The 115454-nt window shown below is 39.1% G+C and overlaps 1 protein-coding gene across 1 annotated transcript; it reads left to right on the top strand.

The window, feature by feature from the left end:
• Positions 1-12955: 12955 nt before the first annotated feature.
• Positions 12956-96445, top strand: LOC149298475 (zinc finger protein 423-like). The gene is made up of 6 exons (XM_089487296.1): positions 12956-13142; positions 43124-46347; positions 47721-47805; positions 90677-90808; positions 92979-93094; positions 96392-96445. The coding sequence occupies exons 2-6, from the start codon at positions 43198-43200 to the stop codon at positions 96443-96445; spliced, it is 3537 nt and encodes a 1178-aa protein (XP_089343422.1). The 5' UTR covers positions 12956-13142; positions 43124-43197.
• Positions 96446-115454: the final 19009 nt, after the last annotated feature.

Here is a 115454-nt window from a genome sequence, read left to right as displayed (position 1 = left end):
CACCTGCTAACAGCATACACTAATACACACACTCTAACACTATATGCTAACATACACACTCATACACCATACTGTAACATAAACAACACCATACATGCTAGAACCACACACACTGGCTAACACTGTACATATATAAAAATAAACACTCTTAACACTTTGGACACATACATACCGAATCTGGCACTACAATACAGTAGATATACTGACTCTTACATATAGCACACATACACACTGATACTACAGCATACACATGCACTCATAGACTGACTCCAGCACTATACATATACACACATACACACTGACTCTGACACTATAATACACATACACTCACATGCACTACTACCCCTCTCACCTGTCACACCGCTGCCTATCATCTGCCGTTGCATATCCGGCACACTATGCTTTTCATGCTGGTACGCGGTGAAGCAAGTCACCTAGCGTGCATTATGTGACCCCACTGATACAGATTCGTGATGGCAGCCCTACAAAACCCTGGCGTCTTGCGTTTGTGGAGCCCTGGATTAAGGGCCTCATCTTCAGTCGAAGTGAAGATGAATTGAAAAAGTAATACAACAGCAGAATATGAAGTATATTCTGCTGTTGTATTCGTTTTTCATTCTTTGGATGTTTGTTTTTTGCCCCACTTTCTTTTACCAAAATGAAAAAATACTTGCTACTCAGTGCCTGTCTGTGAGGCAATCCCCTCCGCGCAGCGACTAACTGAGCATGTAAACAGATCTTACTCTGTCTTGCATGACCCCTGTTTTGAACAAGTGAGATGAGCAGCTCCCCCTACGTAGCTAGGATTCTGACTTCTATTACTTACAAGGAAAGTTAAGGACAGAAATGTAGATGTATTTTTTAGCAAAAACAAAGGTCCATGTGTTCTTACACAGCTGTGGATATCTTTTTTAAATAACGCTAATGTTTGTCTGCTGTATTACACATGCGCTGTTCTCTGCAATGCTTTAAAGGTAAATTACCAACCAAATAGAAGAATATGTATAGAGGTTCTCCTGGAAAGTAAAAGTCTGGTTAGAAGATTAAATTTGATATAGTTTACCTACATTTGAAAAATCTTAAAGTGAAGCGTTGAATAACCTTATTAAAGACAATCAGGTGTCCCAAGCAGGCCCTGAACATTGAATGCATATAAAGTACATCAATATGTACTCCGGGGTCGAACATTTTCTACCAGTGATTGGCGGTGCACCCCCCCATGCATTTTCAAGGGGATACTACAAAGATTTTATTTATCTTTGTCATGGCTTGCATATTCCTTTGAATTAGACAGTGAGACATATAAGTTTCAGTTTTATGCTTTAGCTTTGATGTCCATCAAACTAGAGTTTTCTTTCTTTTACTGTTTTAAAGCCCGGACTGCCCCTTTAAGATGTTATAGGAAGTTTCAACTTAGGAACTATAAATGGGAAAAGACTAAAATCAGACAAAGAAACCTCAGCATTTGTGTTTTTCAGCCGTTCTAACTAAAGTGCTTGGCTTTGTTTGGATGGTGATTAGCATTTTGCCTGTCAAGAGTTTCACGGGCCTTACCGGTTATTAAGAGGATAATGGTGGATCATCGGGGGCAGGAGTGCAGTTTCTGGTTTAAAGCAAAGGGATGTTAATGATGCCCCTAATTGCTAATTACGCGAAATGCATATTCATCATTATTTAAACCTCTGTGTAATGATAGTAGTATTTACAGTGACTGTATAGGTCTTATACATTTTTGCTAATGTGCTAATAACCTGGCTACGATCTGCTTGCACATGAACGAGTTGTGAAGAAAAACAAATATTAGGATTACTTTCCGCATTTACTCAACAATTTATGAGTGCGAATACTGGTTCAGTTACATTTTGGAAGTAAGGATTGCATAATCGCTTTCTTAAGAGTTTCATAAAAACCTCAACCTAGCAGCGGATGCTCCGTTCCACCTGCTGTCCGCTCTCCTCTGCAGAAGCTGTTCTCCCGCAGCACAGAATCCGGCTGTGTCCATAAAGCTTTATGGGCACATCCGGTACCTATACTGGCGGAGACGGCTCTGCAGTGAACAGCGGGGAGAAGGCATGATGGACCAAATGAGCATCAGCACGTAAGTTAACAGAGTGTTTCTCCTAAACTCTTAAGGAAACGATTGCCTTTATTAATGAATCTTTAAGGCAAAAAAAAAGTCAGCTACCATGCTAAATAGACAAATTTGACAAAGTTGAGACTTAAACTCTTTGATGACTTAATGCAGCCTCTATATACCCTTGAAGCAATGATAGTGGTTTGGAGACAAAGTAAGCCCTTGTTGCTATAGCAAAGGAGGAAGAGGGAGAACTCCGAGGCTCCAAAGTATAGGTGTTGATGTAAACAATGATATGTATTGGGAGATTAGATTAATTGTTTCTGAATAGCTAAGGCTGGAGTGATTGGATTGTTCAGTTCTTGCCTGTTCTTTTTTCTGTGAGCTACAAAGCTCAGAAATGAAATAGAATAGTCTAAGAAAATAGTCCAGGTGTCACATCTGGTTTAACCTTTTTAAAGAAGATACCCAATGATTAATGATGATTAATATGCCTCTATTGCCGACGCTCTTGAGGTTCACTTTGGTTCATTTAGACGCTGGTATTGTATGGAACAAACAAACTGATTTTGGAGCTCAAAACTTTTTAATATACTGGTTTTGTCATCTTTTGCCATATATATATATATCAACTTTACTTTAAAATGTAAAAAAGTCCCATTCTTGAAATTCCAATATCTCTAAACCAATTAAACTGATTACAAAACAAAAAGCACATGCTACATGGTTATTTTTTAATTTAGGTAAGGTAGAAGCTGGGGGGGGGGGGGCTGCGATGATTTCTTTTTAAGTTAGGTAGAAGCCAGTTACCCTCTTGATCTCTATGTGATAGTATTTGTGTAACCGTACAAAGTAACCAGTGATATTGAAAAATGTTTACATTTTCATTGACATATACGCATTAATCACGTGACATTTAGAGGCCAGTTTAGCCCTTCCATTGGTAACACAATGAAGATCACGATAAATATTACCTTATTTGTGATGCTGTATTGTCCTACAAATAGACATTTTTAATAAGTAAAAAAAAGGAATTCTCTAAAATGATCATCATTTTCAATATTTAGTAGGTAAATCCTATGTTTAAAAAGATATCTCATGATATGAGATCTTCCTATTCATTTTTTTTCTTTTTTATACTATCTGACTTTTTTTTCTTATTCTCCATGCTGTGTCCCTTCCAAACCCTGGAGGGAATTAAATTTTATCTGCGCAATTCTTATTTCCGGCGGTCGTCAGAAATAATGTTCGTGGAAGCGGATCATTCTCTCGCGGAGAACAAGTTTACCTGCCTTGAAACTAATTATTCCTGGGAAGCCTTTTTAATTAGATAATGGCAATAATGAAGCAACAATTAGATTTCCCCGCAAAGTGGTTAAAAATCTTTTTTATCCAGCGTCTGGCAAATAGAAAACCTTGGAGCGTTTTAATAAAATAGATCTTTCGCGTTTTACGTGGAATCTTGATGAGGTTCGTCCTTTGTTTGCATTCATGTATCATCCTCGGAGCACGGATGCACAAACAACTACCCTGCCGTTCCAGATGTGGACTGGCCTTACCAACCAATGTCACTATGATAGAAGCCATTGGAGGCACTGGCTGTGTCTGCATTGCAGGCATCTATGCTGGAGATCCTGGTCACTATAGTTTCATTTGCAGTGGCCAGATGTGACACTGACCCGTCAATCAGATGCGTGTTTCATCCTTGCAGATATCTTCTCCTTGCTACTTAGAAATGATGGCCGATGAATGGCAGGTTCTGTCTTTCTGGGCTAAATACCACATAGTCTCAGTGATTTCCTTAACAACAATAGCACCCAGATCAATGTTTATTATAAATAATTAGCAGACACCCAATTTTTATTGAACCATCAGGGCTTAGAATAAATACTTTGATACTTTAGGGCTAATTAAACCAGAAACCACTTCTTCTAATAAGTGGGCAACCAAATACACACATAGTCTAGTAGAATACTATATTTTTTATTTTGTTGTCTGTTTGTTACATTCTATACAGTTTTACTGAGCAACACTATTTATGTAAGATTAACTACTAGATCTGAAATAAAATCTTAATTAAATACATAGCTGAAAACTATCACGTACTTATTGTTTTTTTATGTGCTTTTTTCAGTTATTTGGATGTATATCTTACAACCAGGAAATTTCATAAAAATGTTCTTTAATTACCTATGATCCCTCGGTGAAGATTGCTTTGTAGCCCTGCAGTCAGCTAGTGCGTGTATTGTTTCATCTTACCCTCTTAATGTGAGACTACTCACATATCATTTTCCTGTAAAGTTATTCCTGTCCATATCAATGTTTTATTATATTTCAATATACTGGTTATGATGCGTAATGTTTTTGATCAAGGTTCTCACTTAGCTGCTTTAAAGTCATACTTAAGTTATCGTTAAAGGGGCAGTTTAATATTCTTGACACCCCGACAAAACGAAAAAAAAAAAAAATTAGAGCACTCACCTGATACAGAAGATGCAGCCATGCTGCAGCAGCTGCCCTCCTACTCCACGGTTCATCTATTCTCACCAGTGATTGGCTGCTTGGAATCAATGGGAGTACTACCTTGGGCAGGAGCAGGAGTTATTAATCCCGCTATGGAACAGGAGCCACAGGATAAAATTTGGAGGGAGGATGGGGTTTGCTGGCTCCCTACGTGGAAACAGAAAAACTGGGAGCCAAAGGCAACATTGAGGGGGCTGCGAGCATCCCAGGAGCCAGAGCAGCCAGATGCATTCACGGGCAGGGGATGTATGTGGTTGGCGAAGACGTCTTTCATCTGCCGTAGTTCTGCCATATTGCAATGTGAAGTGCATTTGTATAACAAGCAATCTTTTAATTTACTGTGCACATCCATAGCATGGGGATTAGAGCTGCTGTATTTTAGCTCGCCACTGCCTTAGTCATTTAACATGAGCATTGCACTAGGAGTGCCAGATGTCTCTTTAATCTGAGAGTGTATAAGCATGCATCATACAGTGCAGCAGTCATTTTAATATAACAAAGCAGTATTCACGCACCATTGCTATTGCTCCAATGTATTAATGGCCGTTGCCAAAAGGTGCACAATGAAGCCATGAAAAAGTGACAGGTCTCACATATTGTTTGTTGTGATTTTGCACAAAGAGAACATGAAATGTGCACCACATCGGAAGTGGTGCTAGTTGTTGTCTGTAGGCGGTCAAGATGAGAAATCTTGCCGCCCTGTTTAACCTTGAAGTATGAGTGGACTAAAAGAACATTTGCAGGAGATTTGTGGTTTCAACGCATTCACTTCACTGTTTGTCGTAAAGGGACAACAGTGGCAAGTTTCTCCAGCAGGAAAGATTGAGTTGGTCCTTTATAATGGATACGTCATTGGGTGAGGAACTTTAACTATGTATTATACAGGGCCCGGCAGTCTCTTCTTGCAAGAGAAGCTCACTAGTGTAATGTAATGGAAAGTGAAGCCAAAGTTGATATCACAACACCTGGAGGCGGCCATTGTCGTCAGTCATATCATGTGGTATTTTGGATGACTTTACCTACACAAACACCACACTGAGCTTTCTTTTTAAAATGGTACGTTTGGCCGAAAGCATGGCCTTAAGGCCCAAGAGCGGGGGGGCAGGGGAGGAGGCAAATTTTATTATTATTATTTATTGTTTTATCAAATTCAGTAGCGCTGTACAATGGCTACGGGTGGGATTCTGCAGAATCTTCCCCTGGACTTAGGGAAGCAAAAGAAAATGTAAAGGGTACACTAAGCTATCATATGCATATGATGGCTGGAGTGTCCCTCTAATATGAAATTAGTTTTTTGATCAGAAGGAAAAACATTTTTATTTCAATTCAAATAGTTGTTTCAATTCAAATAGTTTACATTTTTAATTTGTTTTTTTTTGTTTGTATTTAAACAGTCCAACACAATTCATGAATATTATCTAGATTGATAAATTACAAAGTGTTGGGTTAGATAAAAGGTTGCTTAAATTGGAGAATAAAGGAAATATTTACAGATTTTGTAGTGGATCAGTAAATGGCAGCCCTGACTGGTATATCTCTTTACTTTCATTATTGCTTTAAGATTCTTTGCTTTTATTGTGACCTTTCCCATTTAGCTTTCTCCTGCGTAAATGTAAGCTATTAAAGTCACCACAAGGCCGTCCCATGCCATTGTATTTGAACAGGCAATCACACCAAATTGCAATTGGAATCTCCAGGGTCTGTCTTCCTTTTTTTTATAAACTACATCCTTAAAATTATCCGTCCAATTGCAGCATAGAGGGCAATGGTGTTTTGGCCTTAGAAAATTAAAGTCCTGATTTAATCGGGTGCATCATGGAATGGCTTACTGTGTGTCTACTCCTGACTGGTTAATGAATTTCCACCAGTCGGAAACCGCACTATATATATTGTAATTTCAAATTAACAGAGAGCAGGACAAGGTAGTTCTAATAAAATGGGCTTGGGGCGTTAATGGGAGCCAGGTTTAATTGGAGGGAACTGCTGAAAGGTTTTGGTCAATGGTCTGATAGTGTTTGTTACTCATCTTTCCCGGTGGGGGTAGAATCACAGTGTGACATGTTCATGCTGGGGCAGAAAACACTAGGGCCATTTACTCAGTAATGTTTTAGAGTGATTTCTCTGGACTCCCAGCTGCATTTTTTGGTTTAACCCTTAAGCACATGAGTAGACTACGTCACCATTCAACCTTTCGTATTTTTGAGGTCAATATATTCCTCCCTAAAAACAAAACCAAACACAACACAACCATAATTTCCATTTCATTCTTCTTGTAAATGCAGATACCTCACTTAACCTTGCTTTTTTTCTGTTTAAGATAACCTTGCCTCATTCATCTCCACTCTTCTAGCCCACTCCACTTCTGATGGTTGACTCATCTGTGAAGCCACCACACTCTCAACATCTCACGTTGCACTGAGCTTTCCATCTTCAAAGCATCGCCTTCTTCCTGCCTTTTGCACTTCTTCTTCTGTCTGAAACATGACTCCATCCTGTACTTTTCTTTTAAGCTTTGATGTTTATGATGTCCTTCTGGCTTTCAAGCCAGGGTGTTTTAACAGCTTTCAGGAGCTTTTTCCAGCTCGGATAGACCTTGGGTTAACTGCTATCAGATACATAGCAAACTATGTAGAAAATAAACATGACAATAACATATTCCCACTACTTTTTAAATTCTGGACACATAGAAAAGGACTATGTTGGTCAACTCGATAGCAGTACAGTTAAAATCTGATAATTATTTGTATTTTAAAGAAAGGTCCAGTAAATAATTTAAAACATTTCCCTAGATTAGCTGCGTTATTAGCTACAGGGACTACAGGGAGGATGGGGTGGTCTAGGAGTAGATGGACCAACGCGACACATTCTAATTATGACATATCTGAATTATGACCAATTGCGATTTTCTGGAAGAAAATGTATGCCATAAAATTTCATCCTCCAACTTATTATTAGCTCAAGGCTAAACTTTTCAAACTTTCAAATTTGTAACATGATATTGATGCCAATTGATTTTTCTCCATAAGGTAGAGAGCACAAGAACACAGCCACTGTGTATGCGAAAAGATGCATACATATTTGTCAGCCTCTAAAATGTACATAAGTAGTTGGGTGAGGTGGTGTTGGGTCGAGTTTTGTAGGGAGTAGTGTGGACCCCAGCCATACTGGTTTAAACTCCTACTCTTGCCCATAAGCCTCCTCGCTAGGTCTTTCTCTATGTGGTGGGTGAATCCAGCTCAGCTCACAAGCTCAGCTTGTCTTGTCCTGTACCAGAGCCCAGATCACTCGCCTACATATTTACCATGCTGTATATAAATAAATACATATCATATTGAGCTTGAATGGTTAAAAATCATAGAGACTGAAGAATGTAAATCCTGTGGTACTTAGTCTATATCAAGGTTAGTTTTTTTCTTTGTTTGTTTTTCCGGCTTGCAGAAAACATAGCATCAACTGAACATTTTTTCCTCATCGCTGACAACTTTTTGCTCACTTCTGTATATTACCAGGCTAATGCCTTTTTAATGTGCCTTTTATTCTAATGTGATTTATCTTAATTGTCTCAGTATAAAATGTTTAAGCATAAAAGTGAAGAGTTTTGGGGTCAGAAGGAAAAAAAATGTACTTTTAAGCGCTAATTATTATTTCTCATCCCTTTATCGCTTACAAACGAGCACACACGGGGAACTGCTTATCCAAAAGTGCACATCAACTAAATTAGGGTTAATTAGAAACTCTCCCATATAGCGGATGCTTGATCAGCAAGAGAATGGCAAACAAATAAATCTAATTTCCCTTCTATGAAACTCTTTGCAAGCTTAATTACTATAACAACAAAATTTTTCCTTTTCATTAGAGGAAGAGGGTCATTATTAATGCGGTGTAGTGGCTGGCCTTTCTAGCAGCCTGCTCCCACCTTTTACAGGTGCCTCTAGAGACACCCAGATATGAGAGCTTGCTACGTTCGTTCATCATATGCTGACGAGCCCAATTAAAACATTTTGATATTTTGTGTTTCGAAAGCTTCTCCCAATGTTTGCACAAAACACAAGCTTCTAATTAGATTAATTAAACGGGTATTATGTTAATGTTCAGCTTAACCCTTAATTGCCACATATGCCATCAATGATGTATGTAGGTTAGCAGACATAAAGAAGCAGAGCTTTTGGGACACACTTGGTTAGACTGTATAATAGCACAGGTCAAGGAACCAGCATACACACTATAATATATACTTTTGTGAATTCATGTAGCAAGTCACTTATAGTAATAATGTTTCCATACCCTTTCCAGAAAAAAAATCTTTTAATATTAGAAAAAGTAGCCTCTTTTATCATTTATTAGGGGATGTTTAATTGTCATATGACACAAAAGCCGGCGCTAAACATAATGTTGGTGTGATTTGCAGTATCAAATAGTCATTGAGATTAGTTTTGGGGTAGAGTCTTAACAGGGCCGGCCCAAGGCAAAATGCCGCCTGGGGTGAATTTTAAAATGCCCCCCCCCCTTATCTACCCTTTCTCTCCCTCCGTCCCTGCCGCCCCCCCCCCATTATCTACCCTTCCTATCCCTCCCTCCCTATTATCTACCCTTACCCCCCCCCCCTGTACTTACCTTTCAGCAGTCCTGCGGCGAGTCTCCCTGTTCGGTCTCGGTGCCGGCTTGTAATGCTGAGCGCCGGAAATGAGGTAATCTTCTGACACTCAGCATTACAAGCCTGCACCGAGACCGAACAGGGAGACTCGCCGCAGAGGAGATCGGCGCCCCTTTCTCTCTCTTTCGCTTAAAAAAAAAAAGGGGCTTGGGGCGGCAAAGTGCCGCCCCTTCAAAAGTGCCGCCTGGAGCGGTTGCCCCACTCGGCTCCATTGTCGGGCCGGCCCTGAGTCTTAAAGCACTCATATATGTATGATGTAGCAAAATAAGAATAGTGTGTGATAGTGTTCTTTAGAATGATCAAGATTTTGTGTAGACCAGTTTTCTGAAGGTCGCACAAACTGGAATACAGAACCTTGTTCTAGGCTGAAGAGGTTGTGTGCAGATGGGGTGGTGGGATGTGCTGAGCAAGAACTGAATGCTTAGTTTTGTTTTACATCATATATAGTGAAGAGGTGATTGAGTTAGTATGTGGTTTTGTGTATATAATTGCATTATGGAAGGCTGAATGCCTGTATGTCGGGCTACGTGTGGAGTTCAAGTTGGCAACATGTTACAGTACTTTTTGGGAAACAGATGTTTTGTTTCATGGGTAGCTCTACCTTTTGTGGAATTACAAATCACAAGAAGTTTTGCCAAGTTTTTTCTCTCCTATTAAGCAGATGTCCTCTAATTCATGAACACTTCCACCTGAATATCTTCACCCAGTGTATTTTTAACTGTACGTATTTGTCCAAATATATATATAACATTTAAAGACAGTTCCATATGGAACGGAATAATTATTTTTTGTTCATTATTTAAAATATTACTGTGTTTGGTACAGATATACTTCATTTGTACAGATCGTCCGCAAAAATGTACTATGTACTATGATAAGCACATCCTTACTCTTCCTTTTTTTAAGTCACTTAAAAAAATGATACTTCTGATAAATCTTACAGACCCTGCTCCGTTCTCTGTCATCTTCAGACAGGCAATGAAGATTCAGACAGCAGGAGCATTAGGAGGTCGAGGGATGGTAACAACTCACAATTTTCATGTTTCAAGGATAGTCCTGTCCCACTGTTCTTAGAAGCACTGCTGTGGAAAGATCAATTTTATTAAGTTGTAAGGAAAACACCATTAAATGTGAGACTGAACAACTCATTTTGTTTTATATCGTTCCTACTGCTATGTGTATGAGTGCAATTCTTTTCTAGAAGACTGAGCAAATGCTTTCTGCACATGGATGTATTTATTTTCTTTTTTGAAATCGTTCCTATCCTCTTCCTTTGAGTTCAACACAAGATAATAAACTACCATTAAATATATTTAAATAATATTGTTCCTGCTTATTTCTTTGCATCCAAGAACACCTTAATTCTGAGACTCGCATTGTAGGTTCTTGGTCAGGGTTTGCCTAAACACAAGCAACAATTGGCATGATTGTGAATGCTCAGGGTTGGACCTGAAGTCTCCAGGTGAAGACCTGTTTCCTTGGGACTCCTAGTCAGTTTCTTCTTTCACGGGGCAGGAGAGTGGCGTGAGGCCATGCCCATTATACACCCATGTTCTACCTACTCCCCAGTTCCCTTACACTTAAGGCTGTCAGGTACTAAATCTGCCCCCATGAATGACTAGCCCCTGACATGTCAAGAAGCCACTTCTTCAGAAGGGAGCTCCAGGTGAGGTAGTTTGCAGGTATCACTTTTGGTGGGATTCACCTTGTCCAAGCATCCAAGCATGTTGTCAGAGCATCATGGGATAGGAAGGCTGCCAACCCCTGCTCCAAGTGCCTTGTTTAGTATAATGGAAACTATTTCCATATGGTTCATCTGAAACATTTACGCATTCTGCCACTAAAAGATGGTAGGGGCTGACATAGTGATGGAATTTAAACATGCATGGGATAGGGATATGGCTCCTGAATCTAAGAGAAGACCAAGGACTGATTAAGGTTTAAGTCTTTATATCAGGAAAAATGGGCAAAGTAGATTTGCTGAATAGTTCTTATGTGGCATCAAATACTATGTTTCTATGTTTAGGGTGTTATGCGTATACCGGTCGAGCCTAAATTATCCGTAACATCTGATCTTATAGGAAAAAAACATCTCCTTCAGGATACAGAATAGCAAATAAAAACACCAAGCCCGCGCAGTCTGAGCGAGAACAATCTATTCACGAACAGACTTTGTGTGTAGGCAATATCTCATTTTACAAAGGGGAATGGATCTATTTAATCCTAATTTTATAAACAACATTCTTGGATAAACCATAATATTAATTATTTGTCATATGCTGAAGTGTAAAGAAAGCTCATTATATATATCTATATATCTATATATTATTGGAATATCGACGACAGGTTGCACCGAACAGCTACATGGCGTTGTGCAAGTTTCCGCCCAGGAACATGACCACTAGAATTGAATGTGTGGATTAGGCATACTGTCACATACATCCATTCAAATTCTGCTTTGGTTCTTTGTCCTGTAAAATGTGTTTGAAGGCCCCGTTTGCCTTCTGCAGGCAGAATTGAATATTGTTTTTATATTATTCTATTACTATTATTTTCACATTAAAAGGACATTCCATGTTCTGGTGTTTTGGTTTCCTCCTGACATCGAAATGCATAACACAAGACAGCGCAGAGCGCAGCAATGTGTAGGAAAGCCAGGCCTAGGTTGCCTGGTAACTGTAGGCCATGTCTAATATACCACCTCCTGTACAGAGGCCGTCTGCTGGCTCTTGGGTACTGAAGTGGTTTCTCGGGGAATTATCTTGCTGGAAATGCGTTGGTTGATTAATATTTTTTTTTTATCCTCCATGTTCTGTCCTGTCATTTGTTTTGTGATATGTTAACTAGCTGTATGCCACGTTCACTCGATAACCAGCTATTTAATGCTTACAAATTGACACATGGATATCATTTATGGGCAGATACGAATGCTTTAATATGTCATCTTGGCCAGGCGTCTATAAAAAAGGATGTTAATGTTATATGCACACAAGCATAGAGGAGAACATTTCACGCACCCAGTCATGCTATGGATTTTTAGCATCATTAAATGCATTGAAATGTATATATTAATTAGTTATTAATTACTCTTTTTTTGATATGAGTGTAATTGGTTGAATGTCATCGGGAGTTACGTATGGTGCAAAGCTTGAAAAATAGATCCTTTCACGATAGCAACCATCGCAACAGTCCAATCAGCAAGAACGTTCCAGTTGCTATGATGATCTCTTTTCAAAGTTTGGACCACAGTCACTTTTTATACCTAATGCCCATAAATTCACATAGTTGAAACTACCCGTTTTTTTAATATTTTGTTTTCATTGAAAATGAACCAAAGCTGCATAATGTTTTATGAAACATCTTAATCAAACTACTCTATGTGATTGACTAGCCTGGTTTAACGTTTCATTCATATTTTTTAATGCCGCAATTCTGTCTTCTTGTTTCATTCCTAACTATTTTTCTGTGACCGAACGACGGTCTATGTGTAATGTCTTGATATCACAAGGGCAAGCTGATTAGTTTTTGTTCTTGGTTCAATGTTTTTGTTCCTTTATGTGCCTGCACGGGGTTAATGTCTAGTCGGCTAATAAATGACTTTTTTTTTTCAAAGTAAGAGGAAATAGATAAAAAAAACACAAAGTAATTATAGTGTTTTCTGAAAGAGGCCACTGTTACTGTATGTTCTTCCTGTGTCCACAGGTGGCCTGGGAAGGGAGGCAGAGAGAGAGGGACGAGGTTTGGAAGACGGTAACAGTGTGACCAGCCAGGAAGAGAGGATTGAGGAAGAGGAGCTGGAGGACGAGTCAATTTACACCTGCGATAACTGCCAGCAGGATTTTGATTCTTTGGCCGAGCTGACAGAGCACCGGACCCAGCAATGCCTCGGAGGTAATCCCAAACTAACTTTGCAGGTCTGACAGGTGGTTAGCCAAGTAATTGGACAATGCATCGACAGGGGCTCTCAAAGCGAGAATAAAGAATTAATCATGTCATTTTTTTTTATAGTTAATGTCATTTTTATTTCTCTGCTATATGTACACCATGTATGCTTGAAAACCCATTTACACTTTGTGTCCCACCACTTTTTTCTTAACCCATTAAGTTTAGAAAACTGACTCATAATTCTTGTTTTTACAAGAAAAGTTGGATAACAGTTCCAACACCCATAATCTCCAATGGTTTCCTGTTGTGGGTCCACCTTGAATGACTTTCTGGAAAAAAGTTCTACAGAGATCTGCTAAAGTTTAGGGGTCTAAGGGACAATGTCTCGATTGAGAACAACCCATGGTGATTCAGCTCTTGTGGACTACAATTCCCATCATACTCAGGAGCTATCCCACCAGTAGTTACATCTTATTTTTTTCTTATCTTCCAGTTAGTTATACCTGGTTGCCAAATGTTTTGATTTTTCTATTCAGTCATGTAAGCAACATTAAAAATATCAAAAACAAAAATAATCAAGATGAACTGGTGCAGAAAGGAAAATATGTCCCTGTTTAAGAGAGATTACATACTATTAGGAAGTTGAGGTGGATTCAGGCAGAAGATAAGGTTAGGGATGATTTAATTTTAGTGAATAATGTGGGTGGCTAAAGAAATTAGGAAAGTAGGGGCAACAAAGAATATTTTTGGAGAGAGAGAGAACATTGAAGACTTGTACTTCAATGAAATGCAAGGCTTCAATGTACTATATAAATGCCATTCCTTTTTGCTTGACTGGCTTTAGGTTCATGCACTTACCTCTGTTAAATGTTTTTTGATTAGTATAATTAATCGTCGATTGGGTGGGCAATCCATCGTCAGGCAGGGAAATACCTGGCTTTTCTTTAATGTCCGCGGTGCCACATTTGAATTTTAGTAAGGAAAGCCTGCTTCAGCTCGCACGAGGTTAAATAGATTTACATCTTATGTTGACTGAAACTTGAATAAGTCCTTATTATGATGCATTGTTACCACTGGAGCTCAGCTACCATTATTGTGATTTTATGACTCTGACATATGCCGAGTTGCCACAATACAGAGCAATTGGTTCAGCTGAAGTTTACAAAGTAAGGTGACCCAAGAGGAAAACCTGCTTCACACACCTTAAACGAAGAGAAGCCTGTGCCGCCATTTAAGTACCGGCCCAAACGGCCTCCTGATCAATAGCAAGAATAATTGTGCTGATAATCCGAAAAACAGCATTGAAATAAAATACATCTAATGGCTTCCAATGGGATACTAAGAGCAGGTGAATCTTGCAGTATTCAGGCTTTGCAATGCTATTAATGCGTCCTCCATAGAGCCACAAATATAGCCACTTCATGCTGTCCATTAGAAGACTCAGATATTGCTATACATTAGGTGTAATAGCACAGCCTTACATTCAACCTTTTTTGTGCCATATTTCCATAGGGACTATCCTAAACTATATAGTTAAGGATATCCTTAAATATTGAGTCATGTTCCCTGATCACACAAGGCTAGTAGTGAGTGAAAGAAAGTTCATTGCCAGCACGCTACGGTAATTACTGCCCTTTTTGAAGAATACGAGAAGATGCACCAAACATAAAGTAAAAACTTATATATAAAAAAAGCTGCATTTTAAATGTTATATAGAAACTATTTTTATGGTACCTTTTTCTTGGATTCCAGAGCATTTTAATGTATGCTTGACCCCTTTTCCCCCTATGCAGAAGTTGTGTATGGCCGAACACTTCTGCTGACTCCATAAGGTATTCTTTTTTTTCATAAGGTATTCTTTTTAGCCTTTTAAAGAATACATATCAAGGTACTCATAATGTACCCTTAAGTAGTTGGACAGCCTCGCTTCAGCAAACTCTCACTTATGTAAATAGACCCCTAAATTATCCATCTACAGAGTAGAACTTTGCATGCTACACACAACATGTAATATATATATACGTGTCCTGGAAAAAATGGCGGATGAGTTTACCCTGAAGGTCAGATGGCTTGGAAAAAAATAAATCTTTATCCCCTTTGGACCAAAGGGATTAAATGTTTTCCAAACTCTCCCGACTCCATCCTTTAGTGCATTTCTCTCCTTTTTGTAACGCGCAGGAAAGTTAATTACACACCTCATTTTTAGAATGATCGCTGTTCCGACCCCTTGGCCGTAATTATTGTTCTACCCAGGCTTCCCACAAAACATTTGTTTCGCTGTCCTGCAGAAAGTGACACATTGTGTCCCAAGGATTTTGGAAAACGTTACCCCGCTGGGTCACCTAGAAAATACTCCCCTCTGCACGCCTAGCCAAAGTAATACTTTTTTTTTCAGAGCGTTAAAGTAGGCTGGCCCCCCTCAGAGCTTCTGATAGCGGAGGTAGGGCTGGCGTAATAATGACGGCTCTTAACGGTGACAGAGTCCTGACACAAGAAGCAATAACACGTCTGTGGTGCTGATAGCCGGGGGTGATAATAGGTTGAGTTGCCAGCCTCTGCTGGCCATAATAATTGGGCTTCTCTTTCTGTGACCCCTCTTGTGTTGGAAATACATTAATACTTTCGGTAATGTAACTGCCTATGATCTGGTTATTCGCAGAAAACAGCACGATAACCACATCTTTCTTCCTTTGCCTAAGTGATCTAGTGTAGCCTGACCTTAACTGCCACCAAGTGGATTACTTTTTCACTTTGTCTTCTATCGTGTGCATCTAACTGATGCTGGCCTATAACTCCCATGATGCTCAGTCACGGGCGGTAGGATGACTGTTACAAAGCCCCGCAGTATGTCTATCAGTCATTATGCTGTCAATAGACATAGAACGGCAGGTGGCCAGTTGTACGCCTTTCTTTATTCCTTAAATAATCCCCTGTGGGACCATGAAATCTAAACATTCTCTATATACTATTTTGACTTATATTTCCAGTAGCTAGGAAACTGTCCCAGGTAGTTATCTCTTATTCTACCGTCTCCTCTGAGACGCTGCAGGAATGGTTGTGTTATGTTATATTTTATGTTATGTTATAGAACGTATTTTAGCTATTTGCTCATTTACTTGCTTTAGTTAACTCAGGGTTGTCCAAACCCAAACCATGAGGGTTTCTGATCAGACTTTTTTTTTTTTTTACAATAGTTAGTGATACACGAAGGTAATTTGGTAATTGCATGATAATTAGAGTAAACTCTGCAATGGTAATGGCCCTCAAGGGCCACATTTGTTCAGCCCTAAGCTAATGAATGGGATGACATAGTGACTCCCTCCCTTGTATCTTCCATTGAGTTCTAATCTGAAATGCAGTTGGATGTAAACTGCGGCTGCTTTTCTGGAAACCAACATTCACTGGATTCAGTACCCCTGCTGTTAAGGAGTAGTGGCTGCAGGGAAGGTTGTCGGTATGATTGATTGTTGGCTGTGTATGGACTATCATACGTTGGGTAGGAAGTTTTTATAGCATATTAGATCACATCATCACTGGTGTCTGGATATTTGTTTTAGCCCGGCTTGCTGACATAATAGTAACTGTTCCTGTAATTGTCCCTTTTTCTACCGCAAAGAAACCAAATAATCAATAATAATATAGGTTTGGTCATTTAGTGTTCCCATCAATGCTTTGGTTCCCTTTAATTGTCAAGGCATTCCCAGCTCAGGTCCCTTTAATATGCCCCACAGTACCCTGCAACAAATTTGCTATCCGACAGTCACTGATTGTGTTAAGTTTGATCAGTAAGGGAGAGAAGTTCATTCTTCCTCTGCTAAGGAATCCACAAGAGAGGCTGATCTATAGAGAGCAACCTGTTTAACCTTTTAGTGCCTGGGAGCTTCAGTGTCTTCTGCTTCTGACATGCTGGCAATCAGGTGGGGTAAATACCTTAATTGCGTGTTAATACCTTTTTCCTCTCAATTGCAAAATAATTGATCATTCACCCCTATAGCGCTGCAGAGTCTTAACATAGAAGCTCTTTGAACACATGTTGGGTAAGTATGACAAAATTATTTGTGGGATAGAAGAGGTAGGAATATAGGGATTCATTTGGGTCCCCCAAAACGAGATGTTTGCTATCTGTACAACTCTTAACGTTACGTGCGATTTCTGTGTTCAGATTTGTGCGTTTAATGTGGTTTGTGCACAATGCTTGCCTATTTTATTTAATATTTGTGCTGGTCTTTCGCTTTTGTTTTCCAGTAACTGCTAGGGGGGGGGGGGATAAGCGCTTTTGTAATGTATCTGCTTGTCTACATGTTATCTGCCATATTTTTAAGATCAGGTCACTCTGACTCTTCTTCCCCTAATGCAGGCATGTCCAAAGTCCGGCCCGAGGGCTAATTGCGGCCCGCGTTCCGGACTGATAAGGCTCCCCAGATAAGCTGCCCAAATATAGATGTTTTTTTTTTTATATTAAAGGCAGAGTGATTTAACACCTCTTTAGATTTGTCATCCAAGTCACAAAATGAAAAGTATGCTGTTTTCAATAAACTTTGCATAAAATAGTTAATTTGCATTTAATTTTAATGGTTCAAAGAATGTCAGGCAAAATGGTCGGCCCTCGCACATGTTCACTTCATCAAATTTGGCACGCTTCGAAAAAAGCTTGGACGTGCCTGCCCTAATGTCTCTCTTTTGTAGGCGCTCCGAATGTTTAGTTTGGGTAATTGAAAAGTTACAATAGTACGTTTATAAACAGAATTATGTATGTTACATTTTGTAAGTAAAATGTTTTGGGTTATGTAAATGGCTACCATTTGGTTGCATAGTCATATTACAAGTCTTCGGCCCTTTAATTTATTAGGTGGTGTGCATAAGAATGAAGGGATATCATATGTACTTTAATACATATATCTAAGAGGTCTTTTTAAATGTTCATGTAATGTATGGGGTGCAGAGTTCCTCCGTATGCATTTGCCCTTTCATCACCCCCTAGTTATTTGCCAGCAGGAGATGTTTGGCTGAACAGGTTTCGTGACTTGTGATATACTTACGGTTAGTTGGCTCCAGTTCGGTGAACGCGGTAAAAGAGGGAGGTCCAATGAGACCACCTGTGTGCATGTATTGAAAGTGTTCCCATTCATTTCAGTGGGAGTGCTTTCCTGCCAATGATCCGTGGTGTGAATGTTGGACCATTGGAGGAGCATGAGCTGCGGCTTGTAGCTTTTTTTCAGATGTGAAGAATGCATATTAAAGTATTATAAAGTTCAGGGGACTCCCTGGAGAGTTCCTTTAAGAACAGATCTTCTGCAGGGTTACCCAACTTTTTTTGGGGACTGCAGTCCTGTACGAACCTCAACCGTTTTTTACATGTACCGAAGCAGTAAACGTTATACACAACCGAGCTGTGTGATGGAATTACGTTGAAAACATGTTGCAACTTTTTAACTTGGGTACCCCTCCCGTATCAGATGCCTAATGCACCCCTGTTTTTGTCCTCCGTATCCAATAAACTGCAGCTGGACGGATACTTAAACAGCAGGGAAGGGAAATCCCTCGGTCGCAGATAGAGCTTCTGGATCAGTTTGCATTAGGGAAACAAGTATGTCTGGAGCGAGCAGATAACTAGGAATGGACTTGGTCACTGTGCTGGATGCAAGAATTTAGTCTATCGAGACTAGCCCACCTAGCCCATTAATCCTGTGAATCCGTGGGGCACTAACACTCCCACCCCCCCATTGCTTGAACTGACGATGCTTGCCTTGAGGACACAAAATGTCAGCATGGTGAACCACGTAATGGGGTCTAGTGGAAAATGGAAGGTGAATGTGGCTTCATGTCTTTGTCCATAGATTGAGGTGCCGTGTATATTTAATTAATGGTTTTTCATAAATGGCATGCTGTTTTACTGCCCTGGACCATAATTCGACACTAATTTCAGATAATATTTTATAGAACCGATGGGAGTAGAATTCCTTGGCCTCGTTTGGTTTCACAAGGGGTTAATCGTTGCTCCTATAAGATAAGATGAATTCCTCGAGTGTGGATACACCTTTTATTCTCTGCGTATAACAAGCCTCTTCTGTGTAGATACACGATAAACCTGGCTGCAGTTAATAGAACGCAGTATCTCCCGACCATCTCTGGATACAACATCTCACTCTGCAAAGTAGCTCTGTTATCAACGCTCTGATGTTCCAGGCGCCGAAATCTCTCCGGCCTTAAAAATAACACTGCTTTATTGCAGTTATTTGTTTTCCCGTACAAGTAATAGAAGTGTGATTTGTGGTTGAAGCTTGCCAAAAAAAAAAACTACAAAAAAATAATTCTGAAATATCCAGGCTTGTGAAGGAAGAGGCTCATATAAACCTAGACGACGAGAGCCCTTCTGCACTCTGTCCCCTATCTGTTTTCTCCCAGTAAGCGGTATAAAGGTGTTTTCTCACCCCTCTGTCACTGAAAAGGTTAACGCTCTCTTTTAGTTATAATCTGGGCAGAAGACCCCAGCAATGCAATAAATTGTCTCTTCTCTTGGTCCCAGCCTTACGCCTTTACTATATCCCCAAGCTTTTCCAGTGTAGGGGGATACAATGTTCTTTACTCATATATATTTAACTTACTCTTCTTTGCCGTCTTTATAATAGATTTAGATTACCTCCATACATAGCCCAATGCATGAATCCCTGCGTGTCTCTGAATCATTATATATCGGCGGTGCCAATGTTTGATCAGCGGTATTGAGGCATGGGAAGAGTTAACATGTTAATTCTTTGCAGCCCATGATCATGGTGTTGCCCTCCTTCTTTAAAACCTTGTGAAATAATATATGAAGCCTGTTCCGTAACCCCCCCCCCTTTTTTTTTCCCCCATGGATGTTAGAAATACTCCTGGCCACTTTTTATAGCCTCCCTTTGTCTGCACGCACGCAGGCTGACGTGGGGGTCTCGCCGAATGCGCAGCTTTTAAGTATTTATCTGTCCTAGAAATGAGAGCATCCATGCCCTGGGTGTCTGGGAGTCCCATGGGAGGTTGGGGGGCTCCTGGCCAGCCTCCCTCAGCTCTCCGAGCTGCAAATACATTTCCATCCTTTCGCTATCCCCCCTCACCCCTCTCTCCGTCACCTAGGCAGCTAATTCCTTTGTGCCCCCTTCTCCTTATTAAAGCCACAGATCACTTTTCTGAGCTTACTGCTGTCAGGCCTTCAGACGGAGGGTCCGGATGGACTAAGCAGTGGCTTCAATATTTAAATACGTCTGTCTTAGGAGACATATCGATATTTATTTTTCTTTTTTCTAATAGCCTCGTAGGTCACTAATATAGTTCATGGCCGGCTCATGATCAGATTTACAAAGGTTAAAACCTAACCTTATCTTCTAGACAAGTGTTCTATGTGTCCTACTAAATGACTATGCTTGCTGGTATCCCATGCCCACGGGGGTTCTCTGCAAGCACATTACTCCTTATTACTGCATGAAAAACACCTTTTTTTCTGGTCCCCCCCCCCGCTAGGAGTAAGGAAATCGAGCGTCTTTTCACCGCGAGGAAATGGAATTTATTTGTTATTTTTTATCCAGTTTATCTTGAATGATTATATTTAGTATTTATATAATTATCTTGATTATTTTTAGGACCTAAAATAAAAGACGCGCTCCCTATTGGTCTTTATCTCTAAATCATCATAGATTATAATCTAGATACAACAAAGAGAGCTAATGAGATGCAACAAATCCTGCCCCTTAAATTGCCTACAGTTTGCTGCATGATTAGAAAAATCTTAAGGGTTCTGCTGTGATAAGATAACAAATCCAGAATGCTGAAACGGTTCCTGTTTCTGTGATTACTATTTATTTTTATATGCAATGGTCTATTTTCCAGTGAAGACGTTGCTTGATGTATAATCATAATATTGGATTTAGTTCAACGTACTTTTGCCATTTTTGTAAGAAAAAGATGTCTAGCCATTGGAATCCCTTTGTCCTTTTGTGTGACAGAGGGTTATACCCACAATGTCTCCCTGCTATTTTTTCAGAGCAGGTTAATTCTCCCCCATTTATAATAGTTCATTACCGCACGCACACTCATACACACGCTCACACTCATCGGGGCAGCGTGTACTTTTCTGCATGTTGGCGATTGAAATTAGGAACATTTTATAGGTTACGAGTGGAAAAGATGCTACAGACTGGCCATAGGACTGAAGGGTTAATGACATATTCCCCCCCCCCCTGCTTTCTTAGTCTCCCTCCCTTGTTCCTTCGTCTCAGATCCGATCTGTGCATCTTAGCAGCCAGATACAGTCTCCTTCAGATTCCTTCAGTAAAGCCCTTGGCACTGACACAAGTGCGGTCCCAGCTGCTCCCACATCCCCCTTCCAGGGCAGCTTGGCTTGTTTAAAGGTTGGGGGAGGGCAAGTCTGTGATTTGTGGAAAATGTGTTTGCTTTAGGGATGCCGTCTCCTATTCTCTCTCTCTCTCTCTCTCTCTCTGACACCTCCATTTCTTTTGTTCCTGCGAACCTCTAAACCTGTCACCACTTGAATACCATAGCCTTCCCTCCTTCTCCCCGTTTCTCCTTCTCCCCGTTTCTCCTTCTCCCCGTTTCTCCTTCTCCCCGTTTCTCCTTCTCCCCGTTTCTCCTTCTCCCCGTTTCTCCTTCTCATTTTTTTTTTCCCTCACGCTTTCCTTCTTTTGTTATTCCATCCCTTGCCTTCCCTCACTTTCTTGTTTTCGTCCTCCATCAATCCTTCTCTCCTCGTGCCCCTTGCTGCCTTTCCGCTCTGCGTTCTCTTTCTGCTCTCCCTCTCTCCCCGTAATGAAATATGGATGGTACTAGTCCCTGTGTTTGGAGACAGGCTGGCAGAGAGCAGGGTGTCTCTCTAGGCCCTGCCTTGTGCATGCACCTAAACACTTCACTGAGCAATCTGTCAACATGTCAGCAACACATGTTTTGTAAAAAGCTTCCAGTGGGAGTAATGACTCCCACCAGGACTCCGAAAATGCTTTGAATTCAGCAGATTTCTATTGCAGGGATCCCCTGGGGTCCCTTTTACAATGCCTACATTTCAGAAATTTGAGCCACAGAACCCTGGGGCTTTCCTTTCATAATGCCTGAAAATGTAGGGTTATATTGTTGGATGTCCCCATGGGTTCTTTATTAATACCTGAATTCTGAAGAACTGGAAATTACCCAGAGCACGGCAGGGTCCCAGATACACACCAGGAAGAGGAGGAAAACTCTGCGGGGAGATTTTCTCTTTTTCTCTCTTCCCTTCATGCAAGACTGAAAGAGAAGAATTTGCCAAAGGACAAAATAGAGTATGTTTTTGAGCTGGCTCCTGAAACGTGTATCGTTTAAAGAAAGAAAAAAAAACGAAGGCCAAAAATACGCGGCGCAATTTATCTGTTTATATGTCCTTTCCGAGGGCCGGGGATTATTCCCTTTAATCGCTCCGCTAGCAGACTGTTTGTATTTGAAGAAATATGTGATGCGTGCTAAGAGATGCCGCATCTCCCCGTGTCCAAAAATGTGCAGCAAATGATTGTACTGATTTTTTTTTTTAATTATTATTAACCCTTTTCCTGCCGAGGGCAGCTAAAAGGCCCGGGGCGCGTCTAGCGGCCTCTCAACGCGGAACTTGAAAGCTGCTTGGAATCAAAGGTAACATTGCCGTTCAATTTTCCATTATTAGACTGCTGTGTTCTCTACTGCTCCGGGATCAATGCACCATCCTGTCTCCATTCCACGTGAGATATCAGAGACCGCAGTATAGATCGGGTTTATTCCCGAGAGTCTGCCATTGTTCTGTTTTGGAGGAAGCCAGCAAAACGAAATTGACATGGCACCTTTTTCCTATGTGAAAGGATCATTCAAGAACCAATTCTAGACCTTCACCGATTTGCTGCGGTTCATAGCACAGCGGAACGTTTCGGCTGCACGAGAGTCTTGGCTATTCTAATTAATAAAACTATTATTTGTTAATAAGCCTTGACGTTTTCTGCAGTGTCTACTGATAGGCGCTCCCAAGAAACAAAACGCTTACTTGGGTAACATTTATTCTACGACTCGTTTTACACAAACAGTTGAGTTGTTGTGAGGATAATTGTTGTCTTCTCTACAAAGTATCGTTCCTGCCCAATATTGAGAGAACACACAAAAAAAGGAAAGTACAACCATTAACCCTTCTTTTTCCATAGGGTGTATCACTTGGACTAAATCTATATAAATTAGTGTTATTGTGTGTGATGATACCATAGCGTCTAAAATTAAGAAGGGTCTGGATTCTTGAGGGTATTTCTTATGTAGTGTATGTAGCAGTTGGGATGGAGACCACAGATTGATCCTTGAATGGTCTGGAATTACTTGTTTCGCAAAAGTGGAAGCAACTTTTTTTTTTATTCCCTGTTATTGCATTACCGTAAGAAAGTTATAACTGGTATCTGCTGGAGATTGTTGTTGTTCTCCTAATAAATAGAACAAGGATGAGAATTCAAAATCAGACACCATAACATAAGTTATAAGTTAAACCTCAACATTTCTCATTTATTTTATTCCTATTGGTGAAGAAATAGAGATGAAGAATTACAAGTAAAGTGAATGCCGACATATGGGGCACCTGAAGATAGAGCTTGAATGATGTTTTCAGCCTTAAATTCAGATAAATGAGGTTTCAGGCATGGCGTAGTGTCCGGAGACACAAAGGGCTGTCTGAGCGTTCCTTTTTTATATGTGGCATGTTTTTGGATATATGTGTGTGTATATATTATGTTATCACTTTTTCTTCTGCGCAGCCAGTTAAGCTGTTTTAAGGTTGTTGTTTTTTTTATATATATAAAGAACTCCCCTGGTTCGACGCCATCTCCCTTGCCTCGCCATGCTTTCTGGCTGATTGTCTGAAGTGCGTGGGGGGGGGGGGGTTGTACTTTTTAACAACCCATTTGGTAGAATCCACCCAAGTATATAAGGAAGTAACGAAAAACAGATGTGGGCTCTGCACAAAGCATCATATGTATACATATAAGCGTGCGTGTGTGTGTACATATGTATACATGCATGAAGGGAACAACTAAGAAAACGCTATACCCGTCAACGATATCGACCCGTATAGATTTGTACGGGGGCAAACGTATGTGCTGATATATTTAGTCTCTCCAAAGCCTCTGTGCCGCATAATGCCCTTTCTAGAATGTGTTTTCCTTTATTAGAGTTGCAGCTCGGCTCAGTGTGTGTTCCCTCGGGGGGTCAGGCCAGCCGCTGGCAGTCTCTCTCAGACACCCAATTACCCCTGACGTCACCGCCGTCTCTCCTGCCTCCCTTGGGTGCTTGCGTTTTTTTTCTTTCTTTCTTTGTAACTATAATAGTAGACCAGCTAAGTGCCTGTTATTTGCTTGGCAGAAGATTTGATTGCGTCTTGGGCTGGATACTAAATCCAAAAACTATGTAAAAATGTCAATAGGTGAGTGCACATTGATTTCATTCCGTCACTGTGATAGCCGAACCCTTTGGGATACGAGCCCGAGAAAGGATTTTACACGTAAGATAATATAACAGAAAATTACTGGAGCTTCTCTGCGTCTCCTGCGGAATTCTTAAGGGCTTGCAAAGTTTCCGTAGAATCAACAAATGCTTTATTAATCTGAATCTGTGGTTTTGTTCTCTCTCTGGTCTAGAAACAACTGCTGGATATTTGATGACCGAGGAAGGAGCTGGCAAGGGGAGGGTAGGTGGGTGGTGGGACTTGGTACGTACTGGGACAACCATTGCTGAGTAATGAACTCCCAGTGGATTGCGGGAGTAACGCAGCCCTGTTTCCAGGGATTGCTGTGCAGACGCTTGGCTGGTAGCCCTGCCAGGCCGAAGTCTGCGTGAGCAGATAAAATGGAAGGGCTGAAAGGCTGCGCGGGCCAATGCTGACTGGGAGCAAGTGATAAGGACCACAGCACGAAGAGAGCGGCGTCCGCGCGTCCCAGCCAGAAAAATTCCGCAGAATAAAGTTTAACGTAACCGATTTGGGGGACAGCAGCGAAAGCTGGAACACAAGATAATGGTAATTGATTGAATCAAAGTAGAAGAGCAGGATTGTTCTCCCGAGCAATTATTTTTCCTTCTAATTTTCAGCCCAAATGTCCTAGGAGTTCAGGTTGCTCGGCGCGCATCCTGCAGCAGCCGATAAAAATGCTAGGGCCCTGCTTTCGGGCACAGCGGTTCACACGGGGAGAAGTAAAAACAATGAGAAATCAGGAATATAAATAATGAAAGGTTAGGGAGTTTTGACTTGTATCTGATACGACGACATGTTATGATGTTCAGGCTTACTCCATTCTTTCGGTGCTCTGTCGTGGTCCTGTTTGCTCTTCCCGATCATGGTGTGCGATGGGGAATATTTAAAAGTGACTATGCTTGTAAATATTTGTACCCGTTAAATAAGATATTTTTTTTTAATTATTCTTAAATTTCTCTTTCCCTTCCCTTCCTTTGGCTGCCGAGGGATGCTGAGCTGCTTTTCCATGTGTTTTTGACTCTGATCACTTTTTTGTACAAACTGTAGATTGTACTACCAGTGATTTAATAGTTAAAATGAATAATAATGGTTATATTTGTGGTTATTATTATATAATAATTACAACTTAATGAACAGCCAATGTCCTCTTCCCATTTAGTATCAGAGGTTTCTGTCATATCTACCCCACCGACTTTTGTTGAGATAGTGATCTTTGCCCGTGTGACTGGAATGAAGAAAAAAAAATATAGATTTTTGATTTCTTCCTAATCTATGTTGCTCAGAGAATGCTATTCAGGGGGCCAATTCCTGATGTTTTAGCAAACTACGTTAACATCCTGTGGTGCCTGGATTGCTGTTGTAATATAATCAATTTTAACACTTGATACATTTTAATTGCCCGGCAGATTACCCCCGCTTCTCATTTTATCTACCTGTACATGCACCCACTGTATTTAATCAAAATCTTTGCCATTTGTCTAATACTGCATCAACAGAAGGCGAACATTTACTCTGCTGAAGAGGTAAGCAAAGAGAGTAGGGTATAAGCAGATAGAGAGGGGGCATAAAAAGGCAGGTAAGGGGTAAAACAGCATGCGTAGAGGTATCTAACAGGCATATTTTAGAGTCTGTAATTGGATCTTTTGTTGATGTAGTAATCCAGCACAGACCAATGGAATGCAGTGTCTTTGCCGCCATCATGTTGTCTTCGTCAGCGTGCCAGGGTATAATTTCAGTCCTCCGCGATTGATAAAGCTGTGTTACAGAACTCGGCACACAGCGATGTACAGGCCACGTGCGCATTTGTGTGTGTGTACGGCGTGGCGTGGGTCTTCTGACCTCCTCATACAGCTGCTGGCCACCAGTAGCTTTCTGATCATGGCACCAAATCCAGTCCTGGCGATATATTTATATATCTGCTTGTAAATGTAAACTCACCGCTAGATGTTTGCTTTGTGTGCGGCTTTGGATACTGTGGCTTGTGGACCTTCTAGTGAAATTGTAACGTTTGATTTTACTGTTTACTTTGCTATGCCAGAAGGACCTCCGCTTCCGCACATCCTGCCCTAATTGTAAATGAAGCTCAGGGTGAACGTTCGATGCTACATAATGTAATTCTCATAAAGACGAAAAGATATAATGTCAGAATTTATGATATCTAAATCCGTGTTCCTATTATCTCTTTACGTCATACAAAATACAGCTTTTGAGTCAATTTAGTATGTGCCGGTAGAATGGAATGTACATGATTCAAATGCCCGGCTGTGGGCCTTGGTGTTGTAGGTAATTAGCAGCAAAATTCCTGTGTGAGTTGTAATACCATTAAAAAAAAAATCCCTACTTTAGGTTTGCAGTTCTAAATGATTTCCCCATCAAATAAATGCGCAGTTAATAGTGCTTTTATTTATCCAAATTATTTGACCATAAATGGATTTTATGGTTTGCAATTAGCTTCGTACATAGATGTTGTACATTTGTCCCTAAGAGCATGGAGTACAAAATTCCACCTGTTTTGTTGAATTTTTTCATTCTATTGGATTGTTAAGGAAATAAAACTATTTACTTTTCTTCTTGATTTCAGCCAAGTACGAGAATCCGTTTCCTTGCATACACTGCTTATGTTGCCACATGGGATTCTGGGTAGTGGTGGAAGAACATCATGATGGGTTGGTTTCATAGGTCACCTGTAATGATAATTTATTATCAATTATATATCGTGTCTTTAGGCATTATTTGGGACATGCCAATGTGGAATGGATGATCTTGGTTTTGAAAGGTTTACAGGCTGTAATGTTGTGTTTTGATCTCAGCACTACAGTCTACATGTTTGCAGTCTGTATAAATAGTAACGTTATTCATGTTTAGTTAATTCTTTGTGTTTTTTAGATGTAAAAAAAATATATATACATTTTGTTAGTGCTGTATCAATAGAGATGCCTAATCTATAGAGAAACATTTTAGCGCTGCACTGACTATTGAAATGTGATAACCCTGAGACAAACTTGCTTTTAGTTGCCCTATGCTGGACTTCATTTTTCGTACTCAAACAAGATTTAAATGGCCTACTGTGGACATTTGAATACTAGTCTGCAATATCTCCCCATAGTGCTCTTTGCCTATAAAAAAAATCTAGGGGATGTTTTGATGTCTCCTCATCCTTCTGATTAAGTCTTTTCTCTGGGAAGAAAGCTTTTCTGTAGCTATGGCGCATAAACAGCTTGGCTAAGGATTGATGTGCTGCTTCACGGATCTGGGCCCTTATGTGCATTTGAAAGTGCTTTTCCCCCCTATATATATAATATTATATATTTTATATATATATATTTTTTTTTTCTGCCTTCATCTAGGGAATCTTGCAAACAAAGAGCAGCCGCAGGTAGCCAGATTTCTCCATCCCAAAGCAGCACCCGGGGCAGTGCCTGCAGCAGTCCTGCTAAGCTTGACTAAGCTGCTGCCAGCGCTGGTCCTTCTGTAGGCTGGAGCAAGCTCAGAGAATGCTCAAGGAGCATGCACGGCATGGGAACCAATGTTTGTTGTTTTTCCTTCTGTGGAGGCTCAGACGATGAAATCTGATAACAGGTTTATTGCCAGAAGAGCCCTATAAAACAGGGATTTTCAAAACAATAGATAGAGTATATGGGTTACATGATGTAATGATTAATCCGTTGTCGCCTACCAACTCCGCTACTTGGTGGCGCAAACTTGGGCAGTGGGTTTGGTGGCACGCTGAAGCACTGGAGTATTTCAGGAAGGTAATTTATTTAATATGCGTTCTTCATTGGTTGAGGAGTATGGGACATAATTCTGTCTCTTTAGGTTTATGCACTCTTTATAGGCGATTTTGAGATAGCTAGCCTGAATTGTGTTACTATGTACACTAAATGGAAGGTATTGCTGTTCATTACACCCAAAGCTCTACTTCAGAGGATTCACAGATTTATACAGACACTTGAATTAATTGGGACATTAATTAATAATTGGTTTTGAAAATACATTGGCTCTTTACGTGGGGCAGAAAATGTAGTAGGCTCAACAAACAAACCCTTTAGTGTATTATAGGAGCCACATTAAAATGTAATTGTACCTAGAGTGACCTTACATGTCTGGATGCTATCCTAATTATTGCGTTTTAGTATTACGCAAAATAGGGTAACTCTTGTTTCCTTACTGCCTTTCCATGTTCCCTTATGATGCAACGCTTTTGCGACTCCTTCTGGCAATAAAATAGATATTTTTTTGTAGAAAGAAGATAAATTAGAGCCGACATGAATGTTTGCCACTGAACAAGGCCTGCAGGAGAATCCTCTGGCCTTGAAAGCTCCACTTTTTATTTATTTTTATTACATCTCCCTTCTCTTGCTCCGCATGACATGGTGGTTGCGGATGGTAATTAAAGGACCCCCCAGATTCCCGTTTTCAGCGCCGGGTTCTTTGATGTGCATCTTGTCGGACAGATCCAGTCATTGTTCCTGATTTTCTTTCTCTCTAACCCCCCTGCCAGCCCCTTTGAAGTGAGCGAGCTGGCCTTTAATACCCAAATACAATATGGGCAGGATAATAGGACGCTCCTTGCCTTACACATCTCTGGTATAATGGTTTGCTGCTTACACAGTGAGGGGGAAGGTGTATAGCCCGCTCCACCTTGGATATCGTGGATTTTTTTTCGCAATTCTTCTGTCCACAGTCACAGGATGCATGTTTTACATTTTGAAAAGAAAATATTATATTTGTCGGAGAATGGTGTGTGTGTGATTGTTATATGGCCAACAGAGCTGCCTTACAGCCAGGATAACACCCAACAAACGACGTTTGGTATATCCAACAAAATGTAGGGATGGTTGTTAGTAGTTGTCTTGTGCCACATGACAACTACTAACAACCATCCCTACAAAAAATATAAATGTTAAAAAATGTATGCTTACCAGAGTAGGTAAAACCTCAGCTTCTAATGGGTTCTCCAGTGGTCCACCAACGAAGAATGCATATTGAAGTGTTTCCATGTGTAGTGCCAGGCAGAAGGAAACTATCGGTGATCTCCATCGAGCAGTCCAATCCCCCGGTGGGGCAATTTGCTCCTTACTATTCCACCCTATTACTCAACCAGCCGCTATAGGCCTAGTCGGCCTAGCCCAGATTACTCTGCGTAGGAGATTTGTTCACCCGAAGGCATCTACTGCACACTTAGGAGCAGGGGGTCTAGGAAAGAGGGGAATGCGTGCCGGGCATTATTCAGAATGTCTCTATACGTTTCCAAAGGCGACCACACAACAAATTGAAGGGGCCATTCAGCTGTCATATACATTAAAGTGCATGTGATGGCTGGAGTGTCCCTTTAATCTCTTTGGGGGTTATGTATAAAGAATGTCTAAAAAGGTGGTCTTGTTTGTCCTTAGCTTGTAAAGTATTATATTGAGTTCACCTGTTTGTGGTGTGAAATTGTAAGTTTACTATTTTATATGGAGGAAGTTAAGTGTCGTCTCTCTAATGTGAACGTCTCACAAAACCATTGTCTGGCTCCTGCACAAAATGACTGCAACGCTAAATTCCTTAGGGAGAGCGAGATAGGCTGAAAAAGATTTATTATAAAATATACACCTCTTTCATAATGCTTCACATAATCTGATCATGTCAAATGCGAGAGCTAATTTAAGGATGTGACAGCAATGCGTTTGCTGGTATTATGTTTCTGTTGGAAATCTATAAGGCCCAGAGTCCTTATCTTTTCCCCAAATTAGGATGCGTTCAGCATTGCCTCCTGCAGATATGTAAAAAAATCTGAAATGAAATTGTTTTTTTGCCACAACAATCTTATTTTAAAGTCAAATTTGACTCCTGCAATTGATACGGGTTACATCTCTGCATTGTTTTTGTTTTTCCCACATGCATAGAACCTGCATTATCTTGTGATTAAAATGTCGAAAGTCATTATTCCTTAGGCCTGGAAAAACAGTAATTGTTGCACAGTCTGAATGCACGAGAGTTCTTCAGGTGATGTGGATAAGAGGCACAAGTGCCAACGATTCCTAAAATGTGCAACTCGCTTTAATGAGGTGGCTCATACTCGCTTTATGCATTGTAATACCCTGTGTTGTCTTAGTTTTTAAGCAAAGGATTCGGGCCATTACTGGGACTCGCTGCTGGTGGCATACATTCGCTGTACATGGATTATTCTGAAAATTTCACCTCAGTCGGTGCTTAATGGTAAATCATAGTATTTTGTAACGTTTTAAAAATGGACCAAGTACGTGTTGATGAGTTGACTCTTCTTGATGTCCTCTGTAAACATTCTAAGCCCAGCTAAATTGAGTTAACGCGTGTCTAAGTCCTCCAGTGAGACAAGCCCATTCTTTGGCTTGGCCTGGCTTGTATGTAGTGTGAACCAAGAGCCAAGCCAACTCAAACATCTCCTCTTCTTCAGCGTTGTCCTTTAAACAGTAGCCCATCTCACTTGGCTCTGTTCATACTATGCAGCCGGCATCCTGGGGCAAATTTCTAAATGTGGAGAAGTCATCATGGAAACCAGCGCAATGGTCCCAAATACTTTTAGAAGGCATTATTTCATGGAAAAGGTATGTAGAGAGAAGTTGATTTATGTTTGGCTCCAATAACACTGACAGGTCATTCTGTCACAAACACATTGGGGCATTTCTTGTATCTGTAGAACGTCTTGTTTATAAATAGGAATAGTTCCATGGGTTTGTCACCTTTTTTTTATCCTTTGGGGCTATCATAAACTTGAGCCAAATTCTGCACACATAATGTGCTTCTGGGTGGTCTGTTTTTGTAATGGAAATTCTAATTATTTATTGTTTTAGCTCACATGGCATAGATTGGTTTAATAAGGTTGAGTTGGCTCGTCAGTAATTACTAGGCCTGTTGTCAAGGACCACAAATATTTAAAGACTTGTAAATGTGTGTAAACAGAAGGTTTCCATGTTAACTAAGACCCCGGATACAACATGTTTTCAGTGTATAGTCTTAAGGACATACTGAAGACCCTCTGATTTGTGTTCGGTGCACATTGGGTACATTTGCAGTTGGTTAATCAGTAGTTATTATCATCTTTTATTAATATAGCGTTGTCCATTCACCATATGCTATTCTTTATTCTATATTTTATGGAAAATGTCTTTGTACAGCCCACTATTATTTGTTTGGGTATGATTCTCATGTTCTGGCTATAAACTCTTTAGTTGTGGCTCTAAAGGCAGCTGTGGGTGACCATTCGTTAGTATGCAATCTTACAATTAGTACAATTATATGATTAGAATAATATTTGTAATAATTGAAATTAACTGACAAGGGAGAGTTGTAATCTCAGAGCAATTATATTCCTTAAGTGTTAATATTTTTTTTCTCACGTTTGATGAGCAAATGTAGCCATTGTAGCCACTAATGGATGGTTGAATATTTAGGTAAAGATAAAATTAACAAGAATTTCTTGCTTTAAAGTGACAAAAATATGTGTTAACATGTTACTTCTTTCTATTTTATTTCTGGCACTTAAGCTTGTGACTAACTAACTAAACAGGGGGGTGCCAATGGGTTTACTGAATCTAGCTGCTATTATATGTTACTTTGACTGTAAACTTTTTGAGGGACAGACCTCGTTTTCTAAACCTACCAGGAACCCCCTCTGGAGCTTGGACTTCCAAAAGGTCCAAGCAATCTACAATACTCACAGCAGCCTGCATTAGCAATAAATAGAAAAAAAGTTGAATACAATACTATGTATAATAATATGGAGAGGCTGAATTGTACATTAAGACACTGTACATAGTTTGGTCATTATGTCCACAGAGGGGAAAATCTTGTCTCTGCAGTTCTCTAAATACAGTGGACATCTGTAGTGTAAAATGTGCCATTGTCCTAAAACTCCCCCGTAGGAAACATTGAACATTTCCTATATTGTTGTGTTCTAGGAACGCTCATCAAAGCTGTCAAAATATTTAGGTGTTAAAGAAACGGATATCCTTCGTCATGCGTACTTTTTTGTAAAGCATTGTATATGAGTGAACTTCCTTTTCAGCCATTTCCTTTGTGCTCCATAAGCTTTCCCCAGCAAATATTCCATAATCTCCTCTCATGCCACGAAGAAGATCAGAATTTTATCTGTGGAACAGTTCTGATTACTCTTTATATGTATAATGTCTTCCGTGGAGTTGCACATGCTCTCTCCTGTAGGTGCCACTTCCCTTGTCTTCTAGACCAGATCACTTTGTTGCATAATTTTATAACCATCTTCAGTTCTCCTGTATTTAGTCTGAATTTATTCTAAACATATCAATGGCCACATCATCCCTGTAACTTCACCCAGCTTCAGATTTCTCAGTATGGTTTTAGTTCTCTCCCACTTTACCTTTGTGAAGGAATTGTAAGTTTATTGCTCGTAAAATTCACGTTTTGAGGAGCCAGACTTCTGATCCGGTCCAACATCAACATTTCAGTGAGCGGCTGCTATTTTTGTCTGGCCAACGAAAGATGTGATTCAATATTTCCTTCTGCACTGTGCTCTCTTTGCCTTTGTGTACTTGGGCCAAGGTCAACTTAGATCAGTACTCTTGGGGAAGAAATACCCAGGTTTGTAGAAAAGCAAGCTCGTTAACAGACTGCGGATATGTGCCTTGAAATCCTATATGTGGCTATAAATTAGTGGGTCAGTGATACTATGTATGCTGCACAATAAACCTCACTCCTCTCAGTGGTGTTATGTGAATACCTTCAAGGTGGCGTCAGTGGTGCCAATACCAAAGAAAAGACAATTTTCATTATAACTTATTTTTTTCTGTCCAGTAAGAATTTTTACTGTTAAAAATATTCAACAGCACAGTATAATGGCCTTACAGAATACAAAAGAGTCTGATGTATTAATTAGCAAATTTCCTGTTATATTGGAAAACATAATGTAACTACAAATCTGTTTTATGAAGACCTCGGTGGCCACAGGTAAAGATTTATTGCTTTTGTACAAATCCTCCACAAAAGTCAGTTTTTCACACTGGCCGTTCTGTTAATCTTTTATCTGTCACAAGGGATCAAGGGTTCAGCCAAGGAAAAAAATACCTTCTGTGGGCTTCATTAACTGGCCAAGGTCTTAATCTGCAACTCATAAGGGCCTTGGTGATCAAGGTTGCCCATATCTCAATGCTATTTAACCATCTAGATGGGTATAGAATAGAACTGTCACTTGGGCCATTTTTTTCTTGGACACATCTGATATTTGTGTTGATGACCTGTGGGATGTGTAAACCCATATAGGATAGATAGAAAAGTAACACAAATGTATATATCACACTGGTATTCATTTCCTTCACATTTACCTTTATAACATGTTATGGTGCTTTTACCAGCAAATCTATTCCAAAGTAGGACACCATAGTTAATAGCTAGGACCGGCCAATGCTTTTTATGTGAATCATTGATAGGTATATATGTAACTAAGATGTTTAGAGGAAGAAGAATGTAAATTTATTTATAAGTACATGTGACTTTTACACTGTAGAACACTGTGTTACATTCATAGCCAACAAACATTCTGAGCTCCTAGGAAAGAGGGACCTTGAAGAGAACAGAGGAACAGAATGTCCCTCCAAACCAAATGCCCCTCCAAACCAAAGGCAGTTATGCCATGATGGGCTGGCATGGAGTAAAATAAGGCAGAACTGTGCTGACCGAGGCAAAGACCTCCTTGCCTCCACTAGACAAAGGTCCATATAATGCAGAGAGGATGCCTTTCTGTTGGTGACAGGAGGTATTGTTGACCTGCAACTTCAGTTGTTACACCAACATTCATTCTTATCCCTTACTGATTGAGATAAAACAGCCCATATTTTGTCTATTACTACTAGTACTACTACTAACACCTCCCAGCCCTCTTCTTTGTGTTGTTCTCTTGACTTTTACCCTAATTATGTTAATTTCATTCTACTACCTGCTTTATCAGAGGTAGTCGCTAATTGTAGTGGTATTTATATACAGGTCATGGTTTGAATGTAATTTATCAAACCTTGTCCTAATTAAGGATATTCATTCCAAGCAACTATCTACAGTAGAAGCTAATTTATTGAGGTTGTTTTTCCCCCAAGTACATAAACATTGGACAAAAGAGCCTTCGGTTTTGTTCTTCTAAACCCGCAAGGGAAAAAAAAAACCCACAGAGAACCAAAATGTTACTAATTTATAATTTTTGATTTTGTAGCAGGTACAGTGTAAATACCAACAAAAGGAACATTCTGAAGCAATGACAAAGATATAACTAGCTTTCCACATTGCTAATGTATAGATAAGCTCCGCACTCTTTAGTGTTTCCTGATACTGTTCACTATATCTTTTTCCCTTTCGCTGATAGAGAGTAATTGCGATTCAGAAAGTCTACATATTACTGTAAAAGATCCATTTTAAGTTCTTGAGGAACACTACGCAAAGTACTGAATGTAAGTAATGAGCCGCACATTAAAAAGGAGCCATCGCTGCTCTTAGCATCACTAAATGCATGTATTAAAACTACCGATTGCTGTGCTTTTTTTTCTCAGCTGATGTTATTCTTTTGGAGATTATGGGGGTTAAAAAAACAAAATCTAGGTAGGCAGATGAGGGTCCTAAACCTGTACTTTTTGTTAATTTCAATTTATTAAAAAACCAATTTGTTGACCTTAAATTTACGCTGTCCGCCCTTGCATATACTGTATGTTTTATAATACAGTTTTGACAATGAGTTGACTTCTATTTTGGATGATGTGTTTAAATGAGTTTTTGCCAGCTCCTAGACGGCACAAAAGAAAGATACATTTAAGGCTGTATGTGGCTGCACAGGGGTGCCGTGTATAGGGATTTCTCTGAAAGAGGCTGTCATTCTAATATAGCGAGCCTCTCGAGGGAGACCACAACCTTGCACTGTATTGAGACAGCTGGGGCTCAGAGTTTGGTTTCTTCCTTGCGTGCTACTTTCGAAAATATTTGTGACTACACGGCGCCCCCCCCCCCCTCTTTCCCTTTTTGGGGGGCTGAATCGCTAAACTTTTGGGTTAAGGAGGGACCAAATCAGTTTATGAAACTGCTCATAATTCGTCAACGCTTGGCAGGCCTTGAAAGCTTAACTGAGGCAATCCCTGATTCTGCTCCAGCCGGGAGAATTGGTCCTGTCCCCGGGAGGGAAAGGAGGGTGGGGATCTTTTTTTGCAAACCTCCGGGTCAAAAATAGGACAGTCTGGCTCATTTTTTCCTTGCAATGATGGGTGAGCCCAGATATCCCTATTAACCCTTGTGTAACCAGGCTGCTCTGCGTTGCTTTTCAAGAGTTTGTTTTTATTGTTTTTTTTTTTTTTTTTTTGCAGCCCTCTGTGACCAGACAATGAGCCAAAACAATAGTTTAAAGTCACGTCCTTTCAATATTTACAGTCTCTATCTTCATTTTTGTTTAATTATAGTTTTAGAAAGCTGTTGGTATCAAGAGGATTAGTGAAATACTAAATCTGGTTTGCATTTTAAACCCCGTTTCCTCAGTGGATTTTTCATCACAATAACGCTGTTTTCTTTGTGTTAACGTGTAATATCTAAATGTTTTGGTGCAGTGGTGGTTGTGTGTATAGAACAGATTTTTGGTGCACAGTGGTAAATGTGGTGCAGTCACTATAGCAACCAGGAGAATCACCTACCAACACAAAAGCTTTGTGTAGGATCAATGTTTACATTTGTACACAAACTGCACAAAAATAGGACCACACTTTTATATTTTGTGTACCAAATACTACTTTACCAGTGAAGCTGAGACATTTTTATGAATTTCCATCTACCAAGGAAATCAAATTTGGCCAAAATCGCTTAAAAAAAAAAATAGACAGATGGTGCTCATTAGCTTAAATCACAAGTATGTGTAATGGACTTGAGTTTCTTTTTAGCATGTTAGTAGGAAAAAAATAACTTTCCCTTGTGACATGTGAAATAGAGAGCCATCAATGTATGTTTGGACCTGTTATTGCTTATAACTTTAACCTTTTGAATGCCAGAATGGCGATAAATGGTTAGTGAGCCATATTACCTTGGCAAGAAAACCACTCAAGTACAAAATTTCAGATCTGGGAATATGTCCTTCTTATCTCATTTTATTTCAGTGCTACTGGGTTGGGGAAATAAGAGAGTCACAGGTTGGTTAGTACTTTGTCCCAAGGCAACCATAACAGGAAGTGAAGAACCATAAGTTAGGCCCGAAATCCAAAAACTGGAAACGTATGTATTTACGTAACTCGTTCTATGATCTCGATGATGCTGTTTGTAGGATAATTGATAATCAAATTATAATCTTTTTAGCTAACAACAAATCTGTATTTAACCAGCCCTCCCCTGCAGTGGCCGAGAAATACGTAATGTCAATTTTCCTCGGCACGATGAGTCAACGGAAGACGAGGAGTCCTTTCTGAATTTCATGCCAGGTCTCTCTCCCATGTATTGGCTGCGGAACTGGAACCAGGAACCATACTGTATTCCAGGGAGCAGTAGTGAGTTCATGGGTTTTATAATCGAAAAGGTCAATCTGTCAACATAGCCCTTTAAATGGAAGCTGTAGAGATTTCTACAATACATGATTTTTTCCACAATACTCATTCTCTTGAAGCAATAAGACATTGAATGTTTAATGGTCGTACAAAATGGCTGGAAATCCAATTGGCGTGCCTACATTGTGTGATCATATTTTTTATGTTTATAATATATATATTTTTACTTTCACAAAACATATACGTTTGTGAATTCCGGAGAAATCCTTCTATATACAGTCAGACCTTACAGCTTAGCGAGATGTCTGCGGCCGTCCAGATATTTAGTTATCATCGTCATCATCTCTTTGTTTATACAATGCCAACAATCTCCACCATGCTTTACACAGTATGGGGTATAACCGAATGAAATTAACTGATTCCTAAGGTGAACTTGAATGCAAACTAGACCTAAGCAGATGTAATCTAATGACTGAGAGGAGAAAAAACTCAACAATTTCCCACCTAAATTATCCAAATTAACCGAGGCATTTTTGGTGGCAACTATTTTGACCCTTTCTGTCGGGTGCACATGGGATGAAGAGAGGCGTCTGGCATTGCAGACAGTCTCAGTAGAACACTCAAAGGCTCCTTCTTTTGACACTTGGAACAAAGGGAACCCTTTTATCCCTCCAGGAATTTAACTGCCTCGCCAGAGTAGGCTGAGAGCCCTGCTGTCTTGGGATATATATGGTGAAGCCAGAAAGTGCCTTTCATATGTTCTAGTCTGGCTTTATCTTAACCTGTATCCCTGGGGACCTTCTCAGTAACTGTCTGGCATTATGCCACATTCTGTGTCCTAAAGCAAAGAGTTCTGGGTATGTGCAATCATCGTGTTACTAACACTTTTTCTACATCTGTTTCTGTCTTTAATAACATCTTGTTAATATTCTGTCCATAGGACGCTAGTTAAATGATTGGGCTACTATGGTATGGACAATTCCACATTCCAAAACCAGCGCCAAATGATAATGTTGGGCCTGTGATAGATGCCTCATCTATTAATTCTACGTGAGAGAGAATATGTGCAGCGCTGCTCTGTATAAATTAACCATAGCAATACCGTGTTTCTGTAGGCCCTATAGGGATATATGTGGAACGTTTTCGATATCTAGTAGACGTGGTCGTGTGTCCTATCCAGGGGTTTGACTCATTCTATACATTACCCAAGAATGATATAAGAGCGTTATAAATCATATAGCGTCCCTGGTTAGGAATCTGTGTACTAAACTACACTAGATCCCAAACCGGAGCATAAACCTATGCTTGTCCTATCTTAGTACATCACCTTGCATGTTCGTAAGATTACAAAAAAAGTGAGCCAATTCACAGTGGAGTTTGTGATCGAGAAGAGAAGGGAATAGGTTATTTGGGAAAAAATAAGACACAGTTTGCTTGTATGAGAGGGGCAGCACCTTTTTAATCCTGCATTTCAATTTAATTTAAAAAGGGTTGGCAGCTTCCTATTTTAATGAACAAAGAGTTGACAAAGGCAGACGGCTCAGGAGCCGAGACTAATTGTGTGTCACAGTAAGGCACAGATCCATGGGGAGCCACCGACCTGCTAATATAGAACAGGTCCCAGTGTGCACAGACCTAGGTCAATGTAGGTGAATGGGTCACGTTTGCCCCCAGGGTGTCAGCTGGGGTAGCTTTATGAGGCAAATCGTAAACCAGTGTGTATCTGGGGCAAATCTTGAGCAGGTTGTCTCTTTGTGTACTTATTATTTGATAAAAACACAGAAGCTGCGCGTTGTTTAGAAGGTACTCAAATTATCTTTTTGATGTTGCTCCCTCTTCTTTATTAAGGTTTTGTTGTTCGGAGGGAACAAAAGTACCTGGTCTGTAACTTTTTTATGAAATGGTAGGTTATTCTCTACCTCGTTTATAGATGTTTATAGACACACACACACACATTCTCTCTTTCCCTTATATTTATATAATATTCACACACCATCTATTATTATACCTATATAATATAGGTATATACATATGCAGCCCATTTAATAGATCATATAGATCATCAGGCCCCATTGATTAGTGTTTTTCTATGAAGAACAACCTTTTTAGGGTATTGAGTGTTGCAGGGCCCCCTTATGGCAAAGAAAGAGTTATTTTTATTTAGTTCACAGTGCCCGTCTACGCTCCTGGGTATGGCAGATTTCCGAGCGACGTTGTGTTGATAGCCCCGTAAACCCAATGCTTGCGGAATGAGCCTCGCTCAACTTTACTCCTCCTCTCTGCTGTCTCTCCTTTTTAGCGATCCCTCTGCGGAAGGCAAACGCATAGCTAAATATACGGATCACCCTAAAATTTCCCGGGAAATTGGCAGAATTATTATCGATTCACAGAGCACGGCCAAACATCACTGCATGAATTAGCAAGCAGCTGTTTCTAATTTGAGTTTAGAACGGTACACAGAGGAACTTGCTTTAGTGTGCGATCCTTTCATTTATAATGAATTTTAATCACCGCTACAGGTGAGAAAAATGTAGAAACAAGCTTGTATCTTGCGCAAGAAACAAAGGCAAGCCAGATGCTAACAGATTTACAGCCTGTGATAAAAGGAATGTTTTGGTACAGTTTACATGTAATTAGGCTGCAGCTGTTTGCGCTTCCCGGCCCGTGAAAAGAAGCAGCATATATGATCTCGCTGCCTGTTTTCCGAAGGGAGTCAAGCAAAACAGTGATCCAACCCTCGAACCATTTATAGCATATTCCTAAGGCTGACATAAAACTTTTCACGTTCCCCCGTTGTAAGATGTTTAGCCGAGACGCCATTCCAAGCGCCGGACGACAAAATCCACGCAGATAAGTCCCTTGATTTTTAGGAAACTTCATGGGAATGTTTTGTTTAACCCTTTACATGGCTTACAACCAAACAAACTCATTTCTAATTATCTGAAGGTGCGTTTTACTCAAAAAACATCTGTTTAAGTGTTTTTTTGCCTGCATTTCCCAGGCTTCCTGAATATACGTTTATTTGTAAACCTAACAGTTTTTTTGGCTGCTGTTTTTTTTTTTTTGAGCCCCCCCCCCCGTACAAGGCTCATAGTATGGAATATTGACTGCCTTCCCTGCCTCTAATTAAAGCCATTGAGTGCATTACTACCGCCTAATAACTGTTTTGATTCTCCTATGAGCGCATGACAAAGGCCCATCACCAGCCATGTGATTTCTTTCAAGCACGGTCCCTCTTTGCAGGATTAGCCAATTTTAATGCCTTTAATCTTCTTCTTAAACGAAAAGTGATTTAACATCCTGTCAGACTACTTTTTGACTGTGTGGGTGCAAAACTGTATTAGGCTTCCAATTGTTCAGTAAGTGCTTCACATTTTCGGAAGGATGTGTGTAGACCAGTGGCTAAATTGTGCGGCTCGGCAAATTAAGATGCGGCTGCTTTTCAACGTGCTCTGAAAATTAAAGTCAGACGGTACAGGGTTATATAGATTTATAGATAAATAGATATATAGATGGATAGATATTTTGTATGTTTTATTACAGTTTATTTATAGAGGCACTAATATTCCACAGTGCTGTTACAAATGGGACGTGAAAACTAACAGTATTAAAATTGAGAAATTGGTACGAAAGAAGGAAGCCCTGTCCATGGGAACATACATTATATTAGATTCATTAATATGTATTTATATGTGTATGTTTATATATTCACATACATACATTATAAGTGTATGTGCACATCATTTAAATATTTTTTTTTTACTTTCTCCATCTTTCATCTCGTCGTATTGTCTATTTTTCTTTCCTCTTTCTTTTTTTCTCTCTATTTGTAATTTCTGATCTTTTATTCTCCTTCTCCATAGCACACAACACTATCCAGCAGCCTCTCCTTCCATGCACATAACCAATCTCCCACAATACTATGCAACCCCCCCTGCAATATTACCAGGTAGCCACTTTCACCCCTGCACACAATACTACGCGGCAGCACTCCCCTTCCCCTACACAATGCCATCCAGCAGCTTCTCTCCCAACTGCACATAATATTTGACAGACTCTCCTTCTGCCCGATACAAAACTATCCGGTAACTCTTGTCTTTTCCGCACCCTGCACTAGCTAGCAGAGCCTCTATGTTAATAATCAAATTGGACACGTACAATTGTCTAAAATGTCATTGTATGCTGTAGAATTAACATTACCTTTCAGTAGAACTAAACCCTGAAAAATAGCCCCAGACAATTATCCCTGCTCCACTAGATTTTAGGCACTATGCATTCCAGTAGTGTTCTCCTGGTATCCACCAAATCCAGATTAGTCTATCAGACTTCAAGGTAGTGAAACGTGTTTCATCTAGTGGCTTTACACCACTCCAGCCAACGCTTGGCATTGTGTGTAGAGATCTTTGGCTCGGGTGCAGCTGCTCGGCCATGGAAACCCGTTTCATGAAGCTCCCGCCACACAGTGCTTGTGTTGATGTTGCTTCCAGAGGCAATTTGGATCTATGTAGTGAGTGATGCTGCAGAGAACAGAATATTTTTACACGCTTTAGCACTTGGCGACCCCTCTCTCAGAGAGTGTGCCTGCTCTACTGCTTTGTGGCTTCTGCTTCACAGTATTGGCTTACAGTGGACATTGGGCAGATTTAGCAGGGCAAAAATATAATGAACTGGCGTGTGGCAAAGGGGACATCCTGTGACATCCTAGTGCCAAGTTTAAAGTCACTGAACTCTTCAGTATGACCCATTCTGCTGCCAATGCCTATTAGTTATGGAAGTGGCAGAACTTTTGGTCATATTGTGTACAATAATATATTATTATATATTTGGACTTTGTGTGTGTGTGTGTGTATATATATATATATATATATATATATATATATATACATTTAGTGTGTGCATGGATTTAAAATATCTATAAATAGTGTTTGTCCTGTCGCAAATGTTGGCATATAGTATTCAGTGATTCCCCTGAGCTTTCGTAACATTCTGATGTGCCTGTGTGTTTGTGAGCCCCAGCTGCTCAGAGAGAACCCAGCTCTGCCTCACCCTGTATCTCATCCAACAAACACCATGGGGGCTTTCTCTGCATCTGATTCCGTTATCTCTCCGAGGAGCCAACCCCTCTCTTTTGGGGTTAGAAGACCTTCCTTTCACCTTCTGAGAAAACATTTCTACTCCAACTTTTTACTTTCACTTTCATGTCCCTTTTTGGTTCGGTACTCACCGGTATATTGTAACATGTGCAGTTATTTCATTTCAGAGTTTAGTCAAAACAAACTTAGACCATGATATCTAGTCACTGCAGTTGTAAATTCTGAAAAATAAACACTGTCTTGGGGCAATGACATTCCAGTGCATTCCCTGTATAGCAATTGAGTTACAATGTTTTTGTTAATTTGATCTCAGAAATTTTATGTCCGCGCAAATATAATAAATACTGAAGTCATGCTGATTTGATGGTCTGGTGGTTTAGGAGCTAAAATGTCTCAAACAGACGTTGTCACCTCGAATTGTGTGAAAGCTTAACCTGCCTGTGCACCTGCACATTATAGGCATGGTACAGTATGTCATAGTTTATCATGCTTCCCTTGATGTCTGGATCCAGCTTCATGTTCAGAATGAAAGAGCTGCCTACTTGGCAACTTATCGCTTGTAATGTTCCAATTTTACCTCCAGCCCGTCTGTCATTCCTTAAATGAGATGTTGTGTGTTCTGCACTAACATGGCTGATGAATGGTATATCAGAATATAACTATATCTGCTTTCTGAACAGATAGATTGCATTGACCATGTTGAGTTTGTGCTAGTGCTGAAGTTGTACACTTCTATGCATTCAATGCTGGGATTCTGACTTTCCCTTTTTAAAATTGTTTGGTTTTAATCGTTTTTTTTACCTCTAAATGTGTCTTTTAAGTTTGTTGGAGCCCTTGCTTTTTCTCTCTGAAGAGCTCTGTCCTTGTTTCACAGATGTACTGGGAATTGTTTTTAATCTCCTTTCTGTTTTTCCATTACAGATGGTGATGACGACCCACAATTCTCCTGGGTGGCTTCATCTCCCTCCAGCAAAGACGTTGCATCACCCACTCAGATGATAGGAGATGGGTGTGATCTCGGCTTAGGAGAAGAGGAAGGGGGATCTGGGCTACCGTATCCCTGCCAGTTCTGCGATAAGTCTTTTAGTCGCCTAAGCTACTTGAAAAGACATGAACAGATCCACAGTGACAAACTACCTTTCAAGTGCACCTACTGTAGTCGTCTGTTTAAACACAAGCGAAGTAGAGATCGTCACATAAAGCTTCATACTGGGGACAAAAAGTATCACTGCCATGAGTGTGAGGCTGCCTTCTCTCGAAGTGACCACCTGAAAATTCATCTAAAAACTCACAGTTCCAGCAAGCCGTTTAAATGCACAGTGTGCAAGCGGGGGTTTTCTTCTACAAGCTCACTGCAAAGTCACATGCAAGCCCACAAAAAGAACAAGGAACACCTGGCCAAGTCGGACAAAGACATGAAGAAAGATGATTTTATGTGTGATTATTGCGAGGAGACCTTTAACCAGACAGATGAACTAGAGAAGCATGTGATCACCCGACACCCTCAGCTCTCCGAAAAGGCTGACCTGCAGTGTATTCATTGCCCTGAAGTATTTGCAGATGAAAATTCTCTGCTAGCTCACATTGACCAAGTCCATGCCAACAAGAAACACAAGTGCCCGATGTGCCCAGAGCAGTTTTCATCGGTGGAAGAGGTTTATTGTCACCTAGATAGCCATCGACAACCTGACTCAAGTAACCACAGCATTAGCCCGGATCCTGTCTTGGGTAGTGTAGCCTCTATGAGCAGTGCCACACCTGACTCGAGTGCGTCGGTGGAAAGGGGCTCCACTCCAGATTCAACACTAAAACCGTTAAGAGGACATAAGAAAACCGGATCACTGGAAAGGGAAGATGGCCAAAGCTGGCCCAAAATTGCATACAGTTGCCCTTACTGCTCAAAACGAGACTTCAACAGCTTGGCGGTTTTGGAAATCCATTTAAAGACGATTCATGTAGACAAGCCACAGCAGAACCACACATGTCAAATATGTCTGGATTCCTTGCCCACCCTGTACAATCTTAATGAGCATGTAAGGAAAGTACACAAAAATCATGCATACCCTATGGTGCAATTCAGCAACATAACTGCCTTTCACTGCAACTACTGCCCTGAGATGTTTGCAGACATAAACAGCCTCCAGGAGCACATTCGCATCTCTCACTGTGGCTCTAATTCCACTCCTCAGGAAGGTAACAATGCATTCTTCTGTAACCAGTGTTCAATGGGATTTCTGACAGAGTCCTCCTTGACAGAGCATATACAGCAAACTCATTGCAATGTTGGAAGCTCAAAACTAGAATCTCCTGTCATTCAGCCAACACAGTCGTTCATGGAAGTATACTCTTGCCCATATTGTACAAACTCCCCCATATTTGGCTCTATACTGAAGCTCACAAAGCACATTAAAGAAAACCACAAGAACATTCCATTGGCAAACAATAAGAAGTCAAAATCTGAACAGAGTCCGGTTTCCTCAGATGTTGAAGTTTCTTCTCCTAAGAGGCAACGGTTGTGTCCTAGCCTAAACTCTGTGTCCAATGGAGAGTATCCCTGTAATCAATGTGACCTGAAATTTTCCAACTTTGACACGTTTCAAACACATTTGAAGTCTCACTTGGAGCTGCTCTTAAGAAAACAGTCTTGCCCTCAGTGCAAAGAGGATTTTGATTCTCAAGAGTCTCTCCTGCAACATCTTACAGTACACTACATGACGACCTCCACACATTATGTGTGCGAGAGCTGCGACAAACAGTTTTCTTCAGTAGATGATCTGCAGAAGCACTTACTGGACATGCATACTTTCGTGTTATATCATTGCACTTTGTGCCAAGAGGTCTTCGATTCTAAGGTTTCCATCCAAGTGCATCTGGCAGTAAAGCACAGCAATGAGAAGAAAATGTATCGATGCACAGCGTGTAACTGGGACTTCAGAAAAGAGGTAGACCTTCAACTGCATGTCAAACACAGCCATTTGGGCAACCCGTCAAAGTCGCACAAATGTATCTTTTGTGGGGAGACATTCAGTACAGAGGTGGAGCTGCAGTGCCACATCACAACTCACAGCAAGAAATACAACTGCAAATTCTGCAGCAAAGCCTTCCACGCGATCATTCTGCTGGAGAAACACTTGCGGGAGAAGCACTGTGTGTTTGATACAAGCAGTCAAAATGGCACAGCCAATGGAATGGCGCCCGCCAGCAAGAAATCGGAGACAACCGAGGTTCCAAGTGTGTTAATGAAGAATCCTGATGTTTCCAACAGTCATGAGGCCAGTGAAGATGATGTTGATGCTTCTGAGCCAATGTACGGTTGTGACATCTGTGGGGCAGCTTACACCATGGAGATTCTCTTGCAGAACCATCGCTTGAGAGATCACAACATACGGCCAGGGGAGGATGATGGCTCTAGAAAAAAAGCAGAGTTCATCAAGGGCAGTCACAAGTGCAACATCTGTTCAAGAACTTTCTTCTCAGAGAATGGACTCAGAGAACACATGCAGACACATAGAGGCCCTGCAAAACACTACATGTGTCCCATTTGTGGAGAACGATTCCCATCCCTCTTGACGTTAACTGAACATAAGGTTACCCACAGCAAAAGCTTGGACACTGGAACCTGCAGGATCTGCAAGATGCCACTTCAGAGTGAAGAAGAATTTATTGAGCACTGTCAGATGCATCCAGACCTTAGAAATTCCCTTACTGGTTTTCGCTGTGTTGTATGCATGCAGACTGTCACTTCCACCCTGGAGCTTAAAATCCATGGGACATTTCATATGCAGAAGCTGGCAGGGAGTTCTGCAGCCTCTTCCCCTAATGGACAGACCTTACAGAAGATGTACAAGTGTGCGCTGTGCTTAAAAGAATTCAGGAATAAGCAAGACCTTGTAAAGTTAGATGTTAATGGCTTGCCTTATGGCCTGTGTGCTGGATGTTTGAGCAGATCCACTAACGGACAACCTTTAAACCCAGGCCCACAAGAGATGTGCGAGCGGCTATGTACCGGCCTTCGATGCCCTGAGTGCAGTGTAAAGTTTGAAAGTGCTGAAGATCTAGAAACTCATATCCAGATGGACCACAGAGACTTGGCTCATGATGCTAGTGGCCAAAGAAAGGTGTCCCAAACATCTCCAGTCCCCAGGGTAAGTAATATTCCTTCCCATGGATATGACATGTGAAGTCTTGAGATGTTTTAGTGAAGCTATATATAATGATTTAAAAAAAAATAAAAAATTCATGTTTTCCCACTGGCTCATGTGCTAGGTTGGGAAACAATTCCATGTTCTGATAACCCTTATTGTGAAACAAAGAACACTTAATAATACAGCAATTTGGAATCTGTAAAGTTTTTTAGTAGGGCAAATTAGTGAACAATAATGCATGATTTTGTTGCACAGCTGTTGTAAAATAGTCCCATTTTAAATCTAAAAGGTCACTATTACAGTTATCAGAATTAACCACAAAATCTATGCCTTTTTATGATATGGAATACGCTTCATAGACCCGCTTTAAATATCGAAAGTAACCATTGCCATTCTACTGCCAGACAAAAGAAAAACAATCTTAACGTAGGTTTAGTTTTGGGAAGGTGATCATCACTATCGTTCTGGAACTCAATTTCCATGTGGCACTCCGGACTATGCGATGGGAGATTTGTCAGCTGAGTGACTTTATTACTACTAGAAAAAGTATATAACTACAGTATATCTATGTGTGCACTATAATTATGTATTTTACTATGTTCCAGTCTGCAATAAAGTACTGGGCAATGTGTCGGTGCAAAAAGGGGTTCTTCCTAATTCCAAGCATCAGTAATCTATTCTGCTCCCATTGTAGTGTTCTTGATTTGTGGTTTGGCATTAGTGTATTTTCCGTGTATATTTTAGGTTTCGCAGGGACATAATCAATTGAGGATGTTGTGATACCAAATAGACATGGGTTAAAATGAAGTTGTGGAGGTGGTAAGAAAGGTAAACCGGAAGAGAATGACAATGAGTACAAATTATGGTATCGGAAAGACAGATGTTTAATGCAAAAGAGGCTTGGTAGGAAAAAGGATTACTGTAGAAACCAATTTTGCTTCAATCGTCTACTTTTTGTGTGTTTTTAGAGCCATCTCAGGAGCGGCTATTCTGTAAGCCCTAAATTCATAGCATTTATGAACATCTAAACTCAACATGTTGTAAAACCTATTTTTTTTACCAGTTGTGGTTTTTTTTTTTTACCCGTTGAAGAGCTAGTATGCATTATACACATATTAAAACAATGTAATGCCAAACAACTCCATCAACATCGGGACTTTAATGAAACTTGCATATGAAATACATGTATACTGGTGATGTTGCACTAATTGTATCTAACCCCGTTGAAGCAAACACTAAAAACTGACACTCCAAATCCATTACTGATACAATTGCTGTATAATGGCGCATATTAGTGATCTGTAACTGTGACATGTTGTTTTATTATGGCCTATGTAAATGTCACCACTTTTTTTCTCCTGTATGTCAAATAGAAAAAGACTTACCAGTGCATTAAATGCCAGATGACCTTCGAGAATGAAAGAGAAATTCAGATTCATGTTGCCAACCATATGATTGGTAAGTTGCCAGCATCTGTCATGAAAACGCAAATGAAAAACATAATCAGGACAATTCTAAAATGTATCCTCTCTTCACCCTAGAATCATGGACATCTTTTTTTGTAAACGTCTGCATCTTAAGTAATAGCTACTAGTTCTACCATTTAAGAACAATAGTATATCAATAGCTTGTGTTATGATATAAAACTGCTTGTACAGATCTTGAAAAAATGTTGCAATAGAATATGCTCTAGACATATTTCTCCTGCTATCAAAATGTACCGTAATCATACATTTAAACCACAGTGTTGACATGTACCTAGCTCCTTGTCTATCAGTATGCTGCATATTTTCATTGATCTCAGTATTACATTGCCTGTAGGGTATAAGAGGTCTTTGTGAAATCTAGATTTATTAAATATCAATTTAGTTCCTTAAATGATTGCAGAGAATTAGTCATCAACATTATATAGAAATATAATATAAGCAAAAGGAATAAAAAAAATAAATAAAAAAAATGTATATAGTGATATATGCAGGCTTGACACGTTTTGTCATGGGAACATCTGTGTGCAGAGATGAACATGGATAGATTTATATCACAGCTTTACCGGCTTGCCTGGGGTAACTACTTACTACTACTACTACTACTACTACTACTAATACACCTTTCTGTCATGTCTGTGTTGTAAACCTAGTGATTTAACGTTTCATGTATTAAGCACATTGGAAATAGTAATTGCCTTCTTATAATTGTTACTATTCTAACAGTCACAATGTACAAAGTTACCATTGTCGAGTACCCCCGAGATATTAGATTACCATCGTTTGGAAAGAATTGGAACTCTGACATCTTGACATCGGTTGTTGTCAAATCCCAAGCAAAAAATTTGAATCTGATTTTTAGGTAGTAGTGATTCATGCATTTGTAGAATCTGAGACCTGCAAGCTATGTTTGGAATCCAGGCTTAATAGGTTATTGTATGTCCACTGTTGATTTTTCGGAGGTATTTTTCAGCGTCATGTCTTCTGTGGTTCATGTTTTTTGAATTTCAGTTGCTGTACTAGAAGGGACAACGCAAGGACCTATAATTTAAGGCTTGCTGTATTTCCCTTTTTTTTTATTTCACTTCCCCATCCTTTCTTGTTAGCGTGGCTTCTAAACGGCAACCGTCTCTTGTAATGTGCATTGGAAGCCCAGATTGCAGCCTGTACTTACAGTGCAGGAGGCATGGAGCCTGCTAATGAACGGAGATTAGTGGTGAGAACAGGGAGCTGATTGTAGGTCTCACGGCTGAGGAACAAGGTTCTGTTCAGGAAGGCAAAACCCTCCAAGTAAATCACAGTCTCTAATATAGTGTGCTTTAAAGCAGAGCCAGTACCAGGCAGCATAGCTTCCCTGCGTAAACAGAGATCTATACAAAGCAGAAATGAAAGACAGACGATATTCCAGAGACGTGCGCTGCTTATTGTTACTCTTTAACTATGAAATAGTCCATATGAGAAAAGGCAGAATAGAAAACCATTGCTTTTTTTAAGGTTCGCAAGTTGTTCTAAAACAGAATGTTTCTATATGTGTGCAATATATATTCAGTGTAGAATATTAGCATCCACTTCACTTTCCCTTTCTTACATTTTTTTTACCTTTTCAACAATGAATTGGAGAAGAGGCATTCCCAAAAAGTCCAAGTCCATCTGTGACATCGCCATAATAATGTTGCATCAGGACATCTTTCTATGTATTTCTCCCATGTGGCAATTTAAAGTTTAAGAAACATCACACTTTAGGACTTTAAAATGAATTTAACACAAATGCCTGCGCTTTCGCGCTTACACACAGCTCTGACGATGACGGCAGCACAATTATTGGTGTAAACCTCTATTTGTAGTTCTGAAGCTTCTGCGTCATCTTTAGTAATTCATCCAGGATAACGTTCCTATTTTATCACCTGCTAGAGGTGAGATCGTCTTATTTCTGACACCTAAAGGTTTAAATTACGCAACAAAATTCTCTATATGGTGTCATTTCTGTATTTTAGGAATTATACAATGACTTCCTCCCCCTATTTGTTTAATTTTTTTTTTATTTTTTTTTTTTAAGTGTGTGATCAGAAATTAAAATGGTGAAAGACGCCATAATATATAGAGCAGTGTCTTCAAATGTTACATTCGAGATGTGCAGTCTTTGAAAACATATTATGCAGTCGCATCAAGGGACGAAGGATCGTCTGTGACCTCCACTAAATGTTAAAAAATTTTTTGTTGAAATCTGAATTCTTGGCCAGCGTAGAAGAGTTTTTTTAGTCTTGTTTTTCCCCCTCTTCTCAGCCTGGCGTCCTCCTCCGATACGAGGCTAAAGCTATTTTGGGTTTCTCTGAAGCAGCAGAGGAATCTCCAATCTCTGCGCCTGTTTGAATAGTGATATCGAGTCTGCTCGGTTGCCAAACTGGCAGCTTCTCGGGCTTGTTCCCCCGCAGAACGTGGCAAAGTAATTCTGTGATTTCTCCTCTTGAAGCAGCCGGCAGATAGCAGCCAGGGCTTCAGGGACCATAAAGATGGGAGCCAAATTATATTGATAATAAAGTTGAGACCAATTGTGAAAAGGGTTGCCACCTCCTAGGTCTCTGTAGAAGTAGAAAAACACCACATTTGCATTTTCCCATTTCCATATATTGACTTTGAAAAAAGGAGAGGCCTTCACTCAATTAAGACCTATAGCTTTTGGGACGCATACAACAATTTTTAGAAAATATTTACAACCCTATTTGCATTCGGTATGCATGTTATTTTTTTTTTCCTGTCTCATTTTCTCTTGGTTACCATGGAAGGCTGAGACCTTACAGAATCTGTTTAGCCCATCCAAGTGCTTAACCCTCTGTGTGCTCAAGTAACCCTGCTTTTTATTTATATTTTATATACACCAAGTTATTCATCTTTTATATTGTGTTCTAACTCACAAAGACATTGTCTTTGCCCTCGGAAGAATGTACATCGGTGGTAACTTGTCGAATGAATGAATTTTTTGTTTCGTTTTTCAGTTATTGTGGTACTGTCCATCACAGATCATTGGAGGGTTGATTCATGAAGCTCACACTTTATTCTTTTCTCTGTTTTATATCTTGAGACATAGTCTTGTCGTAGGTTTGAAGTCTTACCACCTCTACGCCTAGTACAAGTTTTAGATATATACCAATCTACTCATCGTATATTTGTCTATTTTGTTTTTCTTTAAGTGTTTGTTAGTTTTAGTTAATTATGGCAGTGTTAACCGCAGTTTAACCTTATCGTTTAAGAAAAAAAATTGATATTTGGAAAGGTTACTACTTAATTTCGGATAATAAGTCAGTATTGCTTCGGAAACCGACCTTTTTTTATTATTGGCAACTAAACATTTTGCACAACTTAGGCAAAATGTAACCTTTATTTCTTTGTGTAAATCCTCATCTTTAAGTGCGATATGGTAGTATTTCCTAGGTAATTTGCAGTTGTATGTTTTATTAATTCCAACCAGATTATTGCCCCCCTGCCAGGTTTAGTAGAAACTCACTGCGATATGAATAATTTTTCCTTCATTAAAAAATTTGCACCTTTTTTTTTTAAATTTCATTTTTTTGTAATAGCAATGTTCTGGAATTTCGAGAACAAATGAAACATTACAGCCAGAGTAACTCATTGTGTGATTTAACGCAAAACAGCAAGAATCATTGCAAGGAAAACACATGTTTTTGCCCTCATATAATATAACTGGTTACTAAACTATTTTTTTAATGTTTATTAAGAGTTAAATATCTATGCTTGTTCTAGTTCTGTTATACTCCCATTTGCGCCTGTTGATGTTTAAATTGGGATTTTTTTGGTTGTTTTTAGCCCAAGGATGGTCAGGGATTTTGGCATCAATGCTTTCCCATCTTATTTCGTAGAGATTCTTTTATTTATCATTCTAAAATCTGAGAGCTCTCACCTTTTTTTTTTTTTTTTTTTATTTTAACCATTTTCTGTTACACATACCACCCTAGGAATAGAATAAAAAGTTAAAGCCGATGCTGTTTATTGATTTGTTGGAGCTTCTCACTGGAATTTGCAGCTCGATCACCCGTGGTGCACAGAGCAGGTATGGCTCATGCAGAGCACTGTTACCTGCCCCATGCTGTCTGCCCAACATGCATCAAAGGCTTTTTGCTTGGAAGACCGTTCCGGCAGGGGGCCGAAGGGGGGGAGGGGGTTGTAGTTCTGCTCCCCGGGAGAATTCTTCTAAGACGACCAACATGAGAGTGAAATGTGTTGGTAAATATGCAATGCAGCCAGTGGGAGACAGAATGAAGGATATGAAGCAGACATTACTAACGACTTCTTGTCCTCTAGCTCCTTGGAAATCTGCCATACATTGTGACATCAGACAGGTATACGCTGGATATAAACAAAAAACACACATACAATCCAGGTTTTTTTTCTATCGTTCTGGACTCTTGGTGATTGTAGAACATTTGTTTCACTCTTTCTCTTTGTTCTCTTAAAATATACCAATTTAAACATTTCACGCTTCTATAACACTGAAATGTTGCTAATGATTTCAAATTCCCAGTGCTAGCTTAGAAAGCCTAATATAATTAGGAATCCTTGCACCAAATTATCATGCACCAGCTAAAGATTAAAGTTATATTATCCCTCAAAAAGTGTTTTGTGCCCCTCCAATATCTGGAGGCTTAGCTGGTGGTTTCCTAAGAAAAATAAACACCAAAAAAAGTAATTTATGTAACCTTTGTCATATGATGCAACGAAACACCTGTACTAATTCTTTTCCCCCGTAACGATTCAAGCAAAACTTCCAGTGATTCTTTACGCAGAGATTTTAAAACAGAACTTCCGTAGATTGGGCTGGTGTAACCATGGGTAAAGAGCAGGTACGCTCCATCCTTAGCTACAAGTTAATCTGTATGTTGGCGATATTCCTCTTCATTTCATAAACTTAACTGAAGCCATAGCAACTAGCAACAGGAGATATCAGAAGGGTCGCTTGGGGCATTGACTATTTCACCTGATGCACAGCAGTGTAGCTTCACTGAAGATCTGATTAGGTGGCGAGATTCCACTCCAGAGTGAGAAACTTTGTTCATACGATGGAGCGCATGTCCTAAGGTGGGCGGTTTCTCAGTTTATTACAGAAAAATATGCCTTGTTACAATTAAATTGAAGCGTTAAAAGGGGAGACAAGAGTTTGGAAGACCCCAAGATAGCTGCACTTGAAATCCCGCATGCGTTGTGATTAGTAACGTAGATTAAAAGCCTTTAAACGGATCATTATCATTTTGTTTACCTCTGTAACACAGAAGACTCGCTCCAAATACATAAGCAATGTGCAATGCAGTGAATACTGATCAGTGTATACATTAAAAATGAAAGCTGTATACAGAAATTAGGACTTAATCAGACACAAATGGTTAAAGCAGAACCTGATGATTGGTTTGAAAGGTAAATGAAAGTAAGTCACATAACACCGGAAACAAGAAGCAGAGACGAGGCAGATGGTGCAAGGCGGAGGTTGAGGAGCCGGTCCTTAGCGACCTCTCTACCAGAGAGAAAGGAGGTTTTAGCTGAAACCAGTAACTATAACACCTTAGTCTGTGAACCATTTTGAAAAGATGTTGGTGTCAAAAACTGCAGAAAACGTAAACTCTATTCATTGCCCTTCCACCATTCTCCCATTGTGTCATTGTATTCAATCATATTAACTCGTATGAAATCAGCCAGACAAGAATTTCCCCCCAAAAAGCGCTCGAGAACCATGGGATACCATTTAAAATTTTGATTAAATGACTGAGGATCCATCCCCACCCTTAGGAAACCCCTGAGATTTTAAGAAAATGATATACGCCAGTGCTAATGCAAGCATATCCTCAAAATCAGGCTGCCGGAATGGAGAACACGTTGCATTTCCGTGCATAGATTCCAGATTTATTAAATACCTTCCAGAACAATCAATTTTTTAAAACAGTTGTTATGCACGTTTTGGTTTCTTGCCTTATTGGAAGAATGGCTTTTCCTGCCATTAGCCTTTCCAACTTTTCAATATGCTCTTGATGAACACAACTGTTTGGTTTATGAGGTAGCTTAATAATTGAAGACTCCAAGCTGTTTGGGCCTTATTTTTCTCAGGCTCTGTTGGCATGTAACCTACTGTAATGTAAAACAGACTGAATAACTCATTGTCTTTTTGGCTGCGTAAATCCAGCGTCATAAGTAACCTCAGCCTACCAGTTGAGATACAGCTGCTACCTGAGATGCGATACCTACTACGGTATAGAGTATTTCTTGATCAAAAACACTAGGACATGTCTACCATATTATGACCTGTGCACGTCTTAATTGAGAAATATAGCTAAAACCCATAATAATTCTGAATAATTAAACCATGTTAGTGCTAACGATTGAGTATTGTTTGGCTTCCATATTTGCGCATGTGGTTGATGAACCCTCAATCTATTTTACATTTGTTCCCCCCATTTACAAATTATATGATCTTAGACTTAACGTTGGATAAATGGTTCGAGACTGTGGGTGGGAAGGAACCTGTTGCCTATGTTTTTGTTGTAATGCCATTTTTTGTTGATCAAGTTCACACAGTTTAACAAGAAATTGTCACCAACCAACGACGAGACAAATGTAACATCTGAAAGGCATAGTTGGTGTTTGTTTGCTCAATGGAATTGTTGAGAGAGAGATAGCAGAAAAGCCTGGTCAATAATTCAGAGTGAAGTATTCACTTTTTTGTGCCCTTATTTTATGTCGTGTTTTTTTTAACTGGATTTGTTCCAATCTAGGATCTCTATAAAAATCAATAGAAGGGTTTACAACTTGGAGATGCTGCTAGTTAAGGGCTGACCTGGCTTGTACTGGACACATAATAATAATTTATAGAGCCCGACTGGATGTCCTAGTCTTATTTGGTCAGTGATGACAACAAATCCAACAGTTTCTGATATTTCAAGGAACTGATGAGTGCTACTTTGTGATGTTCTTTGTTTAGAAATCCCTTAATGAGTGAGCAAGAAAATAGTTCTAATAAAACAAGAATCGTATCATGGAATAGGCTTTGTGTCTTAACGTGTAGACATTGCTGGTGTACTTTAACTGGAGGGGCGTTCTGTGAGGGCTGGCATGCCGTCGGCTCGCCATAGAGGCAGCTGGACTTCAATAAGAGCTGGTGTTAATTACAGGGAGATGCACACCAACACTAGGGGATACACAGCAAGGGTCACCTTGAGAGAAAGGATGTTTGTGTATGTACATGTGGAGTGATGGCTACCCCTTGCTGAAATCTTATCTCTTGTTTATCATAGAGGGAGGTAAAAGGCTTGTTGATATTTTTAAAACCAGGACGGATTGCTCATTTTACCCACGCTGCCATCAATAGAGAATATATGAACTTAACCTTTTGTTAGATGTGACTTTTCAATGTGGCCATTCCTTGGAGAATATTCCATGGACCATGAGCAGATTTTTGCTGTGCCGTGTATATACATCTACATCCACTGGTATGGGGAAAGCGTATTTTATAAACCTTCTGGCTTAGAGGAGGATAAATAGACGGAAGAAATAACAGAAACAGTGTAGCCTGTACTCCATATGCATGGTTGCTCACAGCTAGGGCATCCGTAGGCTTTTAGGGGAAAAAAGAACTGCGGTTAAAGTACTAGCAATTAGATTTGCCAAAAAATCCAGCAGGGTTGATAGATTAATCTCTCTTTGCTCTTTGCCTATATGGCTTAATCCAACATAGATAAACTTGAGTCATTTTGTGGGAAATGATGTAATTTTATGCATTTTGTACGTTTCGGCTGCAGCCTTCTAACCTGACATATATACCTGTAATTAGGGTATCAATAACGTCCATTGTTCTGGCTTATGCCGCGGAAGCTGCCACGAGGCGCTCACTTCTACAAATGTGCTTTTATGGTTCCACCCCGGAGCTGCTCGCATTACCGCATTTCATGTTTTATCGTGCATCGCTGTTACACGGTAGTTACATCCTTATAGAGTTTGCAATTAATGATGGAATAGATCGATAATGTTTATTTACTATCAAAGTAGTGTAATTTTATAAGTAATCGGTTTTGTGGACGCTTTCTTGGAACACACTGTGTATCAGAACTAGTTGGAAATCACTCAATCTCGCTCACTCTCAGTCTCGCTCACTCTCAGTCTCGCTCTCTCTCAATCTCGCTCACTCTCAATCTCGCTCACTCTCAATCTCGCTCACTCTCAATCTCGCTCACTCTCAATCTCGCTCACTCTCAATCTCGCTCACTCTCAATCTCGCTCTCTCTCACTCAATCTCTCTCGCTCTCAATCTCGCTCTCTCTTAATCTTGCTCGCTCTCAATCTCGCTCTCTCTCACTCAATCTCTCTCGCTCTCAATCTCGCTCTCTCTTAATCTTGCTCGCTCTCAATCTCGCTCGCTCTCAATTTCGCTCGCTCTCAATCTCTCTCTCAATCTCGCTCTCTCTGTCGCTTACTTACAAACTCTCTCTCAATCTTGCTTTCTCTCTCTCTCTCTCTCTCTCTCTCTATCTATATCTATATATAATATAAATTGGTGGCAACCTACTAATGGCAGATGCGGGTTCATGGGAAAAAGAAGCCCACCTACAACTGCTGCTCGTTAGGGCATGGAACGTACCGTTAATAATGCATCTGTGAAACTCAGCTGCGAGGAAGCAGAGTAATTATCCCGCTACAGTATTCCGCGCTCTGGTGTCATCACTTTGGGGGCTCCGTTAACCCTGGTCTTGCCAGATGCGTTGCACACTGTCGGATCAGGGGGTTAAAATCCTTTGCAGACCGCACATCACACATATAAATAACGTGCCATGCCATAGCTCAGAGGTAATTTGCCTTTTTCAAACCTTTACGACCCCTGTGAATTTCCTTTTCTCCTTTCCCTCTCGCTGTTACGCCAGCTGAAATCCCCAGAAGAACAAAAGGTTTAGCTGAAGCTATGAAGCATGTATATATTCACCAGCTTCTGGCATTCAGATAGGGGAGAGAAATGGGGAGGGGGGGTGGAGAAATCAAAGTACTCCATTGTACATGTTAATACGGAGCAAAATGCACACAGCCAGACATTAAACCTTAGTAGGATTTAGGCATTGTGCAAAGTGATACTCTGATCACACTGGAATAGGGCTGTGAGGCACAAATGAAGGCATCTATTTATTTGATATTAAAATACTTGTGTGCCTTTTAATTGCTTGTATTTGACTAAATGACCACTTGTAAATTTTTAAATAAATATATATACCCCTATATTATTTTTATGTATATATTTGTATATATATATATATATGTGTGTGTGTGTATATGTATATATATATATCTCTTATAGCCCATAGTACAGTGGTGTGGAATATGACACTATATAAATCAATCAATAAATAATAAATAGCACTAACTTTTTTTTTTTTTTTTTTAAAACGCAGTCCAAGTAACTGCAAATCTAAAAAAAAAAAAAAAAAAGCCCTTTAACCTTTTAGCTTAACATACACAATTGACATTTATTTCCTGTGAATAATTTTCTCTGTTTTTGTGGTTTTTGTTTTTATGCAAAATCTGCCATGTTTTGATGGAGGTAGGGTATGTTGAAACTTGTCAGAAATTCCATCCTACATCAAACATATACTGCATGTGATGGCGCTATAAAAATCAATGAATAACAACAAACCGTAAATGTGAAGCTATGAGAAATCACTAGTTTTTAGAATACTTGAAAACAGTTGAAAAAAAAAATCACATTTGGTATTTCAGCCATCTATATGGGATTTATTAACACCTTAATTATAAAGTAGAAAAGATATGTTTATTTGTAACATTTTAATGTTTCCTGATTATATATATCTATTTCAATCTGCCTAAGGGATGAGGTTCGTTTATTTTGCCATGTTTTTTATGAATCCAGTTGGCAGACACTCTCTGGTCCCCTAGGGACAGAGTCCACATCTCCCCGTTCCTTCAAAGCCTCCTCCTTACAACCCCCCAAAAAAGTAAAAAAAATATGAAGTGTTTGAATACTGTGCTATGAAGGGAACAGCCCTGCAGTGAAGCAGTGGTGATATTAGAACAGATCTCATAAGAGATCCCCTGGCTCCCTTGTACTCATCGGAGTGGCACAATCCCAGACAGCTGGTCTCTCAGCATGGGCTGCGCATGCAGCGAGGAAGTTGGCACACTGGCGAAGAACAGGTAATGCTCTAATTTCCCCTGTGCAGATGCGGCCAGGAATATCTTAATTTATTGGTGTGCTGGCATGCAACGGGGAAGCTGGCAGAGCAGCCTTGCATAACTATTAGCAACAACAACAATATATATATATACAGTATATATAAATATATGTGTGTGTATGTGTATATATATATATATATATATATATATATATATTTATATATATTTATATATATAATATATAAAACGCTGATCTGATTGAGCCTTGGCTTTTCATTAAACCGTTTAGTAATCATTGCTTTTTGTAGTGTTTGGAAGGGGCCAGAACAATTCCTAATTATTTAATTATAGATATGTAAGTAATGCGCAGGGAGCGGCGTGCAACTGAGCATGCATGAGTGTTTAGTTACAGTATTAAAACAACAAAAAAAAAAAAGGATAATGAAATAGAACAGTCATTTGCTTCCAGAGCAGCATGAGCCAAACGTGCGTTTGCAGAGAAATCCTCCTCCCAGTCCATAATATGCCAGCGAAATCAAACCACTCCAGCACCTACCATGCCAATGAGGATTTCACCCTCCCAAAACCCCAGACACGCAGGAACAGAGTCTTCCTACGCCAGATGCATCGGAGCCGAGTCTCTGACTCCGTGGAACGTTAAGTTCTAGTGACAGACACTCTTATAATTATCCTGCAAAACCCTTCATTGTATTCATATCATTAATTTTGTTTGGGTTGTTAGATTTGATAGATACATTAAGCGTTTATATTGCCCTTTTCATACACTAGATGGAATTGCCTTTGAACATTCAGCCGGCTAATTGCTGGTAATTTGTGTTACTAACGAGAGACAGAATAGTAGGATAACATTAAACTCAACAGTCGGTTAACAAATTTGCCTATTCAGATCTCAGACATATCAGTTGTGGTAGAGTAATCCTGTGTCATTTGTTTGGTGTATAATTGGGTGGAGGGATAATATTTTTAGAAGCTGTGATCTAAATTAAGGTATTTTAGGCGAGGGTGTGTGAGTGTATGGAAGTGTAAAACGCCCTTGATGAATTTGCTTTTTTCTAATGGGATTTAGGTTTACTCTTATATCAGTACCTTTTGTAAATCATTCTAATAGAAAGTTATTCAGTATTTCAAGCCATGCTTAAGATCCCAATCCAAAACATAAGATGTCACTTTGCTACGACGGGAAAAAAAAAAGTTAATGGTCTGCCTTATTAAGATCTGAAAAATAAAATGCATTCAAAATGCAACCGTGGCCAATATATTTTAGCCACTTTTTGTGTTCATTTATATATGATGATATTACAGTAGCCAACGTTAGACAGTTACAGGGTACTCAGGACTACCGGCAAGGCCTACTTGCTGCACTTACGTCACGTAGACCATCAGACACGATGATTAACTAGGTTAACCTAGATTAATTAGGACCATTATGACATTTTGGATCTAAAGCAAATGTTCCTCATGACAGGAGCAGCAAGCGAACAATGATCAGTTGGCATATTGTCTCTGCTGATTGGTTGAGGTGCTCGCTGACTTCAGCTTTAGTCTTAAGCCAAGGAATGAGATGGATCTCTATCTCATTATCTATAAAAAAAAATAAAAAAATCCAAGAACAAATGAAAAAGAACTTTGGTTTCTATCAGAGAGAGGCTTGATTCGCTAAAATGGTCATTGGTAGAGAAGTTTGTAGTAGAGTCGTGTGAATTCATTATGCAGTATGAAGGGCTGACCCTGGCAGGTTTATCCTACAAAATGGGCTGAGCTGCTCATACATAATGCAAATATCAAGTGATTTCAAAAACATTTTACTGATTTTATGGATGATACAGGACCAGTCAAGTTTCTCTTGCATGAGTAGCTCGCTAGGGATGGACCTCTCTTCTGAAACTCTCCTGCCATCTCGCGCTTTAGTGAATAAACCCCCATTTCTGCACCCAATGGTATATCAAACTGACAGAGTAAAATGACAAGATGTCAATTAGATCAATTTGAAATCAAAACAATGTGTTTAGAGCAGTTTATTATTGCTCAGTAAGTAGATTCCAGGCTCCCCTCCACCTTCTTCTAAGCGACGTGTCATATTTAAATCAAAAAGCGTTCGTGCCTTCCTGCACCGGGTGAGCACACCTAATTGTATTTCAATTGAGCGTTTGCTATTTCGAAAACTGCAGTTAATAGGATTGAATGAAAAGGGACGTTCCTTTTCATCACGCGAGACAACAAAGAAAGCCGAGGCAAACGAAAATATTATTTCGTTTGAACAAATTATAGCGGCGCTCTCTTGGGTTCTTCCTGGGCCTAGATGAGGAAAAGCACTTAAACAGCGTTCCATCAAACTAAATTTTTAACTACAATTTTTCCTTAGATAAAATGTGTTGGGAGGATTCAAAGAAGATTAGAGTTCACCTCAGCAGCGGTATTCAGATTTGAACAGCTAATGGAAGTCTGCAAGAAACTGTTAATGTCTATATCAGGCCTCTCGGGAATTCCGACTTCAGAATTCTTATAAAAACACACTGAGTTGATTTCATTTTGGTCTCTCTGTAGACTATATTCGTGTAATTTCAGTAAGTGTTATAAGTGTTATTTTAAGTATTATAATGATAATCCCCTTTGACAATAAAGTTTCCGAATCCCAACTTCTAGAGCAAAAAAAAAAAGTAATATTTATCTCTTATTTAATACAAGCGTTTTTGTTTGATCTATGTAACCGTTTTATTGCCGGAACGGTTTTAGTTGCTTTTTAAGCAAAGCTAGCTACTAAAATGAGGTATTCTAATAAACCATTTGCTTCTATTAGTTAGCGGAAAATATACTCTGTAACATACCTCCCAAGTGTTCCTGTGCAGGAGGGACAGTCCCTTTTGGCCCCAAATCCCTCTGTCTCTCCTTGCTCCTGTGATGTCTTTTTTTGTGAGCTTAGAATCTTTTGCCCTGAAAGTTACTAATATTATTTATTGATTTATATAGCGCCATCGTATTCCACAGCGCTGTACAATGGGTAAACAGAAAACAACAAGTAGCATATTTATCAACAGAATGTGTTTTTTAAATACATTTTCTAAATAAAGTGCATTATTCTCATTCTACATCCTTTAATGAAAATAAAGGCATCATTCAGTTTATTCAGCTATTTACGCTAACCCTACAGACAACAAAACATGGAATTACTCCCCCTGGCATGAAAAGGGTTAAAAAAAACCCCAAAAAACTGGGAGGCAAAAAAAAGGAAATATAAAATGATTTTGTAGGATAGCTTCAATGCGAAGTTCCGATAATTTAACTTCAGGTTTCCTTATCAGACTACGGCTTTTACATTGCGAAAGCTGCAATCTGAAATAATTTCTTTGTTCTTCGCCACTGATCTCATAATTGAATGTGTAACGTGTCAATGGCTGTAAATAATCTAGCTGTAATTGTATTGTTATTCTTCTCTGGTGGCAGACAGATAATGCCATAAAGGTTGGGTGGTTTTGTAACAGTGGCAAGCAATACAAGAGAAAGGGCTTAGGGTTTAAATCGAGTTCTTTTATTACCGGTTCCAAGCTGATGCAGTTAACTAGACGCTGTACAGCTAGTTACGTTTCGTTGATGGCTTCCGTTTGGGCTGAGGAATGGCAGACAAGTGTGCATGAATAACATCATGTTCATTCCAGGAAGTCATTTCTGTGCAGTTTGAATATTCGATAATTATCTTTGGCGATGCTTTTTTACAGCCTTTTGTGGATTAGTTTTAGAGAATTAGAGGGCATCGTTGGACCGAGATTTTGGTTTCAGTCAAGGATTCTGCATTAGTTTTAGGAAGCTCTGGCCATGAGTCCATTAACATCAGAAAGTTATTTGTTTTCATTTGTGCAGGAAAAGCACTTTAATGAGCCATGTATTTATACCCCCCCTCATAACTATCTATCGGCATGAAGGCATAAGCTTTGTTGATTCAGAATAATAAATAGTTTTAATAGATTTTTTTTAATATCGGTCACTAATCATCTGTAAATAAAGAAAATTATTTGTTGCTAATGTTATTTGTACTTTATTGAAAATCTTTTGATGTGGAATCTCTTCTTTTAACTTAAGTTTTCCTAACTTTTATTTTATTTTTTATATTTTATTCTGTCCTCCATTGCGTCATCTTCCTTCTGCCTGCATGTGAATATGTTCTCCTTGAAAACAAGCATGAAATGATGTAAGCTTGCCATCGCTAGTCCCGTTTCGTAGTCCCAGTCTGACCGACCGGTGTGTCGAGCACTTGCCTTATTCAGTGCAAAAGATAAAGTTCAATCTTCTCTATAAATGTTTGTAGGAACATATTGCGATAAAGGGTTTAAACGCTACCTAATCACAGGAAGGAGAGATCTCTCTCTTCACAAATCCTTCTTCAGAGTTAAAGGAGCGTTACTCGAATGGTCGCTCGATCTGGCATACTGGATAACGGCAGTGTGTTCTGTTGTCTTGCACAGATCTCTAGTCTAACAGAAAGCATGGGGTCAGACTGGACTCGTTTGTTTTCTGCTTAGATTTAACGATTTACTTTTTTCTTTCCCCAACAGCAGTACGCACTAGTATAGTATTCTGCCCCCCCATCTTCCCCGGATGATAGTGTACTCCTAGGCTTGGACGTGATTGCAATGTGCCACTGGCTTCCCTGAATAATGCAAGAGGCATCATTACAAAACTGTACACTTCCCTCTATTAGATCTCCACTGCTGCCTATTAAGAGGTTATATTACAGGGAAGGGGCTCCTGTAATGGCCACAAACGTGTTAAATATATTTATTGTAAACGGGATATGAATGTATATTCTGGGGTCCTCAGACGAGGTGCGGTGAGATTGCAGTCTGGAATTCTAATTCAATTCTCCCGTCTCTGCATCATTCGCCTATTCCACAGAGCCCCTGGTACTGCCTACCTTACTGTATCATTTAAAGAACGGAAAGTAACTATATTTTTTAAGGTGAACTCTTATTACAGCCGAACAACCGGCGAACGTGCCCTTGCATGACTAATAGCCACGAGGTATTAGATCATTATTGCCCCCTTCGTTGCCATCAGTGAAAAGTGCTCGGCAATAAAGCGCAAAGGAGCCTGCTTAGAAGGAGCATGAGAGACAAATTAGAGATGTTCAGGCCACTTGCCCTGGTATCCCCCGCTGCTGCTGCTCTCATCCTCCATGCAAACACATACCCAGTGACAAATCTGTTTGCCGCTGTCATGATACTCGGGCTTTAAGGACTCAAGCAGATCGAGCACATTTTATGTGGCCACTGACCCATAGGCTGGCCCCAAATGAGACTCCAATGTGTCCCCGCACGGAGAGCTTCTAAAGCGCAAGCGTAATGATGTGAGCGCATCGGGTTGTTTTTCATCATGTGAAAAATGGATCCTTTATTTGCTGCATTTCACGTTCATTTAGGGGGTGCTCCCCCCCCCGGAAATTTATAATTGTTAATAATTAATGAAATTATAATAATAATAATAATGAATAATTGCTAATAATAATGATTAACGGAAAAATGTATTGATCCTCAGATGAGTTTTTTTTTTTTGAATTTTCTGTTTGTACAGAACAGGTACAGAATGCTTTTGAAACCAGATTTATATATATATATATATATATAGATATATATATATTTACTCATAGAGTCCATTGCACACCATTCCAAATATTCCAAGCCCGGTGCTAGTAACCAGCAGTTATATATATCTATATATAAGAGAATACAATCCTATAAAAAGCATATTAGGGGTGCTTACTAATTACACCAACGTGATGGTTTTCAGAAGCTTGTTGCAGTCTAGAATACACCTGTGATTAACCATTTAACCCATGACAAGTTGAACAACGTAAATTTTCATAAATAACCATTTTTTTGATTGTTCCGGTGCTTTTGCAGAAGGCCAGGTGGTTGTCGTTTATAACTTTTCTTGATAGATATAGGCCTGATAATGGTAATATTGGCGATTTAATGGAAACGAGGATTCTACTAACCACTACGGTGCAGAATTAACACTTCTGCGTATGGTAGATGATGTATTATTGCAAAGGAGGCGTCCTTGTACAAGTACCCAACAAAGTGCAATATTGCGTTGGAAAGGATGATAGAAAAAAGTTGTATTAACAACAAGTCAGTAAGACATTAAGGGGTTAGTTAGTGGCCTTTGAAAATAGGTGTTTCTAATTGTTTGGAGAGGTTGTAGAGCATGGTCTAGTGTGGAAATAAGACGGAGCAGCAAGACATATTTAATTTCCTCCCAAATAATTGTCCACATGCTGGGTACCCTTTCCACGGTTAAACATCACTTCGTCAAAGGCGAAGATTCACGTCTGAAATGCAAACTGTTGCTCTTTCCTCGCTGTCCGAAAACTCTTAACCCTACAATTGCCTACAAAGACCGAGAGGCTTTTATGCTATCAAAAAATATGGCTGCAGAATTTATTCTTATAAATTATAATAATAAAACACAAAAAACCAATATAGAGTATGTAGTTGTCTTTGTAATGTACTAATTATATACTGTATATATACTGCTATGTTTTCATATACAGATACATACAAAGGCAGTCTTTAGCACTTCCATGAAGTCTTTGCGGACCTGTGGCAAACTTAGATGAAATTGGATTGTTCCTTTGGCCGAAGCCCTGCCAGACAAAGTGTTTTTATTGCTTCCGTTCATTTTGGTCCTAATGATCAAATAAGAAGACTGCTTTTCTAATATGTGGACAGAAAGCCAATACAGAATCAGACTTGCATCACTCGCCAAGACATAGTTTAGTGAAGCTGCCCCATTTTAAAGTAAGATATGGCCATCTTGTTTCAAAAATATCTGAAAGGGTGACTAGGAAACGAAGGGTGGCTTAACATACGTACTCATAATTTTCTGGGTTTTTATACCTTTTACAAGCCTGTCTCAAAAATGAATTTTAATATTTCCGAATTTGTTCCTTGAGATGCCCTATAATACAGAGCTGTTCCCAAAAGTCTGGCGAATTCTCCCTGCCCTCAAACCACAGCTTGAACAAATCCTTTCTTTATACGTTTCATTTATCATTCAGTAGAGTGACGCTGGGCTTAGAGGTTATACGCTCGGAGCAAGGATTCAGACAATGTTACACTGTTCAATGTGCTATTGTTAGAAGAAGGAAAAATAACGTCAAAACTTAACACACTCAAATGTTTGTTTTGTACGACTTCTTACAGTTCCTTCTGTGGTGCTTCGAATGAGTTTACCATTATATTTTAGGGTTTCTATCATTTTTATGATTTCTGGAATATGAGAATTTACCTTCAATGTTTTTGTCAGAACTTAACCCATTAACCAATCTTCATAGACAAAGGAACATCTCGCAAAAGGCCTTACGTAGTTACAGTGTAAGGTTATACAAAAGTCCTTCATGTCGTACCTATCTAAGGCATCCCTAATCGCAATGATCTAGAGCAGTGATGGCGAACCCGTGGCACGCGTGCCGCTGTTGGCACGCCGAGCCGTCTCTGTGGGCACGCCGTGACTACAGTAATATACTATAGTCACGGCGTCCCCCGGACTACATCTCCCACAGTTCTCAGTGCTGAGCGCCGGGCGACTGGATATGACGCTTATATCCAGCCCCGGCGCCCAGCATAAACAGCTGTGCGCGGCTGCACTGCACGGTTAGAACGGAAGAAGCAGAAAGGAAAAAGCAGAAAGGAGGAAAAGGAAGCAGAAAGGAGGAAAAGGAAGCAGAAAGGAGGAAGAAAAAGCAGAAAGGATTAAGAAAAGGTAAGATTTGTGGAGAACCAAGGTGGGTGGGTGGTTGATTATTGGGGGGGTCTGATGTGGAGAACGAAGGTGGGTTAGGGTGGTCTGATGTGGAGAATGAAGGTGGGTGGGGGCATCTGATGTGGAGAATGAAGGTGGGTTAGGGGGGTCTGATGTGGAGAATGAAGGTGGGTTAGGGGGGTCTGATGTGGAGAATGAAGGTGGGTTAGGGGGGTCTGATGTGGAGAATGAAGGTGGGTGGGAGGGGGTCTGATGTGGAGAACAAAGGTTGTGGGGGGGTCTGATGTGGAGAACAAAGGTGGGTTGGGGGGGGTCTGATGTGGAGAATGAAGGTGGGTGGGGGGGTCTGATGGTGGAGAATGATGTGTGTGCATATACATATGGTAAGGCATATGTATGGGCACTTGGGCAGGCATATGTGTGTGTGTATAGCTCTGTTATTGTGTTTTTCTTTTTAAACAAAAGCTGTTAATTAGTTTGAAAAACTGTACGAATTGTTTTTTCTAAACTAAAACCTCGTTATTCAGGTTTAATGGCAGTGTTGGCACTTTGAAAAAAATAAGTCGTTTTGGTTTGCAGTTTGGGCACTTGGGCTCAAAAAGGTTTGCCATCACTGATCTAGAGTAAGGCACATACAGGTTTGTCAAGGAGAATCGGATCATGTGATGATACATGATATGTAGTCTATGTGAAATAGCCTTCCAACAAAAGAAACGATGATTAAATTGATTCTGCAATCCATATTTATATTACAAGCTTCTCTATAGGTGGTGATCATGAGATCCATAGAAATTCCCAACGCAAGGACACATTATGTCTGGAATATGGGAAGACTTCACTCTCTATATCTCTATTTTCTTTTGATTTGGTTAATCATTTAAAGACATCACTGCTATTTAACATGGCAATGTTACCCGGTTTTAATGGCTCTGATTAATAAATAAAAGTATTCTATAAAAGATATGCCCTTGCTCTCAGTAGTTTAAGAAATAGAAACACACACACGCATAAACTTTGCATTCGTAAATAATATCAGGTTCGTTTTTGAATCTGTTTATGAAATAGGAATAACTTTTCCCAATAGATTTAACACAAATAGCCTACTGGACTTAATTGATCGGTTTAGCACCCTATCCTTCACCTATTTTAATAACAATACCTGGCATAGAACTGGAGATATTGCTTTCATGGAAATGCTTTAACATTTTTCCAAGGAATGGAGAAAATGTGTTAAAAAAAAAAAAAAAAAAAAAAAAAAAAGTCAAACCTCCAGTGATCTTAAATGAATTGCCAGCTCTGTTTAGCGCTCTGGGAGTCCTGATTGGGTACATAGAAATTATTTTTTCTCTTCTATGGTAATACGCGAGAAGAATGATACTGTTTTTTGTAATGATTTGCTGGCCTCCAGCCTCCTTCTCACATACAGGTCCGGTGCGTGGGAGCCGAGACCACCCCTACATTCAAATATATAATAGGGCACCTTGGAGCCTGTAAGCCCAAGAGCAGTAATTTAGGTGGGAGGAACGTCTTCATCAGGCTACTGAATGCATTAGGGCAGCTTAATCACGTAAATGTATCCTATTAGTAAGTGTAGCAGAGAAAAGAACATGGAAAAGGTGTTAAAGAATCTTCTGGCATGTTATGAAGAGGGACGAGTTTTGAGGCTATTAAAATGGTATCTTGATAATTAAGTCCGCAGCTGCTCCAGGGGCACTGGGGGCTTTGGAGCTGATGATGCAGTGTAGCTTACAATATATTGTGGAAAATGTGAGGGTTAACTGTACAGCAGGGGTACTGAGTTTTTCATTTTATTACAGATTTCTTAACTTTACTTGTACAAGACCTGTCAACTGCATGTTTTGGTGTGAGCTCATTTATTGATGTATGCAGTATATAGAGAAAATGAACATATAAACCAAAAACAAAAAGTAAATGATGCCACTATATCGTACATCTCTGTAGAAAAGGATCTGTAGTCGTGGTGGGTAATTTAGGGTGAGAAATTACCACACGTGAGTCCAGTGTGTGCCCAGTTCTTCATCAAGAGTTGTTAAAAGTCCATTTGTTTCAAACTCATCGAAGATGTTGTTTCGGCCAGCTTTGCAAATGGCCATATAATCCAAGAAATCTGAAGCAAATCATCTAGAACACTTTTTTTTTATACAATGGGCCACTTCATCAGAGAGAAAATATACAGCGTGACTCCTATCATTGTATAGTGATCCAGACACAGTGGTATATCTTTACTCCCATCATTATATACTGAGTCAGATATTGATGTTGGTACAGCATAACTCCCATCACTGTATACTGAGCCAGACATTGATATTGTACAGCATGACTGTGATCATCATCATAATTTTCTCTTTTACTTGCATACACTCTCACTCTTACACTCTCTCAAACTCTTACTCACATTTCTTTCTACCTTCCCTGCCACATGATTGATTTGCCGAGATGAATATGAATGGCACATAAGTCTGTAGGACAGTTACCGTTTCATATGTACCTTTACTTATATTACTGAAAGGTTTTACTTCACACTTGCCTGACATAAGGGCGGCCATTTTGGGTTCTATGCACGCTTTAATCCACCCATTCACGCTAACAGAATCGTTTTGGATGATATCTCTTGTGTCCCCAAGAAACCACAGTGGTAATGGCAGGCAGTAAGAAGGCGTACATTCTGAGTGATTGACAAGGAGAAAGCTATAATTTTAACATTTCGGTTCTGGGAAAACAGATTTGCAAGCACACAATGTTGATCTATCATTTCAAACCATGACTCGTAGCATGTCGTAAACCACTTGGCACTCAAAACGTTAAGAGAAAGATGCACACTCTAAATAATGGTTTCATCTATCTGGCCTGTGTTTTGCACAGCATGCCTTTCAGTGACTGAAATATACTCTTCTCCTCAAAGCCAAAGTGTGAGATATGGGCTAGTAAAATGTTCAGAATTTTTCCATGAACTCTTTATTTCTGTGAGACACTTTTTTGATGCAGAAGCAGTTATTGACCAAAATAAAAATAAGACTGCATTTACACCGTGTGTATGTCATTAAAAACACTGTAATTAAATTACTTCCTGTAATGATTTATTAAGCTGCTGCATGTGGAATTGCTCTATGCCCAGAGAATTGTTCCTCAAAGTATATATTAAGGCTCCGTCTTCTCACGATCCTTAATATAGCAGTGAATTATTTTTTAACTGTACCTTAATATCATGGATACAATGCATATATTTTTGAGATCAAAGCATCTGAATGACATCATTTCTGTTCTTATGAAGTGTGTTGATTAAGAAATAGGAAAAAAATATTGCTGCATTTTAAAGATGCTGTTCCACTTAGGTAACCTTTTGATTACAAACCTCTGATGTGTTAAAGGGACCCTCCAGCTTTCAAGTAAATAAATAGATGTCATTTGTTTTCCTTATGGTGTAATCCCCCAAAAAACTCACTTTTAAGAAATGTTTCAGTTTCTATGGCAATGACCAACCAGTATGCATTCTAGTGTCACATGACATTGTTCCCAGCACAAAATTAAATAATTATTTGTAGGAATGCAACAGTGCTTGGAGTGAGATATTTCTAATGTTGCATTTAGTTATAAAAGTGTTACGTTCGGAAGGAAAAGTGGAGCGGTGCCTTAAAGGTTCTGTAACAGTCGTAGCGTGCGGGCATTAACTGATGGGATTAAAATGCACACCGCCATATTGGCCACTAAAAAGAATCTGTGTTGAATCGGGAGCTCCCGGTTTACATTTTTTTTTTTTATAATATTAATGTTCAGAAGCTTTACAAATGAAAGAATAGAAGGCTTTTGAAAAAGAAATTTGAGCTTCGCTGAACTTGTGCTTCCTTTGTCACAAAATATCTGTATTTGCATAATCCTTTCAATTTTCGAGCCACAAATTCCCTAATCTCAAAAAAAACACTTGAAAAAAAAAAAGCATCTCTTCCTTAATCAATACACTCCCCAAAGATGTTTTAACTTGTAAAATATGACTTGTAACATCAAACAAGTATTTGATTTCAATTAACTTATTTTGTAGGGGCAGAAATTAATTAAGCATACAGATTTCTATCAAAAAAACCAGCTGGTTTAAAAGGAGGCAAGAAGAGGTTTAGTATGTGGGCTACCTACCAAACTGCTTGCCTAGTGGAAGGTCTATCACAGCCTCGATGGAGAGCAATTTATGTAATTACCAGATACTTTTACATATTATCCGGTGTAACAAAGAGAGATAATTGGGGATCGAGTAAAAAAAAAAAGCTTAGCACAGACTGTGATGCGAAACCTAATTTCTTCCAGAGACTGTGGAAGTTTGTCTGTAGAAGAGGTATTTTCCAAGAATATGACATGTTTATGTGCTGCTAGATGATATCCCCAGCTTAATGGATACTTCAGCCATCATATGGACTTTAATTTAATCAAGTAGTATTAGTAACTTTTTTTTTTTCTAGCCAAGAACTCTTAATGGTGTTTTGGATCAACAGCAAGAAATAACAGATATGGGAAAGGCTGAACTTGATGGACGCATGTCTGTTTTCAGCCTAACTATGTAATGTCAGCCTGTTACAATTAAAGATTCCGTTGGTTACCCCAAAAAGAACTACAAAAATGATTTTTTTTTCTGCACGCAGTGGTCCACCCAAAAAGCTGGTGTTGGAAGGGTTAATGTGATGACGCAGGAAAAAAAGTCACTTTTTTCTCCAGACTTGTTTGGATGTATTTTGCTTTTAATCAGAGCAAGTGACGCAGATAGCATATTTTTGAAGGAACTGAAAGATCATTACAGGTGTAAAAGCTCATGTAGAGAACGTGTCCTCATCTGTTCTTCACGACGAGATGTAAATATAATATCTTAGTCTCTGCTATTCCGACTGTCTTGGCTGTTGTTTACTCCCACATGTGGCAAAAATATCAATTTACTTTTAAAGACAATGTGTTGAGTGTCTTAACCATGACTTCAGTGTAAATTTCATAACGGAACCTGTTCTGCAGAAAATAACATCTTCCATTAGTCTTTGAGCTTCTCCGCACTGCTCCGACGTTAATTGATCACATCGGTAAACTCAACCCAGGCCTAACTTATTTTCCTGTAACCTGCTGCCCCACAGTATCCTTAACTGCGTTCAGAGTAATGACTTAATATCTTACTGGTGTAATTGTGAGGTGGGAATGAAGGCACGGCGGATGATCTTTGACATGAGGCCACTCAGGAGCAAGACGGCTTCCACATATAGCAAATGCGGAAATGATAGGAATGGAGCGAGAGCCTGTAATGAATGCGCTGCGGCCTGTGCGGATGACACAGCTGGAGATGAATCGCGGTGGGAACGCAATCAAGCCAATTACTTCTGAACGTATAAAACCATGCTTGCCGTTCCTTGGTGGTCAACAAAGATCTGATCCAGGGATCTGTTTCTAATAATATATATAATATATATCTCTTGATATATTTTAAGACCGCTTTACAAGGGACCCCACAGGACACCTTTTAACATTGAAAACCTGGTTATTTCAGGCCAATCATTAATAAATGTGGTTCCTTTCTCTTGCAAGTCTCTTTGGTCAAAATGAGCCAAGATGTCTCTGAAGTATGAACCTTTTGTGTTTTTATTAGCGCAATAACAATTGAAGAAACACAGTAAAAAGTATGTCAATAAAAGGACAGGAATTTACGAATGTGACTAGAAATACATTTGAAAGTTTACTTTTTTTTATCTTTCTGGTTTCCCCAAGAAAGAGCAGTCATGTGATGAAGGCAACCATTGTAGAGTAATGCAATTTCTGTTCAGGTTAGTAAGACGATGGATAATAATGTAATTGCTGTAGAGATTGATGGTCGTTCTGTTTGGGTTTTTTTGGTGCCATCTGCTGGTATTGCTTTGGTTTACGGAGGGCTAAATGAACCCAAGAAATCTCTAGGATGGAGTTCCAAAGTGAAAAAAAGTGTTTTCTCTAAAGGTAAACAGCATTAATGTGCTCCCAGCTCCAGACTGTTACATAAGCATTAGTTCACAGTTTTATAGAAGCAGCAGAGTCATTATTTTCAGATTTACAAGCATTAAATATTTTAATTTAATGCCTTGGCTCTCTTGTAATTCATCCACTTAATTATATGATAATTAGTCAAATGAAAGACATACAGCTGCTGCTGTTATTTATTCTTCAAGGAATCTGAAGCTTAGTTTATGGGCTTTATTTTTTTTCCTACTCTATCAATCTAAAAGATTGAAAAAGCCACCAAAAAAAGGAGCAGTTTGCGGTGCAGTCATGATACTCACAATGCGGATTTTTGGCAACCAAATGAAATGCAGCCCCATGTACCCTCTAGCTCTTACCACCTTGCCTGCTGTCTCCCATGTTGTCATATCCCGGCGCAATGCATGTGAGCCATGGAGTAAGGTCACTATGAAGGCTGTACCTGTTAGGCACAGTACTCCATAATGTATTAAGGCCGGTTATAAGGGAGCTCTCTGATCTTCCAAACCGGTCCAAGGATAAGTGGCTTCGGGGAGCCTGATTGCTCAATAGGGTTATGGGACAGAGGGCGCCCCCCCCCCCCCCCATGGAACTGCTGGCATGGTGATATAACTTGTCCGTATGTTAAAACATGACTTCATATTAACTGTTCTTGTTCATGGTGGTTGTCACCAGGTATTTTGATGAGCACCCCCCCACCCAACTAAGGTTAAGTTTTATGCTAAAAAAAAAAAAGGCTATGAAAAGTTAGACCCTGCATGCAGACAAATTTTCGGCTAGCTTACAGCAGCTGTGGAGTCGTGCTGATAGATTAAAAGCAGCTCCCAGTCCTAGACTGAAGCACATTAGCTCTCCTGCTGGGGATGGCTAGGGAGAGGCCTACGCAGCTGTCATTTAAGCCAAGTTTCCAACCGAAAAACCAAGTAAAGGGAATGGGAAAAAAAAAGGGAAAAAATAATCCTCAGCCCATAAAAATAAACCACGCCAAAGCTAAACAGCTGATATTAAAGAACACAGCAGAAAGGGGGCTTGGGTTTAATTACAGAGTCTATTTTAATTCTTACAACATAGATAAAAAGATGATCTAAAAAGGTCTCAACAGGTCTAAGTACTCGGTGAGTGATGGGTGTCATTGATGAAATCGCCTTTCCCTTTAAAGGGACACACTGTGTGTGTTTTTGTGTTATGAGGTTAGAAAGGTCACCAGAAGACGTGCAGATTGGTCTAATTCTGCTTAACCCCTTATATATGTTAAAAATTTTAATCGCTTTTTCAAAACTGCGATTCCATTTTCTGGCTGGGCAAGAGTTAACGGTTTGTGTCAATCTGTAGAGTTAGCAAAGCTTTTTCATGTGCCTGCGCTGCAGCGGCAGTAACTTATCCGTGTTTTACTAACCTATAAGTAATGCCACAAATCAAACAGGGATTTGTGCAGAAACTAGAATGGAAAGGCACAAAGCCATGGGTTATAAGGAGCATAGATAAACCAATTACTGCTATGGCTGTGTGTAATGGGGATCTGCAGGGAGCGAGGATCCTTGTCACTCAGATTTTTTGGGTAGGGGGGGATTGGGTAGTAATCGGGCCAGCTTTGGTGGCAGCTCCTGACACTGTACAAGTGCAGGACTCCAGGGGTTTGACTATTTTAGAATTGTTGAATTTCTATCGGTATTGATGTATATATTAACACAAGGGCTGCCCATTATTACTTGTTGTTTCTCGTGTGTTTTTAAGGCTCAAAAAGTTGCACTATGTGCGCTCTCTCGGTGGCATGAATGGTTTGATTACAGCAACTTTTTTTTTATTGCTGTAAATTTTCCCATCAACTTAATGGGTCTGTTGTGAAATTCTTGTAACGTTTCTATACGAGCAGAAGGCTTCATCAGACCAAATGCGCCAAATCATTACCATAATTTCATTACAACGTCTCCATGTGCTAATTTTTATGTAAAGGTGCAGTTTTCCCATGGTATGAATGGGTGTCAGCTGCACCCAGCCAGCTGGTGTTTCATTGTGCTTGCGTGTAATGTTCATCTCAAGGATATACACAAAATCTGCGAACAATTCAACAATTACCCCCGAAGAAACCAGGAACCATGGGCTGTGCAGTATTTTAGCAGTATTGCCCTTCAAATAACAGTCAATATATGTGCAGTGTGCAGTTCGAGTAATAGTGGTAATTATAAGCATGCTGTGATAATTGTAGCAAATGCATATTGTGGTACTAGGCAGAAGTACTTTCTAGTTGATTAAGTAAACATTATTTACTAAATAAAAAGGGTCTGCGTTCATATTAGCTCCAATTTCTGGCAAAGATTCACTGGTTACTGCTTAAGATTCTTTTGACAAACAAAAGCAGTATAATTACTGCTCTGATTAACAATTTTTTTTAAGCGTTTAGCAAAACGCCCTGGGATTAAAGCAGAAGAAAGAAAAATAGCATTTCTACTGTTTACAAAGCCAATTTCTTGCTTTCGAGATGTTTACTGTAAATCGAATACAAATACCTCTGACGTCCGTCTAGCATTGGCAGGAAGTTCTATAGAAATTTGTGAGGACGGCCATCTTTAATAAGACCTACTAATATCTTAAAACCTTTTTTTTTTCCCCCTTCCTCTGTGACCTTGAAAACAACGACAAAGCATGTAATTAGGAATATAAAAGCCGGCTCTAAGAAGCACATCTACATATAGTTTTTTTTTTCTGTTAGGGGCACAGTAAGTGGTACTTCTGCTTTAATCCTTTCCCCTTCACAAAGTTCATTGGTGGGTGGTAGCATTTGGTTTTTCCGAGCTTGTGAGAATTCATACGCCTGTAATAGCACCAAAGCACCACAGGATCCCAGTTACTAATAAAGTAATCGCCCGCTATGGAGGCCCCCTGAAGAGCCGAGGTCTGAAAGGACTCAGTGGGAGAGATTCCATTCTTTCAGCTTTTCAAATGCTCGTCTGGCCCCATGAGGTGACTGGATCATGTTTGCCAATGGCTGATGTAAGTGCCTGTAGGAAGGTAAAATTTAGAGGGGTTTTTTCTTTCTTTCTTAATTACCCTACTTTTGTGCATCCAGTTTTTTTTTTGCCCTTAGATTGTTAGCTTTTTTGGAAATGGGCTGTGAATGACATATCGGGAAAAATATATGAAAAAATGTTCGCTCACCTGACTTCAAAACTGTTAATCTTTTTTTTTGACCTGTGACCCCTTATTTGACAATGTGCTACAAGTTACATGGTTAATTGCAATGGGTTGTTGTTTTTAAAAAATTTTGTTGCATGCCAATTTTTGTAAGAAATAGTTTTCTTAACCGTTTGAGTACCAGTGTGCTCGTACTGCCGTGTAATTGGCAAAGTCCTCTTGCACTCACACTGTTAAAATCTGGAGCTATAGTAATGTGCGTCCAGATACTATGTATGTGTGTGTGTGTGTGTATATATATATATATAATATATAATATATAATATATAATTTGTTTTTATTATTTTTTCTTTCGCTATTTCTTTTTTTGTGTGTGGAGAATGTTATCAAGTGTGCACGATCACTCCTCCTTCCTTTAGGATGACAGACTGCTTCCTCTGATAACATTTCCACGTTTAGCCTCCATTGTGGGTAAAATTTCATGACCATACCCATAAGTTGACCTCTGCTTGCATTGGCCGTTCATGCAATAGTGCATGATAAACAATAGAATTTGAAAGAAGGTTCTTCGGGTGATAGTAGGTTCGAAAGCATTTGGCCTTGTGAGCGATCCTATAGAATATAAATATTTTAGGAACCCTATGACTTAAGTGCGGCTATGTCTGGATATGCTGGGTCGTTATCTACGTTTTTATGCTCACACGTATTCAGCCGGTGGCTGCCCTCCACCGCACCCTGCGGATTGGCTGAATATGTGGCACTCTTAGCCAGCGGCCCACCCGGCATTTGCTGTGCCAGATCTGACCAGTCTAGATCTGAGCGAATGTTTCTATAGCTTAAAGTCGAGTTATCTCTGCCACTTTTGTTATCGTATTATTTGGTTCAGGCAGCATTTATAAGGGTGAGTGAGAAGAAGGGATAGGATGTTGATAATACTGGCTCTGCCACCATCAGTCATTGAGGGCAACTTCTAAACAAAGTGTCTCCAACAGAATAACACTGACTACCAAATAATAAAAACGTAATAAAAAATAATTAGTTGTCAAAGTAGGTGGTAAAAGTAACTTTGAGTTGTAAGTTTATACACCAAATGAGACATCTGTAGACATGCTGTAAATGTTGATAACTCCATTGAGTTGACTCTCAGCTGTGCCAGCGTCACTCCTAAGTGTTGATAGCACTTCCACATAGTTATTGGTTATACACAATGGGTAAATAATGTTGAATAAGGGAGTAATGCCTTTAGGCAAATTTGGGATACCATCTCTTCTCCACATTACGTCTTGGTGACAATGACCTGTTGGGGCTATCCAAACCAAATTGCGGCATTCAGTCTGTATGAAGCTTTGGAAAGAAAGGTAGTAAGCAAGACAGGCTGTAAGGGATGACACCCAGGCTATGATTTTAATTATTATTTTTTATGTGTACACAACGATGGTTAAAGATAGAGTATAAAATGCATCTTTCTGCACATGAGTGTGTTAGGATTGGTGGCCAAAATCATTTCCTATATTGTTCTGCGTTGTACCGCACTCTGGTATGTGTCACAGCTTTTATAAATCAAGGATGGATACTGCATGCATGCTCTGCGGAGTTGATGCAGGTTTTCATGAAGCTATTGTTCCTGTATTCCATCACACCTGGTTTGCACACGGCAGTGCACCTAGGGAATGTCAGCGGTTGTAATATACATGAAAAGAGACCTCGGTATACTTTCCCTGAGGTCTCTAGATGAACAGGACGGACCTCAGAGGCCCCACGGTGGAGCAAGAACTGCATTCATATTCCTCTCCAGCCTTGCACATGTGATCGCATGTAGCCCAGACGTGACAGTAAAGCCTTTTGATTTCACGGGGAGGCCGTCATCCAGCTGAGAGAGGGGAGGGAACAGAGCCCAAACGCGACTTCATACTGTGGCAAGTTTGAAATCCCAGCCCTACCACCGAGCTGACTGATTGGAATAGTGGGAAATTCGGCATGGGAATGTCTCTGGTGCAGTTAGAACTCAGTGCCTAGTGTCAGAGGGGCCAGAGGCACATGGCTGAGCAGTTGTACCGAAATGAAAACACTAAATAGAAGCCCAAGAAGTAAAACAAAACATGTCTTACTATTCCGTCAGAAAATACAATGTTAACATATGCTAACAAACCTTTAATAAAGACGATATCAACAATGGCAGTACCGCCACTCCTTGGAGCAAGACTGTTAAAGGCCATAGCATATAGAGTTGTACCTAATACTCGCCTAGCGCTTCCTATCTTATATGAGATGAGCATGTTAGGAGAATTGTGACATATTCCCTGCTATTACTATGATTTCCAGGGGTGAGCATAGGGTTAGTGGTGCCTTGGAGCAGAATTTCATTGGTGCCGTCCTTTGGAACCAACACACACTTCAACATATGCACACACATGCTAACACTCACACTCACTCTAGTACAATACACCTACACATTCTGACACCATACACGCAAACACACTATAACACCAGACTGTAAAACTCGTACACCCGCATCCATCTTTTACTTACCTTGCTCTGTGATTATCTTCAGTACAGCTCACGCTCTCTTTATGAGCTGCCTACTCTACTACCGCAGGGTCATGTAGACTTTTTTGGGGATCCGGTTTAGAGTCTTGGTTAGCAGGGCACCCTGTGTCATGCCACAATTGCCCCAGCCTTAGCACCCCCCTCCTTCAATAATCTTCATTTCCAACAGAACCCCACTGCCAGAACATAGAATCTCATGCCAGTTGGGACCCACTGGTGTAATGTTTAAACCCTGCGTGGGCTGATCAAGATGTTTCTCTAGCTAGTTGCTTCCTCAATAAGCCTACACATTTTTTACTTTATATTTTTTTCATTTCTGAAAATATATATACGTTGCCCATCCAATGTCAATAATTTGTGCTTGTAGGATTCTAAAGGTGGAAGGTTCTCCAAGGAGCATAACATTTATTATTGCTATTATTATTTATTTTATAGAGCCAACACATTCCACTGTTTTGTACAATGAGATTATACATAAATATACAAATGTAAACAGAGGCAGATGGCATGGAGGTCCATGTTAATTAGACCTTAGAATCTGAAGGGATCATTAACTATATATGAAACATTGCCATAGAGTCATGTTCTTTATTCAATTCATATCCAGAATTATATTAATGCATAGCATGGAGTGTAGAACAGGAGCTGCCATTTATAATTTCTCAGAAACGTATTTATATCTGGCTATATATACTGTTTACAGAATCTGGATAGATATATCATTCCCTGTTTGCCTTGGCTACTAAACCCTATCAGTATACAATTACTGTATGTGTCTATTATTTAATGTAATAAACATTAGAACTAATGGATTATTTATATAAAAAAACCCTACTGCTTATCCCAAATCAATAGTTTTGTTTTCTGTTGAGCCAGACAGCAATCAGAGGTGGACCAAGTAATTTCTACTACTCCTTCCCTTTGTGTTTATTTTCCAGCATATCTGTATTTAACAGTATAATAGGTTAATGTAAATAATTCTCGCATTTAAAATTCTTACATCTTCTACAGACAAGCGATTTCACAAGAGACACCCCCCTATCCTGGGCGCTCTCATAAAACCATGTAGTGCCCTAGAATGAAACCTGAGTGCCTTAACACAGGCCGGTTGTGCAGAACTAGGACAGGGCTTTGGTCATCAGAACGTGGCTGTGGCCACATCCGCAAACACAGGGGAAAAAAATGGTGGACGAACCACTGCTGTATATTCACATCAGCCATTTGTAGCATTGTCTATAATACGAACATACTGTAAGTGGCTGCGATTGCTGCTTTTATATGGTTTTATATTGCTTGGTTTATCTCTTCACATTAACAGAGCCGCAGTGCTTTCAAATAATAATAATAATAATAAATATCTGGAAATTAAGCGGCGTTTGGCTCGTTTAGCTGATGCATAAGCCTGGCAGATCCTGTGTTATATGTAAGCCTCGCTAGCCCAGCATCGGCTCTTACTAGGGGTTCATTTGTATGCTGAGGGGATTAGCCAGAATTTACTGTAGCTTTGCCCTGGGGAGCTCCGAGCTCACTGGGAATATGCTCTGACGAAAGCGTGCAGTTGGTAAGATTAGAACAAACCCTTCTGCTACAGAGAATAGCCGTGGTCACTCGTGAGGCCTCCTACGTCGAAATCATTCTCATTTAGAACCTTTTTGATCATCCAACCTCAAAGAAGACTTGGCTTTTATGACAGCTTGCGCTAAAATTGCCCAATTATTTGGGGGAGGGGTGATGAATCTCAACATGGTTAGATTCAAGAGGTGTGTGTGTGTGTGGGGGGGGGGTCTTGATCCGTGTTCATTGATTTTTTTTTTTTTTTACTTACCCCCTCCTTTTTTTTTTTCGCTTCCTCCCACCAATATTTTTACAGCTGTTGACATATATTGAGTTACATGTGGCTGTACCGTATCCCAGTGGTATAGTTTCAAAGATCTGTTCACCATAAACTGTGCTGTTCTCAAGAAAATGACTCTGACTTGGAGAAAGCACAGTAGTTTAACTGTTACTATAAATACGGGAGCTAAGACATTTTAATTATAATTTTTGAGTTATATAGCAGTCTGCGAGGATACAAGGCATTTATTACAAAAAAAACGGGACAATAAGTGTTCGGGTTGCAGTGCTCTCTTGTGGACATAACGGTAAATGCACGTGTGTGAGCGTGTACGTGAAATGATCTCGATTTATTGATGGGGATTTTTTCTAGGTGCTGTTCTTCCGCGGTTCTCTACACCATTCACCCAGGTTCATTTACTCTTTGCAACAAAAAAATATTTTTTATTCCCAATAAATAGCCCTTGTACAGGGCTACATAATATGATGTTGCTATTTAATTTAAAACAACTTAGCATTATTGTCATGTGTATAACCTCCTCTTTCATCAGGCAAACCAGGCACAAGCCCGGTAGCCCGCTATTTACCTTTATTGCCACCAGTTGGGTAGCATGGTATAGCGTGCTGCCGAGTATCCAGCATATACATGTTGCTTATTGGCCACTGGCCTTAAAGGGACATTTGGATGTCCCATACAGCCTCACCAAAGAAGAACACATATTAAAGTACTTTGTGAGTACTTAAATATGCTGTTTTCAGAAGAGGTTATTAACACCTTAGGGTGAAGCTGCAGTTCCCTGCCTCCTCAGTCCGAAGATTCTCGCTATCGATTGGCTTGTCAGTCACTGGCAGGAAAGTGTCCTTGGTAAAATCGATGGGGGGCACATGTTACATTGGTGGTCTCTTTAGATCCCCCATCCCTGCACACTTGCCAGCACCTGAGCTAACATGCTGCGGAATTCCTTTATACATTTTGTAAGGGGGACACCATGTAAATTTAAGGGGACCATACTAGGGATATCGGATGTATCTGGCCCTCCTAAAACCTCGTGATGCATATGACTGTAATGGTGGCCGAAAGGGGTTGCAATAACAATTGGCACTTTTTATAACATGCTTTCCTATTTTCAATTTATGCCATATTCAGACATATGAAAGTTGTTTTCAAGAGATTAAAGTAGCTTCCAAAACTAAGCGATAATGAGCGGTGAAAGTTCTGAGCCCAATTAAGTTAAATAGGACATTACTTTAGGATTATTTACCAAGTAATTGCCTCCACAGTAAACATTCAAAAGGAGTCTTGACCTGCCTCGGTAAAATGTGCAATTAATACATTGTATCTCTTCTAGTTTGATTTTTGTTTTCATGTTTTTCTCTCTAACAATATAAAAACAAAATTATGCATTTAAGGCTCTTTATTTATTGACCAAAAAATGTAATACAAAAAATTAAAAATACATCAATGTGGATTAGTCTCTAGACTATAAGCTTGCGAACAGCGTCCTCTTCCCCTAATGCACTACCCATTGTACAGCGCCATGGAATATGATGGCACTATATAAAATAATAAGTAATACTATATAAATACAAGATAATGATATGTAACACCTACAAATGTGCAGTTATTTTTTAGGGTTACCTACCCCACCCCTCAGTAAAATGTCTGTATATATAATTATACACAGAAAGATGTCACAATTATACACATTCTATGTCAAATTTCCCAAATGAAGAATGTCGTTAACAGTCAGAATTTCCTTTTGGAAAGAAAATAAATAAATAAAAGTCTCGCAATTCAATTGCATGGCGCATGAAAGACTACAAGTTGGGTTTGCCAGGCCTCCCAGCATATTGTTACCATGCCAGTATGGCGTGGTTAACAGAAGATCTGACATACGTGTGCCAGTATGCACAACACGGCCAACGTCTGGAACCAACGCGCGCACCGTGAGATCTAAACTCGAGAAGCCGTCTCTTCTTTATTCGGATGTCGCTGGGAGATACTTTAATGTTTCTGTTAAATCTGCTCGTGTAGGTGCGCCATTCAAAATGCCTTTTAGGATGCCAACGCACATTTTTCATTAATGGATTTGTGTGCATTTTTATTGATATTTCAACGATCTTACTTGTTTTCCTCTTTTTTTTTTTTTTTAAATCATACCTTGAGCGCTCCAGAGAATTCCCTGCCGCACTAATAATACACTGTCATCTTTAATATCTCAGATCCTTGATGTGATGATATTCGTATTAAGAGTTCTACATCTCACCTGATAAACTGCTTCCCATTTACAGTAGAAGATGAATGGGGGTTCTTTTTTTTTATTTTATTTTTTTATTATGAATATGTTTCTAATTGTCTTCTTAAGATGTGTATGTATATGAAGTGTGTGTGTATGTTTGTATATATATATATATATATATATATATATATATATATATATAAAAATAACAGTTACGCATATCAAGACATACTGGTACAGAAGAAGAGGGCACTGCTTTTACAATATATGATTTCAAAGGCTTTACATGGTTACCACTGTGTCAAATATGTTGCTCATACAATTTCCCCAATTTTACCTTGTTTCATTGAACAACTACATTCTATTCCCCAACTAGAACGGAAATAGACGTCTAAGAACGTGAGACTTTACCCTTCCGTACAGTTATTAGTTATATAGTCTACTCGGCCACGGAGGAATTGCTTTAGAATCACTCTTAACAATTTAAATGGAAAAGGAGAGAAAAAAAAAGAACCAGCCCTAACACACAGCCTTTTTCCTTCCCTATGTAATATAGGTGCTAGTCTTGGTGTACAATGTTAAATGGAAGAATTCACTGTGAGAGAAAGAAGGGAGTGAAAAAAAAGTTCAGTGGACAGATCTGCAATGCAGTAAATAACAAGCCCAAGGGTTGAGGCAGCCGACGCGGACGAATGCAGTCTGGAGATAATGACAGGAGGGGATACCGAGCAGATAATGCACAGAGACGGGCAGCGTCCATGATCTAGATCTAGTAAGTGTAAGGTGATGGGGCTGCCTCATCTCTAGATACATTTTATCTCGGAAATAGAGTTCTTCTTTCTCTCTAGGTCTAGAAAAACCTGCTTCCGCGTAAACGGACCATCTTCGGGTTATTTTTTATATATATATATATTATTATTATTTTTTTTTTTTTGGAAGAGTGGTGGAATTTATAATTATTTTACTTTTTTATACCAGTGACTCCGTAAACAGATTGTCTCAGAGATTAAATATCAGACTTTGAGCAGGTGGGTTCACCAAATTAGGACCTACAGCGACCTGGTTATTTGTCTAGGTTTTTAATTTGATATTTGTATGTTAAATGTCCTACATATACAAGCCCAGATCATATGTTAAAAATAATTTTGGGAGCCCCAAACGTGTTTTTTTTTTTTTGTCCATCCTTATGTATTTTGTTCAATTAAACGATCATTATAATAAGAACCGTTAAAATACATATTTGAAAACATGTTGGCTGGAACCAAGGTCATCCTATGGTTTCCATACATGATGCCTGCATGGCAGTGATAGCTGCTTTTCTATCCCATTCTCTATCCCTCCCGCCCGCTCTCCTTCCCTTGTTCTCCCGAGGTGCAGATGGCCACGTTTGCAGGTTAACTGGAACAGCTGGAGACACATTATTAGCTTCCTGCTGCTAACTCATATTTGCTTAGATTTTTTTTTTAAGAAAACAAAAAAAAAAAAACCCATAACATAATTCACAACTAGAAGGCCAGTGACAAAGCTTATCCCTATCTCAGTCCGACCCAGATTTATGCAATCCCGTTGTTTACCTGAAAAAAAAAAGTCGTAATTATCGCCCTGTTCCATTTAATGGTATAAATACATAAACTGTTATAGGAATGGCAGAGGCCGATGTCTCCTGGGAACCCTAGACAAATTTTTAATGTAGCGCATTTGTCTGTGGTGGCAGATTCTATGGTATATCATAATGTTGATAAATTTCGCTGTTGGAACTGACATTTTATAGCATTAATCCTGGCGGTAAAAAAAAAAACAAAACTGGTAGGATACTATCTTTATGCAGGAAGGGAGCTGTAACGGGTGACAACAGTGGCCATTAAATAGCATGTTTGTGAGACAAAAGCCGTTTAGCCATGTCTCGCTTTGTTCTAATTGTTGATATGCCAATTTACATCATCTCTTAGCTTTTGACATCAGGAGCTATGGGGGTAGCAGAATGGTAACCTCAAAGGGTTAACTGATTGGGACTACCAGCAGAATTATTACCCGTCGTGTGCCACTGGGAGGGGAATGAGTATGCTGTCCCAGCCCTCTGGCACCCAATGGGCAAGTGTTAACCCTTCCTGTGCAGAAAAGGAGCAGAATCCATTGCGCAGGAGTGCTTTAGTTGGCCAATGTCGTATTACCTAACAAAAGCTAATTAGCTGTGTTTTAAGGGTCAAACGCAGGTCTCGCTTTCCCGTTTTAAATAGTGCGCATGAACATTTGTGGTTACAGTTCAAAAACGCACACTCGGAACTATGGTGGCACGCCGTTTTGTTTTGATGTGACCTCTTTAACCTTCATCTTGCCCAGTGTTTTATTATTATTTTACTTGAGTGCACGTTCAAAGTCGAAGCAGTGCCTTCTGTCGGCGAGCTCAAAGGGCGTTTCTATTTTCTCCTGTCCATCTCAAACTGCACGCACTCTCCAAAAGCTTCATCATTATGCAAATGAGTTCAATTGAATCTGCTCCCACAGATGCCTCACCAGGCAGCGAACCGGCAGGAGGCTTCTTCAAGTTGGATTGAGTTTAGGAGGAGGACGGCCTTTTCTGCCCTCGCAGACGCCAATGCCCATTTTAATATAAAAGTCAAAATGGAGCCATGACAGTGTTTTGGACAGGAACGACTCGAGCGCCGTGTTATTCCCCCGCTGGAATTTGGTTAAAACAGGCACCGGATACCGGTGTTCTTTACAGCAAATACAATCTCTTTTTTTTGTGTGTTTTTGAGGCCTTTTATGCTTCATCACTTACTATATACCAGCTGAGGGAGTGATTTGGTCTTAACAAGCTTATAAAATACTTGAGTAATTTGTGAGTTTATTGGAGAGCTGATTACAAACATCCCCTTATGAACACTCTAATACTAAATTAACACAACCAATAACTACGTGAGATCCTTCTTTTTATGTTTGACATAATGCAGTATTGTCTGTAGGTTGATAAGAGTTCTCCGCTTTACTAGAGTCTACAGCATTATTATCTGTCTGTCAAACTTTAAAACCACCTGTAAATTATGTAAATGATTTTTGGGATCACATTTCCCAATTGAGAAAATAGGGGTGCGGAAAGCGCTTGAAGTGGCATTATTTTCATTTATGTTTTTCCTGTTACATATAAAGTTGTACATCCAAATCTTTTTGGTTTTTATCTTCTTTTAAACTTTTCTATTACACGTACCCTTAACAAAATATTCCAGCATCCAAAAGCCTGATGACCATATTCACAATTCTTTTTTTTTGACTACTTTTACCATTGATATATGGTTCAGTTAAGTTTTTTTCATGAGTTCACTCGGATACAAAATGGCCAGACGATCATCTAAATCTGCTACCAGCATGCTATTCTATTTCTGAGTGAAGACTGTATTGACTCAGCCTTTCCCTGTGAAGAGAGGAAGAGTATGGCTCAAGCTCTTCCCGGTTAGGATATTGGTCCTTGCAGGTGTCTGTATGGATGCTTTGAGATGAGGTGCGACCCGCCATGTGATAATCCAAGCAAATCAGAACATAAATGTTAATCTAGTCGGGGCTAGTCCTGTCGTATAGTCATGCCTCCGAAGTGTCCATCTTTGCGTTCCAAATCACTTTGCTCCCATAATGTCCGCCTTTTCTGGAAGCTCACGTTTGGTGGTTGAGAGTATCAGTGAGAGTATTCGTGTTTTTAACTCAAATTGTGTAAATATATATTTTTACTCTTATAAATGAAACCGTTGCCAATTGAAATTAAGTCTTGGTTAAGCCCTGCTGATTTTGTAGGCATCAAGACCATGTTCTCCACTATGTAGAGAAGTACACGCTGGAGACATGATTCACCTAGAACACTATGTGTGTCATATATTAAAGAAATGTATTGCGTTTTAGGATGAAGAGACGTTCGGATTATTCATATAAAGTACAATTGAAATATAAAATTAGAAAATGAGATTCCTTGGATTCTATTCACTGACCAGTTGCCACTGGTCACACAAAATAAACTTGTGTTAAAGTGTTTCGGTTTCCTATAAGAATTTTTTTTTTTCTTTTTTTTATCACGGGACTGTAATGCTGTAAATATATGTAGTGAAGAGAACCTCTGCACTTTTTGCTTACTGAATGCAGAATGCCTGTTCCGTATTGGGTTTTGTTTGTCCTTGAATGGCCAAGTGTGACTTGTACTCGTATCGTCCTCGTTCTGTGCACCTGGGCTCCTAAGGGAAATGAACGGGTTGCTATTTTTGTGGCTAATGGGGGCTTTAAAAAGGGCATCACTGTCGAGTTGCGTAACTGGCACAACAAAACGCGTGCTTGTCACTGAGGATCTGTGAGATCCTGCCACCTACTGTTCCAGAACTCAAAAGGAGGCTCTGATCCTGTCAAATCCAGCCAAGCCTCTAGAAAATATCTCTACTCCCAAGTCTCCAGATGCACAGAGAAAGACACTGACAATTATCTGTTGTCAGACCAAACGTAGCGCTGACAAAAGCAGGCAAGGAGGTGGATGTCATTGGAAGTGTACTGAAGCACAAAACCACACGGCAAAGGATTTCAGGAGAGAGTCCGTGTCTTAGGACAGAATTACATGCGCAGCTTGATTTTCTACCTGTGATAAAAATGACAACTCCTAGCAGCATACCCCCCAAACTGAACGTCCGCTCCTTTACTTGACGCTTGCGTAGGTTTCCTTGGATGATGATTGAAACACTTGCAAAATTCCTATTTCGTTTACATTTTTTTGTTTTTTGCATTTAAAAAAAAAAAAAAAAAAAATGTAACAGCAGGATCAATGGGTTAGTTTAAGAAAGCATACATCTGCTTTTTATATCCTATTCACATATGTCCAGTAAATGCACTATATACTAGCGTTATGTAGAAAGTCCTGGTTTAACCCCTTAATGGCCATTAGCAGCACTGTGTAATTGTTTTTAGCAGAGGGGTTGTAGGAACAAAATGTGGACTATGGGGGATTCCAAAGAGCTGTTTATGATTAATTACATTTTTAGAGTTACTGTAGAAATGATTTAAAAATGAACATTTTATTATTTATTTTCATTGAGGGCTAGCCGCATAAGAATAGATATACGCGCGCCTGTCGGTGGAGGCTTCGGTGTCTCTGGCAGGGTGGTGGCGCAGTAGAACATGCTGTTGTAGTCACCTTGACCTAGTGTATCATTAAGTTCTAAGAGATTGGTGTTTAGTCTTTGCCTCTGATGACCAAAATGTTTGTGGTCAAATTTGGTCACAAAGCCATTTTGTTTAACATGAAATATACAAAATTAAAGAAAAAAACAATTAAAAAAAATACACAAAATCCCAATGTCATCTAGATAATGCTGCCAAAGTAGGTACAGTGCTACAATATTTTGTTGGTATTTTCTGTTTATTTTGTTATGTTGTTTGTACATTTTGTGTACAAACCGCAGGAACGCACCATTACAGTAAAGCAATTCACAAAACTCATATTCTTTCTGTGCTGGCATTTAAAGTGACAGAGATCACCAACCCCCAGCCTGTATAATTAAGCCGCTCTGTACTGTCCTCCCTTTTATATTTAACCCCCCCAGCCTGTATAATTAAGCTGCTCTGTACTGTCCTCCCTTTTATATTTATTTCCTTTTTTATATATATATGTGACCAGATTATTTTCCAGTTGATTTCCAGCTTTGGCCCCGAGTGGCCCATGGCTTAAAAAAAAAAAAAAAAAAAAAAAGGGTCAGTTATGAGGTTGAGTTCTTTCAGTGTTTCCATGGCAACTGACCTAATGCAAACCCTAGAGATTTTTGGAAGGCTCCCCAGGTGATAAACTCGCTGTCCGTACCATCAATCCCAAGCCTTGCAGAACCCCATAGTGCCTCATTGTCAGAGAGCGGTGTTTGATAAGCGTCTTTTGTCCCCTCTGTGCCAAGGTAACAGTAGCAGACCTCATTTGTGCGCCTGGAGCCCCAGGAGCCAGAGGATAGTCCTGTTTTTTTTTTTTTTTGTTGTTTTTTTTTTTTTTTTTTTGCCTGACACAGATCGGAAACGCAACCTCCAGGGAAATAAATGAAGGGAGCTCAGACATTTCCTTCTGGATTAATTAGAAAGTATGTAGGAGCAGGAAATATAGGGCAGGCGAAGGATTTGGTGCTTTAGAAACAGAGGGAAGGTTTCATGCAGCACATCCCTTTCTTTCTTGTAGTAATGAAAAAGGGAACGCACATCGCCAATACTATACGAGTATAAAGCTTTGGTGTTACTACAAGATACTTACAGCCTTGGAATAAAGGAACGCCTTCCTCTATGTGTATTGTACCACGCTGCGACATATGATGGTGCTATATAGATCAATAATAATGTGTGTCCATGTCATGAAGTCCAAAATAGTAGATGGTTCTCAGGAGCTGAAATCATTTTAGAATCATTTTATTTGGATAGGCAAAGAAGGGGAAAAACACCCTTCGAAGTGTGCGTCATGCTAAAATAAGTTGGCGCTCAAAGGGAAAGCATAAAAATGTTACCATACAGAAGAGAAGGTGGATTCATGGAACTGTCCTAGAGACAAAAAAAAAAGTCCATTAAATATTTGACGATTTTTATGGTTTGTATGGTTTGTATAAATATAATGGCATCCTTTCTGTGTATGGTAACGGCGGAGGGTAATGTGTTCTGCTTCCGACATCGCTGGAGGCCAGCCTTGCGTCTCTGAGATACTATAATATGTAACAAAATAAGATGCTATGGAGAATTTGCGTGCCGTCTCATGTTACAGTCTAATGACAGGGGCGCGCAATTGACAATTCTTCTGAGCATATACATACTTGCTCTTTTCTCCATTCTCAGCCATTAGCGAGCTTCAGATTGGCACAATTAAAAAAGCAATTGATGCATCAGCTAAATGCGTTATTATTAATTACACCGCGTGCCCACCAGGAGGTTGCTGTAATTGACACAGCCCGTAAAATTGGTAGGAAAAAAACAAAAAAAACCCCCACTGAATGCATCTTCTGCTGTAACAATTTAACGTTATTAGTCCAAAATTCTAGAACAATTTCTTAAACGCTGGAAGGGCCAGGTTCACATGCCATTAAATAAAAAAAAAATATATAAAATAAAGTAAAATAGTAAAAAAATAAATAAACTACTAGTTAAGGTTGTAAAATATTCTGCCAAAAAGAGAATATTGTCTCATTTGTACCCGCCAAGAGTCCGGGTTCCAAGAATGAGCATTGTGGAACCAGTGCCGAAGGGTCAGTGCTTCTCTAATAGGAACTAAATTATAAGCCAAAAAAATTAGACAAATTCCTGCCTTTGACATTTTACGACACCGCCCAGGTTTCACCTTCAGGATTTGCATAATCGCCACCGATTCCTATTGGTCCCCCTCCCCTTTAGACATTATGGAAATAAGTAGTTGTCTGTCAAGGATCAAATGCTTTTGCAGACAAAAGTAGGTAGTGAGAACATTACAGGATACTATCATCTCCCCATGATACTTGTGCACAAAGCTGTCTCTGTGCCTCCTTTGGCCTGACATAGTTTCAGCCTGACAGAATCCAGCAGGCCTGCTTGTTTTAAACAAGAGCACATCCTATTATTTTTTTGAGTAGTGAAGTGGAAAATGAATGCTTATTAGGCTGCTATTCAATTTTTTTTTATTTTATTTTTTTTAGATCGTATTTGCATCACTCACTTCTCATGGGTAGTATTTAACGTGTTCAGCTTCTCTTCACTGAAGGGGTTAAACAGATTTAAGGGGGACTTTGGAGAAAGACTACCCCTACGTACATAGTGGTAATTAGCATAAATAGTGTGACTTAACAAGAATAGTCTTACTATTCTGTATTACTTGGTGTAATTAAAAAAGTGGGGGGTTTTCCCCCCAATTATTTTCTTTTTATGATTGGGCTTTAGGTTAAGCTACTACGTTAAATGGTGTTTGTGACAAATATATATCTTGGATATTAAAATATACATTTTTCAGAAAAACATAATAGGCAAAGCCTTTGCAGTAGAACAGTCCACCATCACATTTTCATTGATACTTCCTTGTCACAAACAGAAAATAATGGCTATGTTAAGATGTCATGTGCACCTATGTGTTCATAAATAATTCACGATGACGTTTGTCCACATAAGTGCCTGATTATGTTTCTGTACAATGCCCGGGGTTGAGTCTGGAAGTCTCAGCATTGTGCCGGTACAAGTTTGTTTGTTGCATATGAATTCACTTTTTGCTATACTTTACTTTTTTGTGAATGGGAACCATGTAAAACACAGATTATCTGCATCTAATAATCTCTCAAAACATAACAATCTATTGTTTGTATTTGGGTATTTCCCCTGAAATATTATAGTATACCATTATAGTATACAGTGTTTCCAATCACCGTTTTATATGCATGTACAGAGGTACCAGAAGTAGATTATTGGTGGTCCAAATGTAGACTTTCCTAATGGAAGCCTAATAATCCCAGTCTGCTAAAAAACTGGTAAAACCACACTTGGCTATGAAATATTCCAAGCAGGCATGACCTCTTCTGATTCATACAAAAATGTAAACATGTTTTACCTACTTTAGGTATTGGGATTTTGAGCAGAAAATCACTTATTAGAAATGGTATTATCCAAATTAGCTGTAAACGTGTGTCATCCAGTACCACTAAACACCTCCTTTAATGAGAATTGGTGAATTCAATTGGTTTATTTTGCCATATCTTGTCCCAGGAAGTGAATATTAAACCCCCACTTCCCGTCGTACTCTGCAAAAGTGCTATGGATACTATCGATCTACTGATTTAAAGTAGGAACTATAAATATTAAACAATACATGGAAAAATATTCAAATGCATTCTAAGTACTTAAAATTACCCTTTTTTCCAGTATACTTTGCTAAAAAAACCATAGGGGTTTATTCACAAAACAGGGGCAGCTCGAACCTTCTAATAAGAGAAGGCCCCTCTCTTTTTGGTGTAAATAAAACATGTAATCTAAGCACTTGCCTCGCTGCAAACAAGTATTTATCACGGAAAGACTGAATTTCAACATTATATTCCTGGTGTTACCTGAAATTGTGTGTATGCTGAATCTTTTACTCAGCAGAATGTCGCATTTCAAATGACGTTCTTCCATGTCACTAACAAGTGTGTTTGTTTGATTTCAACCTTACAGAGGAAGGAATCAATCATGAGTGTAAACTGTGCAACCAGATGTTTGACTCTCCTGCCAAGCTCCTGTGTCACCTGATCGAGCACAGCTTCGAAGGGATGGGAGGGACGTTCAAATGTCCAGTTTGTTTTACAGGTAAGTATGAGTGTGTGCGTGCGCATGGTTTACTTCTAAACCAAGTGTGTCCAGGGTCAAGGTGTGCATGCATATGATTATTTGGGTGTACGAAGACATATGTGCAATCACACAATGGTTTCCTTCCACTAAAAGAATTCAGATTGTATTATCTATATGTAATAGTGTACCGTTTTTTAGTAAAAGTCCTATTTATTGCCTCCTACCCCCCAAAATATGGTATTAAAAATGTATAGGTAGTTGCAGCAGGGTTGATATAGTGATCAAATACTACAGATTAACCATAGGTTTATCAGGTCCATGTTAAAAGTACTTTGTTGACGTTAGTATAGTGTTCCGTAGTGACATTAAATATTGTTTGGGTGGATGTTTGAGTCACCTAAATATGAACTGAGGGAGTGAGGCATCAGGACTGGCTACATAGGATGCTAATGCATCAAACTTTAAAATGTGAAACTCGAAAAGTTTAATAAAAGTAACTGGTAGGACCACAGGTGGGCACCAAAAATGCAGCTTGTTGGCTATGGGAATAAAACTCAGTCCTTGACAAACATAACCTTGCTGAAGTTTTAAGACCTCTCCACTTAATATCTCATCACACAGTTAATGCTGACTTTAATACACAATTAACACGCAATTAACATGGATGCAAATCATGGAGCACCATGCATGGTATTATTGAGGACATCGGGATTGTAGCACCTGCGACACTATCTAGAACCCTTGAAGTTGGTCAACATTACCGTTTTTGGTACGAAATCCCCTGATATGGAGAAGATGATTTAAATGTCACACTGGCTACATATTTTGAAGTAGCATGTGTTTTATTTTTGCCTCCCTACGCATGTGCTGCTTGCGAAGTACAAGAAATTAGGCGTGATACGACTAAATGTGTTTATACGTAAAATGCCACGTCTTCTCGCTTTGTGTGTGGGAGTTCCCCCCTTTGAAAATAATGAAAAGATTGTGGTGAAACTCATGATTGACCACAGGCAGCAGTTTGCAAATTAAAACAAATAAACGGAGAGTGTCTGTATGAGTGTAAAAGCATCTTCGACACAGCTACACATCCTTGGCAACGCCGCCTAAGGCGACTTGCTTGGTACTTACATTCCAGTATCAGAACAGTGTGAACAAACTAAATGCTAAACCAGACTTGTAATACAGATCCCTAATCACGTCATATTACATGACACTTACTTATAGAGCGCCGGCAGATTCCGAAGCTCTATTACAAAAGACCTGGCAGTGTGGGGAGGGTAATTAATAGAGAGAAAAAAAATCTTTATCTGTTTTACGTATTTTTGAATGGTTTCGCAGTGTCAAATATCTTTTCGATATTGCGTTTCTATTTTCGTTATTTTTGTCCAGTGCTAAGAGTGTGATTTCACCCTGCATATACCTGATTACCGCTTTCTAATTGGCTAGTTAGATGCAGCCAATAGGTGACAGGAGGCCAGCGGGTAACAAGCGTGCTCACGTCACATTGAGCTCTACTACAGTTACACTTAAAACTATTATTAAAATTTAAGCTTATTAACTTATTTGTTTTTTGAGCCACCATCCATTTTAACCAAAATTCAGCCAAAATGAATGAATACATTTTTTTTCCCCCTCACTCAAAAATAGTTTCTTGTGAAAAAAAAAAAAGGACTTCCAAATCGTTTTCCATTAAACAGCTTTTGTTCGGAGTTATAAAAAAAAGTAATAAATATCTTATCATTGGTATTTGAGCATGATGTGTTCTAACTGGTTCACCTAATCATAATACAAATACTTTTTGAAGTGCTCCTGGTGTCATTTTGTAAGGGGTAACATTTCACTTCTAAGTGTCGGGTATATAGATCACGGCCTGAGGTATATGGGGTTTTATATATTGCATTATTTGATTAGTATGATGTTATGCTATCCATTGATGCAATGACTGCTGATTAATTTATTCTCTGGATTATTCTATTCCCAACCGACATGGTTCCAGCGTATGATGTGTTTTATGTCTAATACATACTATTTCCTCTTTGAACAATAAGAACAATATATATTATACATTTCTGTGAATGTAGCAGCCTTAAGAGTCTTTATTCATCTATTTGGGCAGCTTGTGTGGTAGTATAGTTTTGCATATGTTAAGCGTTGCGACTTGCGTTTTAATCCTCATGCTTTTCTGCAGTTTTTGTACAGGCCAATAAGCTACAGCAGCACATCTTTGCCGTACATGGACAAGAAGATAAAATCTATGACTGTTCTCAATGCCCGCAGAAGTTCTTCTTTCAAACAGAGCTTCAGGTAATTCTTCTTTTAGTAATTATGTCAAATACATTGTGACAAGACATGTGATTTGGGAACATGGGACTGCAGCCCTGCATGTCTGATCACAGTAGCGATGGTCAGCTGGCAAAGGGTTGGGATCTGAGCTAGCGATGCTGGTCCTTCTTGGTGAGATCTCATACAAACATGCAAGACGTACTAACAAACCCAGCTACTGTTTTGTCTTAATGCAGGAACCCCCTTTTTATCGACAAGTCACCACTACCTTTTGGTTCTGACCCAATTGTGGTTAACAAAATAGACACAGAAGCGGCCCTACTATAGTAGTCTAAGCTTTTTCACTACATATTTTGTGATACCTGTTTTTGTCAAAACGTTCTTCTCTCGAAGACTTGGTTTTAAGATTTTTAGATATTTTAAGCCAATGTCAGAAAATAATTTTCCTTCAAAATAACCTTATTTCTAACATATTTTTGCAGAATTGAATATTCAAGCTTTTTCTCAGAAGGCCATCTATTTTCCATGTAAATAACATAATTGACAGCAGATTAAAAAAAACCTCCTGAACATCCATTTGCCCTTTTTTTCTTTTTGCTGAAGTTGTATTATTGGTACAAAAATAATCTAATAATTGCAGAATTGCACCGTTTTTCTCTTTGTTCGCTCTGACCGTGTTCCCGGTAAAGCGATATACGCGTATATACCAGAAGAAATCAAACACATTGTCGCGTGCCTCATTATTTTAAATGCTGCCGACTGAATACAGAATCTCTTAGGGTCTTTTATTGCCTCTTTGTTGTATCGGTTGCCAACATCTGTATAGCAGGTTCCATTTAGAATCAGATCAGGTCAGGGTAAATCAGTCGTGCGTTGGCCCGGTTCGGGACCGATCGTCTGATTGGTCACAGAGCGTAGCTCGTCCCTGTTGACCTCACGTGCTACTACTTTTATTTGGTGTTAATTCGTGTGAGTGAGCCCTGAGCTAGGAACCCCCGCAGGAGATTAAGTACTCTGCTCATCTGGAAGCAGATTTTACCATACATCCTTTGTTTTCAGTCTCTAGACATCTATTTTTTTACATAAATAGATCATATAAGCCCATCACTGTGTGCAAATGCATGAGTATTTAAGCAAAATAAAACATGCGTGATATGTATTTATAAAAACGTGTGTTCCTAATTTGTAATTATATTATTATTGCATTATTATACTATTGTATGTGAATGGTTTTTTTTCAGTAGCGTTTTGTAATGGAAAAAATGCATACGCTCTCATTTAAAACAGAATGATTTAAACAGTGCAAATAATAAATAGAGTGAGAAAGGATCTTTATCCAACACCACATTCCACCCCTGACCTAGGCTAGAATATGTCACTGAATTCTAGAAAATGTATATTGTCCCATTGACCAATCCCACACTGGTAGGTAACTATTTCATGTAATATTTTTTAAATATACAAGTAAAAAAATATTCATATAGTTACACAAAGTAACACAAGATGATTGCTCATCAGGCAACATGACGCAATTTTCTTTTGCCTCCATATCACATGATGTTCTTTTCATCAAGATTCAGGAACAAGATACTAACCCCCCATGATTGATTAAATTATCATGTTGTGTGAGGAATTCACACTATTGGGTGAGCTTCTCCAGCTACACCTGGCTTATATTAAGTAAATAAAACCTAATAATTATCATCATGGGTAGTCACCGAGCAGCAAATCCAAATCAACTGAACTTGGCATGGTAGAAAATAGTGTCAGCGCACATTCACCACTTCCCTAAGCAGCTAAACTTTGGAAGAACCTAGAAATGACTTCCCAGATTTCATTTGGGTCAAATCATCGTAGACATGTTTACGAAAAAAGAAAATGATTGCAAAGATGACCTAAATGTGCATGAAACCTGTATACATAGTGAATTCTATATACCTACTTTGTTGGACTCTGCGGATCTGAGTAGAGACAGTGGACAGAGCTTCTTGGCCCCTTGAAGCATGGACTTTTTGTCCGAAGGTCCAGTGTTGTTTTAGATTTTGGCTGCTTTGGGGGCAAAACTGACTTCACAGTTATGGTTATATGTTGTGTTTCTTTGTGCATAAGGTTTTCAACAGGATCCCATTATAATATAGATGGAAACTTTTCTTTACGTGCTTATAAATATATAAAGTTGTGTGTGTCTGTTACTAAATTCCCGTTAGATAAGACAACCTCCCTTCTTAGCTACAATTTATTTTGAACTCATGAAATATTTATTTGGGATGGCGTTTTGCTATAATACACAACATTTTTTACTACTGCATTTTCTGTTGGTTTAAAGCCAGCGAGATCCTGTCACTGCTTCTATTTTCAACTTGGTAAATACCATAAACCAATGTCCTGATTATAGTCTTAATGGCCAACTGTTTTACCCAATTAACAATCTTAATTACACGCTACCTAATTTCATAAGAGCCGCGCATAGTAATTCTGTGCAAATATCAGCTTCCACCGAGGTGGAAAGTCACATTTTTAATTGTGATTATGCATTTTTTTATTGCGTTGTAGGAAAAAAAATGTACAAATGGAATTTCAAATTAACAATTTTGACAGCAAATAGAAAATGCTCGGTAATGATGTATCTTGCTTTATATGTATTGGTAAAGATTAAACCTCTTAAAACCTTAATAATAAACAGAGTTTGGGCTTCCTAGTGTTGCATATGAATATAGAAATCAAGTTCATTACAGTGTTACTTTACTATAATGAGAATTCATTTGCTAAACCCGTACACAGTAATATTTCTTCTCTTTGCTTAAATATTACCTCAAGGATCTACTAATACACTCTGCTGGGTCAGCTCAGCCCGTTCTCGCTGGAGAAAGTCACTGCGGTGGACCCTTTAAAACACATAGTGGGGTCTATAGGTTGAAATTGGCTCCCAGACAATTCAGTTTTGTACCCCTCTGGTGCCCGAAGGTGCATTCCTTCCCTATGCTAGGCCCAACTCTACACTCCATACAAATACTTTTGTATCTGGTGGGAATTACCCAACACCAGTCTTTGGGCACCATTTCTGGGGTCTATTGCACCTATTAGGGCCTGAAGAAGATGCTGGGCAGAGTTTAGTTATATTTTGTTTCTGCAATTGTGATCTCACGAGGTGTTGCATTGTCAGAGTTGGTGTATCTTACCATCTTCACCAAATAGTCCGGTATCCTAAGGGAGTTTTTGTAGTAAATCGAGGATGACTTTATGGAATTCACATTCCGAATTCCAATGGGTTTTTTGTTGCTCGGCCCCTTTTAACTGTTTAAATGCTCATTGTTTTAGATAAAGGTTCTCCCTGTGGACAGTGTGCCGCAAAGGGAAGTTCGTTTAGGGTGAAGCCTGCATTCGAGCAAATTTAATTTTCCAAAAACGTTGGTGCTTTGCAGTCGGTTTTTATAGGTGCACCGCGATGCTGTTTACTCATGAAACCCTTCATTTTATTTGATTTCTGATGAAGGAAAACTCTTGTTGCTTACATAGACATAACAATATATGCCGCAATGTTTTTACAAGAAATGTCTAGATCATTAAATATAATGGGTCTCAGCTGCAGTTTTGATCACTGAAGCATGCACACAATTCATCACAGCAAATTAGGTATGTCTTAGTAACTTAACGTTCTACCGTTTACTGGCGTTTTGTTTTTTTTTGTTTTTGTTTCTTTGGAGAGCTGGAACTTAAAAGTAGCACAAAAACTATTTGCCATACCAAATGATTCACTCTGTTTCTCCCAGGGAACTATGGGTAATAATAACAGAATGGAGGACGGTTCTGTGTGTTCCTGCTCCAAGAACTTGTGGAAGAAGCAGTAGCTCTGCCAGCACATATCCCCGATCACATCTATTATTTATCTTTTTTTTTTCGGCAAGTTTCTTGTCTGCGGTAAAGGAGATGTGTTCTTCAGCATTTTACTCGGTTTGTGCCTCTGTAGTTTTACCAAAAAAATGGGGAAAAAACAGCTTAGTTGTTTGGATTCCTACTGTTTTTGATATTGACATTTTGTCCTGACTAATAAGCTAAAGTATATCTTCAATTCTGGGAAGGAAATCTAGCTGTACTGGCCAAGGAATCTGAGCGCGAAAGAGGAAAATATGTTTCTAGGTTTTCTACTCATCAGCAAGAACAATCAATTTGTAATAACATTTAACAATATTATTTTAGCTAGCAAGACATACAGCTTCCATTCTTTAGAATGTCCTAGTGGACAAACGTATCATACAATAGGTTTTGCTGCGGCTAAAGCTTCTGGGAAGTGTCATGACTAATTCACTAGATGTGTTGAGTGTATTAAAGTAGCAGGGATGTCTCCTATTCCAAAATGATTCAACAGAACGCCCCCCCCCTTCAGATTTTTATACTTTAGATGCCTACAGACCATTCTTTGCATGCAGTTGTCCAGAAGTAGAGCTCCATTGAGTGCCGTACCATTAAAAGGTAGGGGATTTACCGGAGCAGATAGCTGGAATACTTCATTTGTTGTGCTGCTTTGCTTGATCTTCTGGGGGGGGGGGGGTTATATTTAAATCCATTTGCAATGTAACACTTTTTTATGAGAATTGGTCCATTAAAAGCAAGACATAGTATAAGTAGAGCAGTTATGAAGTGACTCCCAGCATGCTGTGGTTGGGTTTATAAACCCCTAGCCAAAAAGGAAAAGGCTCTAGGGCAAAAATACAGGTAATTAATTGGTCACTTTTTTTTTTTTTTTAGAGAAATACATGTACTCAGATAAAATATATATAAAATGCAATGCTCTATATATTCAGTCATTGTAGTGGTGGTTGTTGATTTTCTTTCACGGGTTTATAAACATTGTCATAAACAACATCAGTCATGGAAGATGAGCGATCTGCATTCCCATGCCCTGATCCCTTGGGTGCTTCCTAATGTTACTCCTTTTGTTTTGTTGGGTGCGTGTATGGAGAATTGCGGCGTGTTTACAGATAGTCTCTGGTTAACTCTGTGTCAGACCCCTCTAGAGACTTTTATATTCAAAACACAAAGGTAAGATGCATTTCCCAAAGCAACCGAGGAGGCTTTCAGTGGCAAATCTTTATCGGGTTTAGAAAATAAAACATCTAGTTTGCAAGTAATATTTAAAGAGCGATTAAAGGTACACCAAATAACCAGACAGATAGAAGTGTAAAGTTATTCATGGTTAATTCTTCTACAAAGAGGCCACTAATACAGGGCTTATTTATTAAAAGATGCTGGCCCATCCTAAATAGCACTAAATCTAGAATTAGAAGCATCGTTCCTAGTACTGTTAACTGCCCAAACCCTTCACAGAAATAATTCTTTAATCATGTAAAATGTCTCATTAATCATTTTTTCCAGGAACGCTTAATTGGCATGTGACGCAAAATCAGGCACCGATAGGTTGCTGCTAAAAGAACCAAGAAGCTTCTCAAAGGTTTCTGCGTTTTGTGATTAAAACATCAGAGGAAACACTAAAATGAAAGATCTGCACCCAAGACACCAATACTTTTTGGGCAGGTCTTGGATTTCAGTGCGTTATTAATTCCCGTATGTTGTAAGCCTTTAAGGATGCAGCTATTCATCCATGAAAGCTTCTCTCGTATCTGTGCTGGCTTTGTGATGGGATCTTTTCTGCCTCTGTGAGCATACTATACTACCCTATTTGATACTCTGTCTTGGTAAAAACTGACCAAGTTGTATTGAATTGTTTTATTCTGCATGGTAAGGGTCTTGCTATATATTGTTGGCTTTAGTGAACACTGCTGGCACTGCCCATGGAACGGTTTCACGGAACATTGCCATCGCCTGTGCGGGTGATACCGTCATCTGCATGAACACTGTGCAAGAGAACGCTTCCCTGGCACTTGGTGGGGATTTATCTGTTTGCACTTTGAGTTAATGGTGCAGTCCGTATCGTACCCAGGAGTGTGGTTATAGGTTGCCACTTATTTTCTGTAAGTTAATTATGGTGTTGGTTAATTTGTAACCAAGCCTTCCCACTTAAAGCAGTTCTATCACTTTTCCCAAAATCCAACATTTTAGAATTCCATGTGCTAAACAAAGCCATTGCGGTGGTGTTTAATGATTTAAATAATCACACATTCTATGTTACGTTGTATATCATGGGGCAGCCATCTAAACCTCCTGTATGATTATTTCTTCCCATCAAGTTGTCTCTGTCCCTTAAGTTTGCTCTCTTTTAAGAATAGACCTTGTCATGTCTTTTAAATGAAAAGTGTGGCATGAAAGCCCATAAATTAATATTAATCAATGCTATTTGATGGTTAGCAGATATAAAATGGATAACATTGCCTGTCTAAGTGTTTGTGTTTCCCATGATGCTTTCCTCTTGCAATGCTTTGCTGCATTCACGCGAACTTACGTGCAATTTGCTTGCGTTTTGCTTTGAAGGTTGAATGACATAAAAATTAGACCATTACATTAGCATAATGCTACTAAAGCTTATTATAGCAGTATATTTTTTCCTGAATATGTAAAAGGTACATTTTTTTATTACAATTTAATAGATTGAACAGAAAAGTATGTATATCTTTTATAAGAGCTTTTTATATTGTCCTTCAATAGGGAATATTGTACACATCCAACCATGGGACCATATAAGCATCTTTAATATATATACATTTTTATTTTTTTCTCATCACTTGTAATATAGTGGCCTTTAGCATAAATATTTCTAAACCTGTTTTGTTTTTAGCACCTTTCTTAATCTTTTAAAAATCAATAGACGGTGTCGATGAATGGTATTGGAAATTTATTGTTAACGAAAGTTAAGGTTCAGGGCTGACATATAAAATATGCACAAAAAAGTACAACAATGGGAATCGCATATACATATGGTTATTGCTGAAATGACCAATAGGTGTACATCACAAACCAATATGCCAGTGCATACCGAGTAGATTCATACAACAAATCAAAGGGTTTTAGTTACGTCGTATATTTCATAGCCCACCACTATGCCAGTTGCCCGTTTTTGGCAATCATAACAGTAATGTATAACTCCACCATGAATCTGATTTAGTGGTACTGGGTTGCTTTGAACATATTAAGACATGCCTGCAATGTATACCCCTATCCAGACACCATCTATGAGGCATGTGGGTGGGGGGAGAGGACCTAGAAGTCTAGTTGGGACATTAAAATATGCTCCAAAACAAGGAAGCACCTACATCGCAAGCATATAACCACGTGGTAATTAGCATTAACAAGTCCAGTGAGGAGTAAGTAAAGTCATAGCCAACGTCTTATCCGTCATCATCTATTGTCAGTTTGTGGATCTAATGGATTTGCAAAGGACGTTATAGCCTTCAAAGAAGGATGCGTTTGGAGGTTTGAGTGAAGTAAAGCTCACCGATAATGGTTTTTTAAATGCTTTTGTGTGGCTTGTAAAGTCTACGTTGGGTGTCAGCAGAGTCCCATTGCCGCAGGCTTTGGTTTTATATTTCGCTCCTACAAGATTGATCCAGTTACCCCGCGTTTCTATCACCATTTGTAGTCAAATGGTAAAGATTTACTGAAAGGGCAAAAGGCCATTTCACTGGTCCTGTGAGCTTCCTTGTAGGTAATGTGAAGAAAAGACAAAACCCTGCAGCTTTGGTGATATTTTACACAAAATCAATGTAGCTTGCGATAGGAAAAGCCTCTCAGACTATTTCTTCTAACCCCTCTGATTTTTTTAGCATGTACCAGGTCAGATATGAAGTTCTTTGATTGTTCTTGGCCCAAGCTGTGATTTTACGATCTTCTATAATTAAACCTGCTACTGGCCTCGGCAATGCTAATTTCTGAAGAAAAATAACATCCTTCCAATGTTTACAATAGACCAGTGGATTTCCCCATTGAAGTGAAATGATACATTCTTTCAGCCAGATGATGCGGCTCGCGGGGAAATACGGGCACAGGGAAAAAAAAAATGATGGAGCCGATGAGGTTTGAGAACCAAAATCACTGTGACAGCCTGTTACACTTCCCATTTAATGCACTTCTGAACACAGCAGGCATTACTTACAGCTGCCGTATGACTTGTTTACTCCATTTCCAATGAAATGTAAAGGAATTTATTCACTAATAGGTATTCCAGACTGATTCGCAAAAGTAGCTGAAATGGGTAACCTCTGGCCATGTTCAGTTCTGGTGTAAAATTAGTCTAACCACCTTGGCAACCAACGCGATGTTTCTGCCGTTTGGACTATTCTCTACAGAAACTGTATACATTATTATAAACATATACTTTCACGTGAAACTAATGTTCATATGACGGTGCAAAAAAGCATGCATTTTCTTGTATTTGTTCCTCTTTTGTTAGAATTCTCTGTCCGAAGTATTATTCGTAATGCGCCGCAGTACAGTCCCTTGACCACACTTTGGAACGCAGGAGGTAGTCTGTGGCAATGAAACACTTGAGAAACTCTTTGCTACACTGTATCAGGCAGGTAATGGTGCTAGTAACGGGCAAACCAACAGCTTGTGTTAAACAATTCTATTGTATCGTGCACATTATGCCATATAATAGGGAAACGATGAACCCATCGCTAGGTGCAAATATATTGCCATCCAGTTCTGAATGGATGCATAATGAAAGGAGAGCTAGAGGCACACCTGCTTTATGGGAAGCATAACCGATCAGCTTTAATAAAGTGTATTAACTGAATAGCACCGGCATATTCATTGAGGTCTGTTTATGGCACACTCTCGAGTACATTTACTGTTTGTCAGAAGTGCAAACTAGTGAACATATGAGGCTTTAAGACAGGCCATCTGTTAGTCTCAGGCTCTTGGATGACGGTCAAAATGCTCTAAAAATAAGCGCATCTAACTGCAAGGGACGACAAATGTGGTTTCCATCCACTTGGTGGAAATTTAATATAAATACAGTTCCACTCATTTACAAGTTTTAGATATTATATATTTGACACATTTAAATTGTACATATTTTTGTATGGCAACATATTTAGGGATTGCAGAGCCACACAGAATTTGAGATGGATAGAAGCTTACTGCTGAATATCACTGATAATGTCTCCAAATGAGTCTTTTTTGCTTATGCAGAGTTTTAGTGCCACCCCGGCTGTTCTACATGGCTGTATTTTTACAAGAGACAAGATACCAGTACCTTCCGAGACATTCTGCGTGGATTGTGGTAGAATTCATTCACATGTAATCCACCAATGATGGAGAGGGCTATTCTGTCTTGGAGACGGTCACTCTGGGCCAGATTTCTCCCGGAGCTAGGGGTTCCTCGATACGTGCCTCCTTTACCCAGTGGGTAATCCAATACTACACATTGTGTCGGATCTAGAACATACAGCTGAATCCCCTATCGGATTACTTATATTTTCAGAATACTAATGAAACCAGTGATATCCTTTGATGGTTCCACATAGGACTTCTGCAAGCTTGGCTAAGCGCCCTTACTTCTGGTTAAAGGTGGGCTCATAGGTTCAATATGCATAGAAATTATGAACAAACCGGACAAACAAAACATAGAGTGACCAATGCCTCCTGTCTCTGACCTGGGTACAAGCTACAATGTTTAATATTCTCAGCTTCTTTTATTTGTTTGTTTGAGAAGGTGATGCTTAGAGTATAACTAAATTCCAGACATGTTTATTTCATCATACTTTGGCTCAGAATTGTTCCAAAGGGGAGGGATCCCATTGCGCTCTTCATTATCAGATTTAGAACCACATGCCATTCTGTTATTGACCTATCTGTTGCAATCAATGCCACAGCCACAAAGATTTAAAATACTGCTCTGCCTGTAGACTGTGTCTCCCCCTTCTAGTGATGATTGTACATTATCTTTTAAATGACACCAGTTAAATGAGTATGGATTTATTTAGGACAAAATCTTTGCTTGACATAGATGGTACAAACTTGAATGTTTGGATTATTGCTTTTTCAAAGCAAACTAAAATAGCTATTATTACAGGGAGGAAAAAAATAAAATAACTTGTTTTCTACAGCTCCCTGTTCTTCTTTAGATTGGAATTAGAATGCGTTTCAAGAACTAGATTTTACATTCTTGGTTGCAGGGGTCAGTTCAGATGCTTTTTAAAGAAAAATTTGGTTATATATACTTTTTCTAGCCCTAATAATTTGACTAGTAATATTTATTGCCTATCTTTAGTAACATTGTATATTATATTTGACCCAAGGAAGGCACCACTATGGTCTTGGAACACCTAACGTGACTCTACATCTTATTCTTTGGTTGAAATACAGTTCTACAATAACATAGTTCTTATCTTGAAGTTATTTTGATTGTTGCCAACCAGATGGTCACGCACCTTCTATACCCTACAGAATAACTGTTGAACTATTTCCTAGCAAATGTATTTGTAGACTAGGTTATGACATCGGATTGACCCATTTAGCACGTCCTGTAATTTTTAAATTTGTTCTTTAGGATATAAGACATTGTGTGACTGATTTTCAAAAATGTAACAACGTTTCTAAGACAATAAATATCAAAAGTTATCCATCGAGAATACTAGTCCATTACCAGTCAACCAATTTCTCATTGAATTTGATATTGCGTTTTTTTGTTTTAAACCTCTACTGATACATTTTAATCTGATAACATAAAAAAAAAACATTAACCATCACTATAGGAATATCTGCCTGCGTTATATTGGGCAAGAATAAATTTGGGCCTCGTGATTAGACTTTTACTTGTGCCGATCCGCTTTACGTCCGATTTAGTTTGGATAGAAGACTTTATCTAATTTGCCTGCCACCTGGTGGTCCGTTCTAATAGATAAAGGCTTTGGTGACTAATATTGAGCCTAAATGCGGTCATCGCTCCCTAGGAGACTTTGCCCCCTGAATGCAAGGTTCATTAGTTAACCATTTCCTCAAGACAATTTTCATTAAGCAAGTGTCATTAGAATGACAGACTGTCATTTATCAGCCTCTCTGCACATTACAGTTGTAAACTTGGATAATGCGATGGTAGATATATTTACTGGTGTGTTTCACAAGAAAAATGGAACATTAACAGCGACAACATCTCGAGTGGTCTTCAAGCTAAATGTAAGGACGTGCAATCTGCAGATTATACCCTTAAAGCGATGTAGCAATCTTTTGTTGTTGTGATAGAATTTCAGTGGTTGTAGCGTGTGCGATGTAATATTTGGAGACGGGTCTCTTGAAGCCTTGACAAAGGATTTGATAGTGTTCTGTGGCATTAGCGTAGCCACCGACAGAAGGTAACATTTGTCTCACCCAGCCTGGCATTTTTTCCGCCAGCTGTAAAAACTCAGCTCTAGGATTCTCCCGTCTTCTGGTGCTGCGGGGGCGACTTTTCTGTGCACCCGTTGTGATTCATTAGATACAAAGAGCCTTCTCTAATAAACCAACTCATGTATTGTATATCTTATTTATTTGGTTTTGCGCGCCATTTGAAAATATACAATATGTGCATGTATATACATTATGTGCTTTACAAGGAACACAAGGCTATAACTGAGTGCCGACCCCCTCCTAGCGAAGGATTTCCTTCAATCGCGATTTCTCGCAGCCCGTCTTGTATAACCTTTGCCTTCGGTGCCTGGTAGACACCTCTGGCACTGAAAAGGTTATCACCAAAATGAACATGTCTTGCTCTCGAGCAGCTAGGAATCTAACTGGAGCTGCTCAGGCATTTCTAGTGCTGTAAACACGTATCTTTGCCAATTTCTTTTCTCTTGGCAAAGGAACTCTCTCCAGTTGTTATAGAGAACAAAGGATAGAATACGGTAAACGGCCTGAAGGTGATGGAAGATTTTTTTTTTTCTTCATAACATTGCAGCCAAAAAAAAAAAAATCCCCAGGGTAGATTGTCTCCCCTACCCTTGCTTACATATTTCTCGTCTGTGTGCGGATTGAAATCCTGGTGGCAGCACCAGGACTGCTACGGAAAAAAAATGTTCTCTTTTCATGTCAGTGCCCATACAAAGAAATCTGTGTTATATTGGCAGCTATTACTTATGTGTCTTTTTCCTTTTTTTTCCCCTTCATTTTTTTTAATAAATGAGGCTTTTTATGTGGAGCTCTTCATAAATGGTACTGAGTAGGAGGGTATGGGCAAGCTTTCTATTATTGAGCCCCTCATGTAATTCTCCTTTCTTCGTCTTTTCAGAACCACACGTTGAGCCAGCACGCACAGTGAGCCGGTGGCACTGTAGGACTTCTCTCTGCAGAAGACTTGACGGAGGCACAGTGGGGAGGACCATTTGAACATTACATCCAATCAAAGTGTCATTTGCAACCCAGATGTAAAACTCTAATGATTTGGCCATGAGGCGCTGCTATTATAAGCAGCTGGAAATGAATATTAATGGAAGAGATTAAAAGTATTCCATGCTCAGTATTTTTATTGTCCTGCTTCTTACTAGTGTATTTTAGCGCTTCTGACTGAATTTATAGTGTTAGAATAATCAGTTCCAATGATGTTGTCTTTTATTGCTTCTTGTATTATATTGATAGTTAAAAGCTTGGAGTGTTTTATTTTTTATTTTTGCCATCATTTAATTGCTATTTTTTTTTAGCTTTGTGTTTTTGTGATGTGATGGATCGGCAGCTGTCTATTCCATTTTAATATTTGTTTTTTGTTTTTTGTTTTTTTTCTACATAAGAAACTTAATGCTTTGATTGGATTTGTCAGTTGACAGAGGAACTAAAATCAGCAAATGGATGGTCTGCTTTTTAAATGTGACATTATCTGATTTATAATAACTAAGTACAGTTCAATAAAGGGAAATAAGAACAATTTGTGTCTGTTGGTTTTATATTGCAAATTTTCAATTATACATATGTCCATGTTTGGATCACCACTGGTTAGTTGTTGCCACCAAACTCTGTTCCTCCGCTAACATTAGGCTATGTTACATTTTATTTAGTTATAGAGCACCAGCAGAATCTATAGAGCTTTTACACAGTGAGGCAGTGATTGTAGCACGGCACCCTAAATGCTCTCTCTTCATATCTGGTATGGATCTGCCACAATTGTAGGAGAATGAGGTATCAGTGGACCAGTCTAGAAGAAGATGTCTGTAATGATGACACAGATGCTGGGGCCAAAACATTAGAATTCACGGTTGAGGATGTATACAGTATATTCTGGATACGGCTACCCCACTGAGACATTTTATATATTTTTTTTTAGAATCCATTAAATGCATCCCATTGTGCTCAATTGCAATAAAAGATCATCAACAATACAAATATTTCATATTAATAAATGTGGTTCTGCACTACTTTATGGAGTCTCTAATCCAGAGAAGCATTTGCAATCCTTTGGAAGTGTCGTGGTTAAAATTTGATGCAGTCGGCTCCTTCGAAAATGTTATGTTTCCTCCCTCTGCTCTCCCTACAGCTGATTTTAGTAAAAATGTGCAGTATAGCATCAGGAGCCTGGACTCATCACTGTGAATAATTTCTGCAGGCTCCTGGGAAACGAATCAGTTGGACAGTTCTGTGATTCAGATCCAATCCCCAGGCTAGCCTTTTTTTCTAGTTCACTGGTGCCAGACTTTAAAGTAAAACATCGGCATTTAATATTCTATGCAGACATTACTATTGTTTTATGCAGAGAGATTGTCCAACCTGAAGTCTTCACAACAAAATCGCCTATTGCGTTGGACGCCCAGCTAGTAAATCAGGAAGAAAACAACAGATTTGTTGCCTGATGACATGTATTTAGGGCAAAAGAATGAGATTTTGAAAGGAAAACTCCGAGACATTTTAATACAATAATACATTACATCAATAGAACTTCGGGCAGAATGTGAATGCAGTGTTATTGTGTCATGTACTAACCACGTCTTAACCTATGATTAAATATATCATTTATGCTAAAATAAAATAAATATATATATATATATATATATATATAAATGCAAAATTCAATAAAACATTGGTGAAGGCTGAATTATTATAATGATGTTCACTATGGTAGGTATGTATTATTATAGTAGGTATGTATTAATATTATTATTATTATTATGGCACTTAAATAAAAGGCCTATTATTATAGTTATAATTTAGCTTTAGGCTTCATAAGGCTTCAGGGGACATTTCCAGGGACAAAAGCTCCAGTCTGTGGGCTGAATCCTACAATTGAGGATATTTGGTCTCTCTCTTGTTAATAGACACCGTCATTACCACCCTGGCCATCGTCAGTTGTTGGCGAATAATAAATAAGTAATTATATGCCATCTTTGTAATGGTCTTTTCCAAGATAAAATGAAAACACTGCATTACAAGTGGAGACAGTCCATACTAAATAGCCCCATCAACACCAGACTTTCAGATCATCTCAGTGACAATATTAATTGCTTACACAGGTAGGTCCTTTCCCGACAGCTTTTCGCTGGTCACCCGTGGATGATTAAAACATTCTATAGTTTCATACAAGGTACTACAATAAAGACAATGTGTTTGTCAAGAGGATTGGCCTAAGGTAACAGATTTGACAAGTGAATTTCAATCTGTATGTGTTACATTAAAACTATATTCCAAACAGGCTGATATGGTTTTATATGGAATATTGCTACAGGGACATTACAAGTGATTTAAACATTAGACTTCATAGTGACTATTAATATGCTCCATTGGTTTCTAGTTTAAGGAAATATTAAAGTGTAATCTTAATTATGTGAAAAAGACAATGCATGAGAGGACAATTTCCAATGTAAGGTCTATGTAAAAGATATCTAATTTATTCTGGATTCTGCGTTGTGCCTTTTGGAGTCCTCTTGACTGTGCGCCCACTTCTTGGGAGAGTAGCCAGAGTACTAAAACGTCTCTCTATAAACAATTCCTCTACAATTGGACAAGTTTGATATTACTTTGAAACCCTTTCAAGCTTTATACAAATCATCAATTCTTGATTGTAGGTCTTCTGTGATTTATTTTTTGTGAGGCATGGTTCATATCAACAGATGCTTCTTGATAATAGAAAACTCCAAATGTTTGAGGGTTTTTTTTTATGTCAAAGTAGCTCTACAACAAAACAAGTTTGCTAACTCCAGACTCCAATTAGCTTTTGTTGAAACTATAAGCCTAGGAGTTCACATACTTTTTCAACCAATGTATTGCATTATTTATACATAAATGTTGGTAATTCCAAAGGGTTCACTTATTTGTTCTAAAATTTTGCCACTGTATTTTCTCTGGACCAGATTAACTAATCATATAGTGATATGACACAGCATGAAGATACTGTCAGGTTATGTAATTCCTTGTTGTCATAGCTAAATAGGTATTTCTGTGTGGTTATAACTCTTCAGGCATTAAAATAACAATTCTTGTGAATAGTAAGAGCCCATTTAATACTTTGGTTTGGGAATGCTCACATAACATTCCTAATCTGCTACGTTTTTATATGTAAATGTGGAAATATAAGATATAAAGAGGGTTTGTGTTCAAAATGATCCGTTTGCTAAGCATTTGTATTTTTTTAAATAATTATTTTGTAATTTATGATAAAATGAAATTACAGCGAGATTAGCGGGTCCTGCAACAGAATAGGCATATCTCCAGAATTGTCAAATTTCTGTATCCATGACCACTTGCTTTACTATTACGTTCATTAAAGATTTTAATAACCTTAACTTAAACGTAGGCGTTACTTCAACACCTCGTATTTATTGAAACCAGCCAGTTAATATCTCCACTGATCTCCTTTATGTGTGACTGTATTTTAAGCTGTAATGGAACTGAATTACAGATATACATGCGTGTGTGTAACATCTGTTATCTATTACATGGGCAGATGTGTGCGCAATTCACTGGGACTAAAAAAATATTAAAAAAAGAACTAAGACAGCATTGCCCTACAGGTGCCTTGAATTCAAACTGTATGTTTCATGTGGCAGGATTGCTAACCATATAGCAGAGTGCAAAAGGAAGATTACTGGATTGAAGCCCCATGCTGTAATAATAGACAGAAAACCAAAAGCGTTCAAACACATAATTCATACACAGTGTTCCAGCTAGATTTTCAAGATAACTAATTTATTTAGAATTTTGGAGAATGCAGTTTATTCTCTACTTCCAATTCATCAACTTATTTAACTTTTTTTAAGTTTATGCGAGTTGAAAAGGGGGGTTACCAAGTCACACAGCAGAAGTCAAAGTAGAGTGAATTTTAACAAGCGCTTTGGAAAGGATGATATGTTGATTGGCAGAATACAAATGCTTGGACCACCGTAGTGGCTGAAAACAGTGAAAAGAATAACTATGGTTATATTACCATCACATTTTTTTATTTATTTTTGAGAAGCCACAGGGAAGGTTTTTAAAGAGAAATTACTCCAGCAAATCTCATCTTTATAAGCAATTATATATTTCCTTTTTAGCATTCACAAATATACTGCTTAGACAAATTGTATTGAAGATGTGGCTCTAACAATGACTACATCTCCTATCATCAGTGACCGCAAAGACTTGTATTATTAAGATTTTTGTTTAAAGAGCTTTGCTAACATCCTGTTGCCGTCTGAGAATGATTTACCGGTATATAGCATTAAAATGATATATGTAAAAATGTCCATATACTAACTTTATTATGTATAACTTGGCATGTAACATATCTGTTACTTTATATATTAAAGAGTTGACTACTACTTGTTTAGAGGAAGAAAATAATTCTCAAACCTCTTTATGAGAGTCTTCTTAATTCTCTCTAATTCATCTTTCCAGTTTCTATTTCAACGAGGGTCTTCGTGGATCAGGCCACCAGACTGGTCTATGAAGCAATTAAAAGTAAATAAAGCCTATACACTTACCTGAAAGTTTATAAACGGTAGCACTTTTTTGCTCTGATTGTTGATTTTGGGGATTCTGATTAAATATCTGACTCTCTTTGATCCCTAGCATAAAATTGGAAGACAATCCTGATTGTCTCTTAATACTACGTTGATTCGGCCTACTTGGTTGTCAAAACCGGCTTGCCCACCGACCAACTATGCCTTCTGCACAGAGGCGTATCTAGGGTTTAGCAGCTATGGCTCGTGCCATAGGCGCCATTTGAAAGGGGACGCCAGTGAGCGGCTTTTAAACGTCGTCTTTTTTTTTGATGCGGAGGAGAGAGAGGGACGCCTAGCAACAGCTCGGACCCCTCGTTCTCCCCCGCATCAAAAAAAGACAGCATTTAAAAGCCGCTCGCTGGTGCCCACTGCTTCACGCCAAAATATGGCGTCATATTACAGCACTCAGCAGTGAAGCAGCGGGAACCGCAGCAGTGCAGGAAGACAGAAGACTCCCGTCGCTGGACCTCAAGGTGAGAGAACTACAAAGGGGGAGAGGAAGGGGGTAGTAGGGAAAGGGGAGGGAAAGGGGTTAGAAAATGACAAGGGAGGGAGAGGGGGTAGTAAAGAGTGTGAATTAATGTGTGGAAGTTTGGACAGGGGCGCAATTTCAGTGCTTGCCATAGGCGCTATTTTCTCTAGATACGCCTCTGCTTCTGCAGTCATTTGACCTCAGATTTTCTCTGACCACATTTGTTGCCTTCTGCCAGCTCCACAGATCCACAGACTTCTTGGTTCTTCCAGTTGTGTTTTCAGATGGTACCAAAGAGAAAGTCTAAGGCTACAACAGACAGCCCTCGGCAACACATCAGCACCCGTCTGCCTCCAGCTGAGTTTTAAGGCCGATGCTGCCACTGCACAGGGACCCCTACCTGACCCAGCACCCATTACCCTGATATACACACTCCAAGTCACTCTAACGCAGTTGACTTACACATATATATATATATATATATATATATACACACACAGTGACTATAACACTAAATACTTATACATACATGCACACACACACACGGTAACACCATTCACATACATATATAAACACATAGTCACTCTAACACTATACAATTACACATATATACTGTGACAGGGTGAAAGATGGCTTCTATGTAAACAGGAGATTGGAATGAGCAGTTTATCTCAGTGACTAATGGGTTAACTGCTGGTCCAATTAACACAGGTGTCCCAGGTTTAAATCTGCACTGAGATAAATGCAGGGTGGAGGAAACAGCCTCTTTCTCTCTGACTGAGAACAGCTCATTGCAATATGTCCACATCATGGAAGGAACAGGAGGTGTACCTGAGCGCCATGGTGCTACAAGGTGGGCTGGTAGGAGAGACGACTTTTGTGAAGTATATTCTGTTTTATTTTATACTGGAAACCAGCTTAGCGGGCCAGTTCTGTGTTAGTCAGGGAAGACCACTATTTAGTAAGCCTCCTAAATAGGAGTAGGTTTTTCTATGTATGTTTGTTTGACTGAGTTGGTGCAATAAACACCTGAAAACATATTGGGTCTCCTGCTGTCCCCACTACTCTAGAAGTGTCCTAAGAGGTACCTTACATCAATACATACACACATTCACTCTCTGGTTATCCATGCAGCTCACACACTTTCCCTTTTAAATTTTTTGCTCAATTTTGTTGGAGAGCTACAAATTTAATTTCAATGTTTATTAACTAGTACTGTGAAAATACTTTCATTTTTTTAAATAACTTTGTTTTCAGTAAAAAATTAAAATGCTTAATTTTTATACTTCAAAGGCTTTTTCACATTATTCGAAATACACCAATCTGATCCATCGAGGCATGGACTCCACTAGACCTCTGAAGGTGTGCTGGGGTATCTGGCATCAAGATGTTAGCAGTGTATTCTTTAAGTCCTGTAAATTGTGAGGTGGGGCCTCCATGCATTGAATGTGTTTGTCCAGCACATGAGACCTGGGGAATTTAGAAGCCAAGTCAACATTGCTTCTTCCATTGCCCCATGGTCCAGTTCTTATGCCCATGTGCACATTGTAGGCAATTTCAGCAGTGGAAATGTATGACTTTTTTCAAATATAATTTTAAAATGCATGGTTTGCCCCTACTCTGAACAAAAATATTGGAACCAGAACCCTTCATGTGCAGTGTATGCAAAAATGGTGCCATGAAATATGGGGCTGATATTCAATTTCCAGGGTTGGTTTTAATTTTTCAGTTCATCCTTGGGCAATATACATTATTACCAATAAAATTAACACATGATAAGATATAGTAGTACATAAGGAGACAGGAGCTCTGCTCTTGCGAGGTTACATTCTATTAGGGGGTTGAAGAGGAATGAGGCACTGTCAACATCAATTCTCTTTACATATACACGCTGGGAACTGATAGATTACCACGTATGAAGCTTTCCCCAGCGCACACATGTATTATCCATGCAAAACCCTAGAATTCTAACACATACACATAGTTCTAACGTGAGCATGGAACACACATTTAAACAGGCTGCTGTAGATCTTTGTTTTGTGATTTTTAGCATGCGTACTATTCCTACACACAGCTTTGAAAACAAATCACACAGTAAGAGCCTTATCCTGCCTGATGCATTCTGACCCACAACTCCCTTTGACTGAAAACATCTTAATTTTAAAGAGACGGGCAAATACCGATAATCTCTGGTTCCTCTATTCTTAGGAAAAATAAGAATTCCATAAGGAACATAATAGGAAAAAATGTATTTGGTGAATTAAAAAAAATATATATAAATTATGAAATAACTACTGAATGTATTTTCCTATGTTTAAAAACGGTGTGTTTCTGGTAATATGTGGTTTTTAATGATTTGGCACAAAGCAAGAAAATGAAAAGATGAATACATTGGCATTTATGTAATGAGCTAGACATGTGTTAACTGCTTGGATAGCTAGAGTTAAAACTAGCTAGCTGTACTTTGCCTTTATAGGTGAGATATTCTTCTTGTACATGAGCAGTTCTGCCTGCTAGAGATTATAATACTTTTATGATGAAAGAACTGCCCAAATAGAGAACTAATTACACATATAAACTCATTCACAGTAATAACATATCACATTTGTATGAATATTGATTATTTCTGTGTGCCTTAGTGCAGTTAGTATAGTAAATGATGCACAATTACATTGAATTATAGTAGTGAATGACAGGGTTGTTGCTAAACTGATGTTATATCTGGGGCTCGGATGCACATAGGGTTTCTATAGACATACCACAAATACAACATAATGCATTAAGTAGCATGGCATACACACACATCCCTTACACACACACACACACACACACACCTACACATCCCTTATACACACACACACACACACACCTACACATCCCTTACACACACTCTATACTCTCTTCCCAACCTGATGTTATCTCCTTTAATGCTGATTTCCCAGACTTGCGGAAATGTACGTAGAAAATGTGGGGGATACATGCAAACATGGTAATGCTTTGCTTCAAAAGAGCAGAAATGGGCAGAGTTACTCCTCAGCAGCCCCTTCTTTCCTCTGGAAGCGCACCTGTGCCAAGTTAACGTCGGGAAAAGTCTAGTCCTTAAAAAGGGGAGAGACAGAAGGGGAGACAGATTCTAACTAACGGATGTGGGACATAAATAGAAGATATTGGTTTAAAACTATAGGCAGCGGAAAGCAAGGTATTATTGGGAAATTCAGAAAGGAGAGTTAAAGGCAATTAAGACAAATGACTTTGGCGAATAATAGTCCCGTAAATAATTATAAATAAATCCGTGCATTTGTATTTGGTGAGATACATTTCGTATTGCCTCTTTATTATAGGGAGTCCTTAATTGTGCGTGATGCATTTTAATTTTTTAATGTTTAATAAGATTTATGTATCAGATTTAATTTGTTTACTTTAACATTTATTCTTATTATTTTTCTTGAATTATATTTGTAAAGGTTTTTTTTTTTTTTTTTTTTTTTTTTTTTTAAGGAAGATAATTGAATATATCGGTGTTTGTAGACTGTTTGAATTTCCATTTCACAATTCTAGTTATTTCATAAAGAATAGTTGAAATTTGCTTGTCGGTAACCTGCAGCTCTGCTGTTTTAATTATCTAAAATTTCAATAGAAAAATTTACACTGTTCCCTGTCTTACGAACATTTCCTACACAGGTTTACAAAAAGTTCAAACTGTGTACTCGGAACTAATGCAACAAAAAGTGTTAGCATTTTGACACCATGTCAAAAAAATATATTTTCGAGTGTTTTAGATGTCCTGAAAAATTACTAATATAAAAAAAAGAGAATGTCACCTTTTCACAAACAGTGGTTAATTTATGACATTTGTATTTACTGTGTGTTTTGATGTGACTTATAGACAGTAAACCAACCATTTCCTTTTGTGTGGCACTGCGTGTCGGAAGCGCTCACAAATACACTGTAGATGTTAAAACGCTAAAATGTCTGAAAGTTTGGTTTCTAATGAGTTGACTTCTAACTTTCTTTTACACCTTTTAAGAAGAGAGAGGGGAAAATCTGATGAAGTGATTTCCTTGTTGACATTTTTCCCATGATTATTAAATTGTGGAAAATTGAAGATTTCTTTGCTATTTAGGAAGATTTCCAAGTAGTATGAACATCTATAGACTAGGCTGGTCGTCGGCCCTGGTGGGATGCTCTGTTTTACTTGATTTCACTCAAGCGGAGAAAGCCGGCCAGCCACAATGTGCGTACCTTTTGGTGAAGGTAGGGTGTTGAGAAGGAAATTGTATGAGATCTGAAATGATACTAGTAAGGAAGATTAAAGTTTAATAAGTGCCAACTCCCATCCAGGTACTAACCAGGCCCAACCCTGCTTAGCTTCCGAGATCAGACAAGATCGGGCGCTTTCAGGGTGGTATGGCTGCAGGCAATAAGTGCCAACTCAATACAATGTAAAGGCTAAATTACCCTTGGCAAGGGCTATAGGGAATTTACCACTAATAGAACTTCACTGGGGAAACGTTTGCTGTTTTTTTTTTTTCCCCTTGCTTAGACCAAAAATCCCAGTGTGTTAATGTTGGGTTTTATTCACTAAAGAGGGAGTTTACAGGAGAAGTCAACATTTCAGCTCCCTGATAACACTTCGCATTATGAAATCGGCTTTTTCTGCAAGGAGGGCAGAGTTTCCCTTGTATAATGCATAGATAAGAAATTTCTTTAAACTATCCTCAGTGATGCAGCTATGCCTTTTACAGGGCCATCTCTTGCAGGACAAGGTTTGCCCTTCCTAATGCATAATGATGTCAAAGAGGTGCAATGTTCACCTCTCTTGCAAACTCCCTCTTTAATGAATAGACTCATTTGGTTTTAAAAATATTTGAAAAATAAGTCAATAAATGTTTATTATGAAACATATTTTAATGAGGACAATTGTTCCACTGGGTCAAAAACATTTAGCATTGTTCTTCCTCATAAGGCAACTTGCTTTGCCTTGTAGAACCATCACATTTCTTTTCATAGTTAGGTCAAGTTACAAAAATATAGAGTGGTCTTCAGAAAACCATGAAACAAAGGGTTTGCCACAAAATGC

The sequence above is a fragment of the Sceloporus occidentalis genome, unplaced genomic scaffold, assembly GCF_023333645.1.
Source record: "Sceloporus occidentalis isolate IW3139 unplaced genomic scaffold, rSceOcc1.0.p SCAF_32, whole genome shotgun sequence".
Taxonomy (NCBI): domain Eukaryota; kingdom Metazoa; phylum Chordata; class Lepidosauria; order Squamata; family Phrynosomatidae; genus Sceloporus; species Sceloporus occidentalis.
The sequence above is the reverse complement of the archived record's forward strand: the minus strand, read 5'-3'. Positions and strand labels throughout refer to the sequence as shown.

What these genes read in the sequence shown, in the direction of transcription:
- LOC149298475 (XM_089487296.1), top strand. Translation starts at nt 43,198, where the DNA reads ATGATAGGAGATGGGTGTGATCTCGGCTTAGGAGAAGAGGAAGGGGGA. An exon ending in AAACATCTCCAGTCCCCAGG is followed by an intron (nt 46,348 to 47,720) that starts GTAAGTAATATT and finishes TATGTCAAATAG; the next exon opens with AAAAAGACTTACCAGTGCAT. An exon ending in TGTTGCCAACCATATGATTG is followed by an intron (nt 47,806 to 90,676) that starts GTAAGTTGCCAG and finishes TCAACCTTACAG; the next exon opens with AGGAAGGAATCAATCATGAG.